At 37.3% G+C, this 144179-nt stretch overlaps 1 pseudogene; it reads right to left on the bottom strand.

Moving 5' to 3' along the window:
• Positions 1–125354: 125354 nt before the first annotated feature.
• Positions 125355–129078, bottom strand: LOC110216029 (G2/mitotic-specific cyclin-B2 pseudogene; annotated as a pseudogene).
• Between the last annotated feature and the right edge of the window lie 15101 nt (positions 129079–144179).

Here is a 144179-nt window from a genome sequence, read left to right as displayed (position 1 = left end):
GAAAACTCATAAAGCAATACAAGTGGTAAAGGAAAATCAATCTTCCCCTGCTTCAGATGAGGTTGATGAGAATCATTCTCCCCACTTCTCAGTAAATTGGAACAAGGCTTAGGATGCTAATCCTACTGTAATGCCACTTGAGGAGGAACACTGACATTTGTGGTATTTACGGAACAGTTCAGATCTGCTATTAAGCCAGGGCCTCCAATTGTTTAACCTTTGACCCTGTGTACCGTTACCCTGGGTCCAAACCAGGCAAATATAGTCATTAAAAGTGTCTCCACTTTCTGGCCTTTCCTGCTTATTTGGTTTTATGGAATTCAAGTTCTTAGTGAATGAATGTGAATTTATTTGGGGGAGGGAAAAAATCTCCCAAACCCCTCCTATGAGATGTTCATTATTCTGCTTTTATTCTGGGTTATTTATACTTCTTTTGGGGGGGGGTCCAGATTCATGATTTCATCAGTGTAGGGAGGTACAGACGAGGACATTGCCTCTCCCAATGGAAAGAGTCTGCATCTTATAGTCTAAGAGGGTTGGTAGTGGGTGGAAGGGCCCTGAGAGGTTAGGTGACTTTGGAAGAGTCACACAGCAGGTGTCCCAAGTGGGAGTCGACCTTCCTCACTCCCTATTAACCTAAGTTGCTTCTCTAATTCTATAGAGATAAGGATCAGGACTGGGCCTATGAGTACACTGGGATACAGAATTCTTTATTCTTATAGCCAAAGTTAAAAGGAGAATTAATAAAAAAAAAATTTTACTGCACAGAAGGAACAAAAAAGTCTTAAAGAGTGTTGAAATATTATTTTTGTGTTAAATAATACATACATACATACATGCATATATATATTTATGTATATATACACAGAGTGTCCCAAAAGTCTTAGTGCAAGTTTAAGCTACCAAAGCTACTATAATTTAAAACTGCATTAAGACTTTTGTGAAGGGCAGCTAAGTGGCACAATGGACAGAACCCTGGCCCTAGAGTCAGGAAGACCTGAGTTCAAATTTGATCTCAGACACTTACTAGCTGTGTTATTCTGGGCAAGTCACTCAACCCTGTTTGCCTCAGTTTCCTTACTTGTAAAACGAGCTGGAGAAGGAAATGGCAAATAATTCCAGTAGCTCTGCCGAGAAAACTGCAAATGTGGTCACAAAGAGTCAGATATAACTGAAACAACTGAATAAGAAAAACTTTTGTCTCTTTTTGTCTGCATATGTATATATGCATCTACATATGTAAATGTACATCTATATATAAATATGCATCTATAGGTATATTTTTAAATCTATGTATACGTATAATATATGTATATGTATAATATATAGGTAAATATATATCTATATAAAAATATACATCTATATATATCTACATTTAAATCTATGTATATGTATTTTATCTATATATAATTTATCTAAGTCTTTAAAAAAAACAAATTAAGTGTAGCTAAAGTTGACTGCTTCTTATGCAATCCTCTTACATATTCTTTGTTTAGCAAAATGTTTTTATTTGTTGGTGATTGTTAAGTTTATAATGGAAATGAAGCTTTTTAAAAAAAGTGAATAAAGTTGGGGAGTTTAGAGTAAGAGAAATTGTTAGCAGGCTATAGAGGGCAAGGGTGAACAGAGTGACTGCACGGTAAAGTGGGCTGCGGACTGGCCTTGCAGTGAGTAATCGAGCATTTTAAAACTTTCTATTTGGTGCAAAGGAGTAGTTGATTACTTTAGAGAGCCTCAAATACATAGGGCATAGCTAGAGATGAATATAAATTTACTTCTATATATTACTAGGATTCAATTGGTTATTTTCCCAAATGTCTTAAAAAATAGGTGAGCATACTCATTCTGATCCACTGTGCTTATTTTAATTGTTGAGAGCACTGAAAAAAAGAAATCCATTTAGAAGCAATTGTACATGCCTCTACCTTCCCTATGTGTCTTCAGTTTCCAACCCCCTCACTCACAAAATAATCTTCAAAAGCTATATTCAGAATCAGGCAACCATGATGAAGAAGCTTGTATTTCATCAGGGCTGTCTTACGAATTTGTTTGAATTTCTCATTTTCTTTTAAAATGCATTGATATCCTTAGATTTGATGTTAACTTTGTTTCCAGATATATCCCTTCCCACTCCCGAGCCCAGAGAGCTAATGCTTGTAACAAAGAAAACAAGAAAGAGGGAGAAAAAAGCATTTTAAGAAAATTAACCAACCATCAACTCAGTTGGAGATTATATGCAATGTTCTTCACCCCATCGTTTATTTCTACAAAAAAAGAGAGGGAAATACGTTTTCTCAAATCTTCTAAGACAAGCTTTATTATTGCAAATGCATAGCTTTTGGTTTCTTTTCTTTTTGTTTTTATTCTTTCTATGTACCTTGTTGTAGTTATTGAAATGTTGTTTTCCTGGTTCTGACTACTTTACTTCATATTTGTTTGTATAAATCTTCCCATGCTCCTCTGTATTCATTTGTTATTTAAAAAAATTATTTTACATGCATTTGTAATCTATTTTCATTGCCTCCTAAACAAAACAAAGCAAAACCAAAAAAATGAACAATAAAACCATCATTAGAAGCATGCATAGTCTAGTAAAATTCACATTGGTCATGCCTAAAAATGTATGTCTCTCTCTGCATTTTGAGCTCATCACCTTTCATTATTTCTCTTGATGCATTAATTTTGTTCTCTTACTTTATTTTTTACTTTAACATACAGAGAAATTAACGGGGCTTTCTGACACATTTAGGATCAGGTTGAAGGAAGAAATTCCTGACACAGAGTAGGTGCTTAATAAATGTTTATTGACTTGACTGAGTGATTCAAATTTTTCCTAAAAGGTAAATCTGTACAAAATCTACTCTTCTATAGGATAAAAGAAAGGGGCTAATTGCAGACTTGTGTCTACAGTAGAAGGAGAATGATTGATGTTTTCATCACCCAACAGAGCAGCAAATTACAAATATATTGTTTTTATTCCTTCCAGGTTATTTATTCAGCAAAGAGGTGGGTGGACAGAACCTCTTTTTTGAAGTTAAACATCTTGTCCAGATAAGCAGATATGTTGCATCAAATCAAAGTAATAAAAAGATAAAATGCTTTATTAAATCTTCTTTATCACTACATTGTACTCCAATAGCATGATCTAATTAAAGACACATATGAACTGCTTTTCATCTGAAGGCTAGTTCAGGGGCTTTCATTATTAAAGGGTTTACTCAGAAACAAACCCTTGCAGAAACTTCCAAGTTTTCCAGTGGTGCCTTCTTCCTGTTTTACTCTAATCATTATAGATATCTTGGCTGCCACTTTATTGCTTATTCATAATTACTTCTTCTCATCTTGAAAGTGCTTTTAAAGCATGAATGTAATTAATCCTTACATTGTCACCATGGGCTGGGTTCCGTCAGTGGTACAGCCTTTTTCCAGGTAGTGAAACTCCTGATAGCATTTAAGTCTGTCCGTATACCAAGGTGGGTAAAATAAAACAAACAGAATCTAGTTAGTCCACTCTTGGTTTTGTCTGCACGATAACTTTAAAAACAAGTTTTGACTGAGCCAAAGTGGTAGAACAGACTAGACATTTTGCCCTTGTGTGGACCCAATTTTAGTGACTTCCTCTAAGTTTCAGGAGGAAAGTCCTTTATTAAGGACAAGTTTTTGTGCATTATTGCCAAGAAACAAGTCTGTATGGTCAGACTTTGACACTGGTTGACCACTTTCTTCTCCACCACACTCTCTTTTCTCAGTTTTCAGGACACTACTCTCCAAGTCCTTTTCCTATCTGACTATTCTTTTTCATTTTCCTTTCCTGAATCTTCCTCCACATCAGCTTCCTCCCGCTCACCCCATCCCCAGCTAACCATGGGTGTCCAATAGGGCCCTTTTCTTCTTCAATATATTTTATCTCTTGATGATCTCATCACTTTCCATGGATTCAATTATCATCTCTATGCTGATGATTCTCAGATCTACTTATCCATCCCTAACCTCTCTGATTACTTCCAATCTTGAATCTCCAACTGCCAACTAAATATGTCAAAGGGTTGGAGGAGATCTCAGGAGGGAGTGGGCATATGTGTCCATTGCACATAATTTTGTGTGTGAAGTTCTTGTCTTCTATTTTCACTGCTTCTGGGTTTTGTCACATTTATATAAATAATAATAATGATAATATTACTACTAACAATTTCATTTATGTGGCACTTTCAGGTTTGGGAAGCACTTTGCCCTTGTTATCTGCTTTGATCCTCACAACAACTTGGTGAGGTAGGTGTTATTAACATCCCCACTTTACAGATGATGAACTTGATTTATGAGAGAGGTTAAGTAACTTGCCTTGGGTTACACAGCTAGCAGCTGAGGCAGGTTTCATACTCAGGTCTACTCCAAGTTCGGGCACTATGCACTAGGCATACAAAGAAGGGCAAAAGACCATCCCTGCCCCTGAGGAGTTCACAATCTAACAGGGGGAGACATATAAATGACAATGTATAAAGTTATATGCAGGATAAGTAGGAAATAATCAACAGAAGGAAGATACTAGAAGGGGTTGGGAAAGGCTTCCTGTGAGTTTTTAGCTGAGACTTGAAGGAAGCCAAGGAAACCAGGAGATGATGAGGGAGGGTATTCTATGCATGGGGGACAGCCAGTGAAAATGCAGAGTCCGGACATAGAAATCTCATTCAAGGAACAGCGTTACCAGTGTTACCAGATCAAAGAGTACATTGGGATGTAAGATATAAGAAGACTGGAATCATTGTGGTATGTGTGTGTGTGGGGGGCAGGTTATGAAGAGCTTTGATGCCAAACAGAGGATTTTGTTAGATACTAGAAGTGATTGGGAGACACAAATTGATTGAGTACGGGAGTGACGTGGTCAGGTACTTAGGAGGAAGATGACTTTGACTGCTAAGTGGAGGGTGGCCTGGAATAGGGAAAGGATTGTTGCAGAGATCCGAACTAGCAGGCTATTGCAATATTCCAGACACGGGGCAATGGAGTCCTTCACCAGGTTGGAATCAATATCAGATGGGAGAAGGAGGTATATTTCAGAGATGTCATGAAGACAAAATTGACAAACCTTGTCAACAGATTAGATATAAGGAGTGAGAAAGAGTGAAGAATCAAGGTTGACACCTAGATTTCAAGCCAAGGGGCTAGAAAGATGGTAGTGCCCTCTATAGTAATAGGGAAGTTTGAAAATGGGAAGAACTGGGGTGGGGGAAGATAATAAGTTTAGTCATGGACACATTGAGTTTAAGATGTCCTCAGGAAATCCTCTTTGACATATTTAGTTGGCAGTTGGAGATTCAAGATTGGAAGTAATCAGAGAGGTTAGGGATGGATAAGTAGATCTGAGAATCATCAGCATAGAGATGATAATTGAATCCATGGAAAATGATGAGATCATCAAGTGATAAAGTATATTGAAGAAGAAAAGGGCCCTATTGGACACCCATGGTTAGCTGGGGATGGAGTGAGTGGGAGGAAGCCAATGTGGAGGAAGATTCAGGAAAGGAAAATGAAAAAGAATAGTCAGATAGGAAAAGGACTTGGAGAGTAGTGTCCTGAAAACTGAGAAAAGAGAGTGTGGTGGAGAAGAAGGTGGTCAACCAGTGTCAAAGGCTGCAGAGAGGTCAAGAAGGATGAGGACTAAGAAAAGATTGGGCAATTAAGAGATCATTAGTAACCTTGGAGAGAGTAGTTTCAATTGAATGATGAAGTAGGAAGCTAGATTGTAAAGTTAAGAGAGTGAAATAAGTAGAAGCACCACCACCAAAGGCAAGGGAGATGGGGTGATAGTGGGGATGCAGGGATCAAATTTGTTGAGGATAGGGGAGATACAGGCATGCTTGTAAGCAATAGGGAAGCAGCCAATTTGCAGGGAGGGAATGGTGATACCTGAGAGAGTGGGAATGTTAAGAGGTGATAACGTATTAGAGAAGAGATGGAATGAGATCACTTGTCCATGTAGAAGAGTTAGGCTTGGCAAGGAGAAGGCTGCCTCATCATATGAGATAAAGGAGGAAGGAGAAGGCAGAAGGCAAATGATGAGGAGATGAGGAGGAGGGAAGAAGAAGGAGCTCTTGGTGAATAGCCTCAATAATTATAGTCAAGTACAAGCTAAAGTTCTCAGCTGAGATGATGAAGGGATAGGAAGAGGCACAGGAGCTTTGTGGAGGGATGAAAAAGTTTGGAAGAGCCTCTCTGTGTGTGTGTGTGTGTGTGTGTGTGTGTGCGTGCAACATTCATTAATTTGTTCATTTGTCTATCTGTCCATCTATCTATCTCTCTATCTATCTCTCTCTCTATCTGTCTGTCTGTCTGTCTGTCTGTCTATGTATCTATCTAATCTACCTCCTCCAAATTTAGTTCTGACCTGTCCAACCCTGGTAGTTTCAGGTTTGAATAGAATGAAGATTGCCAGTTAAATTGAACTAGATCGAATAGAGGTGAATATTAGGCAATAATAGCTATTAAATGGAATGAAAAAAAAATGCCAGTTGTGACCCATGCCAGAGCTTGAACTACTGGTTCAAAAGCTGAAGCCATGGGGCCCTAGCCTTACTATCCTACATACCTATGTTCTCTGACAGATAAACTTTCTACCAACAAGCTCATTTGGAGATAAACCCACAGAATCACAAACGAGAGGGCTCATTTTTATCTTGTTGAAGACAGTTTAACAGTGAGGTTCCTTTCTGGATTGCGCAGTCTGCCTTAATATGTTTTATTTTCTTCCATTTTTATAATTTTTATGGGCTTTCTGCTCTAGTTTTAGGAGAATTTGTGATTAATTTTAAATTAAAGTTTATTTTAATTTTAGTGACATTTTCACAACTAATTTGAACTTAGGTCTCCCTTTAGAGAAATATTTATACAAATATAAAATCAAGTTGCATGGTATAAATGCCATGCCATTCAACTATGTAAATAACAGCCAAGATGTTTAATTGAATATAAAACACTAGTAAGATGTAAACATCATTTTTTTGTTCCAGTTACTGTGAGCCTTGGCTTCAGTGACACAAATGAACAGAGTTAATTGATAGTGGAAGTCACCATTTGTAGCAGGGTCCAACAACTTGAGTGTGTCTGGAAACCTTTTTGGTAATTGCTGCACCCTTCAATACTATTCAGCCTGTTTCTTGAAGCACAGCCAACAGTCTTCATTCCCTGCTGAACTTTAACAACTGCACCTTCAGTGAGTAACATCTCTCAATGCCGGAGTTATTCTAAGATTCAAATTAGTCATCTTTGTAAAGTGGCATTTAATCTTTCAGGCGCTTGGAAGATATGATGAAGCAGTACTTATTAGAATCTTGAACAAGGAATCTTAAAATACAGTCTGGTTAACATTCCAGAATTGAGCAACTAAGTTGCTATCACATTCCTCCTGGACTACTCCTCTCACTCCTGGAGTTAAACAAAGTGACCTCCTCCCTTCCTTTGATATCATTGTTGTTTGTCCTTCTATTTTAGAAGAAGACCAATGATAACACAGATGATATCTTGACTTGTGTATGAACTGGATTTAAGTGAGGCAGAATTGCACAAAGTTGTCAGCCTCTCTCTTCCAGCATCATTGGGGTCCACTGGCAATGCAAATGGCCCAGGAGATGACAGTGGCATCTTCAATGTCTGACTAATCTTAGCACTCCACAGCACTTCCTTCAGCTGCCTTCATGGTCAATTGTTCTCATCAGCCATTCAGCTGGGGGGAAGACTTCACATATTTTAGGAAGACATCCCCCTAACTCACTGACGGATTCAAGGCCTACCTGTTACCCTCACCTGGTTTAGCTCGTCTGCTGAGACAGTTTACTGGGGTGTGGCCACTGCACATTCTATAGCTTCTTGGGGAGAAGGTGAAAGCTGGGTGACTCCTTGGACACCAAAGGTATATGAACTGGCCTGAAAAAGGTTCTGCAAATGCTCACACCAGAGGTGCTAGTCCTCCCTTAACACTTCCCTCCCCCTTTCCCCCCCACACTGTACCATAATCCTTTCTCAAAGAAGAGAGTGGGTATTAGTCCATTCCAACCACTTCAGGCGGGCCTTCTCCACCCCTGAAGTGATTGGGTTATTGACCTATCTAGAGGGTTATTGACCTTCCTTATCTGTCAGGCCCTCTCTGGTCTTTTGCCTACCAGGTAAATTGGCAATGTGTTAATAACCAAATCACTTCAGACGTAGGCAAGGCAATGTTGTAAAGGAGTTATACCATTGTAACTGGAGATTACTATAATTCTAGTTATAGTTATATAAGGGTTATTCTATGGCATCTACCACCCTTAATCTATGTCTCTAAGAAAGATCTTTTTGGGCTTTTGTTCCAACTTATCAACCTTTCCGAGAGCTTTCCCCCAGGAATCTGGAAAGGTCTTTAAAGGAAAATTTCGTTTCTTTATATTTCTAAAGAAAATGAAAAGGTTTTCAAGATACTTCCACAACAGCATTTGGTTTTTAGTAAACAAATAAGCTATAAAGGAACAGTCTGATTTTTTGAAAAAGTTGATCTTTGTTTCTGTTAAATGGAAAAAATAGCCCTCAAAGTCAAGTTCTGCACATAGTAGGGTATTTCACCATGAGATGGCCGGTGATTCCTGCCAAAAAAAAGCTACTGCATTTCATATTTCATGTTAAGACCATTCTACTGTCTAACTAATGAATGCAAATGAAAGAAAATGATTGGGCTAAAGTTCACCAAAGAATGGAATACTGCTTCAAGTCATATCACTGGGGACTGGTACCCGTTTCAGATGAATGTGGCTGAATTGTCTAGGTATAATGACTCCTGAGAATTTGAGTTTTTTAAAAATTCTCTGTTATACTCATATTTCTTTGTACGACTAGAGAAAAGTTAAGGCAATATATTGTAATGCTGTTTGCTACAGAGAGGAATTTGGTATGAGGTTAATTCATTTTTAAAAATTACTGATTTAAAAAAAAACTCTACACATTCCCTTCCCTTCTTCCAAGAAGAACAACAAATAGAATAGAAAAAGAGAAGAAAGGATGTTTCATTTCTCTGCCATGTCTAAAGTTTTTGGTTACTGAAACACCAAAGGAGTTTGTTAAATGATGTTCTCAGTTTTAAAGGTGGGCCTCAGGGGCAATAGAGTGTCGATTAAAAACATTGGCTTCTTGACTATTTGAGTTGTTGAAAACATGCCATTTTTTAATAGCTTCATTGACTTTCATAAAACTTTGTATTTGAAATGCAATTTATTGTTTTAGACATTGAAGCAATAAGGGGGCACAGTAGATAAGAGGGTTTGGCCTGGAGTCAGGAAGACCTGAGTTCAAATATAGCCTTGAACACTTATTAGTTATGTGACCGGGGAAAGTCACAATCTATGTTTGCTTCAGTTTCCTCAACTGTAAAATGAGAATAGTAAATAGCACCTTGTAGTGAGGTTCAAATGAGATAGTTGTGAAGGGCTTAGCATAGTGCCTTCTATACAACAGGAGCTTAATAAATGTTTCCTTCCTTATGTTCATTGGAGGAATAAAGGGAAATGAATATGACACATTTCTTTTGGTTTCAAGTTGAAGGTAAATTTGCTCAGCTGTCTTACAATAATTAGGCTCTTGAATTTCAATGAGGGGAAGCTGTGGTTCACACTTGAAAATTTTTTTTTTGTCATTGTCTGGAACTATAATTTCATTGTTACAAGGGAAGGAACCACTAGTAAGTAAACTTCCTTACCATAATAGGTCAGTACCTGCTCAGCAACGTAAGTATTTTAGAATGTTGCTGGGAGGGCACTGAAACTTGATGTGAAGTGACTAGGATTTGGGGTCAGTCAATAGCAGGATGTGTTTTAGAAGTGAGTGTCAGAGGTGGGGCTTGAACCTAGGTTTTTCTAATTCTGAAGTTGACTTTCTATCTACTATCCCACTCTGCCTCTCAAACATTTTACATTTTATATGAACTTTTGTGTATAACTTTTACATTTTGTATACATACATTTTATTTAAAGTGGGGCCCTAGATTGGAGATAGTCATATCACACAATGATGAACTTTCCCAGCTGTAGTTTGAGGGATTGACCTTCAATAGTGACTTCAAATACTAAGTTCCTACTATGGGCAGAGTACTGTGCTATGCTATGCCCAGGGTATGTGTGTGTGTGTGTGTGTGTTTGTGTATTAGGCAGTGTGGGTGAATGGGTGGGTGGGGAATCTCTGTTGAGATCACGTAGAATGCTTTTAGTAATTTCTTGGATCTCTATTCCCAAGGCATTATGTGACAACAAACAGTTAAAATTAAGAAAGTGCCTTCCAATGAAAGGTAATCCACCACATAATTTGATTAACCAAATTGGTTTTATTAATTTCATTCAATGTGGGCATTCTTAGTTACTACACTCACAATTGACTTTCTCAGTTAATTAATAGAAAGGGGGAAAGTGCTGATCTGATTCTGAAAATCTCATGATGGAAATTTTCTAAGTTCCCTGAGATGTACAATAAGAAATATTGAGCACACCACCACACTAAAACTAATTAAAGCAGTTTTATTATTCCTAGTAGTCTGCAGGTCTTGGTGGGGAGGGAAAGGATGGGGAGCTGGATATGAATAGACAGTGCTGGTGGCTGCTGTGGCTGGGGCTAGTTTTTCTAGGTCACCTGGTTTCATCTTGGGCAAGGCTTCAGTTGGTCCCCTCTGGAGGCTCAGTCTACTAATGCAGGCTTTCTGTGATTTATTTTACTTCAGCTTAGACTCAATTTCCCCTACATTCTTATAGAGGAATAGGAAGCCACTGATGATTTTTAAGTAGGATAGAAACACAGACTGCTTTCTTGGGAAGACTGACAGCTTGGAAGATGAATTGGAGAGAATAGAGAAGGGGAACAGTCATGAATGGTTATACCTCACTGCTTTTTTACTATATTGCCTTCCTGTTGCTAGACCTTTGCTCATGTTGTTTCTGACCCTTGAAAAGAAGATCCCCAACTCCTTCCCTGACCCATCTTTTCCTCTGTCTAGTTTTTACAAAGGGCTGTTTACATTGAATAGCAAGAATAGAAGTACAAACACTTCCCCCTCACATTCAGGTGTACACTGTCCCATCTACCACCATGGTTCCTGAGGAGAGTGGGCTCAGACTTAATGAAGTTTATATTTAGATTTGCTCCACCAAGTCCACTTCTAAATATGGCACAACCAATGAATGAGTCTACTCCTGGGTTGAGTGCTGAAGGTCATTCCTCTGGGCCTCAATGCTGGCCTGGCTGGCCACCAAACTTGACTCTGCTCCAGGACCTCCTGGTACCTCCTTTTCCTGACCTTTCACAATTTACAAAGTCACAGTCATCTTTAATCCTTTTTATCCAAAATAGGAAATAAACATAAAGAACAGAGGCCTGTATTCACAGGTAAACATGTTGTCCTCAGATGGGAAGGAATCAAAATTTGTCATCCCTAGAAATGCTGGAGGACCATCTAATTAGTATTTTTCCAGATGTGTAGAAATGAGAATTGTACTCAGCATATTTAAAATTGTCAAACTGTTTTTTAAACTATTGTGGCCCATCTTCACAACTTTCTACTGTGTGAAGAGCTGGATAGGGCTTTAGAGATCCAGTCCCTTTATTTTACAGATGAGGAAATCAAGGCCAGTAGAAGTAAAGGGCTCTGCACAAGATAATGCAGCCAGTTAGTTAACGTATCTTTCAAAAAATTTATCAATGCATTTTGTTTTGATACAATGGACACTTGCCGACAAACACCCGAATGACACCTACAAAGTACAGTACATTTCCCTAAAACGGTTTCATTTTTGTAGTTTCCTGATTGCTAATGGAAAGGAAGGATGTGTACTTTAACTTTGATAATATAGGATCAGCATTGTCCATCCTATCTGACCTGAGCTTTGTGGACTCTTTGTGCAGATTTTAGGTGCGATGTCGTAGTCATGGTGTGTGTGTGTGTGTGTGTGTGTGTGTGTGTGTATTCATATATACACATATGTGTGTATGTATGTGTGTGTACATATATGTATCTATACACACACACATATATTGCTCTGTTTTCTTCATTCTTCATCATTTCATACAGGACTTCCTATGTTTCTTGGAATTCTTTTCATTTTTCCTCACAGCTCAATAACATTCTATCATGTGCCCATATCATAATTTGGTGCATGCATTTCTCATTTGGTACACACCTTCTTTGTCTCTAGCTTTGTAAACACATATCATATTGTTAAGAATATTTTTTATATATGGAATTCTTTTCTTGTTGTAAGCAGTCTTCTATATGTCAAAAGTACAGTTTTAGTAATGGGTCTTCAGTTGGAAGGGTAAGAACAATGAAATACCTCTTTTTTCATAATTATAAATTGTCTTACATCCCAGTTGAACATAGCTCCATTAGCATTGAATTAACATTCATTAGAGACTGTGATTTCCTTAATATTGGGAACTCCTTTTACAAAGGAAGATTGACACCTGCTCTGCAACTGAGTTGCTCAGGGCACTGAAAGGTTATGTGATTTGCCTAGGGTCACACAACCAGAATGTATCAGAGGCAGACCTTGAACACAGGTTTTTCTGCATTTTGAGCCAATGCTCTAGTCACCATTACATTACATTAATTAATGTTTATTTGAAGCAAGTAATACAGCTACATTAAATATGTTCTTTTGTAAGCCTTACAAATAATCTCTCATTCCATTTTTTTAATCCAAAATATTCTGAATTTTGACTGAAGGTCTTATTGGAAGTTTTTTTTTTTGGTGGGGGGGATGGGGAGAAATCAACATATATGTTATTGATTTTAAAACTGCATTTGGAAAATGAAGTGCCTGCAATAACATTATTAGCTGAGATACTGTAGATAGTTTTACATGTCCGGAACAATTAACACGTATCCTGTGGGTCTGATTACCAGCTTCAAGGAAGTTCTGCTTACCAGAAACTCTCTTAGCAAAGCCTCCTGGAAAGTTAAAGGTCCCCAACCTACAGTTAAATAGGAAATGTAATGTGCCTTTTTTTTTGATTGACCATAAACTCGACTCATGGGACTTTGTCGTCAGAGGTAAAAGCAAACATGGGTATGAGTGAAGTTATTTTGCTAAAAATTTTTAAGGCTTTAGTCTCAATCATCTAGCTTAATATTTCCTAAAATTCCTAAGCTTGATACAGGAATAGCAAGTAAAACAATTAGATATGTAATTTTCTAGAATGTAGAGTATAAAAAGACAAAATAGATTATATATTTAATATGTTACTGTGAGTTGAGTCCATCTGCCATGTCAGAGTTATCTCAGGAACACCAATTAAGTAATTAAAAAGAAAAATGAGTTTGTTAAACGTCGTAACAAATTCAAGAAAGGTTGTGTGGAGTTATCAATAGAGGCCTGGCTTTGGTGTCAGGAAGACTTGGGTTCAAATCCTACCTTTGACACATACTGACTGTGTGACCTTGGGCAATTTGCTTAGCCTATTAGTACCCTATGAAACTATTAATAATGATGATAATAACAACTAACATTTATAAAGCACTTTATTTAATTCTCATAATAACCCAGTGAGGTAGGTGCTATTTTCATGACCATTCTAAAGAGAAGGAAACTGAGGCTAAGAGAGGTTAAGGGACTTGCTTAGTGTCACATAGCAAATATCTAAAGCAGGATTTGAATTTGGGCCTTTCTACCAAATCCAGTGCCACCTAGTTGTTCTATGATTTGTACAGCAGGCACTGATCAGTACTGGTAGTGAGAAGTTCTTTAAAGGGTAGTAACCTACACTAAAGAAATCAAAGGTATGGTCTGAGAAAACGATTTCAGTTATGTAGGTATTTAAAATCCAGTGAAATAATGAGCGAGCTACATTGCAGAAGAACAATGAAAAAGTGTGTTCCCTATTGAGATCCAAATAGAATTTGAGTTCTTTGTGACATTAGGAAAGAAGGTCCTATGTAAATCTAAGGTGTTGCTATTCATAGAATATATAAACATATAATATATAAATGTATGAGGCAGGCAGGTGGCAAAGTGGATGGAGCACTAGATTAGGAACCAGGAAGACTCAGCTTCCTAAGTTCAAATCTGGCCTCAGACACACACTAGCTGTGTGACCTGGGAAAGTTACTTAATCCTATTTGCCTCAGTTACTCATCTGTAAAATGAGCTGGAGAAGGAAATGGTAAGCCACTCTAGTATCTTTGCCAAATGGGGTCACAGAGAGTCAGACATAGCTGGAATGACTGAACAACACAAAAACATATAAACAAGTGGTCATAAAATAAATATGACTTTATTCATATGTAGTAGTAGTATTGCATTGGGAAGAATTGAATAATAATTTTACTATGCAAAAATTTTTAATTGTCATAAAAAGTTTATAAAGTATAACATTTGATTATAGTCACTTTCCTACACAAAGGCATAAATACTCTAATATAGAGTTCATAATCACAGTGAAGTTCTGGAGAAGGGGAGCATCAGGAGAATACAGGAATAACAAAGGCCTCTTTCCTGGAAGTTCTCTCTCCATGCCACAACCCACTCTCTGAGCTTCTATTTTCTCATCTGTAAAATGAGGGATCCTTATTACATAGGGTTGTTGTGAGGCTGAACTGACTTGAAGTGCCATATTGGCATAAGCTATCAAAAGCCATTGCAAATTCTACCCTACATGTCAATCATTTAATCCTTTAATAGTCTAGAAAGTTCTGGGAAATCTCATCATCCTGCTGGACATTATCTTTGTGAGTTCATTGTCTCTTGAGTTCCGTTTTCTGATGTAAGTTCCTTGAGGGACTATTTTGCTTTTTCTTTTCCATCTAGGTTACAATTCATCTGAATGAATCCCACAAAATGGTCACATTATTTGAATTTGCATAGCATATTTCTATTGGTTTGGAACCAATGATCATATTTTCCATAATTATAACTTCGAATAGTTCAAATGACAATATGTGCAACCACTTCATGGGATTCATTATTTGCACTATTTGGGACCACTATAATTTCCAATGCTTTGTAGGGTATGGCATCTGGTAGGTACTCAGTGAATGAGTGTAGATTAAGTATTTGGTTGTTATGATGTCAAATGAGCAGAGGAACTCTGAGAAGAATGTCAGACCATGCAGTAGGTCAAAGTAAAGAACAATTGCAAAAGAGAACTCAGTATGTGAAAAGAAGAGAAGAATAAAAGCAGTCATTGGCTTATATCCTTTTAATGCTTAAAAGAAAGAAATGTGCTGTCTCCAACATTACCTGAGAAGCAAGAGAAAGAACCTGACACAGGACATTCTTTATTACTTTTCTCCTGGCAGAAAAACAGAAGAACAAAACAAAACAAAATTTGTCTTTATTTCTCTCATCATTTTTTCATCTGACCCCTTTCCTGCTCCATACCTGAAAGGTACCAATAGGTACCAGCCTTTTAAGCAACTCTCACTTTAAATGGCTGAAGTGACCTGGGGCAAATTATATAACTGCTCTGGGTCTCAGCAGTCTTATCTGTAAAATTAAAGGCTATTTCTGGGTAACTCCTGAAGTCCCTTCAAGCACTAAAATTCTGTGAGCAATATTTGTCAGGGGTGAAATTGTTATCACATCTGTCTGAGAATTGTGGGCCATTATTTTCTTACTCTTGCCTTAATAATTAAGTGCCACAGGAGCTAGGTCTTTGGACCTGGAGTAGGAAAGACCTGAATTCAAATCCTGCCTCAGATGCTTATTAGCTGTGTGACCCTGGGCAAGTAATTTAATCTCTCTGAGTCCCACTTTTCCTGATCTATAAAACAGAGATAATAAAAACATCTGCCTCACAGAGCTGTTGTGAGCATATTGTAAAGCGCTTTGTAAACTTAAAAGCACAAAAAATGCTAGCTATTTATTTAAAGTTGATGTGTTTGGGACAGCTAGGTAGTACAGTGGATAGAGCATTGACCATGGAGTCAGGAAGAGCTGAGTTCAAATCCTGTCTCAGACACTTTATAGCTATGTGACTCTGGGCAAGTCATTTAACCCTGACTAGCTTAAAAAAAAAGTTGATATGTCTGCCACAGTAGATAGAAAGCTGGCCTTGGAACTAGAAAGACGAGTTCAAGTCTCACTTCTGACATATACTAGCTGTGTAATCCTGTGCAAATTACTTCATCTCTTAGTGCCCTAGAATCTGGACAACTGTCTACAACTCAGTTCTAGGTGCTAACTTGCTCTGGTAAAGGGAATTTCCTCATCTATTTCAATGAAATCACAAGTCCAGTCTGTGTGTATATTTGTTTAAACCTCAACATTGCAAAATCAAGAAACATGACACCTCAAATATTTGTGTTATGAGACCTTTGGCCATATTTCCCTAAACTGTTTTGGATTTCATCATCAATAATTGGAATTGAAAATCTAGAAACACTGGCAGGAAGCCAGGGAGAAGGTGGCAAATAGAAGTCACCTTTCTCTCAGCAGCAGGAAAGGGGTCAGATGGAAAAATGGTGAGAGAAATAAAGACAAATTTTGTTTTGTTTTTATTTTCTGTTTTTCTGCCACTAGAAAAGTAATGAAGAAAGAAATAAAAGAAGTCCATGACTTCTTTCTGAAACCCTTTGAAGTGCCTCTAAGATGATAGCAAAGAATTGTGGGCTATGAAGTCAAGGGAGAAAATAGAATGAAGCCCTTCTGTTCTGGGGTTAATAGTTATATGTCAGGAGTAGGGTTACCAAATCAAAACTAAAAAAGGCTGGCTATAATATAACACAGCAGTCAGGTTTCTGTGTTGATCAAATGCTCACCAGGCTGGTCCAACATGGGTTGGTTGGCAGCTCTAGTCGAGAGTATGCTGGCAGAATTAAGTGCCTTGTGCTTTTCCGGCTACTCCCTTGGAGGACTAAATCAAGCTAATTTTGTGTGGGTTTTCTTCTGGATTAAGTTCAAAAGATGAGTTTCATCACTTATACTGTATCCTACTGTAAAAAAGATACTATGTAAATATATGGTTTTTTTTAATTTTGAAAGCAACATTGAATGATTCATTAAATGCTTGGCAAGTCTTCACACTTGGAATAGGAAGTGTCTTTTCTATTTATCTGTCAGCAGATTTGTCATTGCTTCAGTCCTGATACTCCCGCCATTAATTCCAGCCCCTGCTTTCTCTCACACAGGCCTGGTTAGAAAGTTAAGCTGAGAACACCAGGGCCCCTTGTAACTAGTGCTATTATTACATCTTCTCTTTCTCTCCGTTTTCAGACATTACCTTTTCACTAGCTGCCCTCTCTGTTCCTGGAGGCTGTTACTCCAAACCTGTGCCTCCTGGCTTCCCTGGATTCTTTTCAATCTTAATACAATTCCACCTTTGGCAGGAAACCCCACTCTTCCCCTCCCCCAACCCCCAAATGCAAGTGTCTTTCATTTCCGGTATCTGCATTAACATCTGGCAACTAGGTGGTGACGTGAGGCCTGGAGTCTGGAAGACCTGAGTTCAAATGTGACCTCAGACACTTACTAGCTGTGTGACCCTGGGCAAGTCATTTTACCCTTCTTGCCTAAGTTTTCTCATCTGTAAAATGAGTTGGAGAAGAAAATGGTAAACTGCTCTAGAATCTTTGCCAAGAAAACTCCAAATGGGGTCACAAAGAGTTGATCATGACTTAAATGACTGAGCAACAAATGTCCAAACCTATATCTATCTTTATCTATCATTTTTCTATATCCATATATAATTGTAACATAGGATTATGTAATCTCTCTATATAGCTATAGATATAATTTTTTACAATATGTTAAAAATGGCAGAAGAGATTGATGTGTTTATCCATGCATTTAATTCAGCAAGTGACATACAAAAAATTGTACATGCAAGATATAGAATTTATTTCTATGTTGTACATACAAGATATATATCTATATTGATCTATATTGATATAGAAATAGCTGTATATCTTGTACATATACATACAAGATTGATATATCGATATCTAAATCATGTATGTACACTTTTTTTTCATGCTGCCTGATTGATTAGGTTAGCATGAGGGCTCCTTGAGTGAAGCGGACATATTTTTTGCTTCTCTTTGTGTCACCAGGGTTTAGTACTGGCACGTACTGAGTGCTTAGTAACTGCATGTTGACTGACTGATTACTTTCGAGAAAATAAGTGTCGAATGCCCATATCTTCACGTCTAGTAGGTGATATCATTGGTCCTCTTCAAAAACAAAGGACAAACACACAACAGAATAGCATGAAGTGAAGTGAAGCAGCAAAAAGAGTACTGTTTTTGGAGTTTAAATGTCACCTTTGACCTTTCTTACCTGTGTAATCTTGGGCAAGTCATTTCACTTCCCTGAGCCTTAGCTTTACCACCTGGAAGACCTGAGTTCAGTCTCAGACACTTACTAGTGGTGTAATCTTGGAAAAGTCATTTAAACTCTATTTACCTCAGTTTCCTCAGTTGTAAAAGAGGGCTAATAATAACACCTACCTGCCAGGGTTGTTTGAGCATCAAACGAGATATTTGTAAAATGCTTAGCACACTGCCTGGCACATAGTAGGTACATGCCAGTCATCACCATTATCATCATCATCATCATCATCATCATCATCCCCATCATTGCTACCTTTATTGTTATCTGTAAAATGAACAGGTTGGAGTAGATGCCCTCTCAAGGTCCTTCTGGCTCTAGAGCTATGATCCCATGATGGAAGCCCCATGACTTTAGTAGAAGACTTTTACTTAAAATAACAAAATAAGCCATTGCACATATCACTGGGTTGGGGAATGTCAGGAGGTAGGGAGGTAATTGGGGTTTGGAAGGGATTTTACTTGCACATTTTTACCTGCACAGCAACACATAATAGAGTAAATTCAAACATACTGAAAACAGTCTACGCTTCTCTGAGCAAATTCTTGGCTGAGGACAGAGCGTGTCATCTGTCACTCCAGCTCCTAAATGATTTCTGTGAAAGTTCATTGTTGAAGTCAGTTGAAGGAGTGCGTTTGGCTGTGCATTTTCTTATTGAGATAACTGAGCAGATGCTGTAAAATGAACAAACTTTCCTACAGTTACATTGGCAAGGGTGGCTTCCCACTGTAGTTGATGAAATATTACTTCAGAAAGTTATTTAAAGACCTTCAAATCAGTAAGGTCCAGTAGGAGATTTTATTTCTAAATTAAGAAAGGCCATTGTAAATTTCCCCTATGCAATGGGTGTATCTCTGTGGATAAGATTTTTGTTGTTGTTATCATAGCAGCACTTATTTCACTAGTTCTTCTCAAAGATGCTGTCATATAGCCCCTAAAATGATTAAGAGGACTGGGAAGACTCTTCCACCTTTGATTGTTTAACTTATTGTGACCTTTAAAAGCTAGGTTGATTCGCTTCATAAATTTATCACATCTCTAGAAGTTGATTCCACTCATCAAGTCTGTTTCCAAGATTCCTTGGTTTTGTTCTCTTGTAAAATGGAGTTCATTGACAACAAACCTAATGCACAGTGTTTAAGTCATAACTAACCCCTAAGTGTTTCCTTCAAGGTTAAGACCAGAGGATCTGAATAAAACATAGCTGGATCCCTGCTCTGATCTTTTTTGACATTTCCCAAATCCATAAGGCAAAGGGCATGGTACAGGGCTGAGGTATAAACTGTTCCATACTCTCTAAGCCTTGTGAGTGCTTGCCTTTTCGCTAGCAAGTCAGTTTTTGCAGACAGGGAGAGGAATAAATAGCCACACATCGTGCACCCATCTTTGAGTTGACTATTGCTTTATTTTTTTTTAATAAACCTTAGCAAAACTCCATATCTACAAAGAAGAGGAAAGAGATCCCATGCAATATATTGCTATAGAAGCTCTGAATTCTAGAATTCCATTTTTCTATTGTTCATTAACATTCCCTTTTTCATGCTCTCATTCTTCAGGGTCCTTCTTTTGAAAATAAATGGGAAGTTGCTGGTTTGCCACAGATACACAGAATTATCACAGGAAGCACATGGCATTTGTGCTTACTGGCAGATTGATTTTTCTCCTTTACTGAGTGCCAGGTTTTGAAATAGAAAGCAGCATGTTACATACATGATGACAAGCAAACTATAGGAGTCTTATAGAAATGGATTGTTGGTCCTCTCTATATGACTAAACATCATTCTCTGAAAGGGCAGGTCAAGTAATGACGACCTTGGTAATGACTGTGGCTGCCCAGAGCCCATCAAGAACCAATAATGACAGAGGTAAGCATGAGAGCAATTTATGAACCCACAGTCCTCTTGGGAACAGCATTTCAAACCAGAACTTCACCTAAACTGTTTATCGACTAAGCTTGCTTAAATGTATGAAGTGTCGAGAAGTTTCTTTGACATTATGCCTGTTATTGTCCTTTGATTTATGTACCTAAGCAAAATGCAGTAAATAAAATGATTGTTTGGTGGTTTTCTACTGAAAGGAAATGATTAGAAACATTTGCTAAAGCTGTTCATTTTATGCAGAAGTTTTTTCCCCTCTTTTCCAAATAAAAATGATGTTTCTGGTCCACTGAAATGACTTCATATTAAAGAGGTCTGAAGAGATCATTACTGTAAGTAGAGATGCCTATGAAATCCCCTAGAAATATTCCTGCTGTCCATTGTTGAATATGCAAAACACACAACGCATGTACACAGATATTCCCCCATTTTACACTTCCAATTTTATATTTGGCAACTCACAGAAATTCCCTATTTGGAGAGTCTGAGTTTATTCATGGTAGTATCTCTGACTTATTTGTCAGAGGGCTTGGAAAAGATATCTATCTGTCTATCTATCTGTCTGTCTTCTATCTATCTATCTATCTATCTATCTATCTATCTATCTATCTATCTATCTATCTATCTACCGGCAGCTGGATGGCACAGTGGATAGAGTACTGGGCCTGGAATCAGGAAGACTTGAGTTCAAATCTGGCATCAGACACTTACTAGCTGTGTGACCCTGGGCCAGTCACTTAACCTTGTTTGCCTCAACTCCTCATCTGTAAAATAAGCTGGAGAAGGAAATGGCAGACTATTCTGGTATCTTTGCCAAGAAAATCCCAAATGGGGTCACAAAGAGTTGGATGTTACTGAAAAACTATATCTATCCTTCCCCCCCCTTTTTGTCTGTCTGTCTCTTTCTTTCTTTTTTTTCTTTCTTTCTTTCTTTCTTTCTTTCTTTCTTTCTTTCTTTCTTTCTTTCTTTCTTTCTTTCTTTCTTTCCTTCCTTCTTTCCTTCTCCTCCCTATTTTGCCTAGGCTAGAACTACAGCACCTACTGATAAATTTGATCTCATTACGTTGATGTGGAAACCTCAGATCTGTTTCTGATCTGGACTAGTTCAAAATGCCTTATACTAAATAACTAAACATTGTTCTCTGAAAGGGCAGGTCAAGTAACATTGATCTTGGTAACAGGAACAGTGCCCTGTTCCTCCTAGGGTCTCACCATATCAGTGTCTAACTTAGTGCTAATTACCTCTTGGAATTAGCCCTAGTGCAGCACAGAACTCCCAAGTTCAAGGGGTCCATTAACCTTAGCCTCCCCCAACAGCTGGAATTTCAGATCTGAGCCACCTCCACTAGCAAAACTTAAGATACTACTACTACTACTACTACTACTACTACCACGACTACTATCTTATATAGCACATTTATATAGTATGTGCAAGACACTTTGCCAAGCACTTCACAATTATTATCTTATTTGATCCTCACAACAATTCTGGGAGGCAAGTCCTGTTATTATCCCCATTTTACAAATGAGGAAACTGAGGCAAACAGTGACTTGCCCAGGTTCACACAAGCTAGTAAGTATCTGAGTCTGGATTCAAACTCAAGTTTTCCCAACTCTAAGTCTAGTACTCTATCTACCGTGCCACTTAGACTGTTAAAAAGCTTCAAAAGTGATTAACTAAATAAGAAATTCTTGAATTCTGTGATTTTGCCTTTTACATTTCTCTTCCTGTTTTCTTACTGAACCAGGATTTCAAGTCTGACAATGATATAGGCAGAATCCTCGAAGAATAAATGTACTAGTATTTGAGTGTCTTGAATTCATTGTTATTTTAGAAATTAATGTAAAAATTAATAAATTAATTAAAAATGCATTTTCATATAGAAGGAAAGTTAATACAGAAGGGCATATTTAAACATCTGTGTTGTTCAAATGAGGACAATTTGAATGCCTAAGGACCCAGTTGGGAGGAATCATAAAAATACAGAGATGGAATAGGACAAATGAGAAGAGAGTTATCTATATAGGTCTTGTTAACTTGTTAGTGAATCTGTTTCCTTAAAAACAGGAAACTGAAGCCATGTCTATTTAATGGAAAGAGATTTGGATTTGCTTGTGAACAAGAAGAAAACAAAAAACAAATCTGGCCCTCCCTGATGGAGTTACACATTCTGATCTGCTATCCTTCAAAGAGAGGCTGTTTCCTAGGTTGGCAAATATTCCTATAGAGTAACCTAAGCATATTGATAAGTTATCGGATTCCTCCCAGGAATCAGCTGGTCAGGAAGGATGGGGAGGGAAGGGAGGGAATAAGAAAGGGAACTCTGATAACTGCTTTGTCTGATTGCCAAGGTAGGAGGAAGTGGGATAGGGAGGAGGGAAAAAGGAATGGAAGAATAAGAGGTAGAGAAATTAGAGGAAAAAAGAGAAATGGGAAGCACAAGAGAAGGGAAGATAAACATAGGGAAGAAGGAAGATAACTTATTTACTCAATGGAAAAAGTTAGTTCATAGAAAGGATAGAATTAATATTATCTTTTCAGATCTCTGGTCACTTTGGTAGGCTGTATATGCCTTTGAAGATAGTTACTTTCCTATAGAGACCCTGAGCTTCTGGGGAATGCAGTGAGAGTCAATGAGAGCCAGAGAAAGAATGAGCCTCTTTATGGGAGTAAAATGGATACTTTGGGAGGGGGACTCATTCTTCCAGGCTTTCAAAGGACTCACTCCTTGATGGGGGGCATTAGGGACCTGTGATTTCATTGGGGTGGGGGAACTTCCACTGTGCAAACTTCTTTCACCAATGCAGATAGGCAACTCATTTGTGACTCAGAATTTATAACCACAACTATTAAGTACTTTAAGTATACAAAGCTTTTTCCTTATGACAACCCTGCAAGGGAGATAGTGCAAATTCTATTATTCCCATTTAATAGATGAGGAAACTGAGGCTTGGAGATGTTAAAAAACTTTATCAAAGGTCACACAGCTGTCAAAAAATTAATAATAATGGAGCCATCATGCTAGAGTGGAAACAAGCTCATCATAATATATAGGTTTAAGTCCTCCCTTCCCCACATGGAGAGTCATCCCTTATAACAAAGAATAAAAAAAGAAAGAAAAAAGAAAGCAGTTCAGCAAAATGGTCACAAACCAAATCCAATGGTTTAAGCAGTGTTTCACACCCACAGGTCCCCTTTCTCCTCAAAGAAAGGGGAGAGGTGGATCTTCCTGTGTTTTCTTCAGGACCAACCTTGGTCATTAAAATTGTGTAATGTTTAATTTGATATTTTTTATTCTTTCCATTTTTGGTTGTTAAAATCTTTGTGTATATTATTTTCTTGGTCTTGCTTATTTCAATTTGTGTCAGTTCACAACTTTTCCCCCCAAGCTTCTCTAAATTTTTCATATTCATGTTTTTTTTTACAGGTTAGTAACATTATGTCACCTTCATATAGCATGACTTGCCTACCCATTCCCCTATTGATGGGCATCTACTTGTTTCCAGTTCTTTGCTGCTGTAAAATGTGTTGCTACAATTATTTTTCAATAAAAAAGATGTTTTCTTATGGTCCCAAGAGATCTGGCTCATAAGCATCTTGGGAAATTCCCATTCTGGAACTTATCATGAGTAACTTCTCTGAGTCTTCTGAAATGCTAGGGGTAGGTGCTCTGAAACTATCCTTCCAAAGTCTCCTCTCAAGGGGGTAGCTAGGTGGCACAGTGGATACAGCACCAGCCCTGGAGTCAGAAGGACCTGAGTTCAAATCTAGCCTCAGACATATAACATTTACTAGCTGTGTGACCCTGGGCAAGTCACTTAACCCCATAGCCTAGCCCCTCAAAAAAACAGGAAAAAAAAGAGTAAGGCAAAGTCACCTCTAAAATACCTCACTTTTGCCACAGAAGCAATTAGGCAGTGGGGATGGGGTGGGGGGAAGAGGAGGGCGGTGTACAGCTGGTTTTCACTGGGGCCTGGCAGAGCCTTAATTCCTTCCTGTCATCACATCACTGTGCCACTCTAATGAGATCTCCAAGTTTGGATAAGGATTGGATAAGCAATTGAACTTTGGAGGTATGTTTCCAAATTAAACCCAACCTCTGGACCTTTATGGAGTTTGCCACTTCTCCTTGCTATCCTTAACTGTATTTGGAGTGAATTTCCTCTCATGGTTTCTGTTGGTGCAGAGAAATGGTTAATGAGAAGGTTAATCAGAGTCATAACTATAACTTCATATAAGGGAACAAAGCCATTCAGGAATGTGAGGATGAATGTGGAGGAGAGAACAGAAGGTATGTCTGAAAAACTGGTGGGAGATTTTGATCAGCTGTTGAGCTGAGGAGTTCTATGTGATCTGATGGAGATGTTGAAACACAGAAGTAACCTCCTGACACCAGAACTGTATTGGAGGTGGTGATTTAAAATGGAATGTGTCTAACAAAGAGACAGAAGTCAGTACAAGCTTACCTCAGTAAGCATACATTCTTAGAGATCTGATGAAATAAATAGGAGATATCCAAGATCATTGGCGGGCACTTTGTACAAATCTAGTAATACTGTGGGATATGAATCTAGTTCCTACTTGTAAGTGCTTTAAGAATTTAAAGAAAGAATTAAAGCTGTTAACATTTCTAGAAAAGAGTCTATCATTTAGTGTATAAGCTCTTCCCATGAGACCGAATAGTTTATATTTCTGTTGGACATCAGTTGAAGTGTTTATATCCAATTTGTTTTCATAACTGGATTTGACCCAGTTGGTGCTCAGCTATGCTGTGGAAGTGATAGAGAGATCACGGTACTGGATTTAGAGTCAGAAAGACCGTGGTTTTAACCTCACTGCCAATAATTGCTAGCTGTGTGACCACTGGAAAATTATTCAACCTCTGAGTCTTAGTTTCTTTCCTTGTAAAATGGTGACAAGAATATCTATAGTGTCTACCTCATAGATTTGTTGTGATGCTTAAATGAGATAATGAATATAAAGTGTTCCTTCCCTCTACTGTTGGTTAACTCCAATTTATTCTGTATATATCTTGCCGGTATATAGATATTTCATGTTGTCTCTCCCATGAGGCAGCTAGATGGTACAGTAGTCAGAGCACTGGGCTTGGATTTAGAAAGATCTGAGTTCAAATCCAGCCTTAGGCACTTACTAGCTGCGTGATCATAAGAAAGTCACATAACTTCTGTCTGACTCAGTTTCCTCAACTATAAAATGTGGATATTAATAGCACTTACCAATTACAACCTCCTTGTTGTGAGGATCAAAATGAGTTAATATTTGTCAAAGTGCTTAGCACAGAACCTACCATATAGTTCTGTTTACTTCCTTCCATTAGACTGTGAGACTTAATCTTTAGATTAAGAACTGTCTTTTTTCTTTCTTTGTATCCCCAGTGTATATCACAGTGCCTGGCACACAGTAGGCATTTAATAAATATATATTTGCTGACTGATCCTTAGAGTTAGGTATGAACACTAATGATTATTATTACCTTTCAAGAATTCCTATTACCACAGAGAATACATTTTTAAGTGGTCTTGTAGAAGATAATCTATTGGTGTAAAAATTAATTTATTTTGATTTATCAACAATTACTTCCATATGATTTTGAGTTTAAAATTTTTCTCCCCCTTCTTCCCCAACACCCTCCCCAAGACAGCTTACAATCTGATATAGGCTATACACATACATTCCTATTAAACATATTTTCACATGTTGTAAGTAAGAATTAGAACCAATAAGAGGAACCACCAAAAAGAGGAAACAAAACTCAACAGAAGAAAAAAAAAAGCAAATAGTATGCTTCGATCTGCATTCAAGCTCCATAGTTCTTTCTTTGGAGGTGGATAGCATTTTCTATCACAAGGCCTTTGAAGAGGTCTTAGATCCTTGTATTGCTGGGAAGGGTTAAGTTTATCAATATTAGTCATCACACAACGTGGCTGTTGTTGTGTACAATGTTCTCTTGGTTCTGCTGATTTCACTCAGCATCAGACCATACAAGTCTTTCCAGGTTTTTCTGAAGTCAGCTGTTCATCATTTCTTATAGCACAATGGTATCCCATTACATTCATATACCACAACTTGTTTAGCCATTCCCCAATTGATGGGCATCCTCTCAATTTCTGATTCTTTGCCACCACAAAAAGAGCTGCTTTAAATATTTTTGTAAATGTGGCTCCTTTTACCATTTCTATGATCTCTTTGGAATATAGCTTCAGAAGTGCTATTGTTGGGTCAAAAGGTATGTACATTTTTATAGACCTTTGGGCATAGTTCCAAATTGCCCTCCAAAGTGGTTTGATCAATTCACAACTCCACCAATAAGGCATTAGTGTTCTAATTTTCCCATATCTTCTCCAACATCTATCATTTTCTTGTTTTGTCATGTTGGCCAATCTGCTAGGTGTGATGTGGTACCTCAGAGTTGTTTTGATTCGCATTTCTCTAATCAGTAATGATTTAGAGCATTTTTTTCATATGACTATAGATGGCTTTAATTTCGTAATCTGAGAACTGCCTGTTCATATCCTTTGACCATTTATCAGTTGGGGAATGATTTGTATTTTTATAAATTTGACAATTCTCTATATATTTTAGAAATGGGGTATGTCTTTACCTACACCATAGTGCCTCTCACTTCTCATCTTGGCATGTGGACACCTGCTTACTTTCTGGCTCTATCACAACTTGTTCCATCACTGGCAGAACCAGATTCCCAGAGAAAAATCACCACCATGACAATCAAATTCTCTCAGGATCTTAGAAACCCCGATGAAATGAAATATACTCCACTTAGTCGTTATAATATCTCATGAGCCTCCACTGATGCATTTCTACTTAAACAACTAATCACTAACAATACCAAAAACAATAACAAAACACCTAAACATAGCCATTTATTTGACAATAAAGCAAACTAAAACTAATTATTTAATAGGTATATGTATATTAAAGCAAATGCATGAATAATAAAATACATCATGACTAACACATAAACCTGGGTCATTGGCAGAGATGTCAGGGACGATCTGGTTCCTCATTTAAGATGAGGAAAATGAGCCCAGAGAAGCTAAGTGATTTGCCCAAGGTCACACAGGTAGCAGGATTTGAACACAGATGCTCTTGCTCCAGTGTTCTTTCTATGGAGATACAGGATAACATTGAGAAGACGGTAGGACAAAGTGAAGACTTTTTAAGAAAGAGAGAGATTTAAGATGAAAGAGAGACTTTTCAGTAGAGTGAACTCCCAAAGAAGGGAGGGGTGAGATCAAGGACACAAGCAAAAAAAGTAGCTTTAGTAAGAAGGGCCATGTTATCCTCTGAGGCTGGAGCCAAGGAGCACATGACAGGTGATGAAGCAGAATGGTTTGAAGTATGGAGTAGGGAAAGCAAGGCATTTTATGTTGGGTGGCCTCAATGTTTCCAGTAAAATAGGTGCAATCATCTGCTTAAAAAGGGAAGTGGATTTGGTATAGGGGACTTGAGGAGAGAAGAGGTTTGTAGTTACCATTTGGTAGAGTATAATCAATTCAATCAAGAAAGACTAAAATTATTACAGTGCAGCAGCAAAACCATTTGAGATCAGATAATTTGAATTTGTGGGGGATCCAGCTGAAGTAGTCATTTAGCTTCCTCTAGCTGCATTTAACAGATTGAGAATAGGAATTGGATTTAAATATTGGCAGTGTGTGAATGGATGGACAAGAGAGGCAAGAGATTCAAGAGTGGAGGGCTGAAGACTGTGAAGGGAGGAAAGTGCAGCCAGAGCATTGGTCATAGATTGCAAGAATACTGATAGATGGAAAGAATGGAATTCATAATGTGGAGAATAGTTTTAAGAGGAATGAGACAGAGGGAAAGATGAAGAACAGAAGATTATGATTAGAAAGAGCAATTTTGGTACACAATTCCTGTGAAAGGCCAGTGCCCAGGTTGAGTGATAAAGATGTCAGTTGGTCCCAGGCAGTGGATAGAAGGGGCAGCATTTTTATTTCTCTATTCCTCCCCACCACAGTCTTCTCAAGTCCAGAACTGGGTATGGAGCTGTTAGAAATAATGTGTTCTATAAATATTTTGGTATGTGGGATTTTCCCACCTATCACTGAATTTTTTGGGGTAAATGATGACTACTGGTATCATTAGGTCAAAAGGTATATATAGTTTCATAACTTTTTTATGTAGTAGAAGGTTTGGTCCAAGAAGTATGTGTGAAGATGGGCTTATTATACTCTGGCTTCTTCTAGTGGGTTATATGTGGTCTGATCTCTTATTAAACTACATTCATACTAGTGGTTCCCTATGTGACCTATAAGATCCTTCAAACTTTAGGCTTTTTTTTTTTTTGGCTAAGCAATGGGGTTAAGTTACTTGCCCAGAGTCACACAGCTAGTGAGTGTTCTGTGTCTGAGGACAGATTTGAACTCAGGTCCTCCTGACTTCAGGGCCAGCACTCTACCCACTGCGCCACCTAGCTGCCCCTTATTTATTTTTTTTAGACTTTTTTTTTTCCTTCAAACTTTAAATCCATGATTCTATGATCTGTTTCTAGGAAAGTTTAACATTTCCATCAAGCACATGAGACAGCTTTAATCTTTCCTTATCCCACTCCCTGGATTTCCTCCTATTGATTTTTCATATCCATTATTCTAGTCTTTTAAAGTAGAAAAAAAGGGAAGAAAATTTGAGAAAATTTTAATTTACTGAATCTATTCTGCAGAACATGCTCATATATTCAAATAATTGAACAGTTTTGAGATTTCATTGATTTACTTGTGCCATCCAGGGCTGCAGATTATACCTTATCCATACCTGTCCTATCACCCTTTAAATTATTTTTCTTGGGCCTGGGTTGCAAAATCTTTCTGCACAATTGGTGGAAACCCTCACTAATATTTGGTAGTAGAACCAACTCCTATTATTGGTGAAGTGGAAATCTAAAAAGAAACCCCACTCATAATTCTTGTCTGACCCCTTCTCCTGAGGTATATGTTCAAAGTCAAGTACAAGCTCTTTCCTTTGCCTGTGGAATCATTACTAATGCTGTCTCCTCTCTGAATGTATCCTGTGAAATTGTGTAACACAAGAGACCTACTTAAGCCGTCGCAGACCCATGGTCCTGATTTTAGTGCCATCTGCAATCGTTAGGTGTAAAGTCCATAAAACCCCAGCGTGAATGACATTTAACACTTATATGAACTAGGATGGAAGTTGAAATGATGGTGGGCTGTCTGGTATTCTGTAATAACATGGTGTACACCTGCTTTTTATTTTACTTAAGAGGTCACCAGCCTTCAGGGCACACAGGCTATCTTTAAGATTGGAGTTGTAGAAATATGGCTTCTTTTTTTTAATTAAATTTTTCCAATTAACAAAAATTGATTCTGTTTTCCTTCCCATCCAAAAGAAGAAGAAAAATGACCCCTCCCCCACAAGAAATATTTATAGTCAAGCAAAATGAATTCCTTCATTGGCCATGTCAAAAAAAGTTTCATTCTGCAATGAGTCCATCATCCCTTGGTGGGTAACATTCTTCCTTATCTATCCTCTGGAATCATGGCTGGTGAACGAGTTGATCAGTTCTTACATCTTTTAAAAATTATTTGTCTTCATAATGTTCTTATTGCATAAATTATTTTCCAGTTTCTGCTTATTTCACTCTGTGTCAGTTCATACCAGTCTTCACAGGTTTTTCTGATACCATCCCTTTCAACATTTGTTGTAACCCAATAATATTCCATTACATTAATATACTTTAATTTGTTTGGCTATTTCCCAACTGAAGGTCACTTGCTAATTTCCAATTCTTTTGCATTGACTTCTTTTGACTATCTCTAGTGTTATTCCTATGGAAGTAATTAGAAGTTGTCCAACACTTATTAAGCACTCAATGACTATTAGGAGCTGACAGGGTGGGTCACTGAAAATTCATCAGTGATGAATTTGTGGGATTCTGAGCTGCAGTGGGGCTAAAACCAATGGGGTAGGGGATTGTGTCTGTATCAAGTCTTGGCACCAATATGGTTAGCCCCCATAGGCACAGAGGGCCACCAGAGCTGCTTAAGGAGAGGTGAACGAGGCCAGGTCAGAAAAATGGAGCAGTAGCGGGATTGAGGCTGTGAGTGGATGCTGTACTTCCAGCCTGGGAAAGATAGGGAGGCCCAGTCTCATAAAGAAAAGAGAAAGGAAAAAAGATAGAAGAAAAAAAGAAAAGAAAAGAAGATAGAAAAAAGGAAGGAGAAGAAAGAAGGAAAGAAAAGAGACAAGGTGATTTCAGGGTAGGGAAAGTTCTGGTCCTGGGGACATCAGGAAAGAACTGTGGAGGAAGTGAGTGGAGCTGAGCTTTGAAGGAAGCTCAGGATTCTGTGAAGTGGAGGTGAGAAGGTGATGCTTCTCAAGCATGGGCCACAGCCTGCAAAGGCAAGGATCTGGGGGATTGTATATTGGGATATGAGGAATAGCCCATAGCCAGTTTGATTGGGCTGTAGAATTCATAGCAGTAAGGTAGATGGTGAAGTGGATAGAGGGCTGTGTCTGGAGTCAGGAAGACCTGAGTTCAAATCCAGCCTCCAGATACTTCCTAGCTATGTGACCTTGGACAAATTACAACAACCTCTGTTTGCCTCAGTTTCCCCAGCTATAAAATGGGGATGATAACAGCACCTACTTCCCAGGGTTATTGTGAGGATCAAATGAGATAATATTTATAAAGTACTTAGCATAGTGCTGGGCTCATAGACACTATATAAATGTTAGTAAAATATAAATGTTTTTAATTTGTGAAGTCTAGAAAAGAAGGTTGGAGGCAGAGCGTAAAGGAGTGTGAAAATGAGAATAAAGAACTAAGAAAGTTAATTTAAATATTATTTCCATTCTGTTCCAGAACCTTCTTTTCTCAAAAGTTTTTCTCATTCTGGTGATGTTGCCATATATTCTTATTCTCTGCATACTTGGAATCTTATCAAGCTGTTCCTGTAGCTCTGTGAGTTGATACGTTTAATGATTCCACGGTGCCACTGCACATCATTTTCATTTAGAGAGGAGAATTCACAGGGACAGTGATTCACTTTGGTTTCCTTATAGAAAGAAAGAATGGAAGAGGGAATTGGATGATAGGTATAGTGATTCAAAAATCTTTTAGGCTGGTGAAATGCAAATTGGGACAAGATAGATGGAAGATCCTTCTCAATAAAAAAATTTATTTTTGAACATATTTCAAGGTTTGCGATTGTGGTTTGATAAGGAAAAAAAAACCCTTTCTCTAAAGATTCCCAAGTTCCAGGGTTGCCACCTATCTTGGAATTTAAGTCAGATGATTTGGTGGAGCAGTTGTTAGTGTCATGTTTTCAATTTGAGTGGGAGAAAAATCACCAAGAAGTGGGAATAAGCTTTGAGCTGAAGGGGATTTTCCTATCAGGGTGGAGATAGTGTGAAAGCATTTATTATTTAAAACTAAAACATTTATAGCTATCTCTGAGTGTGAACTGCATGGTTCCCAGTTGGGGTTTGCTACACAGAGGCCCAGGTGGTTAAACTTCTTTACCAAAGCTTTGATTAACAAATAGTTTAGTGGGACTAGTTTATATGAGTCCATTTGAAAGAATGATTTATTAAAATAGTACTAAGAGGCAATTCAGCCTTGTAAGGGTTATCCTGATTGAGAAATAATTTGAGACCTTAGATGGAAATCATTCCAGTTATTTCAGACCAGGGATTACATAGAGCATGTCTGTGTCTGATACACATCCGGAATGCCAGAAGTGAGAAAACTACTCCTCCATTTTCAATATTTTATGAGGTCTGATGTAATATGGGTCTTTTTTTTTTTTCTGTGTTGAAACCTCTATGAATATCGCCTTTGGCAAACTTGCCATAGAGCAAAGGAGAACTTAGCTTGAAAACAAAAAATCTGGCATTGACTGACTGTGGACTGAAGGGACATTGTATGGCTATTTAGGTGCTAAAATTTATTTTTTACTAAGGAAGGTTAGTTTTTATCCAACATTCTATGAGAATTTATTTGGAAAATATGTGTGTATGTATATATATATATATGTATGTATGTGCATGTATAAGAGTCACCTAGGTGACTCAGTGGATAAAACACGGCCTGGAGTTAGGAAGACTTGAGTTCAAATTCAGCATCAGACACTTACCAGCTGTGTGATCCTGGGCAAGTCACTTAATCTCTGTTTGTCTTAATCCATTGGACAAGGAAATAGCAAATCACTCTGGTATCTTTACCAAAAAAAAAAAATCATCATATGCAGTCACAAAGAGTCAGACACAATGGAATGATTGGACAACAACGTATATGTATAGAATATTTATACACACACACACACACACACACACACACACATATATATACACACACACACACACACATACATACATATATATATTATGTATGTATATATATATATGTGTGTGTGTGTGTGTGTGTGTGTGTGTGTATACACACACAAAAATCTGATATGAGCTTTGGAGAGCTAAATAAAATGCATTTAAATTCCACAAAATGATTTGTGACTTTGGATATGTTATTTAATTTCTCTGAATCCATTTCCCTTCTGAAAAGGGGAGACTAATAAAATAGGCACTTGTAATATGTACCTTATAGAGTTGTTGTAACAATCAAATGAGATGATGTATTCAGAAGCACTTTGCAAACTCTGAGCAAAGTTGTAGCAGGGGGTGAATACATTTGTAGCAGGCAGCTTTGTGTATTTTGTTGTAACCTCTACCCAGGACTTATTTTACAATTAGGCAGTGTAGATAATTGGTCTTCTGGCTTGGGCCTGACTCCGATCAGTCTTCTGGTAGTTTAGGTTTGATAATGGAATAACATGGGACCCTCATAGGTGAGTGACTAGTTAATAAAAGGAGATTTACTTAGACAGGAGTACATTCAACTGGAACAGGTGCTGAAGATATTTCAGTTGATATAACTGAGCAAATCTCAGGGCAGAGGTGGGAACCCTCTCCATGAAAACTACAACGATCTTTTAAAGTTCTTCTAAAAAGAATGGGGAGGGGTGGGTTTAGGGGATTTCAATCTTAATATGAATCAACAATGTATGTAGCATCCAAAAAAGTTAGTGAGATTTTGGGCTACATTAAGAATTTCTCATCTTCTGCCCTTGGGACACCTCCTCCGAAGGATTGTGTTTAGTTCTCAGCACCACTGTTGATGAAGGATATTGATAACCTTAAGAGTATTCACAGCAAGGCAATCAGGGTCTAGACAGAGCTAATGGAGAGAGATCGAATAAGTTGTGGTATACGATTGTGATGGAATATGACTGTGCTGTAAGAAATGACCTCAATGATCTTAGAAAAACATGGGTAGACTTGCACGAAATAATGAAGAGAGAAATGAACAGAACCAAGAGAATGTTGCATGCAATAAGATATTGTTTTAAGAACAATTTTGGGTGAATAAGTCATTTTGAATATTAAAAACACCCAAATTAACTACAAAGGACATATGAAAGAAGACACTCTTTGCATTGAGAGAAATTGATAAATAGAAGTATATATAGGATGATTTTACATATACACACACACACACATAAGTGTATGTACACACACTCACACACACGTATTTGTGTCTAATGGCAGCCATCTCTAGGGGGGGTGAGGGAAAGAAATTTTTAAAAAATTACGTGATAACTTTATTATATATTTAAAAGGAATAGCAAGTTGCACATAGTAAATTTGCAGTTTCATGTACAATCTTTTTTTTAAATTATACTATGTTATGGAAATGCTCATTTTATTTCATAAATTAAAAATAAAATAAATAAATACATTTAAAAGAAGAATTAAAGATCAGTTCAAAGAACTGGGAATGTTTAGCACAAAGAAGACTCAGGAGAAACATGGTAGGTGTGTTCAAGTATTTGCAAGGTGGTCACATGGAAGAAAGATTAAGACTTCTGTTTGATCCAGAGGGCAGAATCAGGAAGAATAGGTAGAAGTTGTAAGAAGGTAATTTAGGTTGGATGCCAGGAATTAGAGCTGTCTAAAAGTAGACATGCATTATGAAGTCCGTTGGACCACTTTCTGGCCTTACAGGATTCTCAATAATCCAGGGAGAGAGTATATTTCTCTAGATCTCTCGCTGCCCAAGTAGAAGAACAACATAGCTTATAGATTCAACAAGGGTAGGCGTTGTGGACACCTTGAGTTGAGTAGGGATGGGGACCTTCTCCATGAAAACTTCAACGCTCTTTTTAAATTTGTCTAAAAAATTAGGAGTGGGTCAGTTTAGGGAATGTCAATCTCATTATGAATCAATGATGTGTGTAGCAGTTTTGGGCAGCCTGAATAGTTATTCCCTGGTCTGCAAGCTGACCATGGTGAGACAGCCCTTCAGAAGGGGGTCCCAGGGCCTTCTCTAGGGAAGGTGATGTGCTTTTCCGTGCCATGTTCCATTTGGGGAAAGGGCAGCAGTAGGCTTGGAAGTGGTCCGCTCATTCATCATCTGCCCCTTTCCTCCTCCCCCCAAATAAATTTGCTCTCAGATAACAAAATTCTAAGTTACGGCTCTTGATGTATGAAGTAGAATCCAGTTATGCTTTGTTCTACTAAATCATTTTATCGTGCCTACTGATAGTATTAGGACAACCAGGGAGAGAAGATCTTTGATCTTTGGGGATAAGAAGGTTGCAGTTATCACCAAAACTCTTCCAGGATCTATTTCACTCTGATTGCCTACAGGGAATATATAAAAACAGAAAGGATTTAGGCTTCTGGGATGGGGTTTTAATGATCCTATTATATTATAGTGGTAGAATTGTATGTTTTGTCCACAAAGTGGAGCTACATAATATCTGTTGGTTCTCAGGAGTGTGGTGTTTTTGAATATCTTTCTCTTTGTGTCTCTCTTTCTATCCCCTTCTGTTTTGTGTGTGTGTGTGTGTGTGTGTGTGTGTGTGTGTGTGTGTGTGTGTGTGTGTGTTCCTGGGGAATCTTTGTGTACAGAGATGCAAACTGCTTGAGGTCTTGGGTACAGAGAGTATTGAAAAGCTGGGTAATGATGGCTTTTTGTACAAGGTAGCAGGAGTTACATACTTGAGAGTATGTCTGTGCCTTTTTTGATTATGTCTGCATCATGTCTGTGTTGATCCTGGGAGGTAGCAATAAAATATATTTGATTGCTTGCTTTCCCTAGGAGTTAGAATGGATTGAAGGTTATTTTCAGAAAAGAATGAATCACATTACTCCTTGAACTTGGACCAGCCACTCATTCACAGTAACCAACAATCTCAAAGAAGAGCTGAAACATTTTTTGTCTTTGTAGCCCTAGCATCTAGCAGAGTGTCTAGAACATAGTAGGTGCTTTAAAAAGCTAGTTGAATGAATGTATGAATGAGTGTGTCTATATGCTTATATGCTGGGTAGGTGTTGATCTTATTTGAGCCTCATGACAATTCTGTGATGAATGTAACAAAGGAATTATTATTCCCATTTTATAGATGAGGAAACTATGGCTCAGACACATTCAATGACTTGTCTATGATAACATAGCTAGCAGATATCAAAGGCAGGAACTTTGAATCCAGGAAATCTTACCTTCAAATCAGGAAGACCAGGGTTCAAATTCTGTCTCAGACACATACTCACTGAATGAACTTGGGCAAATTGTAACTTTTCTTCTTTTAACAGTAGATTCCTCATCTGTAAAAACTACCTCATAGACTCATTATGGGGCTCAAATTAGATAACATATGTGAAGTGCTATACAAGTACTACAGAAATATTAGCTGTCATCATCATCATCATCACCAACGTCACCTACTAGATTACTTTGAGAGATGTTTTGGAATTCCCAAATTAATCTGTCTAAATGCTAATTAGTCTATCAAACATTTATTGAGCACTTCTATGTGCAAGGCACTGTACCCAGTATAATACACTATGACAACAGTAATGTCATTAATTTATATTGTAATATTTATATTAAAATCACTCTGAAATGTATTTTAACTTGTGCTTTTATTTGCCAAGTGGTCTAGTGGATGATGCTGATACGTATCATGATTTAGAGTTGATGCTTAAGGAGACACTGATAGAATATAAATGTTGCCAGCTCCTGCCAAAGCTTCATGTATAGAACTGGTGATAGGCTTATGATGCCTGTCTGATGTCTAGCTTACTGTAGTTGAGCTCAGAGAGTCACATCATCTGCTTGGTCTCAGGGTGAAGAATTTACTGGCTATTGCAACTTTTGAAGACCATCTACTAAATCATGGATGTAAAATGCATTGGTTAAGGAGTACCTACATCATTCGGTTTAACTCAGTAAGCGTTTATCAGTCTTCCAAATTCAGGGCTCTGTTCTAAGCATTTGGTGTTGTTCAGTTGTTTTCAGTCATTTCTGACTCTCTGTAACCTCATTTGGGGTTTTCTTGGCAAAGACACTGGAATGGTTTGTCATTTTCTTCTCCAGTTCATTTTACAGATGAAGAAACTGAGACAAGTAGGATTAAGTGACTTGACCAGGGTCACACAGCTAGTAAGTGTCTGAGGCTGGATTTGAACTCAGGAACATAAGTCTTCCTGATGCTAGTAATGGCACTCTATCCACTGTGCCACGTAGCTTCCTTAAGCAATGGGATACAAAGTTGTTTTTTTTTTTGAAGAAATAAACAGTCCCTGCCCTCAATGAGCTTACATTCTATTGGATTCAGAGCAATGCAGTCATGAATCCTTGAAGTCTGAACTATTGTTCAGGATATGTCTATAATTTTTTAACTTATTAACATGATTTCCAGGGCTTTAGAATTGCTTTTGTCAATCCAATCCTACCTAGGATATAGTTTTACTGTCATCTAACGTTTTCTCTTCTGCATCAGTAAAATATATACACAAGCACCACATTTTGCCAAGGACAACTAAAAGAGTATAGTTTTGGGGGGCAGTTATGTGGCGCAGTGGATAGAGCACCGGCCCTCGATTCAGGAGGACCTGAGTTCAAATCCAGCCTCAGACACATAACATTTACTAGCTGTGTGACCCTGGGCAAGTCACTTAATCCCATTGCCTAGCCAAAAAAAAAAAAGTATAGTTTTTAAAAAGTGTTATCTTTGGAGCCTTTCAACCAAAACTAAGGAAAAAGAAAAAATAATCACAAATCTCAAACTAGTTTAATATAGGTGCCCTTGTTTTTTGTTTTCTTTTGCTTGAAGAAATGAAAGACAGCCTAGCGGAAAGAGTGCTGAATTTAGAGTCATAGGTTCAAATCTTATATCAGACAATCACTGGTTGTGTGGATGATCAAATCACTTGATTTTTCTGAGCCTCAGTTTCCTCATCTGGAATATGAATATTAATCTACCTACTTCACTGGATTTTTAAATGATCAACCTAGATAAGGTATGCAGAAGCACTAGGTCAATGTTAGCTATTGTTCCTAGCTGTCTATCTCCCAGAGCTGAGGGGAAACGTCTATCCCTGGCCTCCACTCCATTCTCTAGTTCAGCAAAGTTTCAATTCAACAACCAATATTCACTAAAATAAAGAGAATCACAGATTGTAGAGTTGGAAAGAGTGCAGAGGCATGTTAGTCTGGCTAATACCTGGCCAAGAATCCTCTTCAAAAATCCAGCATCTGCTTGAAGGGCTCCTCTGATGACCTTCTCTCATTTTTCACATCCTCACCCCACTTGGTCCTCTGTGCAGGTTTTGATACTGTTTATTTAAAAAATATTCATTTTAATTTTCTTTCATATCTATATTCTCTCCCTCCCAGCTTTTGAAACTATTGTCTTCTTCCTGGATATTTCTTCCCTTCACTTCCACGTAGCCACTTTCTCCTGGTTTTCTACCTCTATGATTGTTCATTTTCAGCCTCTTTTTCAGGAGTATCATTTATCTCTTGCCCTATTAGTATATTTGGACATGTGATCTCTGGCTTGGGCTCTTTTTTCCTTCTTTCTCTCAGAGATTTCATCTTCTCTCAAGGGTTGAAGTATTGTCTCCACATGGATGATGGGGCCAGTTTTATTTGTGTCTTTGACTCCGTGGTGCCCAACATGGTACCTTTCATGTAGAAAGAACTTAATAAACATTTGCTAAATTAAATTGAGAGAATCTGCTTCCTTCTAAGAAAGCTCATTCATTAGGATAGTACTCATTAGCCTATTTGTTAGGAAGCTTTTCTTTACATCAAGTCTGAACCTTATTCTTTGCTATTTCCAACATAGCTCTTAGTTTTTCCACTTGGGGTTAATCAAAACAAGTCTTGTCCTTCTTCCACTACTTGAAGGTCTGTTAAACATTCCCATTTCCTTCAACTGATCTATCTATCTATCTATCTACCTATTGCACAGTTATTTATTTACCTCACTAGTCTGGTACCCTTTCTCTTAAAATGCTCCAATTTGTCTTGACATTTCAAAGTTTGGTGCTCAGAACTGAACATAGCATTCTAGATTTGGTCAGACTTGGGCAGTATATGGTGGGCCTATCATCTCATTCTATGTCCTCTCTGTCTGCACTACTGAGTCATATTGTACTTGTACTCTCCTAAATCTCTAAATTAAAAAAAAAATCAAAACAGCTAGTAATTGTCAAAAGCCTATTTTGAACCCAGGTCTTCTTGATTTCAAGTCAGGAAGCTCTATCCTCTGAGCCACCTAGTTCCCTCTAGAATCATGTACTGGTTGTGATAAGAAAGAAAAAATGAACCAAGAAAAATCTACTATTAAATGAACCGTTTGACAAATTAGGATAATAATGAAGACTGATTAAAAGTAATATGTAAAATGATATATTTTACATTATGCTATACATTATTTTGTAATATATTAAAGTATTTTGAAAACCTTAAAGCGCTATAAAATGTCAATTATCATTAGTATAAATATACTATATTCATATACACAAATATATATTTACATATATTTCTATAAGAAAATATTGTTATTGTTATATGAGGTATTTGTTTTATACACACTATAACATTTAATCCTTATACTATCCCTACTGCAGGTGTTATTACCTATATTTAATGACTAATGGAGACATAGGTTACCTGTATTTTAGCAAGGTATTTGAAAAAGCTTCTAATGACATCCTTGTGGACAATATGACAAAATAGAGGCTAAATGATAGAATTAGATAGTTTTACAGTTGGCTGGATGATTGTACTCAAAGAGTTCTTATTGTTATCTTCAATGGAAGTCTCCAGACAGGCCATCTGGATTCATCTTTGCTCTCATCTTGTCAAATATATTTGTCAGTGACTTTAAAGAAGGTGTGCCATGTTTAATGAAATTTCCGGATAACATGAAGCTCAGACAAAAAGGGTTAACCTGTTGGATGACAGAATCAACATCAGAAGGATCTCAGCAAATTGGAATTTGGAGCTAAATCTAAAATGAAATTTAATAAGGATAAATATAATGTCCTGAACTTAAGTTTTTAAAAAGTAGCCAAATGGGGCAGCTAGGTGGCACAGTGGATAGAGCACTGGCCCTGGAAGTCAGGAAGACCTGAGTTCAAATCTGCCCTCAGACATTTATTAGCTATGTGACCCTGGGCAAATCACTTAACCTCTGTTTGCCTTAATCCATTGGAGAAGGAAATGGCAAACCACTCTAGTATCTTTACTAAGAAAACCCAAATGGGGTCACAAAGAATTGGACAGGACTGAACAGCAACAAAAATCTTTTTTTAGAGGCAACTAGGTGGCCCAGTGGGTAGAGTTCAAATCTGGTTTCAGATCGTTACTAGTTGTGTGACCCTGGACAAGTCACTTAACCCTGTTTGCTTCAGTTTCTTCATGTGTAAAATAGGGATAATAATGGCACCTACCTTCCAGGATTATTGTGATAAAATGAGATACTATGGTAAAAAGCTTCACAGACCTTAAAGCTCTATGTAAATGTTAGTCATTGTCATCATCATCATCATCAACCTGGTTACTCCATATTATACTCATTCACCAGTAATGAAACTAATGCAATACTAGCAGTGCGGCAGCAACTTCTCTATCTTGGGAGGCTAGATTTGGAGTCACTAGATCCAAGTTAATTTAGACTAGATGGAGTGGGGTCTAAGGCACAGACTAGTTATGGAGCACAAGATAAGGCTGCTTTGAGGATATGGAGATTAGAGGGATAGTGCAGTATTGAAACCAGAGATGGGTAAATTGGCAAGAGTCTCAGATGGCTTCTTCCTCATTTCTCTCTGTCTCTCTCTCTGTCTCTCTCCCCCTTCCTCTCTCTCCCTCCCTGCCTCTCTCTCTCTCTGGCTCTCTCTCTCTGTCTTTCTGTCTGTCTCTGTCTTTCTGTCTCTCTCTGCCTCTGACTTTGTCTCTCCCCCTCCCCCTCCCTGCTTTCCTCTGTCTCTGTCTCTCTCCACCTCATGTCTCTTTGTCTTTCTCTCCCTTCTTCCTCTCTCTCCCCCTTAATACTGATAGTTACATTTCTAGAGATGCTTGGTGATTCTGCTTTGGGTACTCAGGGGTTCCCCTTCTCTTTCATTTGCATTCCTTGCCACACTGACACGTGGGGGGACCCACCAAAGTAAGAGTCTTAAGTGATGTGGGATGCTAATACCTAAGGGAGCTGACTAGTGTAATTATTGAATTGTGACAAGAGTATGTTTTCCAGTTACTCCTCCATTTCCCCCCTTGACTTCACTGGAACATGACCCAATTGGGGACTGAATGTTAGAGGAAGCCACATGTTGAGGCTTTCTTCTACCACATATGGCCACATGGTATAACATCCCATGTATGAGGAACAGGCTTAGAAGGTGAGTGCAGCATTTATTTTAAGCAAGGAGAGACACAATTATACATCTGCAAGGGATAGTTTATTATCTTGTATTGCAATAGTCAGTGTTTGGAACATTGCCTTTTCCAGCTGAAGAGAATGACTTTAAAGAACAACAGCTTGTGCTTCGTGTTAGTCACTGCTTGCCTTTCTTACATCTGAAAAAAGAGCCACCTGTGTTAGAGAAGGAGAAATCTTCAGTCCTTCCAGAAGGAAGCTTCTCTTTGAGTGAAATCTCTTGGACATAGTTTTCTGTTGTTATTGTTTATGGATAAACTTTTTTTTAAAGCCTTAGTCTTTGAATGGATTTTGTGCTCTTAGATTAGGATTACTAGGAATCTTTATAAAATGAGGATGGTTGTTACTTAAACATTTAAATCCTTGGGTCCCAATCCTTAGTCCCGATTTATTGACATTTCATGCCAACTTCTAGGTCAAATGGCTGACAGGCCCAGACTTTCTAGGGCCACATAGACCAAATGTAAGGGAACTGAAGTATTCAGGACCAATTATTGGATTTGAGGTCATGGGCTGTTAGGATCATACACTCTTAGATCTAGAGCTTGAAGGACCTTTAGAGGTCATATCACCTCATTTTACATTCAAAGAAACCAAAGACTTGGGTCCTATTCCTACCTCTACTAGGAATTTGCTCAGTAGAGGCCCTTTTGCTCCCTTGGTTGCTTTGGAAAAATCTCATTATCTTTGTGAGCCTCAGTTTCCTTATCTATAAAAAGGGTGTAATAATACCTTTTTTTGCCCAATTTAGATTGTTATAATGCTCAGATAAGCTCACTTATATAAAATGTTTTGTCTGCTTTATAGATATTAGCTATTATAAGAGAATGAGCCACTATCCCCTACTCCTACAGTACATAATCCTCCTTCCTTTCAGAGAAGTTGTTAGGATCATAACCTGCTCACTATTATTTTCTGTCTTAGGGGACAGCAAATAATAAGCAGAGTATCAAAGGAAAAAGGAGATAAAGCAAAGGAATTGGATCAGCCACAAAGTTAATGTATGATATAAATAAAATAATCTTAGAAATAAGATATTTATAGAGGACAGAAGCAAGGAAAAGTAACTGAGGATTAGTACTGAAGGGTAGCATGGTGTTGAAGAAAAGCGTCAAATATGCTAATGCCCAGAATGAACTATTGGATAATCAATCAATCAATCAAATAGCAGTTTTTGAGCCTCTTGTATGCTAGGCACTGGGAATACAGTCAACAACAACAAAATGAAATAATCTGGCTCCAGAGGGAAGAATTAGGAGTTAAAGGATGGAAGTTGAAAAGATACAGGAAAAATTTAGTAGTAGAACCTTACTGTAAGTTGGCTTTCTATTGCCTGCATTTGGATATAGTCATACCAAATCTGTGGTTTTGTTGATGTGGTAAACTCCACCAAGGCAGATTGCTACCTACTGTCCAACTTAATAGTCTTAGAGATGTGATCATCTGTCCCACTGAGACTTAGTAAAGTCAGGAGGCACTCAAGCAGATAGTAAAATGTAAAAAGGAAGCCCTTTCCAATGTAGAAGCCTCTTTCCAAACCGAGAAAAGATCTGAGACTTGAATAGCTGAAGTATATGTGAAGAGGCCAAGGAGAAAATGAACTTATCATTAAGACACAGACTGCCTCCTCACCTTTGTCCAGAGCCACTTATCTGCACAAGACCCAAACAAGAATTTGGGAAGCGTAACTGGCTGAATCAAGACTGATCATTATTAGCAAAAGTGAAGGTCTTTAATGAGAGAAGGCTAAGCCAGTGGCTTAAGGTAATGGTTACAGCTTGGTAGTTCAGTAGATAGGGCACTGGGCCTGGAGTCATGAAGCCTTGAGTTTATATCCAGTCAGATACTTACCGGGACTATGTGTCCTTGCAGGCAAGTCACTTAACCTCTGTCTCAGTTTCCTCAACTGTAAAATGGGGATAATAATAGCATCTGTCTCCCAGGGTGGTTCTGAGGATCAAATGAGATAATATTTATATAGTGCCTATGTAGTAGGCACTATATAAATGTTAGCTCTTACTGTTATTGAAATAATAGTAAATTGTATCAAAATCCTATTGAAATAATAGTAATAACTAGCATTTATAGAATCAACTTAAGGTTTGCAAAGTGCAAAATGGATCCACTGGAAAAGAAAATGGCAAACCATTCCAACATATTTGCTCCAAATGGAATTACAAAGAATCAGAACAACCACCATTATTTTGGATTTTCTTTCAAGAAGGGAGCACACTTGAAGGTTGATTCTCCTTATTTATCTCTATATCCTCTGGGGAGACTTTAGCTGAAAACCTGTTGATTATATATGAAAGAGTGAATGATTAAGGTACAGCAATTCATTGTGTGATATTTTTCAACATTCAAGATGCCTAGCTAATGTTGAGAACCTAGATGTAACTGACACATATACTCTAGGCTCAGTGGCCTTTACCATGTGTCTAATAGAGTCAAAAAGATATAACTAAAGTAGCATATCAGATTCCAAGAACAAATAGTTTTATTGAGGAGCATAGATATTAAGAGTACAAAATAGCCTTTTTAATAGGTTGTTTAAAGGTGGTGAATTTTCTAAATTGTAAGCTGAAAGTCTGAAAAAGGAATGCAGCTCTATAACGACCTAACTTACAATCAGAGAAATCACTTAGACAGTGAGAAAAACATAGTGCATTCCTATGAGTAACTTAGGCTTAAGATTATCCAGCACTTTGTTCACGAATGGCAAAAAATATATTGGCATTGCAGTGATTCCTTGAAATATTCTGATTTAAAATATAAAGCATATTTTATCCCCTCTTTATGGGGATTTTAGTGGAGACCCTGCATTGATATATCTTTCTTCTTTGGAAGATCCATATTGTCATCTGTCTTATCCCTCTCTCACTTCATCCCTTACCACTTAAATTTCGTTTGTCTGACTTGACTTGACTAGCCATTACATCTGATCTTCTAACTAGCAAGAACAAAAACCAATTTTTCAATGCATTGTCAACTTCTTCCTCCTCTTCTTTCTCCTTCTCCCATGATACCTAAATAGAAAGTTGTAAATCTTGCCCCTGGTCTGTGACTTGAAATGTGCTTTCTTATAACAAACAGAGAAATCCCACTCTTGTTCCAGACAGCTGTACTGTGTTGAAATGATTTAGGTTTGGAAGGTGTTCATCCTTCTGGAAACAAATATGTTCGCATGATTTATGGTGCTGAAAAAAATGATTGTTATTTTATAGAGTTGAATATTTCTATTGAAAGCATGGCATTTGGAAGACATCCTCCAATCGTCTGGTGGCCATTCACCAAACTGAATTATTTTCATTTAATTAAACTGTAGGATACTTTGTGTCAATGGATGTTGGATAGTCTTTCTAAAGGCCCTTCAAGGTGAAAAGTGCAGTTCTAAAAAGAACACATTTTACTGATTTGATGCCATTAGTGCAAGTGTTTTGAAGTGATTTATAAGTAAGTCCTGTATATCCTGGATGCTTTTATGTAGATCCAGTCACTATGGTCTCTAGACACAATCTGGAAGGCACTTTCGAGCTGTATGGTCCTGAGGTCATGAAATCCTATTGTGAATTATAGAGGGGAAGCAAGAAAACTGTTGCATTTTGGCTCAATTCTCTCATCCCACTCTGAATGAGCTTCGATCCTCAACTGCTGAATATGTAGACAATTGTGTCAGAGAGGACAGTCACATCTCTTGGTCCTTATAGATTTGTTTAGAGCTTCCTCATTTCTCATTGGTTAGCAGGAGTGGGGTGGGAGTAGAAGGGAAAGAGTGGGTAAATACTTAAGAGAATCTCTAAGTCCATTTTCATTCAACCTAAGGGAAACATTCTTGGGAAGTTTTATTTGATTAGTTTGTTATTTCAAAACTTTATTGGGAGTTCTTCAAGACTGTGACGGTGGAGTGAACCCAGGAAGGTGTCAGCAAGCTGGAAAGGCTTTTCTATCTGTTGTTCCAAGGTGAGGGAAGTTCATCAGCAGATTGGCTGAAGATTGATGAATTTTATGACTACAGAAACTATCCAAGGACTGTACACAAAGGTATTCCCAACTTAAAGAGGCTGCATTGGTAGAGGGAAGCCTACACTAAGGAAATCATAGATCCTTGAATTATTACAGTATGTTAGGGAGGAGAAAAACATGGTAGGTTAGATTCTAGTGTGGAAAATTTTCTTTAGGTATAAGTTAGGCATTTAGTGAGCTTCTCTATGTTTTCAGGTTACTGTTTGTCAGCATAATGGTTTGATGTTAGTTATTGTTTTTTCTCAGCCCCTAAACTTGTATGTTACAGGATTTAGGGTGAGGTTAAAACAGAATGAAAGGCACCTGGCATAGCAGATAAAAAGCTGGACTTTGAGTCTGTAAAACCTGAATTCAAGTTCCACCTTATGCTGACTTTGTGTTCCTGGGCAAGTCACTTAATCTCATAGTCTCCTTAATCAACACTCTAGGACTATAAGTCATAGAGCAGGTGCTGACCTGCATTAATAGATGGAATTTCCTTGTCCAGAAGTTCCCTTTACTATTGAAATCACTCTAGTTCCTATCCTTATCTTAGAGCACTGTAATTTTGTAGCAATAAAGGCTGTCATATTGAAAGCCTTTTCTTTGCCTTTTTTTTAATTCCAATTTAACACAATAGTTAGAAGAGTTAAATCACCTACTTACCTTCCATGTATGGCAACTTAAAAAGATTAATCTCTTTCTCCAAGTGCCTAGTTTACAACTATATGATAAGTTATTTGCCTGAATTACCATGCTGCTGGGAGACTTGTAAGTTGTTCTGATAATAATACAAAACAATTTGGAATTATGAAAAGTCATCAAAATATTTGAATCATTTGACCCAACATGGACACTACTAAGTATATACCTTAAGGATATCAATGACAGAAAGAGAGGTAATATATGTGACAAATTATCCATAGTAGCACCCATTGTGGTAGCAAAACTTGGAAACAAAGTAGATGCCAATCAATTGGGAAAATGGCCAAACAATTTGTGACATACTAATTTAATGGAAAATTGTACCATAAAATATGATGATTCATGTGGTCTATGTGAAACTAGGCAAGTATCTCAATGTCTCAGTCTCTAGGTAACTTCTTAAGACTGTAAATTGAAGAAAAGGTGCTGACCTCAGAAAAGAATTCCTTCACTCAGGGAATTCTATATACCAAGGAAATCATAATTACAGTGCCCATTCCCAACTCCAAGAAATGGAAAATATGAAGAATTCTAAGAAACTTCAGAAAAATTGTATGAACTGATGTGTAGCAAAATAAATAGGACCAAGAGACCAATATAGAATATGATTACAATAATATAAAGGAAAACAACAATAGTAAAAAATGTCAGAATCCAGATCATTACAATGACCATTCTTGACCCTAGAAGACTGAAAGTGAGACAAATTTCTAATGTCTCATTAGTATGTAAGTTCCTTGAGGATAGATATTTTTTATTCTTTGAATTTGTATCCTCAGCACCCACCTAGCTCAGTGCTTCACACATAGTTAGCACTGAATAAATGCTAGTTGATTGCTTGTTTTAATTTGCATTTCTCTAAGGATTAGTAATTTGGAGCTTTTCATATGACTATTAGTAGCTTGAAGTTCTTTCTTTGAGGACAGAAGTTCATAATCTTTGATCTATCTACTGCGGAATGGCTCTTGTTCTTATATATTTAAATCAGTTCCTTATACATCTTTGATATAAAACTTTTGATAGAAAACTTGCTGCAAATAATTTTCAGTTAATTGCTTCCCTTCTAATTTTAACTGCATTAATTTTGTTTGTGCAAAAATTTTTCAACTTCATGTAACCAAAATTGATCATCTTATTTTCTATATTTCTATCCCTTGTTTATTCATTAACTTTTTTTCCCCCAACCATCTTTGTTCTTATAATGTATTGATGATGTGACCCTTTATGTCTCAGTCATATATTCATTTGGAACTTATATATTGTGGGATGCTGGTCTAAGCCTAGTTTTTGAAAAATATCTTTCTGTTTTCCCCCAGCAGTTTTTATGAATCTATGGGTTAATAGAACACTCTACTGCTATGTTTAACTACTTCATTACGTTGTATGCCCAATCTGTTCTATTGTTTGACTTCTAAAATTTCTTTTAACTGGGATCGAATGGTATTGATGATTATTGCATCTTAGGAATATAGGTTGATATCTGATACTGCATTATTTCACTTGAAATTCTTGACCTTTGTTCCTTCAGATGAATTTTATTATTTGTTTCTATCTCCATAATGTAATTTTTGGTACTCTGATTGGTATGGCATTGAATAACCTGTTTAGGTAGTATTGTCATTTTAATCATATTGGCATATCCAAATCATAAAAAATTAATATTTTCCCAAATATTAAAGCCTGCCTTTATTTCTGTAAAAAGTGTTTTGTAAATTGTATTCATATAGTTCCTATATGTCTATCGTCTTGGTAGTTATATTTCCAAATATTTTATGTATTCTGGAATCATTTAGAATGGAATTTTTCTCTTTCTGTTTGCTGTATTTTGTTGGTAACATACATTGAATTTGATGATTTATGTGTATTTATTTTATTTTATTTTTTGCGAGGCAATTGGGGTTAAGTGACTTGCCCAGAGTCACACAACTAGTAAGTATCGTGTCTGAGGCTGGATTTGAACTCAGGTCCTCCTGACTCCAGGGCCAGTGCTTTATCCACTGTACCACCTAATTGCCCCATGTGTGTTTATTTTATATCCTGCAACTTTGCTGGTTATTATTTCAACTAGTGTTTTTTTTTTTTTGGCTAGGCTTCTAAATAGATCATTATATCACTTGCAAAATGGATTTGTTTTGTTTCTTCTTTTTCTATGCTCATTCCTCATTGCTTTCAATTTCTTTTTCTTTTCTTTTTTGTTACAGCTAAGAATTCTAGCACTACATTAACTATTAATGGATATCACTACTTTATCCCTGATCTTTTTGTAAAGGTCTCTAGCCTTTCTTCATTATGTAAAATATTGGCTTTTGATAGATTATATTTTCACTCTAAGGAAAAGTCAACTTATTCCTATTCTTTTTAATATTTAAATAGAAATAAGTATAGAAGTTTGTTCAGTGTTTATTCAATATCTGTTGACATAAAAATGTAGTTTTTTAAATATAATTTTTGTTGGGGGCATCTAGGTGGTGCAGTGGATAGAGCACAGCCCTGAAATCAGGAGGATCTAAGTTCAAATCCGGCCTCAGACCAAACACTTGACACTTACTAGCTGTGTGACCCTGAGCAAGTTACTTAACCCCAATTGCAGAAAAACTTAAAAAAATATAATTTTTGTTGTCAATGCAATATATGCTTTTTCTAATGCTGAACTGATCTTGAATTCTTGGTATAAATCCAACTTTGCCATCATATATGATCTTTTAAGTATGTTGTAACTTATTTGCTAACATTTTATCTAATATTTTTGCATTGATGTTCATTAAGGATATTGGCCTTATTCTTGCTCTGCTTTGTCTTTCCTGCTTTAGGTATCAAGGCCATATTTGCATCTTAGAAGAAATTTCACAGGGTACCTTCTTTTTCTGTTTTTGTAAATAGTTTACATAATAGTAGAATTAATTGTCCTTTGAATTGTTGATAGAATTTATAATCCATCTGGGTCGGCTTTCTTTTTCCCTTTGAGAGTTCATTTTGGGGCAGCTAGGTGGCGCAGTGGATAGAGCACTGGCCCTGAAGTTGGGAGGACCTGAGTTCAAATCCGATCTCAGACCAAGCACTTGACGCTTACTAGCTGTGTGACCCTGGGCAAGTCACTTAACCCCAATGGCCTAAAAACAAAAACAAAAATAAAAAACCAAAACAAAACAAAAAAAGAGTTCATTTACAGTTTGTTCAATTTCTATTGCTGAAATTGGGCAATTTAAATTATCTATTTCTTATTCTATTAACCTGAGTGTTTTACATTTTTGTGAGTATTCATTTGTGAGTTATTAGTTTTATTGGCATTGAATAGTCAAAGTAGATTCTAATAGTTTCCTTCGTCTTTAATTGTCAAAGAACTCTTCTTTTTCTCTTGTGATATTGACAGTGTGGTCTCCCTCTTTAAAAAAAACAGTTTAGCTAACTGTTGATGTTTTATAGATGAAAAAACAACTATTTTGTTTCAACTCAGTTTTTTCACTTTTAATTTTGTTAATCTTTTCTTTTATTTTTAGAATTTTTAATTTGGCATTTATTTGGGGTTTTTGATTTGTTGCTTTTCTGGTTTGTTTTTAGTTGCATACTCAATTAATTGATCTGCTCTTTCTTTAATTGATAAAAGTATTTAGAGATATAAATTTCTGCCCTCAAAGACTGCTTTAGCAGCAGCCCAGAAGTTTTGGTATATTGTTCCTTATAGTCATTTCTTTGATGAAATTTTCTATTATTTCTACGAAATATTGATCTACCAATGTTTGGGATTATGTTGTTTAATTTCCAATTAATTTCTAATTCTTTCCTCACAGGCTGTTTATGGTCAATATGGTCAATAAGAACATGTTTACAATGTCTGCTTTTCTGAATTTGTGAAATTTTTATGCTTTAGCACATGGTTAATTTTTGTAAAGTCAGTCAATAAATATTTAGTAAGCACCTACTATGTGTGGGTCACATAGTCACACACAGAGTACCTATTATGTGCTAGGCACTATGGTTATGTACTGGGGATACAATGAAAGGCAAAAGTCAGTCACTGCTCTGGTGGTCTAACATGGGAGACAATATGCAAATAAGCATATGTAAGCAAGTTATGTGACAAGATAAATTGGAAATAATCACCTGCAGGAAGGCATTAAAATCAAGGGGGACTGTGAAAGCCTTCTTATAGAAGGTGAGCTTTTAGCTGGTACTTGAAAGAAGCCAGGAAAGATAGGAGGTGGAGATGAGAGAGAGTATTCCAGGCATGGGAGACAGCCAGTGAAAATGTCCGGAGTTAAATGGTGTGTCTTGTTCAAGGAAAAGCAAAGAGGCCAATGTCAGTGGATCAAAGAGTATATGAGGGAGGAGAGAATAAGGTATAACAAGACTACAAAGGTGTGTGTTCTTGAGGATTCAGGTTATGAAAGGCTTTGAACGCCAAACAGAGGATTTTTTATATTTGGCTCTGGAGGTGATAGGAAGCCAAAATAGTTTTCTTAGTAAGGGTATTTTGGAAGATTTAGGCGCCATACACAGTTGTGAAATATGTATACTCCTTTTGGTTGCTCTTTGATTGATTTTTCTAATCTCATAGCAGTGTTAAACTACAGGTGTGTAATGAAGCATGTAATGTTAGTCATCATTAATCTGTTAGTTTGTTTTACTTAACTGTGTTTCTTTGTTACAAGGAAGGTTTTTGTGTTTTGGATGGGTAAGGCATGGTATTGGGAGATGATAGCAAAGGTTAAAAAAAACTTTCCTGACCGATAAAACACATTGATTCAAAGTTTAGTAATAAGAATGGTTTCAGGGCTGTTACTGAGAAATGAAAAACTTGATTAATAACCATAAGATAGCCAATCTTATCCCTTGCACATTGTTAGCTTATCTAAACTTCCATACCTTTGTTTCCATGTCTTGAAATTCCTTGAGCCCTGTGTTTTGCTCTCCCAAAAATTCAGCTCAATTTCAACTGCTTCCTCCCTGCCTTCCTTCACACACACTTTTTTGCATTCTGGGAACTTTCCTCCACATTCATTTCTCCCTCCTCTCACCTCTTATATCTCTCATAGCTCTGCAAACTCTAACTTAGAATATTATTGGCTCTCTGCTGTCTTGTTCTCACATTGTTTCCTGTGTGCATGTCTTGTTCCCAACAAGATTGTAAGGTCCTTGAGGGCAGGGATCATGTTTTATACTAATTTTGTATCCATTTCAGTGCTAAATACCTAGTAGCTATTCAATATATACTTGTTAATTGATTGAGCTGTCAGAATGTGAGAGAGAGCAAGGCAGCAGTGAAGGAATGTGATGTTAAGTACCACAACAATGATATAATTGGCAGCAGGTTTGCAACTTGTCAGGCCATCCACTGAAGGAGCAGAATTCTTGGGCAAAGAATGTGAATGAGGGTTTTTAAAAAATGATCTCATATCTCTGAACTGCCAGGATTCCTCAGATACTCCAGCTTCTTTGGATTAATGCTACTGTGGATTTATTCATCCTTTTCTTGGCTCAGTCATTTAAATTGCAATTAAAAAATAATTACTGTGCTTGACTTAATTGCATTGAGTTGTTTCGATTTAAGTAAGAGGGGCTTCAATTACATAAGACAGAAGGTTGTCCAGTCCTATAGAGCAGTCCACACTTAAATGGGATGTGGGATGGGTGTGCATTTGAGGGGAGGGGGGATAGGTAGGTGGTAGGGATGCTGAGGGCAAAATCCTGACATGCTGGGAGGTAAGGGACTATTTTTTGCCAGGTATAGATGTATTACTGATAGATAAAAAAAATATTAAGTGCTTACTTTGTGCTTACACTGTACTTCACCCTGGGAATACAAATGTTCTTAGTTTGTTGAATGAATGAATATATTGTGTTCACTTAGGTCCATGTTTTCCTATTCTATTTCCTTATTGTATAGAACTCTACATAAACAAACAAACACAAAAGACTTTGGTTCCCAAATAAAGTTGACCCGATGACATTTATGTTTAATTGAAACCAATTTGAGAAACATTTAGCAAAGACCTACTTTGTTCAACTTAGAAACCAAAGATAAAAAGACAAAAATGAAATAATTTCTATTTTCAAGGAGGCTACATGAGAAAATGAGGGAAAGGGATGTAGAATATCTGTACACAAATAAATACATAGTAATTTCAGGAATGTGAAAGTACCAACCAGCAACATCAAGAAAAGTTTCTTGTAGGAGGTGGTACTGAGCTGAGCCTTGCTAAAAGCTGGATTCTAAAAGGTGAGAATGAGGAAAGAGTACATTTCAGATATAGGGGACACAAGGTGATGGAGCCTGGAGATAGAATGTTGAGTGCAGGTCAGTTTGACCTGAATGTAGAGAATGTGAAGGGGAGTAATATGAAACACGTCTGGAAAAATAGCTGCAAACCAGAGAGTGTAGAGCTTTAAATACCAGGCTGAAAAGTTTGTATTTTATCTTAGAGAAAGTGGAGATACTGTGATAATCTTTGATCAGGGGAATAACACTGTCAGAACTACATTTTACCATTTAGGAGGTTATTATAACAGTCCAGGTGAGAGGTGATAGGAGTTTTAACTAGGGGAGTAGCCATATGAATAGAGAGCAGAGATAGGAGGATATGGAATTGACAAAACTTGGTAGCTGATTGTTCATGAGGAGAAAGGGAAAGAGAATAGTTAAGGGTGAGTCTGAGATTGTGAACTAGCATGCTCAACAGAGATAGTAAAGTTTGGAGAATGTACAAATGTGTCTCATATCTTTGGGGTTTTTTTTGCCATCTGTAAAAGTACCTTTATGTACTACCCTGATTAAAAAATGGAAGTCACATGACTTTATCTTTTATAGATATATTTTAAGATAATTTCCTTTTCTACAATCACTGTTTAAATAGAAAAGAGCATGTCTGGAATTTAAAAATAACTCATGTAATTTTAAAAGTCAGATAAAAGTCATACTCACTAAACTCAGATTTGGGTGTTATCTTTGAGGGAAATACTAAAAAAAAAATCAACCCAACAACATTATTAAGCACCTAATGTTCTGGGCACTATGCATATGATACATTTGTTTTTATTATTAACACATTTCTTATCTTTTCAAAAAAAGTTTTATTGATGCATTTTGCTTTTACATTATAAACATTTGCAGATTTCTCACACTCTGTGAGTGGTCTCTTGTAACAAGGCAAAACAAGTAAAACTAACAAGACAGTGACCTCACATTAAAGTACATGCAACATTCCACATTCGGTAGTACCGTCTCAATCTCTCCAGTTTTTAAAAATATTTTTAATGAGCAGAAATAAATTCTCTCTTCCTCCTATCCCCACCCCATTGGAAAAAAAAGAGAAAAGCAAATTCCTTGTGACAAAACAAATTCCCTTATTTGCGCTCTCTCTCTCTCTCTCTCTCTCTCTCTCTCTCTCTCTCTCTCTCCTCTCTCTCTCTCTCTCTCTCTCATATACACACACACAAATGTATATGTGTTTCATTCTGTTCTCAATCTATCACCTTTCTGTGAGGTGGTGGACAGCCTGTTTCGTCATCAATCCTTTAGAATCATGGATAGTCATTACATACTTATGATAGTTCTGTAAGGCATAAAGGCTGCCAAACTTTTTTTTCAGGGTTACTTTCTACCTTTGGTGTCCACATGATTCACCCAACTCTCAGCTATGGCTTCAAGAAACTGTAGCATATGCAGTGGCCACAAATCATTTTGTGTACAGACTAAACCAGGTTGAAGGTAACTGAGGGGTCTCATACCCATTGGTGAGTTGGGTGAGTGTCCACCCCAAGCATATGAAGACTTCTCTGGTGGAATGGGTACATGACAATTTATTCCAATGGCCATGAAAGGCAATTGAAGCAGGTGCTGTGTAACACTTAGAGCTTGGTTAGACATCGAAGATGAGAAGGTCATCCATTGCATCTTGAGCCATCACCAGTGGTCTTGACTTCTGTCTTGCCACTGGATTTTAATGACTCTGGAAGAGAGAGTGAGGCCAGCAACTTTGTACAACTTTGTTTCACTTAAATCCAATTTATGCGTGAATCAAAAGACATCACCCATACCATTTTGCCATTTTTACCTATCTCAAAGTCCTGTGGCAACAGGGAAGTGATGAAGCAGCAGGTGTGGATACACTGGAAGCTATAGTTACAACTCTGCACACAGGTGGCCCAGACCATAGAGGCATCTTCTTACTGGACTGAAGCAGCAGGGGGATTTGACAGCAACCTTTCTGAAGGACTGCTCTGATCACCTCCTAGAAAAGGTGTCCTAAAATTGTCTGCTTTGAATCAACAGCAATGGTCATTTATTACTAAAGACTTGTATACCTCATGACCTTTTCATCACCAACACTGTCTTCCATTTACCTAAATGGAATAAAACTTTGTGGATGCACCATCACAGCAAACACTGGCATTTAATAGACTATGTCATTATAAGGGGGAGAGACAGACAGCTTGTGAGACTGATGAAGGGGAAGTATGGTACAGAATGCTGGACTGATCATAGACTTATCTACTAAACATTTGCATACAACAAAAGCTACAGCTTCAAGGCAAGATGACTACCAGAATGTCAACAGATTAGAGTGCTTCTCCCAGCAGAAACAATTTGTTGCTGACTGAAACGAAAGTGAGCCAACACATTGTTGGCAACAATGGAGCAGAAGAGGAGTGTACGGCTTTCAGAGATCTGGTGTACAGCACTGAATTTACTCATCTGGGCCAGAACACTCAAAAATATCAAGATGGGTTTGATGAAAATTATAGGGAAATTCAGAAACTGCTGCATAAAAAAATGAGAATGAATAGGGTAGTTCATCATTCTCTAAGAAGGCAGCATTTAACACCATCCAAAGTAAAGTGCAAGTGGAGCTTAGTGAGATGCAGAATTCCTGGCTCAGTATGAAGGCAGATGAAATTCAGTTTTGTACTGATAGTAACAATCCAAAATGCTCTCAGCTACTCATTGCTGATGGGGCAACCTTGATTAGTGATAAGGACATGATCCTAGAGAGATGGGCTGAACGCTTCCATAGTGTTCTCAACAGATCATCCCTAATTATTACTGAAGCCATTGACCATATACCTCAGGTTGAAGTTAATCCCTCTCTAGCTGAACTTCTAACTGAAGAAGAGGCTTTGAATGCCATTCAGATCCTCTCCTGTAACAAAATGCCTGGTGCTGATTCTATTCCAGCTGAGATTTACAAGGCAGGGAATCTATTGCTCATATAAAAGCTGGCTGAAATTTTCAGAGTTACATGGCAAGAGGAGTTCAAGGATATCTCCACTGTCCATCTCTGTAAATGTAAAGGAAATAGATTGTCTCATGACAATCATGGAGGGGAGGGTATAGGTCCTCTATCTGTTATTTTTTTTCAAGGAGTATATACTTTTTAAAATTTAATTTTTGTTTTCAACATTCACTTTTATAAAATTTTGAGTTCTAAGTTCCTCCCTTCTTACCCTCCCCTCTCCCCAAGGGTTAGCAAAGCTATGTGATATAGAATATACATGTACAATCATATTAAACGTGTTTCCACATTAATCATGTTGTGAAAGAAGAATCAGAACAAAAGGGAAAAACCACAAGAAAGGAAAAAAAGAGAGAGAAAAGTATGCTTCAATCTGCATTCAAACTCCATAGTTCTTTCTCTGGATGTGGATAGCATTTTTTCATCGTGAGTCTTTTGGAATTGTCTAGATCATTGCATTTCTGCCTCTCTCTGTTATTGCTGGTAAGATTCTTGCCAGAGTCCTTCTTAATAGGTTGATCCTTCACCTGGAAGATAGTCATCTATCTGAGAGCCAGTGTGGCTTCAGAAAGGACCAAGCAACAGTTAATATGGTGTTTGCTGCTTGAGAGCTCCAGGAGAAATGCCAGGAACAGAACAAAGGACTCTACACAATGTTTGTCAATCTGACCAAGACCTTTAATACCGTCAATTGTAAGGGCTTGTGGAAAATTATTTCAAAATTTGGTTGCCTGGAGAAGTTCATTAGTACTATGCTTCATTTTCGTGATGGCATGCTTGCATGGATCCTGGATAATGGATGATTCTCTTGCATATTCTAAGTCACCAATGGAATGAATGAAGCAGGGCTGTGTGCTTGCTCCCATGCTTTTTAGCATGATGTTTTCAACAATGTGTCAGATATCTTCAATGAGGACAAAAATGACATCAAAGTCAGCTCCTGCACTGACAGTAAATTATTTAACTTGAAAAGGTTGCAAGCCAAAAGTAAGTGGAGGGAGAGTTGATGCATGATTTTTTGTTCACAGATGATTGTGCATTCAAGGAAGCCTCTGAGGCTAAGAAACAAAAATGTATGGATTGATTCTCTGCTGCTTGTGCTAATTTTTGCCTAATAATTAATACCAAGAAAACATGGGTTCTCCACCAGCCAGCCAGCACCACATTGTCCATATGTGGAACCATCAGTTACAACATGGAGAAATATTGAATGCTATAGATAGGTTCACTTACCTTTGTAGCATACTTTCCAGGGATGTATAGATGATGAGGTTGACACATACATTGCCAGAGCTAGCTCAGTGTTTGGGGAGCTCCAAAGGAAAGTATGGGAGAGAAGAGGTATTAGACTGCCTACCAAATTGAAAGTCTACAGAGCCATTGTGCTGACCTTATTGTTGTCAGTACAACAATACTGTGTTGACACAGACTTATGTGTCTGTGCCAGTATACCAATGCCATGTCAGGAAATTGAACTGTTTCCATTTGAATTGTCTTAGGAAGATTCTGAAGATCATCTGTCAAGATAAGGTACTGGACACTGAGATCCTTTCTTGAGCTAAAGTTGCTAAGCATTCAAACTTTACTGCAGAGAATGCAACTCTGATGGGCTGGCCATGTTGTTTGAATGACAAATGTACATTTGCCTAAAGGATGCTCAAGGTCTCTCTGAAGAACTTTGGAATTGATTGTGTGACATGGGAGGCACTGACAAAGGACCATCCAGGATGGCATGCCCTCATCAAAGAAGGTTCTGTGCTCTATGAGCAAAGCAGAATTGCAATAGCCCAAAAGAAATGTGAGATGTACAAATTTAGAGACATCACCACTCCAAACGTTCATGTGGACTATTTGTACCTGACCTGTGGTAGAGCCTTCTGAGCTCATATTGGTCTGATCAGCCACAGTCAGACACACCCTACCTTGAGTCCAATATAATGATGCCATTTTGGTCTTCTTTATCAACAAAGGACAACCAGCCAACCATAGTTTTCAAAGTAGTTTGCTCTTACAATGATGCTGTTGTATACGTATTTCTCTTGGTTGTGCTCACTTCATTTTTCATCAATTTTAAAAAAGTCTCCTAAATTGTTTGTTTTTATAATGTTGATGTTATAGTACACATTTTTTGGGTTCTGCTTACTTTGCTCAACATCAGTTCATATAAGTCTTTTCATGTCTCTTTTTTCACTTTTTTTTTCTCTTCCTCTTTTCTTTTTTTCTTCTGCAACAGTTTGGTTGAATTTAACATTAATCTTTATCCAAGCCATTTCTAGGTTGGAGAATGAGAGTTCAAACTGGCATAGTCCCCCAGGCCCTCCTCCATGTCTTTTTGAAATCACCTACTTCTTCATTCTTACAGCACAATAGTAATCTACCATATTTATATGCTATACATTATTCAGTTATTTCTCAGTTGATGGGCATCCCTGTAGTTTCTACTTTTTTGATAACTCAAAAATAACTGTTAGAATTTTTTTTTTGGTACATAGAAGGACTTTCCCTCCCTCTTTGTTCACTTTGGGGCATCCTAGCAGTGGTATATCAGGATCAGAAAACATGTGCTGTTTGGTAACTTTGTGTATAGTTCCAAATAGCTTTCCAGAATGTTTGTACTTATTCATAGGTCTACCATGTATCAGTATGCCTGTTTTCCCAGAGCCCCTCCATTCTTGTCAATCTGATGGATATGAAATAGAACCTCAGAATTGCTTTAATTTGCACATTTCTAAGTAGTAATGATTTGGAGCTTTTAAAACATGGCTATAGCTAGCCTGGGTTACTTTCCTTGAGAACTTCCTATTCATTTTGTTTAAATTGACTCTTTGCCAATTAAGGAATGGCTCTTATTCTAATAAATTTGAATCTACTTCTTGTATTTTTTGGACAAAGACCTTATCAGAAAACTTATTGCAAAGATTTTTCCTAGTTGATCATTCCCTTTCTAATCTTAACTTTATCAGATTTGTTTGTGCAAAAATATTTACATTTGATATAACAAAATCATTTCCTATAAGTGACAATTTTTATTTATTGAATATGTACTTATATTTACATATTGGTTTGAAAAAACAACCAAATTTGGTCAAATGTCAACCGATTATTTTGAAAGTGACTAGTAATTAGTCATTTTTTTTTTCTCCTGAAAAGTGGTGCCTACCATATTGCCCCATGCCTAGAACTTTGTTAGGCACAAAGTAGATTCTTTGAAAATGTTTATTGAATGAAATTGAATTGAAGATGAGTGTGATGAATCAATATAGCCACAAAGACAGGCAATAATCTGGACTGAATTTTTTCAAAATCTTTAGTTTCACTCAAGTGGAAATATCTATATCTATATATGTGAATTCTTATATCCATATCTTGATTAGTTCAGAGGCAAACAGCTAGCTCCCAAGTCTGGTTTCTGTCTGGAAAAAGTAAGCTGTAATTAAAAGAGAATTAAAAAGGCCCCCACAGTGCAACCTCTCAAAGGTACCAGAAGTTAGGGAAGATTCTTGGAGATCCAGGCAACCTTTACTATGAGCTGGGCCACTCATCACAGGAGTAGGAAACTTGACTACCCTGGCCTGGCTTGGGCTGAATAGTAAGGGACTAGAGAAAGCAGTCCAATTTCACATCAGTTCTCAAGCCCCCAGAGAAAAATAAACGATTCTCTAAACTTACTATTCTTTGTAAGCTTTCCAGAGAAAAGGTAGACAACTGCCATAATGCTCTATAAAATTTGAGTTTCCTGCTCTCATCATATTTTTGTTTACCTTTAAGATATCTTCATTATCAAGTATAAAAAATGAAATTATAAATTCAAGGAGTAACAGTTTCTTTGTCAAGCTACGGGAAGGTGATTGGTTGTTTTTCCAAGGAGGCCTGATGGGGGTGAGTTACATTTATGTGATCTAAATCCACTGGTGAGATGCAGGGGGATTAACATCTGTTAAAGGAATTGTATTTGGCATGCAGGTGTTTCAATATTTGCATTTAGTATGTGTTTCAGAAATGGTCTCTGAGAAAAACATTTATGTAACAATCTGGTGGTTTTATTGTTTAAATCTGTCAGGACAGTCATTTTGTTACTCAGACTTTGTGAACCCCTTGCAAGCTGTAAACTATTTAACGAAGTGAGTATATTGAGAAAGATGACAGACTTTCCAACTTTGGGGGGAGAGTATTATATGAGAGGCATCATGTTTTCCCCTGAGACAGGGCCTAATATGTGAACAGCAAAAATAATTGCACTAGTGACTTCAGGAAGTCCAATAAATTCCATTGTACAGCTTAATTTTTGAAATATTACCTCACTCAGCACAAGCTTAGGCTCAAATGTGGGTTGAAATGAACTAGTCAAGAATTAATTATTGATACAACCTTGGAGATGCCAGAGGTGGGGCTTTACTTTCAACTTTTCCCTGGAGTGCTATTCGATGCTACATCAAATTATAGTCCATTTCACTTAGCTTAATAACAATAATAATAACTAATAATCATGGCGCTTTTATGGTTTATAAAATGGTGAACATACATTGCCTCATTTGAGAGTCACAATAACCCTATGAACTATAAGACATATGTCTCATACAGGTTTCATTATCATATCCATTTATAGATACTAGAAAGAGACCCAGAAAGTAATGTGACTTTCATAGGGTGATAAAGATAGTGTCACATAAGTAGTCACTATCAAGGACGGAATTTTGAGCTTGAATTTTCCTGACTCCAAGTCCAGCACTCTGTTCTGCTGCACTGTCTTGCTAATCAACTATAGTTATCATGTCTGAGTCATAGAATCTTAGAGTCAGAAGGGATCTTAGATGAAGTCTAGTCCAGTGATAATTGAATCATCAATAGAGTCATGGAATCAGAGGCTTGTAATTACATCATAGGTTAAGTTGATTTTTAAAATTCCTCAAAGGAATGATTTGGGCTTTGGGCTATTCCATTCATTTTGTTTGGTCTCATTTTTTCCATTTGCAAAACTGGGAAAGCATGTGCAACATGCCTTCTTAAAATGTAGGTTAAAATTGGAAAGTAAACAAATCAATTTGTTTAACAACTTTTAGGGGAGGCAGAGGAAATGTCTTCTACAAATGCAGACCAGTAACTGTTTTGTACCCAAGCAATACCTTGTGCATAGTGGTGTCAGTAGTGAGACCTGGGACCAGTGGTATTAGTTTTTCTACTATTAATTTGATCATGGATTTTAAACTGTTTATACTCATCTTAGAAGCAAAGACCCAAAAGGGTTAGATGGGGAGCAGGCATAGAGACGTAGCTATTAGCTACCATTTGTTAAGATGCAAAAGGAGAAAAAGTGATTGGAACAACTTGGACTATCTTGCCAGAAAGGTTAAAATGTACATGAAAACATGTATATTCAATCATCTTTATTAAGAAGCTTTCATTTTGAACATTACCATCACTAATGAACTAGCTACTCTCTTTGATCTGTGCCCCTACCCTTTCTAGAGAGCCTTAGAGAGTTGCCCAAGGGCACTATTAATTTAAGTAACTTGGCCATGCTCACATAACAATAGCTAATCTTTATTTATATGGCTCCTACTATATGCCAAGCACTGTGCTATGTACTTTATGATTATTATCTCATTAGATCCTCATAACAATCTTGGTAGGTGCTATTATTATCCCCATTCAACAGATGAGGAAACTGAAACAAACAGAGGTTAAGTGACTTTTCCAGGGTCGCACAGCTAGTAAATAAATATCTGAGACTAGATTTGAACTTAGATCTTCCTGACTTCATGCCTGGCATTCTACCCACTGTATCACCTAGCTACTTACATTACTACATAGGAAGTATCAGAACCTGAATCAGGTCTTCCTGATTCTCAGGCCAGCCTTTTCTCTCCAGTATTGCCTCTCTCAACAACCGCACTTTAAGAAAATGAAAACTACATAAAGTATAAAACACATACATCTGCATCAATGTCATATATGGTTATGACACAATAGGGTGGCTGATTTCCCACAAATCACTTTTTTTTTTTGCAAGGCAATCAGAGTTAAGTGACTTGCCCAGGCTTACACAGTTAGTAAGTGTCAAGTGTCTGAGGCCAGATCTGAAATCAGGTCCTTTTTACTCTAGGCCGGTGCTCTATCCACTGAACCATCTAGCTGCACCCTTCCAATCAATTTTAAGTGCTTGTTCCACTTATATAGGATAATTCTATCATTTAATCAAATGCGAAGCTTGGATCATCTTTTGTATATATTTTGCTGTGACATTAAATTCTGATGTCGATATATAGTTATGTGCTTCTTCTAAACTTCAAAAGATCTGTGACTTCATTAATGTGAGAATTCCTTCTATAGATGTGGACTTCTACTATTAGTAGATGGTTTCATTGTGTTGTTGTGGCAACACAAATTCATTCATTGAGTGGCCAACCTTCTCATGAGGCTCTTTGCAGTCGTAAGGCTGGCCCTCTGATGACAGACACATCCAGGTTTAATTGGAGCCAACTTGTGCTAGTTTGCCTGAGCCAATTGCTACATTTTCAGTGTGTGCATTGATTTATTGTTTTGTTTATTGTCTAGAAAAGAAAGTGATGCAGAAAATTTTAATAATGCAAATTAAAGTAGAAGTGTGTGGAACATTAATTTTTTCCCCTTGTAGAGCTAGTTGTTAATCATTTACCAGCACACCCCTGGATACACTATCTCTCACTTGCATCATACTTGTAGCCTTTCCAATTTTGTAAAATTGAGATTACACTACCTTGAAGAATCTAATGTTAGGATAAATCATTGAAGTATGGTTTCACACAATTTGATAATTTAGGCTTCTTTGACTTCTAGATCACTTGTATTTTGAATAATTCTGGAAACCTACCCAGAAGATAGAGTATTTGCAGAATTCAGTAGACTTGTACTTAGCGGACATTAGCTACCTGAATTATAGCATATTCATGCTAGCATTGTCTCAGAGGCATCTCAGCTTTTCATATCATGACATAATCTTTGTAAAAAAAGCATTTAGTACAGTGCCTGGCATGTGGAAGGCACTATATACATGTTTATTACCTCACCTCCTTTCCTCATATTTTAATATTCAATAGATCTCTGATCTTATTGATGTGGGCTGATTGATGGTGCTGATTGCAACCCATCACTGTCTGCTATGAGACTCCTATCCAAATCCTGCCATAAATTGTCCCTTGGAGATCTATCCAATTTTCTGAAGGCTTTCCTCTCATTCTCTTGACATCTCATAGATGCCATTGGAACATGTATTGGTTATTACTCAATTTTGTTCTATGACTAGAGAATTTTTTCTCCAGTTAGATATTGCTTTGATGGTAAACTTGATACCACTTCACCTACGTAATTCTGGTTTGTGATACTGCAACCTGCTCATGCCTACTACTTTTCCCTCTGGTTAAGTGATCCCCAATTTTGTTTTTCAGAGACAGTCATGTCCATGACTTATAGCCATGATTTTATGTTTAATATAATATGTGCATATATAATATAATTACATATGAAATATAATATAATGTACTATACATATGATATGTAACATTGGCATCAAAAAGATAGTCTTTTGTTTCTGGGAAAAGCTTGGAATTATTTATAGAGCTGTATCATTTCCACATAGTAATCCAGGCTGCTTTCTTTCTCTTGTTCAATTCTTGAGCCAGCTCATTGTCTGTTGGTAGTGACTGTCTAATACCCATGAACTGGTGGATGAATTTATGCACTGTCTATCCTATAGAACATGGAAAATGGGCATTCTTTGTCTTCTTGATTTTTCTTGTGTGGAGATTTTCATAGAAATCATAGAATTTCAGAGCTGAGAGAGACCTTAGAGATTATTCCAATCTCCTAATTTTCCAGATGAGGACACAGGGACCCAGAGACTCTGGCTAACATTTCTCAATGACTTTTCTAAAGTCATTTGGGCAGTAAGTGGTCATCAATGGAATTCAGGACACCTGGCTCATGGTGAGTTACAATGCAATTTTTATCAGGAAGACCTATAAGGTAGCAGGAGCTATTTTAATGTTTTGGTTTTTTTTTCCTCCAGAGCTGGCAATAGCTGTCTTCTGAGATTTTCTTTATTCTGTTCTTTTCCCCCAGGATCAGTACAAAGGCTATCATTAATCTCCCATGAGCCCCAGTCCATGAAAATTCAATCCTTAGGGGTTCTTCCAGTTGGTAATTTGGGTAAACTGAAGGATGGAGAGAGTTGGAACTGCTTGTACCTCAAAGTCTGAGTTTTTTTTTTTTTAAATTCATCACTCCAGTGGAAGCTTGCCATTTTGAACTGGAGAAGCTTACATTTTTAGGTCCAAAATACCATATTATAGGCCCTGTCTCTCCCTATTGACAAACAAAGCTGCTACTGTCAGATAGTTTGTGCCCTATAATAAACAAAAACTCTTTCAAGAAGGTACCAAATTTAGACCCTAGTTCTCCAGCTTTCCATCCATGAACCATGCAGTGATCATCAATTAGATATTAAAGACATTTAAGCAATGACGGTAATGTATATGGAGGGAAGGGAATCATTCTCTGCTCTATATGCAAGTGGATGCCATATCCTATGCCTGACAAGGTGTTGATGGATGGAGAAGAAACCTCTTGGGGGAAAACTTACAAAGAAGTGAGGAAACTTTCCCTTAACATGTGGGCAGATGGAGTGAGGAAACTTTCAGTCGTTCCCTGTCTCCTCTCAGTGGCCAGAATGGAAAGTTACTACTTAGCCCATTGGCTCTGAGTTTGTCTGAGCTATGGTTCTTGGCTTTAGGCAAACCATGGCATGGAGTTTATCTGCAGGGTCTTTGTCTTCTGAGAATAGCTATAATGATTGTTTCTTTCACTCAGTATACCATATCCTGCAACATCTGTTTGCTACAGTTCACATCTCACTTAGTTCCAACACCCCAGGACACTTCCTTCTATGTACTTTACCCTTTCTTCCCTTCCTTTTCCAAGTTCATGCTGCAGAGAAAAAGCCCATGGGTTTCTGATCCTCTGGAGCTTGTCTTGCTATTGTGGACATTGAAACTAAGCAGGAGAGTTTCCTTGAAGGGAAATACTACTATTATAATTGCTTTTTAAATATTGTTAAATGCATACTTTAAATGCTAGAAAATTCTGCTGGTCATAGAATTTTTATTGTGTGATAAGTCAAGGTAATTAAAGGCTATGATATGTATGATAAGAAGAACATATGGGCTTGTCACATGACAAAGTTGAAAGACAACAGGCTGGGTTCCGCTGGAATACTCCAGGACAGAATGTGAAGGATGATCACAGAAAAGAGTCTCATAGGATGGGTAAGCATAGATGGGTTGGGATCTGTATTATTGGAAGGACCATCCAAATCAGTGAGATCACAGAACGATTTGAGTACTGTCAAGATAAAACATATGAGAAGGCTCTAAATCTGTGATGTACAGTAAGTAGCTCATATGGTTATAATTGGCAGAGTTTACCTAAGACACAAATGTTTTTTGAAGCTTGGATCTGTGTGTGGAATGAGTGCCCATGGTCATGCCCTTGGTTGCATTTGGCCACTCATTAGGTACTTATAAGAATCTGGTGATTGACAAGAAGCATGATTTTGGATCTTTTTGATTCTTTTTTGAGGGATACTTTGAAATGGCTCTTGGGACAATTCTCAGCCTGATCCTGATTGGATGCTGGCCCAATTCTGCAAATTTTGAGGTGAGGCTCATCCTTTCTTGGACAAGTCCAAGCAAAGTTGTCATAGTTGTTGTAGTTTTCTTCTTCTTCTTCTTCTTCTTCTTCTTCTTCTTCTTCTTCTTCTTCTTCTTCTTCTTCTTCTTCTTCTTCTTCTTCTTCTTCTTCTTCTTCTTCTTCTTCTTTTCTTCTTCTTCTTCTTTTCTTCTTTCTTCTTCTTCTTCTTCTTCTTCTTCTTCTTCTTCCTCCTCCTCTTCTCTTTCCTCCTCCTCCTCCTCCTCCTCCTCCTCTCCTCCTCCTCCTCCTCCTCTTCCTCCTCCTCCTCCTCTTCTTCTTCTTCTTCTTCTTCTTCTTCTTCTTCTTCTTCTTCCTCCTCCTCTTCTTCCTTTCCTCCTCCTCCTCCTCCTCCTCCTCTTCTTCTTCTTCTTCTTCTTCTTCTTCTTCTTCTTCTTCTTCTTCTTCTTCTCTTCCTCCTCCTCCTGCTTCTCCTCCTCCTCCTGCTGTTCCTCCTCCTCCTCCTGCTTTTCTTCCTCCCCCTCCTCCTTCTTCCTCCTCCTTTCTTACTCTTCCTTTTCCTTCTTCTCTCTAGCTCTTTCTTCTTGCAATTATTTGAAATTGCTTGACTAAATCAGAATGAAACCAGACATAATGCTGGACAGGTGAGATAGCACTTGACATATTGTAACACAAAACCAATATAGATCTGATAGCAGGTCTCTAAGCAAATGTTAACTTTCACGTGTAGTTCTTGTATCTGTCCCTTTTTCCTACTTACGAAGCTATTCTGTCTTCTACCCAGAATTCTTTTTTTCTTTTCTTCTTCAAAAAGAAGGGCAGGGTGGTGAATTTCAGTCCCTCCCCCAAATGTATCTCCCTCAAAGGCATGTTATACAGACAAATCGCTGGGGTTGTTGAACACACTGATTGACACATATACTTGACATAGCTGCACTTCTGAGAAAGGGCTGTAGACATTTTTTCTTTTTTGTTTCTTGACTCTTAACTTCAGTGTGTTTCAAAATATATAACAAGCATAATTGGAGTGCTGAAAAAGTACTTATCTAGTAACAAGTTGGACTGTCAACAAAGTATAACCCATTTTCTTAGAGCATTTCTAAAAATATCCAGCAGGCAGTTTGAGTCATAAATGTTCACCGCTGTTAGTCTAGAATCCTAAGTATATATTGGCTTTAGCCCTGACTGTCCGTAAGATACTATGCTTACGTTACCCTTTTATGCGTAAGATTTAACCAGAAATAATACTTTATTCACCTAGTGCCCAGTTCATTTCCTGTGTGTGTTGCTCTAGTGGTCTGAGCTAATACTCTCCCCCTCCCTCCCTCATGTGCTAATTTATATAATTAGGGAGTGACAGATGCCAGAATATAGGGAGTCAGGAAAGGGGAGGGAGAAAACTGCCTATGGCTATCCACTGAACTAGATACCATAGCTACAATGTAAGAAGAATCAAAGGAACAGAAAGGCCCAGAAATTCAGAGGAGGCAAAATCCAAAAAAGGAGTCAGTAATAAAGTCTATGGCTTCAGATTATTGGTATCATTTGTTTTTGGTTCAGACCTGTGATTTCAGTGGCACAAAGAACTCCAGGTGAGGAAATTACCCCTACTATCATACATCAGCAACTGTTTTGCTATAGAGAGTTGCCCAGAGCGCTGGGAGGTTAAATGAGCTGCCCTGAGTTGCATGGCTGGTGTGTGTTCAAGGTGAATGTTGAACCCAAGTCTTCCTGTCTCTAAGGTCAGCTCTCCGTCTGTTGTGCCATTGCCTCTCTGCCTCTCATAGCTCCATGCTACTTGCTATTCTAAGTAAATTATATTCAGTATTATTACTCAGATGAAGTCCAAGTGATTTATTAATGTAGCTGAATTTAAGAGGAAATGGAGAATTTCCAGTGAGATGGGGGAAACAAGCTAACAAGAGAGCTTGGGAGTCAAAGGGAAAGCAAATCTCTTCAATAGGAGCTACAAAAGACCTCCCATCATACTATAAATAAGTTCTGGCTGTCAAAGAAATCTAAGGACAGCAGAAAAAAAGGGTGTGTGTGTGTGTATTTTAAAATTACTGAAAGGGGGAAGGGAGAGAATCAAAGAAAGAATGGGAATGCTATTTGGAAGGGATAGGGTAATGATAATGAATTGTTGATAGAAGGCAGAGCTGCTCAACTCTCATTTCTGTTTTTGCTTAGCATTTTATTGATTCTCTTTTCTTTTCTTCATCATTATCACTTCCCAATATTCTTCCCCCACAAAAGAACCCACACTTTGTAGCAAATTAGTATAGTCAGTTAAGACATATTAATATATTGGCCATGTATTGTATGTATAACTTATTCTGCACTTGCTATATCTACTACCTGTTAACCAATAGATGGTATGTTGTTTTTCTTTACCTTATTGTAGTCTTTGTGTAAATTGTCCTGGTTCTGCTCACTTCCCTCTGGATCAATTCATAAGTTTTCCTAAATTTCTCTGAATTCTTCTTATTCACTTCTCTGCTATTACATTAATATATCACAATTTATTCAGCAATTGCCCAATTGATGGACACTCATTTTCCTTCCAAATATTTGTGATCACAAAAAGTATTGCTGTAAATATTTTTATACATGGACCTTTCCCTTCTATCTTTGGCCTCTTTGAAGTATATGCCTAGCTAAAATATTTCTGGATCAAAAGGTATGTACAATTTGGTGACTTTTGTTTTCCAGAATAGTTGGGTCACCCCACAATTCCAATACCAGTGGATTTGTTTGCTTCTCTTCCCCTAGCACCTCTAACATTTATCACTTTTGTCTTTTGTCATCTTTGCTAATCTAGTATGTATGAGGCAAAATGTCAGTGCTGTTTTAATTTGTATTTCTTTTGTTCTTAGTGATTTGGAGCATTTTTAAAAAATACATTTTTATTGGTATCCTTTTATGTCATTAAACTTTCTCCCAGTAACCTTCTTTCACTCCTAGAGAGCCCTCCCATATAAAAATACATTTTAGTCACTTAGTTTTCATGATTCCAAGTAGCAGAATTATACTGATTCATAGCTCCACCAACAAGACAATACTGTGCCCATCTTTTCTACAGCCCTTCCAACATTGACTGTTCCTAAATTGTCATCTTTACTATTTGCTGATTGAGAGGTGAGATTTGGAGCATTTAAAAAATGTATTTGTCAATAACCTTTATTTCCTCTTTAGAAAACTCCTGTCCAAATCCTGTGACCACTTATCCATTGGGGAATGGCTCTTATTTTAATGTATTTGTATCAATTTCTTATATCTCTTGGATATTAGAGCTTTATCAGAGATATTTAAGGTAAAGATTTTCCCTAATTAACACTTTTCTTCTAATTCTAGCTCCATTAATGCTATAATAATACAATATTAATATTGTTCATGTAAAAGCTTTCTAATATTATGTAATAGAAACTGACAATTTTATCTTCCATCGTCACTTCTACCTCCATTTTAGTTAAGAATTCTTCCCCTAATCATGGTTGTCAAGGCATTTCCTTCCATTTTCTTCAATTAAAAAATCTGATTTTTTTACATTTATGTCACGTATACATTTGGAATTTATTGTGGTGTAAACTAAACCTAATTTCTACCAAACTACTTCCAAGTGAGTTTTTGTCTAAAGGGAATCCTTACTCTAGTAGCTGGTTTCCTTGGGTTTTTAGGCTACTGTGTTCAAATGCTTCTGGTTCTCGCCTTCCTAACCCATTCTAAAGATCATCTATTTTCTATTTTAAAATTGATACCAAATAATTTTTAATGATTACTGCTTTTTAGGAAAATTTGAGGTCTGGTAAATCAACTCCCCTTTTATTCCTACCTTTTCCCCTACTATTTTCCTTGAGATTCTTTAACTTTATTCCTCCAGATGAATTTGATTACTGTTTTGTTTAGTTCTAGAAAGTAACCCTCTTGGTATTTTGATATGACATTAAACCAGTAAATTAATTAACTATCTGCCAAATTGATATTACTAAAGCACAGATCTGACTGTGTCAGTATCCTGCTCATAACCTTCAGTGGCTTCCCATTACCATTAAGAACTTACACAAATTCCTCTGTTTGGCATATAATGCATATCACAACTTTGCTTCAACCTGACTTCTCAGAATTATTGTACATTACTACTCAGTGTAAATGTCTTCCACGCATGACCTACATGTGTATACAGTCTCTGTGCTGATGCTGGGTATACTTGAGCTAGCTGTTATGTTTTTATTATGCCATTTCAATACGTCTCTTTGCTTTGAGTTAATTGCCTTTTGAAAGGTAAGTACAGCAATGGGGGCCCATGCTATAGGTTTACCAGTGAAAACTCACAAAGTACTATGAATCTAGGGCAGTTGTTTTCTAGCGGACCAAACTTGTGAGCACAAATTGGGAGTGGGAATGGGGTGGAAAGGAAAGTAGTGAGGAGTTACACTAGGATATAGTCAGTTTCTGTGGCAAAGTTCTACAAAGTCACAAAGGAGAAAAGGAACATTTTGTGGCTGGGACACACTGAAGAATTGGCTTTTGGGGTACAATTTAAAGGAAAGATAGGATACCAATAAGAGATATTTTTAGATAGGGAAGAGTGGTATATAAGTAGAGGAAAGTGGGATATCTTTGAGAAGTGATGAGTGGTGTATAGAATATGTGAAGGGTATAATATGAAGTAAGCTTGGAGAGGTAGCTTGGAGATGTATTTCACAGGGTCTTAGGAGCTAGTCTGAGGAGCCTGGACTTTATTTAGTATAGGCAATGGGAAACAGTTGGAGGCTTTTGAGAAGGGGTCTGAAGGCATAAGGCTAATGCCATTGGGAAGGTTAATCTGTCAGTTATGAGGTATTTCTGAGGAAAACAATATTTCACCAAGACAAATAGCACTTGATTAACTTGAAATAAGTTATGTAGTTTCCCCAATGCTTCTTTGATAAGCTTAGATAGTAGAAGATAAAGGAGGTCGTGATCCAGGGGGAAGGAGGGCTGACTCTGATCCCAGAGAACCTGGGTACTGCCTCTGATGTTTAATATGTGACTTTGGGCAAGTAGCTTAAACTCCTTGGGCCTCAGTTTCCTCATGTAAGATGAGAAAATTAAGATGGCCTCAGGGGTCACACCCACCTGTAGGTTTATGATCTTCTGTTCTTGGCTCTCTTTAAGAAAACTCAGTTTTCTTAAAGTTGATGTTCTGGATGTAGGCTGGATATTTTCATGATAGATATAAGCATGTTTATTTTTCTAGTTTTGAAAATAAGTTTTATGGATGCCTTTATTAAGGTTTACTAAAAAACTGTTTAGAATACCCACTCTGGCTTTTGTTTTTCCTCTTGTGGGAGCCAAAATGCTACTGATATGGGAGAGCATTTACCTTCCTGAGGTGTTATTCAGGTTAGGGTTCTCCTGCTGCCAGCCTCCATAACTAGAGCATCAAAGCTACCTCAATCAGGTCACCCATGTGTACTTTATTAAATTGTGTGAATTCTAGTTTCCTTAGATCCATTTTAGCTAAGCTGCCCAGGAGGAATAGCCCTTTTACACACATTCCTTGGAAAATGCCATTAGTGCAAACCCTGTAGGTTCCTAGTTGGCCCCACCTGCTCTCCAATAATTCATATATGGTGTTGACCTACCACATGCTGCTTTTGCAGATTTACACCTTCTGTGGATACTTGCATTCTGCAGCCCTTGTATTACTGCCTCAGCAATGGACTTGTCCTCTCTATGGCAGGTTTAATAGGATAGGTGCCTAACATATTGAAAGTTCAGTCAATGCCATTTAATTTTGAGCCTGACATAGAAAGGAGATCATCAGGAAGAGAAAGACAGCAGAGAAAAGAAACCATCAGTCACATGTATATCATGCCAGTGATGAGGTCTGTTATGGTAGTTCAGAATTTCATATGGGCTTTGACCATTCCACTCATGACAAGATACATAGAGCCAATGGAATATAAGCTCATAAAGAGAAATCTAGAAGGGGAGGGTGAAGTAAAGTATTTGTCACTTTTTTTTTTAATCTGGGGACCGGTGGTGGTGGTGGTGGTGTTGTTATTGATCTTATAATAGAAATAATGACTTCTGCCCAGATTTTCTGAGAGAATTAAATACTGCCTAAGGTTAATGTCCTTCAGCCAATGTCCCAGTCAGCCATTAATCCCCAGGAAATGCCCTGGGCTGTGATCATTATTGCTCAAATAGTACAAAAGTAGGCATAGTTCTCTTGTCAGATGGGAAACATATACTGCTCTTGTCCTTTCTTGGACCTTTTCCTGACAGTGAGAACAAACATAACATGGAAAAAAAAAACCACAACAGTTTTCTTAGCATTGCAAATGAATGGAATAATTTGAACTAAAAAAAGGATTGTAGAGCAACTTCAAGCTGTGGATGAGTTAGAAAGAAGTAACTAAAGATTCTGTCTCTAGTACTTACACACAGCTCTAGTTAAAACTTTGAGGGAAGTAGCACATCTGGCCAAATATCATATTGAGGACAATGGGCAATTACTGTCATATTAGATGTTTCAAATTAAAATCAGGGTTAAATAAATGGCATACTTGAGGGGTGCATGGATAACTGCAAACAAACAAAGACGATTCAGAGAGCCTGAAAAGTGAGGCATTTTTGTATTTTAGCAAAACAAAATTGTAAAAACTGTATAAAACTTTATTTTAAAAGGTTGGAAATAAAAATACACAAGAGGGTAAAATATAAAGAGAATAATGATATTCATATCAGCTTTTCTGTGGGCAGAGCCCCAAAATATCTTTAAAGATATTTACGCATGAGTTCATTTATCATTTAATCAATCAACCACAAACATTTATCAAGTATCTATTATGAGCTAGGCACTGCGGTGATACAAAGGAAAAAAAAGAAGCCCTCAAGGAGCTTACATTCTTTTAGAGAAGACAACATACACATACAGTAATGTATAAAAAATAAATGCAAGGTAATTTTTTTGGGGAAGAGGAAGCAATGACTATTCCGGGGGGGGATTGGGAAAGGTGGTCCTTAAACTAATTATTGAAGGCAACAAGAAGGCTGAGTTTTGAAGGCAACTATAAGGCTTCTAAGAGGAATGCATTCTAAGAGTGAAGCTATGAGGGATGTTTTGCTTGGTCCTGCTTCCTGTACATTTAGGAAACCTGCAGCCTTGATCTGCACACTGGCTCTCCATCATTTCATATTATTTGGTCTTTGAGAAGGCAAAAGGAGAGATGATGAACTCCTAGACATAGACCTATAGAGGATCTGAGAGGTCATCTGATCAAGCCCCTCTCTGAGAAAACTGAGACCCAGAGAAGTTAAATGATTTTTAGAGCCAAGAATAAGCTTGGTTTCTCTGATGACAGATCCAGCATTTTTTTCTACTGCACTACACCCCTATTAGCATTTACTAGAACCCAGCAGAATATTTACCCTTTGTTGTCAAAGAGTATGTTGTATAATCTTTTCCTGAATTTAACAAAATAGTGTGATTTGATTAGAATGCAAACTCCTAGAATGCAAGATAGCCAGATTTTGTACCTGTATCCCTAGTTCCTTGCACAGTGCCTAGAACAGAGAATGCTGATTGATTGATAGGAACCTCCATGCCAAATTATAAAGACTTACATAACAATATGACTAGCAGGCTACTCTACAAAAAAGTGGCACAGTGGAAAGAGCCTTGGAGTAGGAACCAGGAGACCCAAGTTCTAGTGCCCATTCTGTATGTACCATTGTGTGACTGGGAGCAAATCAGACAGACAGAGAGACAGAGACAGAGGGAGAATGCAAAGCACTCAATAACTAAAATGCACAGAAGACAGAAGCAAGGACTGGTGCTATCTCTGTCTGGCTCTCAACGACCCCTTGACAACTCCTCCCCTTCCTCCTTACTGTAATTATTCTTTTATGTTTTCAGAATCTTATTATTATTATTGCTATAATTGTTGTTATTTTGGCTAGGCAATGGGGTTAACTGACTTGCCTAGGGTCACACAGCTAGTAAGTGTTAGGTGTCTGAGGTCGGATTTGAACTCAGGTTCTCCTGAATCCAGGGCTGGTGCTCTATCCACTGCGCCACCTAGCTGCCCCTAGAATCTTATTTTTGATAGCTTCCTCTCTGTACAGAGCTCACTGATGTGGTATAATTTTAGTCTATGAGATCCAGGAGCATGCAGATAAATGTTTAACAACTGGCTTTCTGGGAGGGAAAATGTATCCAGGATACACTTTTAAGTTTAATCTGCATTATTAACATTTTTCTACATCAATTTCTTAAATCTGTAAAATGAATAAAATAATATATCAAGAACTAATTTGTGGAATTTGCTGATTTATGAAGTGTAAATGTTTGAAGGTTTAATAATCAGCTTTCTAGAACTACCTCTCACACATATTTGGTGGGATCCTTCCTATCCTCTTCCTGAATACTTTGAGCACATTCTTCAAAAATCTAGGGCACATATCAGAAAATGCCTTGTTTTTTTCTCTCCTACTCTATGAACAATTCCAGGACATAGTAATCATTTCTTCCAAGGTTCTAGTCATTTTATCTCAGTGACCAATTGAACACAGAACAAAATTTCTCCTAGTTCTTTACTGCACCTATAGAAATATAAACTTATTGTTAAGGCAAATGAAGAAATTATAAGCTGCTCTGCATTGGGAAGAGGGAAAACTCTAACAGATATTTGTGTAATTTAAGTTCCCCATCATCCCAGACTTATGATTTCTCAGCTAAACTCATTAATTTCCTTTTTATGTCCAGGTGGTCTACATTATACTCCATTATCAAGTCTGTTTCTGCCTCCATTGCTCTTCCCTCGAATGGTCTCTACCATGCTTACCCTCTCCATTTCCTGGATTTCTCCTCATAAGTTTATCTTCTCAATATACAATATTATCTCCCTTTCCATCCTCACCACCTTTTCCTATCCTGTTCCTTTTGAATAAACTTTTCTATCTAGAGACAAATGCAAATGTTATAAGGTCAAATGTCTTCAATTAGGATCTCAAGTTCACTTTCTAGTTGTCGAGCTTCAACCAAATTAAATTCTACTTCTGGCTCCCACTGGAGAAGATTATGGCAAAAGCAGGAGAAGAAAAAAGAATCTGAGTCAAATAAGGAAAAGAAAGTCAAGTAGGTGACTCTGAACAAGTGAAGTAGAACAAAGTTGAGGAGAAATTGGAGAAAATTTGAAAAAGTCTTTAGTCACAGATACTAATTTAGATCCGACTTCCTGTTTACAAGGAAAGCAGTATGGAGTACAATTAAGGCACATATAAAAGGATTAAGAAAGATCAAGGAGGATTAGTGAATAAAACCTGAGGAGGTAGATGTAAGGACAAAGGAGATGTGGGTGGCAAAAAAAATAAGGTAACTTAGGTAACTGTTAGTGGGTTAAGCAAATGTATAGAGTGGACCAATTGCAACAAATTAGGGAAACAGGACATTGGTGCAAGGCAGAAGAGGAGCCAACTGATGAAATAAACAAGCATCTAGTTCAAAATAGGGACTGGTAGAAGATGGAAGGGGATGCTGACAGAGCTGTTGCTGAGATAAAGGAAGGAAATATGGGGGTGGTCCTCAAGATATTAAGAAGTGATACCTGGCTATAGAATGGTTTTGGTTTTTTTTTTGTAAAATGTTTTAATCAGATGTGTAGGATTGAATATAAACCTCCGAAGTAGTGCCAAGAAACAAGGCTGAAAATGTCAACCATTACAGAGAATAATGCAGTGACTTGAATCCAATGATTAATGTTTGTATTTCTGCTGCAGTCAGGTGACTGCTATCTGTATTTCAAGGATAGGCTGATTTCCCTCCTAGAGGAGAAGGTAGCCAAGAACACCTCTCCATGCTCTAGGTTGTTAGAGAGAATTAGGGTCTCCTGAAGGAGATAAATGCAAGGCTTCAGTGGGAAAAAGGGAGATCTGCGATGGAGGAGAGGAGAAGGCTCATTGCTTGGAAGACAGAGCATGAAAGAATGTTACATACTGGACAGGGAAGGAATGGGACAGCTGTACCATGAAAGCTTAAAAAGATTCGAGGCTCCTCATGATGAGTTTGTCCTTCCAAGAAGCCATGACTGATCCTCCACAGAGAGGCAGAGAAAGAAGAGGTAATTAGTAACTGGTGATTCCCGTTGCAGGGTACTGAGGCTACTTTTTTTTAAACTTGTTAATAGAAATAAAGATGTCTATGATCTTCCTGAGTGCATATACCCAAGACATATGGAGAGCTTTCCAAGGCTTTTTAGATGGTTGACGACTGCTCACTTTTAGTGATTCACATGGGCACAAAGGACATAACCAGAAGGGGCATAAGGCCTTGGGCAAAGAAGTGAAGATAGGAGCACAGGCTGTATTTTCCCCACTATTGCTTATTGAAAGTAAGATATGCACAAATGAAAATTTAATTTGCTAAGTGAAATCTGGCTACGAAGGTGCTCTCTGAGAATTGGATTTGAATTTCTGGAATACAGTATTGACAGATTCCTGGTGAGAGATGTACAAAGTTTAGGCAAAAAAAAGAGGAAATAGAAATCCAAATGTAAATTTGACCTCATAGGTATCATTGAGATTTAGTGGTATGATAGCCAATGGTACTATTCTCTACTGGTTTCTCTCCTACATTTTTTTTCTGCCTTTTTTTCTCTGTATCTTTTCTGGATCATCATACATATCATGGCCTCTAATTTTGAGTGTTCCTCAAGTTTCCTAAGCTCTCTGCCTATTATTTTTCTGTAGATGACTCCCAGATACATAATCCAACCCTCTTCTCTGCCCTGAGCTTCAGTCTCATATTACCAATTGCCTATTTAACATTTCAACCTGGTTGTTCTAGAGAAATTTTAAACTAGATATGTCCAAACCCACTATTCTTTCAATCTCTCAGGATCATAATTTTAGCAATATTCTTGACTTCTTCCTCTCTACCCAACATATACATTCAGTTCCCAAATCTTGACATATCTGCTTCCACCACATCTTTTATATCTAGACTTATTCTCTCTACTCACACAGCTTCATCATCTCTCACCAAGGTGCAGCATCCTCCTAATTTGTCTCCTTAAATCAAGTTTCTCCCCATTCTAGTCCATTCTATGGCCTGCTAAAATAATTTTCCTTATACACAGGTCTGACTACATGACTTCACTACTCAGTTACTGTGACTTCCTATTGCCTCTAGGATAAATGCAAACTTCTCTGTTTAGAATTTAAAGCCTTGTACAATCAAGTTCTCACTTTCCAGTTTCACTGGACCTTGATCCCCCTCCTGTAAGCTGTTATCTAGCCAAACTGGCCTTCTCTCAGATCTTCATGCACAACACTCTCATCCTTTTGCACTGACCATCACTCATGCTTGGAATGTACTCCTCTTTACCTCGGCCTTACAGAGTTTTCTTCCTTCAGGAAGCTGCTTGAATACCATCTTTTACATGAGGTTTTCCCTGATCCCTTTAACTGCTAGTGTCTTCCCTTTCAAGCTATTTTGCATTTAATTACTTAGCATGGGTGTCTATGCTTGTATGTATGTATATATGTATGTGTGCTTATGTTGTAAATATTTTTATATATACTTTTCATCTTCCCCTATTTGAATGGAAGCATATTGAGAGTAAGGGTTGTTTCCTTCTTTTTATACTTGTACCCCTAGTGCCTAGAAGAGTATCTGGCATGCAGTAGGTGCTTAACAAATATTGTTGTTTGCCCCATGCCTTTGGATGAGTTTAACTTCTGCAACAAAAATGGCATAGGTAAAAAAGGGGTGGGGTAACATTGTGTATTAAGAAGACGTGCTAATGTAAAGAAATCTAAGAACCAGAGGGGGGAAAGCATGATGGAGAATATTGGGGTGAAAGCGAAAAGATGGAGAAATAGATCTGTTTTTGCCATTGGCTACCTTAAGAGAAAAAAGAAAATGACGAGGTGTTTCAGAAGCAGATCACAAATCTGGTACAGAGCATTATACAGCAGTGATAATTGACTGCCATTATCAAGGCATCTATTGGATCTCTCTCTCTCTCTCTCTCTCTCTCTCTCTCTCTCTCTCTCTCTCTTCTTTCTCTGTATCTCTGTCTCTCTGTGTATTTCTTTGACTCTCTCTGTCTCTCCCAAAAATAAAGTAACTTATAATTTCTTTATTTGCCTTAGTGATAATTCCATCCTTCAAAAGTTGAAGGAACAAACATGGGAAAATTCCTTTCCAAATCTTATTTTCATTAATAAGGAGGGACTGGTTCTGGGGCAGAAATGGTGGAAACTTTGGAAGAAGTGACCACTACATTCTACAGTTTGTTATAAAGGAGAGAAAATCTGGACAGTCTTACCAGCCACCTATATTTTGGGAAAGCAGATATCAGCAGGAGTGATGAAAACTCCACCTGTACCCCTAACATCTCTAGTTTCTTGTTCAGAATTTCATAACCTTTACAGATCCCTCTGATGATATCATTTATACCATTTGAATAGTCATAATTGGGTTGTAGCCAACCAGTTTGGTAGGTTCTCATGGATTCATGCCTTGATTAGACAACAGATCTCTATTATTACTATTAATACTATTATATTAACAAATAGTACCTTATTAGTCTTAAACATTTCTCAGCAAGGGATAGCAATCACTCCTTCTTTCTTCTTCTAATGAGTGTTATTAGATGTCAGCTTAGATGACACCTGAGTATCTATGTCACTATGTTTTGAGGGACAAACAGTTGACCTCATTTCCAAGAGGAAGCTCTTCATATAAGTTACTTAGCTCTGAGTGTTCAGTGGTCATTTATCTTCCTTTTCTACTCCATATGATATTCTAAATGCCTGACTCAGGTTTAGATTCCATTCTGCCTCTTCAGATTCCTTTTCTTATTTGTTTTTATATTGAAACCCTTTGTTGCTGTTTTTAAAGGAAAATTTTATCCCTCTGATAAAGGATAGAGGCAATCTTTGAACTCCTTTACATGTTACTATTTGAATGTTTAAAAATATCTTTGCCCTTTCCTTTTTATATTAATTGTCATGTAAGATATCTAGTTCTTTTTGTAAGAAAGTTAAGAAAAACATGAGTGACAACATAGCACAGAATGTGTACCACTAATGTAGTTAGTGGAGTTGGTAGGACTATATTGTGTAGAATAATGACATTTCATTTATTAATATGAAGCCTTTGCATTAGTGATATATCTAAAATAATTTTTAAGAGCTAGAAGTGACTTTGAAAATCACATTGTGTAACCCTTTCCCATCTCCACCCTGTCCCCCACAGCACATTTCTACCATCTTGCAGATGAGGAGCATAAAGCCTGATAAGGTAAGTGATTTAATAAAGGTAAAGTTACTAGTTAACGATAGAGCTAGGACCAGAAACTAGATCTGCATCCTAAGCCAGGGTCGTTATCATTACATCATTTAAGGATGCTATGTATTCTTAGTAATGAAACATTAAATATCTCATTTGATCCTCACTATTGGATATGGGTATGGAGATGGATATTACTCTCCCTATTTTCCTGATGAGGCAACTGAGGCATAGGAAGGTTAAATCATTTGCCCACAGTCACATAGCTGAATCAACCAACCAATCAATAAGAATTTATTAAGCATCTACTATGTGCTAGGCACTGTGTTTGACAATGGGGATGCAAAGATGTAAATAAAATAATCCCTGCTCCCAAGGAGCTAGCATTCTCTTAGGAGAGAGAGAGAGACAACATGAACATAAGCATGTTCAAAATCTATACAATATAAATAAAAGGGAATTTGGGGAAAGTGGGGACTAGGAGTTTGGAGGATCTGAAAAAGCTTCATGGTACCTTTAGTGCTTGAGAAAGAAGCAAGGGATTCTAAGAAGCAGGGGAGGAGAAGAGTACTTTGAACCCGATTATCTCCCAGCTTTAAGACCAGTGCTGCTCCATTTCATCATTATGTCTCTCAGAAAATAAATTATTAGAAAATATGAAATCGTAGATGAAATAAAAAGTGGAAGAATGGGAGGATGGAAGCAAAGATGAGAGTTCATTGTTAGTAACTTTTAAAAAATATTCCATGGAGGCAATAATGAAGATTTATTGTATAGACATTACAATAGCAGATAGAGTTAAAGTCTTTAATCACTAATAGTAACTTATACTTCTATAAAATAAAGTTCTTTCTTCACAATAAATCTTTGTGTAGGAGGTAGTCAAGTAGAATCATCCTTATTTTGTAGTTGAGGAAGCTAAGTTATGGAGAGGTCAATTAAACTTTGTAAAGTCAGAGAACTTCTAATTAATGTCAGAAAATGTGTGGTTTCCTCATCCAATGGGCTTTCTATTTATGTGAGCCTTGACAAGTAATGTGGCTAATGGTGTGCAATGGGGCATATACAAACTAGGGATATAAACATTCCCACAATATCATACTTGGCACCTCATACCTCTCATCTGATTTTGTCAGACACTGGATTTGGCTTTTTTATTCCAAACCTGATCTCAAATTAACAGATTTCCAGAAATGGACCACCACCACATAGTTTCATTCAAACTATTTCAAAGACTGAGGGGCAATACGTTTCCCCTATTCATCACTCTAGCTCTTGAGAACCCATCTAGCTACATTTTCTAGCTACATAACCAGCAGCCAGTGTGTGAGATTTACACAACCAGTCATGTAACATAATGGCGCTTTTAGATCTTAAACCTAAGCATTTACTTAGTAATGAGGTAAATGAAATAATATTGTAGATACTAATATATTGAAGCAAATACACAAATAATAAAAAAATCACAATAAAGATATAAACCCAGATTATTATACTCTCCCACCAATGCACTCAATGCAGAGGAGGTATACACGTATAGTAATTTAGCAGAGAAGTGCATATGCAAATTAACTGATGTCATCATGCTTTGTAGTTCTGGAGTCTCCATCACAAGAGTCTGTTTTTTTGGTGTCTTTGAAACTGTTTCTTTATACTTGCATTTTTCTAACTTTTATTAAATTGAGTCATCACTCCACAAAGTTTACAAAGAGATCTGAGTCCTCAAACCTATGCCACAGATCATTTTCCTTTAGAAGTTGTCAAAATTCAACTGGAAAACTATTTCTTCATATACATATTTTACAATTATATATTAAAATAATGTTTTTATATTCATATTAGGTATTGAAATATTCATTGATAATAGTGACAATATCCTTGATCAGTTGATGAGGTAAATCTCTTCCTTTGCACAAAAATACTTTTCTTCCCTTTTTATCATTAACTGTTCCTTAAGAAAAGGACCTTTAAGTACCTTAAATAGGATCAGTGAGCTAGTAAGAGTCAGAGCCAGGAAATGTACTTAAGTGTTCTAAGTCTGGTACTTTCGCTTAGAGCTATACCATGGAAAAACCTTTAGTTGTAATCTGAGTGAATATATTATTATTATATATTATATTAGCTGAGTGAATGAAGTTGCTAGAAAAACACTGCTTAGATTGTCTCTAATCCTATGACCATTGCTTGTATTAAGTTATATTTGCTTATTCTTTGGGGTACTACAAAAATAGTCTTTTAACTTTTAAAAAATAAAAAGACAGTAAGGCAGTGTTTATACAGTTAGTGTGTATTCCTTGTTGTTAGATGATAAAGCAGATACTTTTTTTCTTGGTGGATATATACTTCTACACTATTAGCTTATGAACATATTGGTAGAATTTCAATTTCAGACACTTCTTTATCTTGACAATAGTAACCATATGATGGTTTGTTCTCTCCTCAAATCCTATTCCTACCTTGGCCCCAACATTCATATTTAATCACCAGGTGCCATTTCTAGCCACTCATCTGATCCTGTTTCCAATAATAACTGGGTTCTAAGAAGTCACATAGCCTTCTTAGCAGTTGCTTACTACACTCAACATCAGAAGGTATTACATCATTCTTAGAGGGTAGGAGAACTCTTTTACCCAATTTTATCAATTTCTGGGTGACTGTGCTCACTCTGGTAGTGTAAAGACTGTGGTTAGTTTGTGTTTGCTCAGCCAGAAAAGCTCTGAGCCTCCATCTAAATGGGTAAACTTGCCTCCTCCCTGAATCTCCTATATGCTGAATCTCTTTAATCATGTAACCAGACCATAATAGCATCTACTATCCATGCAAATAGACAGACATATTTAAGTGTATATGTATTTTAATTCTTTGGAACATAGTCAATAAGAAGAATAAAACAAATGATATTAGATCATTTATGATGTATCCATAGCTTTCTACAGTCTTTAAGCCATTTATAGCCATGAGCCCAAGGAGTTTTAGAACCCATATATAGTCTCAAAATACTAATTCATTCATGGCCTCCTGGAGGAGGTGGGTGGTCAGTGTCCAGATTTGGGGTAGGTCTTGGCATATAATGCCACTGCTTTTCTTCTCAGCATCCTATTGCAGCCAGCAACCTCTAATCCATTCTGTAATTATTTTTTAGGGTATAGTTCATTAGCTAAGCTGTATAGGACTCTGCCAGCTCTTCTTGGCTAGTCTGTACCTTTGTTACCTTCAACTACCCTCTCTCCTAGTGTTCAAGTTTGACCTACACAAGAACAAAATCTCTTTTGTTGCTATCAATTTAGTTTGGTTATTGCCTGCTGAGGGGCAGGGGCTGAAGAATGATAGAGATACTTTACATGTGCATTTACTTATATAGTTTCTGTATGTTAACATCTTGACATAGACATTTATCCCAGTTTTTCTGGAGAATGGACTGGTAAGCAGAATTCACTTGGGAAAAAATCCTCCAACCAGCAGGCAGTATTTATTATACTTCTAGTTGTAGCATCACTGTTCTCATTAGTAGGTACTTGACAGAACCAATTCCCATTAAGACCCAGCCTGATGAAGTCCTACTAAGAGAGACTGACAAAACAGATCTGTCCCTTGGTTCGGTCATATCTCAATGTTCACAATTTTCCCTGAGCTTTCAACTTTTAGACCTCAATACCCACCGGGGTGTCTTACTTGCAAATATCTTGCTTTATTTCTTGTATGTGCTTATTCAGTTGACAACCTGGACCTTTTGGTTGTTTACCACCAGAAACTAATCAAGGAAATGGACATAGTTGGTGTGTTCTTTCTGATATTTGCCTTATGGCGCTGTCTATTAGGAATTGTTGACCAAACATTATTGGTGGCCTTCTGCCCTTTATGATGCATTAAATATGTGCAGCATCTCTCTCTCTCTCTCTCTCTCTCTCTCTCTCTCTCTCTCTCTCTCTTCTCTCTCTCTGTCTCCCCTATCTACCTATCTTCTATCCATGTATCTCTCTTTTCATAGTGCTTATTGCAGTAAGTAGAGGATTCATAGTAGAGAATACCAAAACTGCTACATTTTAAATAAAAAGCAATTTTCTTAGCCTGTATTTCCTACCAAAGTCTTACCTATAGTGTTCCTGCTTTGGCAGAGTCTTCGCTACTATTCTTGCAAACCGAATGTCTCCATATAGTCCTTTGGATGGGAAGGTAAAATCCAGAGCACACAAATACATCACTCAAGATACAGTTCCCATTGTGTCAGAAATATGGATGGTTTCATTGATAAAGCTCTCAGAGCTATACACAACCATATTATTCTTCTTTTGCGTGGTGGTTTCTATAAGTCCAGAGGTTAATTTATTACTGAGAAATGCATCTATAAAAGGGGGTTTGTTTTACATGGACTAAGTGGATCTGGAAACTAGTTATCAGAGATATTTCTGACAGAAAGCCATAAAGTGTAAGTGTAACACATTAATGCAGTAGGCTAAGTTTCCTAATGATCTATAAATAAAAAGAAAAACATGTCTTATGGGCATTGGTGAGTTATAGTTGCCATTACAGATGATAGCACAAAATGGGAGGAAAGGGAGTATTTCTCCTTTAAAAAGTTAAAAAAAAAAAGGAAAATTGACTCCCTTTCTTATGTGGACATTTTCCATATGAAGAATATGAAAAAAAATAAAGATGGAATATGAACACAATTGCTCCTCACAAATTTCAACATTTTCCAAGGTAATTCTGTTCTTTGCTCATGTGTCTCTTCACAGAAACATATTCAAGCTCTAATTTTCATATGTGAGTAGGCAAGTTATTAGAATATCACATACAAAGGGTTTTTAGTCTTTTAGTTTGCACTGCTTCATGCTTTATGACTATGTCTACACTAAGGTCCCATTAGCTAGTTGAGTAGCAAAAACTCTATGCACTTGCACTATTACAATTTTTTTTTGTGATCCACAAAATATCTATATTCAAAAGACCTTGTGCAGTGGAGAGTGCTGATTTAGAGTCAAAAGATGTGGGTTTCAGTCCTGGCTCTGCTACTACTACCAACATAGTCATGGACAAGTCATAACCTCTCTGGGTCCCAGTTCCCTCATTTGTAAAATGAAGGGGTTGGATTAGATGAAGTTCTTTTTTACTTTTTAGGAAAAATTATTTTAATCAGCAAAGTCTACCTTCTCATATCAATCTTTCTTCCCCCAAATGAAAACACAACAAGAACAAAATCCGTTACAAACATATATAGCCAATTAGAAAAAATTTCCCCATTGGCTATGTCTAAAATACATATTTGTCTAATTCTGTGTTGTTAGTCCTTTACCTTTCTACTGGGAGGTAGGTAGCATGCTTTATCTATCATTAGTCCTCTGGAATTTTGGTTGGTCATTGTGCTAATAATAGTTTAGAATAATATTAATTCATCATATTTATATACCATAATTTGATTATCCATTCCCCAATTTATGGGCATTCCCAGATTCCCATTTTCTGACACCTCAAAAAAAAAAAGCTACAAATATTTCTGTACATCCTTAGAGTTTATTTTGCTTTTGACTACTAATCCTTTCTTTAATCTACTCTCCAAATTCCACCTCCTCCCTTCTCTCCTTTCTTTCCTACTGAGTGAAGTGTATTTCTGTACCCACCTGCATGTGCATATTCTTCCTTCTCTTGATCATTTCAGATGAGAGTAGGTTCAGGTGTCAGCTCCTTCCCCCATCTCCTCCTTGTTTTGATAGATGTGCATTTGCACACCTTGATTATGTAAGATAATTTCCCTAAACTTCTTTTCCCTTCCCAATCTCCTCAGTATGTTTCTCTCCCCTTCTCTTTCCATTCTTCTGTTAAGATCATCAAGACATAACAGAACCAGTCTCAGGCTTTGTCTGAATGGACTATTTCTATGACCCCTGATGATGATAGGGTTCAGAGGTGACACATGTATCATCTCACCGCATTTGAAAGTAAGTAGTTTATCCTCGCTTAGTCCTTTATCGTTGTTCATTCATGTTTACCATTTGTGTTTCTCTTCTCTCCCGTGTTTGCACTTTAAAGTTTCTGCAAAGCTCTGATCTTTCCTCAGGAATGCTTGGAAGTCATCTCCATCAAAGGTTCATTCCCTCTCCTTCCACTCCCCCACCCCATAACATTATACTCTGTTTCACTGATTAAGTATTCTTGGCTGGCTGCTTGGAGTGTTTTTCTTTTACCTGGAAACTAGATTTTGGCTATGACATTCCAGAGAGTTTTCATTTTGGGGTTTCTTTCAGGAGGTGACTGATGGATTCTTTCTATTTCTACTTTGCCCTCTGATTTTGAGAGATTTGGGCAGTTTTGGGATTTCTTCAAACAGAATGTCTAAGCCTTTTGGGGTTTTTTTGGTGATGTCATTCAGATAGTCCACAAATTCTTACATTTTTCTTCTTAATCTGCTTCCCAGGTCACTTGTTTTTGCTGTGAGAAATCTTACATTTTCTGTTATATTTTAAGTCTTTTGACTTTGTTTTAATATTTCTTATTGGCTCGTGGAGTCATTGGCTTCTACTTGGTTCATTCTAATTATCAGGGAGTTTGTTGTTTGGGTAACATTTTGTACATTTTCTTTTTTTGGTGAGGCAATCAGGTTTAAGTGACTTGCCCAGAATCACACCGGATTTGAACTCAAGTCCTCTTGACTCCATGGCTGGTGCTCTATCCACTGTGCCACCTAGCTGCCCCAATATTTTGTACATCTTATGCCAAGTATTATTTCCCTTTCCAGTTCTTTCTTCCATAGCTCTCACTTCTTTTCCAGTTTCTTTTCTCATGTTCTTTCATTTCATTTACAAAAACATTTTTAACTAAAAAGAAGCAAACTCTCTTGTTCCTCTTTTCCAGGAATTTTGGTTGAATTTTTGCTCAAATTGTGTTATTCTCTAAGTCTTTGCCTGTAGTTGTTTTGGAGTAATTCTCTTTTTCCGAGTTTGTGTCTTGAGCTTCCCTGCCACCATAATAATTCTTTATGGTGGAATTCTTTTTTGGCTTCTTTGCCAATTTTTCCAGTCTACTTCCTGAATTAAGACTTGATGTTAGGACTGGACTCTGTGGCACTTCTGGATGGAAGGTCTAAGTTGGTCCTGTGGCTGCATTTCTTGGGAGTATTAAATATTGTGCCATTCCAGGATATCAAGGATATCTTGGGTATCAGAAAACTTTCGATACTCCCAAAGTAATCTGATCCAGGGCAAAGACTTATTGCTACCACCTGGTTTGAGCTCTGCAAGTTTGGGTTTGGGTCTGAGTTATAGTAGTCTGTTGCTATACTCAGCCCCTATAAGTCAGACAGGTCCTTTCTAGTTCTAAATCAATGATCCTATGATCATATTATGTGATTGTCCTATGACTATTCGCTGATAGCCTATTAAAAATAATTAACATATCCATCTCCCACCTCTTGATCCTTCATTCTCTCTGGTTCCTACCACCTTTTCCACAAGCCACTGAAAACATCAAAGACAAGGCTTTGGAGGGCAGAGTGATCCATTAAAAAGAATTTAGAGAGTTTACTGGTTCATGGTACTATTTAGATTTGTAGAAACTTGCCTACATCAGAGGTCTTCAAAACTCCAGAATGCAGCCTGAACCATATTAAAACTGAGATTGAGATAAGATTAAGAAATGTTTAACTAAATAGATAAAAAATACAATGCAACTTGGATGATGTTAATTTGTGGTTTTCTAAGTAAATTTTCTGTGCAGGGATCCATTTGTATTTGAGTTTAACACCATACATCCATATGATAACAAATGATGGCTTGAGTACCTTAAAAATGGTTTTGACTTGTCTATTTATTTGATATTCCTTTGACACATCATTTGTCCCACCTCCACAGGAAGTAGTCACTAATAATGACTAAGGCCCATGTTAAGTTGGCAAATCCCTTTATGTTGCCTTTTTGAAAACCTGGATCTTTCTCTGGTAATTAACATAGGAATGAATTAATTTAACATCTAATTTCATCTATAGAAGACAAATAGAATTTCCAATTATATTATTGAGGAGAATGTGGACCCCTAAAGTTCTAGATGGGGTCAGTCAAAGATTTAAGGAAGGAAGAAATGAACAGATCTTTTAATTTGAAGACATAGCTTTTTAAATGAAAGTATCAATTTGGAGAGGGCAAACATTGGTAGTAATAAGCAGCAAACTCCATTCTTCCTAGTGCTACAGTCTTAGGCACTTAGAAAATTGCATTAACTTTTTCAGGTCACCAGAATATCATTAGGTACCTTTCAAATGTGCTTATTACTGTGGTTGGTTCTTTCATACCTTGCTGCTTTGAGGAATCTATGTTCTTCTCACTTTCTCTCTCAATTTACCACTCATTCCTTTCATAGTATCTTGTCTTACTGTGTGATTCCTCTTCATCTTTAGCACTGTAAAGAGGACACTAGATTAGATTTGGAGAATCTTGGTTCCCTCTAGAGTTTGCTACTTCTACAAGAAGTCACTTCATTTTCTTCATCTGAAGTTAGAGACTAAATGATTTCCAAAGTTCTTCCTAGCTTTAAATCCTATGATCCTCTGTAGACAGCCCACCCATTGTAAGTCTTCCTCTGGTTCTCTTTATAACTTTATGGATACCAACATAGAATTTAGGCTGTCCATCTGGTATCCATCTTTTACGTGCTAAGGCATGAAGAAGTTGTGATCTTTGTACCTATAACGGTGAAAACATGTATCTTTTGATGTAAATGCAACCGATATTAAATATTATATTCTCAATCTATTTTTTCTTTTTTATATATCACATTTGTGAATTATATAATACTTAGATTGGTTCCATCGAAATCATCCTCAACTTCTGTACTGATATTTTTCATAGCAAAATATGCTGTCTCTGTCCCCTTCATTAACATGTTACATGTGAATTCTGTGCTTGGACACAAATTTTAAACAATTCTTCTAACTGAAAAAAATATAGAAGCGGAAATTTATACTTCTTAACTTTTTCAACTTAAAGATTTATTAGAGAGATAAATAAATGGAAGCATCCCCTCTGAAATTTCTAGCTCTTTTATAATGTATGGCTATGGCTGATAAACACAGCTGAAATATAAGTAAAATGAATGTCAAATGCAAGTACTGGTATTTAATTGTGGTGAACAAATTTTTATTTAGTGGCATTGCATTTCTCTTAAATCCTTAGTGGTCTATAGTTAGTCATATAAATGGTATGGGTGTTAAGTATATGATTTCTTAATTAAAATATACACAAAGTTGCAGTCAATTTTACTTTTGTGATTGGAAAAGAAATTATGAAATGAAATGTACTGTTCTTGTGGCACACACTTAAACAGGGCAAACAAGTTTAGCTCTCCATAAAGGAGCTGCATTTATAAATTTCAGCATTAAATTCACCACTGCTTTGCTGACTAATAAAATGGAGAATGTGTGCTTTTATAGCTTTGTAAAAAAGGCAAGCCATAGTTTCATGAAAAATATCTTTCACTGACTGAATACAGGTGGCTACTTGTTTAGACTTTGAAGATGGAAAGGCTTAGTATAGATGACTGAAAAAGGTAATATGGCACAATAAAAAAATCTTCCTTTCTTTGCTCATCAATCCTTTGGGTATTCCATGTCAAATAAATGCTACAACAATTTACAGGAAAAGTACACAGTGGGAGTGCCAACATTAACACTTCTTAGGCTTGGATGCCAGCCAGATGTTTCACACCAATATTTAACATGAACTAAAATGCCTTTTCCATTGGAAGTGTGAGCTGGAGCTCACTTTCCTATATTTGGCAACATGCTTATGTGAAGTATGAAGTCAAATGCCCATGATGCTCTCTTTATTTCAACCATGATAAATTGTGTTCATTTGTTTAAGTGCATGTGGCAGCTTTAGTGTTCCTACTATAAATTTTGGTTAACGTCTATTGACATGCTGTATTAAACTTAAGAAAAACAAATTACACTTCACCCGTTTTAATTGACTAAATGTGTCAAAAACACAGTAAGTCTAACATGAAGGGTCAGAGCCTCAGACTACACTGTAATGGGTGTCATGGCAGGGATCCAGCTTGTCTTCTACATTTCATTTTTCACCGAGTTTTAGAAGAAGGCATACGTTGAACATTCACTTCCCTTTCACATTTGTACTTCAAAGTTGACTGTCTGCTATGTTACGACTGTGTGTGAGTTTCTTCTGGGCTATTTAAAGTTTCTTTCAGATGAAGGTGGCTCTTCTGGTGAATACTGATGTTCTTCTGTAAACATGGCCTTGGAAATGGACTTTGGCATCCGGAGGAATGAATCACTGATTAATGGCACATGCATAGATCACTGTAGTACTCCCTGGCAAAGACCAGCTTCAGAAATCTTGTCTCCACTTCTATGAATAGATGAGCAATTATGTGGTTAGGTGCCAGATTAAACTTGGCACACTCCACACCCCCCGGGATTTGATTTGAACTTGCCAGTTTTAATTCATGAGCTCCAAGTTAAAGGCTTTAGATGACTTTTCCCCTTCCCTTAAAATAATGAGCTTGATTCCTGAACATTAAATAGTGACAATTAAACTGCACTGTCCTTCCTCCTGCCTTCCACAACCACTTACCTTCTTTAATTACTCTGTTTTTCAGAGTTGTCTCTTTTGATGCCTTTTCTCAAAATTAGCACCATTTAGGCTCCAAATTTATGTCTGTAAAAACTCAGCTCAGCAGGTGTTTGTGAAGGTTACCTTTAGTATTGGGGGGAAAAAAATCTCATAAATTCTAAATCTAAGAGTTTATTTGGTTTTTACTGGTACCCTGAACAGTCTCATTCCTTAGGATAGTGTTCAAATAAGAACCCATGAGTTTTACATGACAATAACCCATAACTGCCATATTTGTTCACTTTTGATGAGTTTAGGTGAGTAGTTGAGAAGTTTCTTTATCCACAAAGTATATGGGATGGCTGATGAATTCCTTACCTGAGCTTATGTCTTGTTATTCTAATACTTCAATTGTGTTCTCGTTGATATGGGCATCCTCTTCTATGATGCTGATCACTGAATATCCTCTGCATCATTTTGTCTATGACCTCTCATAAATCCATTGCATGGAGTTGACCAGATTAGGTTAAGACTATTACTTTTGCATTCTTTTAACATTAATCAAATATATGGAACCTGCTGGATATCCATCTGATTGCCCTCGTGCTTGCAACGTGACTAGTCTGCTTTTAAAAAAAGTTGTTATATATTTTTCTAGTGACATTCTTTATACTTATTCTCCTGCATTATTCCTCTTTTGTAATGTTCCATGGCCCAATGACATTTACTACTCATATATCAGTTGCTTTTTGCATGATCTTCAACTTATATTCTTTATTATTTTTTTTTTGCCCTTTAAATGTTTTTGTTTTTGTTTTTTTGCTTAGGTAATTGGGGTTAAGTGACTTGCCCAGGGTCGCACAGGTAGTAAGTGTGAAGTGTCTCTGGCCAGATTTGAACCCAGGTCCTCCTGATTCCAAGGCCAGAACTCTGTCCACTGTGCCACCTAGGTGCCCCCTAACTTTCATACTTTAGAGGCCATTCAACATCAGTAGAAGAATACTGTTTTAAAAAGATGACTTTTGTTTCAAGTAGAAGTTTAGTGTCATTAAAACAAAAGCCTGGCAATTTCCCAAAAGCATTAGCCTCATTTCCTCCTCCTCTTCAATTCTGGTCTCAGTTCCCTGTCTATTTATGGTGTTTATCCATTATGTACATACATACATACATACATACATACATACATACATACGTACATATATATACACACATACACGTACACACACACACACACACACACACACACACACACACCCACCCCTATGTGAGGCATACCTTACAGCTATTGTGCAGTTCCAGAGCAATGCAATAAGGCTAATATTGTAGTAAAGCAAGTTACATGAATTTTTTGGTTTCTCAGTGCATATAAAAGTTACCTTTATGTTATACGGCAATCTATTAAGTATGCAATAGTATTATGTCTAAAAAATGTACATGCCTTAATTAAAACTACTACATTGACCAGAAATACTAGCCATCATCTGAGCCTTCAGCAAATCATAACCTTTTTGCTGGTTGAGGGTATTACTTCAATGTTGATGGCTGCTGACCGATCAAAGGTGCTGGTTGCTGAAGATTGGGGTGGTTGTGGCAGTATCTTAAAATAAGATGACACTGAAGTTTGGTGGATCATCAAGTGAAAGGTCATTGTAGGGTCATTAATTGGCCCAATTTTAATATGTTGTTTCTCAGGGAACAAAGAAGCCTGAGGAGAGGGAGAGAGACAGGGAATGACTGGTTGGTGGAGCAATCAGAACACATGACATTTATCAATTCAGTTCATTCGCTTATATGGGAATGGTTTGTGGTGCCTCACAACAGTTGTAATAGCAGCATCGAAGATCATTGACCACAGATTAGTGATATAATAATCATATGTAATAGTAATAAAAGGTTTGAAATATTATGGGAATTACTAAAATGACATGGAGACATGATGTGAGCACATACTGTTGGGAAAAATGGTGCCAGTAGACTTGCTGCAACTTGTGGCAAGTTGCCATAAGCCTTCAATTTGCAGAAAATCACAATATCTGCAAAATACAATAAAGCAAAGTGTAATAAAGTGATGTGTGCCTGTGTATGTATGTATATATATGTAGGCACATGGTATATATGTACACGTATATACAGGCATATGTGTGTATATTGATATATACACATATACATACACATACACACACACACACACACACACCAATGGATGAATTTTCCACGGAGAGTTATTCATCCAATTGCATATCTAAGTCTGGACAGTATGCATTCTGCATTAATTTACTTTTCCTTGTGTGGATTGTTAGGCCAAACTCTTCTGAATGACTATTTATGAGGTTCTGAAATGTTCTGGAGCTTGATGCAATAATTATAATGTCATCTGCAAACAAGAACAACTAGAAGGTCATATGATCTACAGTATTGTTTCTTAACTGTTTTTTGTCTGCTGACCAGAAGGCAGGCTTACTCTTCACTTTTTGGTAGCTTTTGTGGCTGCCAATGGAAGAACATTCTTATTGTGTTATTGTGGAAATGTTGTAGTAACTGCTGCCAGGTCACACAGATGTGCTTTGTACTAGGATATAGCCTTTGAGCCCAGATAGAAAGAAATATTCTCTGGACTCTCTCAATTCACTCTTCCACCATTACCTGAAGCCCCATGAGATATAAACTTGTGGAAGGATGTCTCCATGGTAGCTCACTCTCCTCACAGAGAAAGGGAGAATTGAGTTGTCAGAATCACAGCCTTCTTGAAACAAACTCCTGAACTCATTTTCACTCTGAAACCATTCTTTAGATCTGCTTTCTGGTTTCCTGTCTCTTAGAGAATCACTGCATTTTTGAACTGGAGGAAACCTTAGAAATCATCTCGTCTAATCCTTTTATTTTACGCATGAGAAAACTGAGACCAAGAGCAGTGAAGTAACTTTTCAAGGCCAAACAGTAACAAAGCAAAGGATGGAACCCGGTCTCCTAATCTCAAAGTCTCCTAGAGTGTAAGTCTGACTATGTTGTTGTCCCTATTCCCTGCTCAATAAACTTTGAGTGCTTCATAAATGTTTCATTCATTCATTCATTCATTCATTCATTCATTCATTCATTCATTCATTCATGTTTTGAAAGCTCTTCCTCCTCCATTTTGTCTCTTAATATCTCTAGCCACTCTCAAGACTCAGTTTAAATGCCACCTTCTGCTGGCACTTCTAGCTTCTAGTGATTTTCCCTCTAAGGCTACCTTCCAAAAACGTGGTGTCACATGCTGTTACTTGCATTAGAATGCAAGTCCCAGAGGGCAAGGTCTATTTTTGCTTATTCTTTGCATTCCCAGAACTTAGCTTTGTACCTGGAACATGGTAATCACTGTATAAATGCTTTTTGATTGATTGATTGATTGATTTCTAATATATCATGCTGAACACTAATCTGCTCTGGCTATCTTTTTTTTTTTTCAAGGCCACTATTTTAAAATTTTCAAGGAGGGAGAAAATCGCTTACAAGAGAAGTTTTGGTATAAGTTATTCTAAACAAACAATATTCTTTATTTTTATAGATTCTTTTTAAAAATTTTAAAGTTCCTGCCATTATCTTGTTATTCTTTATCATCCTGTCTCCTGCCCCATAATACTCTGCATTTTTTTGGGTAGATAGAATCATCTTAATGCTTTTTATCCCTGTTTCATCTACTCCTCGTTTGCATTCTATTTGCTGGTTCACTGGGTTTGAATCTTTATATCCACCATTTCCATTTTCTTCACATGAAATGTGAGGAGAGAAAGATGGATGAAATGAAGCCTTTTGAAGTTGAAAGTTTTTTTGGGAAAGGAATACCAACTGATTAAATGCAAAGGAGAGATAAGTCATGTAAGGATCTGAGATTGGGAGACATAACTGATTAGGACTCTGTCCGCCAAATGCTACAGTTACCAGATGAAATGGTGAACATTCGGTCAAAGGGTTTTATCCGCATACTGCCTTAAGAATGACATGGCTGATATTTATCCGTGAATTGGAAGATATTTTTTATGTTTTGTAGCTAAGGCAGACACGCCCTTCACATTTATAGGTAAAAGAAGTTGGAGTGGAGAATGAAATAAATGCGGAAGGCCAGAGAATACAGTGCTCTTTTTGGATTGTGGAAGATATGCAGCTGTAGACCCCCTCAACCAATACTAATTTAGAGAGAGTCAGGAATCATCTACTCCAGTTCAAACCAACAGACTCGTATTAAGTTCCTACTCCATGCAAAACATTGTACTAAATACTATTCATAAAAAGATGAAAGAGACAGTTGCTGCCCTCAAGAACCAGCTGAGATACATTTGTGAAGGGCTTAGCACATAGGAGGCATTTAAACGTTTAAATGTTTTTTCCCTTCTCCTCCCCTCCCCTCCCTTCCTCTTCCCTTCTGTAGCAGATTCTAATATGCTGGAAAGGCCTTGAGAGCAGAGTCAGCGATACATTATTCTTCTAATCAGATCATCGCCAGCAGCCTGGCCTTTTCGCGATGTCTTTGGACCTGGCAACTAATGAAGCATAGAAAGTGCACAGTGGTCCTTAGCCCTGGGCCACCGCCTTTCACTTAGGCAGCTACTGTGGCAGAGGGGCGAGAAAGGGAGACGGAGAGCGCTAATGATAGTTTGTAGGCCACGTAGAAGCACTAGCTTATCTGTCACTTTAGGAGTGGGAACCTTGCCCAGTGACCAATGAGTGGGTAGGCTTCTGGAGAAAGTGAATCCTGACAATATCGATGTTAAAGTGTTGGAGTTGGAGTCAGGAAGAATTGAATTCAAATCTGGCCTCAGACACTTACTAGCTGTGTGACCTTGGGCAAGTCATTTAACCCTGTTTGCCTCAGTTTCCTCATCTCTAAAATGAGCTGGAGAAGGAAATGGCAAACCACTCTAGTATCTTGCTAAGAAAACCCCAAATGGGGTAATGAAGAGTCAGACACAACTGAACACCAACAACAATAAATCTCTTATTTCTGGACAAGTTATTATAGAGAAGTGCACAAAGCTTGAGAGAAACCCATAAAGTATTTAATATGTCATGGATTAATTAATTAATTCTCTGATGTATTATGAGTCTCTTTCACTGAAACATGGAAAAAGTATAATGGTAATAGTTGCCACTTATATAGTGTCTTAAACTTTGCAAAAAAAATTATATACATTATTAATTTGGGCTTCACAATAGCTAAAGATATTGTTTTAATTTGGTTCTGTGGTTTAATTGGTGTCAGGAACTCTCAATAAGAAAAGTCTAACTAGAAGTAGAGATCTACAACTAATTTATGGTCTTAGATAATTGCCTGAGACACTGAGAAGTTTGATGATTTTCTAGAGTCACACAGCCAGCATGTGTCAGAAGCAAAAATTCTGGCCTTCCTGACTCCTAAACTGGCTTGTTATCCTTACCACATTGTCTCTCTTCTTTATTTTACAGACAAGGAAACTGAGACTTAGCACAGTTAAGTGACTTGCCCTTGGTTATACAGAATGGCCCCAAAGTGTTAGTGCAGTGTTAAGCTTTAAGAGCTAAAGACTTTTGGGACAACCTGTATAGCTAGTTAACATCAGAAATGATATTCAAAGCCAGATCTTTCCAACTTAAATCCAGTGCTCTGTCTACAATACCCCACTGCCTTTCTGACATTAGGGGTATGTCTTCCACATTAAAATTCTGATCTATTTAATTTATTTCAAACCAATCCATCTAGTTGGAAAACTATGACAAATTACAAAAATTGGCAGTCCTTATAGAATTAACTGCAGTACTGAATAATGCTACTGTTAATATCTTAACAAAGTAAAATAGTCAATCTTCTATACGATGTTTAAGGACTCAATTCCCAATGGCCATTCATAATAAATGCCTTGCATAGTGCCTGTCTCTGTTATGTGGTAATAGAGCTTATGGTTTCCCCATGGGTTTTTTGAATTGTCTCTCACTTTAAGTCTTTCAAATTATGCACTGATGTCTATCATCATCCACTACTCCACAGCGCTATAACAACAACAACAACAACAACAACAGTTAGCATTTCTATAGCACTTTAAGGTTTGCACAGTGTATATGCATGTGTTATCTCATTTGATCCTGTTATCCTTCACTGCCCATCACACTTCATCATTCCTTGGGATTCTCAGCTGCACTTCATCATATATCATCACTTTTTAGCCTGCTCTGGTCACTCCATCTCACACTTCATCACTCCTTGCATTCTTTGGGGGCTTTCAACTCTGCTACAGAGTTCCCCTATCCACTACTCTATCATTCGCAAATGAAATGTAAATCTATCAAACTCCATTACATTCCTTGTTCTCCATAGATCTCTATCACAAACCATTTTTATGTCTGGCAGCCTTGGACCACATCTATCTAAATTTCTTAGAACCAAAAATGTATGTTTTTAGAGGGCAAAAATCTTTGAGCCACAATATCATACTTGGATTTCATGCCTTGACTTACTAGTATTAAGAATGTGACTATAACCCCTTAAATTTTGAGGAAGCTCGTATTTGTTCATTTAAATGAAAGCAGCAGCATTTGCTACATGTTCTGCTTGTATGATAGATTCTAAGCTAGCAGTTGGTGTTGGTAGCAGTGATGGTCCTTTGTTTACAAAGAGGAATAAAGATATCACAGGAGGATGGCTTGACTTGCTCATAATTGGATGTAAATAAGGCAGAGTTGCACAAAGCCGTCACCTTCAGTGTCTCTTCCATCAAAGTCCAATGGCAAGACAAAAGTCAAGTGACTGGCGATGGCCCGGGATGCAGCGGATGACCTGGGTGTCTTCCATGTCTGACCAAGCTCTAAGCACCCTACAGTGCCTTCTTCAGTTGCCTTCATGGCCATTGGAACAAATTATTCTCATCCTCCCATTCTGATGCGGGGAAGTCTTTACATGCTTGGGATAGGCAACCTCCTAATTCCCCAATAAGTCTGAAGCCTATTGGTTACCCATAACCTGTTTTAGCAGGTCTGTGAGATGGCATATCAGGGTGTGGCTGCTGCCCATGCTACAACTTCTTGGAGCCACAGGTGAGAATTGAGTGACAGGTGGACGCCAAAGGTAGATGAGCAGCCTGAAAGGGCTCAGCAAGCCAGTCCTCCTGCACATACATCCCAAGCTAGCAGTGAATACTGCTCTGATGCTGCTGGTGAATGGATTGCTTTCATTTTTGCAGGCAAATTAATTTGGAGGCAGGAATTATTAGAATGGCAGATAAAAACTAGATTCTAGCCCCAGTCTTTCTAATAACTAGTTGTGTGACCTTAAGTAAGTAAAACCTGATTCTGGTCTCAGTTTTCACATCTGTAGAATGAGGATAATAGTAGAAGCTAGTACTTTTAAAAAGGAGTTGTATCTTAAATATAGCTTTATGAAAAGTCACATCATATTTCAGATTTATTTAATTAATGTCAGAGAGATTTACACAACTCATCTCTGCTGATTTATGTATTTTTGTTATTTAATGTACACAAGCTAACACAATTTAAAAGAAAGACCAACTACTAATTATTTATTGTCTCCAGAATGCCCTTTTATAATACACATATGACTTAGAAACCTAAGGGAGGTCCCTGTGGCCATCTCTCATTAGCATATCAGTACAGTGAGTTTAAATTAGATTAGTTTATTGGCACTCGGGAATAAAGGAAGAGACTGTCTTCTAAGGAAGAAATATTGAACAAGAGGAAGCAGAGGCTGAAAAAGAAGACTATGATGGTAGGGAGCCTTGAGGGGTCAAGGAAGGATCAAGGAAGAAAGATCTAAGTAGGGCATCTCAAGGAGAGTTTTATGCTTTGGGCATTGCAGGGGGTGGGAGTGGGGTGGGGTGAGGCATAAAAGCTTTCTGGGCATCAGTTTGGCCTTATGTTAAAAGGAGGGGGAACTAGATGGTCTCTGAGGACTTTTCCAACTCTAAGTCTATGACCTGCCAGAGTGTGAGCCCCTTGAGAAAGTTTAGGTAGTCTTCAAGGGCTGTATTGGGATACTGAAGCCTGACTTCAGCAGAGGATTATTGGAATGCATAATGATAACTCTAAACTCTCTAATGTTGTATCTCCTCTAGCACCTAATACAGTGCTGTGCAAACATCAGGAACTTAATAATGAGCTCACATCAATTTGAATAGATTTGAAATCATTTTCAAATTTTTGAAATTTGAATCAGATTTCACACATGAACTCATTTGATCCTCACAGAAATTTTATGAGATGGATAGCATGAGTTTACAGGTGAGGAAATTGAGGTACAGAGAAGTGAGGCAATTTTCCCTGGTGTCACATAGCTGGCAAGTGCCAAAATTAAGACCTGATTTTTTTTTTTTGGCTAGGCAATGAGGTTAGGTGAGTTGCCCAGGGACACACAGCTAGTAAGTGTTATGTGTCTGAGGCCGGATTTGAACTCAGGTCCTTCTGAATCCAGGGCTGGTGCTTTATCCACTGCACCACCTACCTGCCCCCCAGACCTGATTTTCAATGATTGTAAAGCACAAGTATCATCTTTGTGCATGTCTCATGAACTGGAAAGCAAGTTGTCACAGACTTAGAACTCCTTGCATTCATTGAAGTCTTCCTGGGTACCTTTCACTACCCCCACCCCTTTGCCCCAAGTATTAAATCTTGCTATTAATCACATATGTTACAGTTAAATAGGCAGGTGTGTGTGGCCAATTTTTAATTTTGTTTTTATTTTACTCTTTGGTCTGAGGAATTTAAGACTTTGTTTATTCCAAGGATTATGAGAGAGCCCTGCCTTTGGAGTACACCATAAAAATTTACAGAGACAATGCTTCTTTCTTCAGTCAAAACAATGCATTTAATCTATTTTAATGGCAGCATAAAGTTGTAACAGGTTTGAAAGTTCAAGAACTTTGGCATGTGTTGGTGGTAGTTTTTATCTTTAGCCAGAGGCATGAGGATAAAAACATATATGGTTTGCTATACCATAACCCTTGGCTGGTTTGAGAAACTGAGCTCTTAAAAGGTAGATTTCAGAGACTCAGGGGAAATAAATGCTGACAAGTATAGAGCAAAGGTCCCAAGAGATTGTAGTCATTTGGTATCCAACCAGACTCATCCACCATTCTGTTAAACAATAAGATGGCATGAACTGGTATTACAGAAACAAAAACTTTCCTGAAAAAGCCAATGAAAATTCACAATATTGATGTCATCAGATCCTAATGTGAGGATGGAACCTCAGAGATGATTGAGTCCACTATCTCATCTTAAGAACGAGGAAACAGACCTGAGCAGTTAAGTGATTTGCAGTTACATAGTGGCAGAAGCTGAAATGAGGAGCTTTGATATTTTTGATCTGCACCTGGGATTTCACCATCGTATGGAACTCTTGATACAGAAACTGAACATTTTCCCCACTGAAGCAGAAACAACAATTTATCAATAATTTTTAGTTTTGGAAGGTTGCCTGTGGGCATCAAGAGGTTTAATGAATTTCCCAGTGTCAGACAGCTGTTGTGCACCAGAGTTGGGAGCTGAACCTAGGTCTTTTTTCCCTTATTCATTGTGGTAGGAAAATATACAAAGCTCTTTTGAGATCTAGTTATGTATGAAGTCATACTCTTACTTTTAGCTTTTCAAAAAATAAATCTAAGATTTGTGGTTTTATCATATAGGGTGTACCCAGTGAGGAAACTCCCTATATCATTGTAGATCAATAACTTTTCTACAACTTAGAAATTTCCTGAGATACTTAGAGGTTAAGTGACTTGCCCAAAGTCATACAGTCATGTGTGTAGTAGATGTAAAACTTGAACCCAGGTTGTTCTGACCCTAAGACCAGTTCTCTATCCACTGACCTATGCTGCCTTTCTTCCTTTCTGTTGGCAACTGGTAAACTGTAAAACTTAACAGTCCTCCTGATAACCTTACCAGAGGAAACAGTTGCCTTAGACACACAGGTATTCAACTCACTGGATAATTATATTCACTTGTATTCTGATTATTACATTCTGATTCACTTCAGTTGTAAGCTAGGAAGCCCTCTTCAATCAAAATAATTTTTGTGATTTGGAAAACAAAACCAGTATCAAGGCTGAAGGAACCATTTTGCTCTCCTCCTTCTTAGGAGAGGCAGGGTGTAACATTGCATAGAGAGCTATACTTTCAGGCAAGTTATTTAGCATCTCTGAGTCTTTAGGCAATTCTCTAAGATCACAAATTATGAGGAAGTTAGTGTCAATTTAAAATCAATTGTAATGGAGGGAGGAGTCAAGATGGTGGAGCAGAGAAGCACTCAGCTGGGCTCTCCCAAACTCCCCTTCAAACAACTCTAATATAATGCCTCAAATTGAATTCTGGCATGTCAGAACCAACAAAAGGTCAGGTGGAATAATTTTCTAGCCCAAGAACCTTAGAAGTTGGCAAGAAAGGTCTGTCTCACCAGGGGTTGAGCCTGGAGCCCAGTGCAGACTGGACAGTGCAGGCCTTTGTGGCACCAGCAGGGGTCATTGGAGGTGGCTGCATTGGTGGCAGGAACTTCTGTAGCTCTCAGCCCATGGCTGCTGATGGTGGTGAGGAGTCAGAAAACTGATCAAAAAGAGATTGCAGGGTACTCTTTGCTGCAGCTGGATTCAGGACCCTGTTGCATTGCCCATATGCAGTTCTAGATCACAGCCCCAGGGCCAAAAGGATTGATAGTGCTTGCAGCCTCCGGGGAGCAAGGATTCAGGTGGCAGTTCCAGGGAGAAAAAGAGTGTTTGTGGTTGCTCGCAGCGGAGTAGAGACCCTGGTCTCAATTCCAAGGCAGAGGGAGAACACTAGCAATTCAGGAGAGCTGGGCACCGGGTCACAGTCCCAGGGCTAAGTGGAATCCTAGCACTGATGGCTATAGGGTAACAAGGTCCCTTCCTGGATGCAGACCAGAGCATGGACAAGAGAGCAGTGTCCATAACTCTCCTTAGATCATACCACCTTGGAAGCACTGAAAATCTACAGACACCCAGAGCTAGCTCTGAAAACACCAGCAAGAATGGCCTGAAGCATGGTACAGTGCCCCTTCCATACTTTAAGATAAAGTTCAAAGTCAAGTAATAGGCTGGAGAAAAAATGAGCAAATAACAACAAAAAAGAACCTGACCGTAACAACTTATTGCAGTGACGGGGAAGATCCAGACATAAACCCAGAAGATAACAATGTCAAAGCATTTATAAACAAACCTCAAAAAATGTGAATTGATCACAGGCCCAAAAGAATTCCTGGAAAAACTCAAAAAGGATTTAAAAATCAAATAAGAGAGGTAAGTGAAAAATTGGGAAAAGAAATGAGAGTGATGCAAGAAAATTATGAAAATAGAGTTAACAGCTTGGTAAAAGCAGCACAAAAAAAGTTACTGAACAAGGTAACACCTTAAAAAACAGAATTGGCCAAATGGTAAAAGAGACACAAAAATCCACTGAAAATAAGAATGCTTTAAAAATCAGTTGTAATCCACATCTTAAAAAAATGTGGATGTTCAGATAAAGAACTAGACCAAGACTATAAATTCCTTTTATTTAGAGCTTAGACTATCAAATTATATAAACAATAACCATGCTTGTGTAGAGTTATTGGTGGAGAGTTGCTTGAAAAGATCTTTTTTCCCCCCATTTTTAATGGGAAAAACTCCATTCCCTTCCCACTGATGTCCAAAATAGAACTCCTTCATGCTCAGTGATAGACTATGCATTGCAGTATCCACATAGGAGGCATCTACTACCCTCTTTAGCCTTTTAAAGTTCTATATAAAAATGGTCTTGAGCAGTAAAAATAATAACAAAAATCAATATTTGGATCTGAATTCATGTATGAATTAAATGAAAATTCTTCCAGCATCAAGGTCACAACTATCTGGCCCCAGGGCCACTAATAATAAGAAATCCCGATCGGCTTAATTCTGCCTTGTTGAAAGATCCCCAAATACTCTTGTCAAGAAAGGGGACCACATATATAGCTATTTTACTTTACTTTCAGCATCTCTGGCTCAAGTTCAGTGACATAAAACTGTCCTTTGTCCTAAACTTTGATAGACTTGACAGACCAAGACAAATGGTTTTCTCCAAATCTAAGCCTGAGCTCTCTTGTTGGCTTTGAAAATTTAATGAAATACAATTTCATTTCAAATCAGTACAAAATTATAAGCTGTTATACATTGAAGAAATGTTCTCGTGGGAAATGAGCAAAACCTATAACACTGTCAATAACTCTTTTCACCACTGACTTCATGATCAGAATTTACTGTTGGCAGATTTGATGATAGTTTAATATAAAATTTCAGCAAAGTATTTAAAAGCACTACACAATTTGCCAAAGGCAATCTGTCCTGCTTTGCTTTTTAACCTTCAGTATTTGATTCTGGATTTAGTTCTCCATTCTCTGTGTCTGTTCAAAATATGTGGACCAAAAGAGAAGCTTTCTGGGTTATTCATAGAACTGCACATCATAGTAATAAACATTCTTCATCCACTTGGTATTTCCTGTGTGAAGAGTTAGGCCCAAAACACTTTGGAGTGATTGTAGACTGTATTTAGAGGCTCTGCAGTGTTCTGGGATTTGATGTACTTGCTCCCTTAAACTTCAAGTATTATCTGAATCTCTCTTCTCTATGGACTCTATGCTAGACAGCTCCCATGACAGCAGCAAAAATGCACCTTCCTGTTTAACAGTTGGTCCAATAGAGACAATCAGAGGGTCATTGACTATAAATTTACCTCTGTATCACTACCACACTTTCATTTATTTTCAATCTCTCTCTGTCTACTGACTCCTTCTCTGCTGCCTACAAACATGCCCATATCTCCCCCACCCTCAAAAAGCCCTCACTTGATCCTTCTATCCCTGCTAACCATTAATTTAGATCTCTCCTGACCTTTGTGGCTTAGCTTCTTGCAAAGGCAATCTACAATAAGTTCTTCCACTCTTTCTCTTCTCACTTTCTTCTGAACACCTTATAATGTATCATCCAACCTCATCATTCTGCTGAAACTGCTCTCTCCAAAGTTACCAAAGATCTATTAATTGCCAAATGCAATAACCCTTTTTCTATTCTCTTTCTCCTCAACTTCTCTTCAACCCTTGCCACTATTCATCACCCTCTTCTCCTTGATATGCTTTTCTCTCTAAGTTTTCAGGATGTACATGGTACAGTGCCCCTTCCACACCTGGTTCTCCTCCTACTTATCAGATGACTTTTTTCTCGGTCTCTTTTGATAGATCCTCATTCAGATTATGCTTCTATTCTATTTTACTTGGTGATCTCCATCAGCTCCCATAAATTTAATTACCTCCTCTGTGCTGATGATTCTCAAATCTACCTATCCTGCCCTAATTTCTCTGCTGACCCTCAATCTCAAATCTCCAACTGCCTTCCAAATATCTAGAACTGAATGACCAGTAGATGTCTTAAACTCAACATGTCTAAAACAAAACTCATTATCTTTCCCCCTAAATCCCCCTCCTCTCCTAACTTACCTATTACTATAATAAGGAGGATGTTCTGGTGGGGAAGATACAGGGAAAAACCTAGGCCACATAAAAACAAAGGATAGCAATACAAATCTATTTTTAAAAAGATCAACTCTGTAGCTTCTTCACCCAGCAGTCTCTCTTCCCTTCCTCTTGCTGTCCTTCATTTTAGAGTAGGCTGTTCCCTATCCCAACTGTCCCACTGCTAATTTAAAGCATCTCACAGCATGAAAACAGGTTGGGAAGCCCTTCTCTAGCTTACCCTTTAATGGATCTTTGTAATGTCTTAGAGGAAAAATGGGGCTATAAGCTACTAAGTCAATTGCTTAGAACATGCTGCTAATGAAGTCAAGGTCATAGTTTGTTTCCCCAATAGGTCAGTTTAACAGAGAAAATTCTCTGCTTCATGGCTAGAGAGTCCTCGTCCTACACCTTGACAACTATTTTTAAAATGTTTGCCAAGAGTCATGAGGTATAACTGTGCCACGGATTGATGGTTCAGGTCAACCTAGTAGCTACTGATGCCATGTTGGGAGCACAAAGCCATTTTCTTATGCAAAAGCTAGTACATCATTGAACTTAAATTGTCTTTGAATATCTTCTATTCAGATATAAGATAAAATATCATCTAGTATCTCCTGCTTCTCCCTTTTCCTTTAACCTATGGCCATAAAGTAGTTTAGACATTAGGGAAAATATAAGTGTTTCTAAAGAATTATTTTTTAAAACTCTGTGGCATTTTACTGATGGTAGAGCATTGTAAAAGCTGTTCATTGGGTAAGAGGTGGTAGACGTCTTTCTTTTTGTTCCTTTTAAACATAAATAACTCTGAGAATTCCTTTGGCCCCTTTGGCTGTCAAACTGAAAGCAGTAGTTATATGATATAATTGACAAATGATATGTTGAAAAGAAATTTTATAGTATTTTTCTGCCCCCACCCCTACCCCCAGGACCTCTTTTCACTGCCTCCCCCTATGCTAGGGTTATATCTAGGACCTGGAAAGGGAGAGTAGTAAGTTGTAGCTGGAGGTCATTGCTACCTTTCCCCACTCCGGGAAAACTGCTTAGAACTGGGGGTGGTAGTAAGTGCATTGACTATGGCGTTTCAAGACAGCATGTGCTCTTTCAATTTAAAGGAAGTCTTTATTTTCCATTATATCTTGCAAGATCATTTCATAGAATGTAAGCTCCTTGAATTCAGGCAATTTTTTACTTTTGTCTTTCTCAGAGCCTGTCACAGGTCTTGGTACATAGTATGGACTTAATAAATGCTTGTGGGTTTATTGATTGAATTCTTGCATGAAAAAAAATGATAAGGCATAGGAGCCTTCAATACAACATCTCTCTCTCTCTCTCTCTCTCCCTCCCTCTACCAAGCATATTATGTTATAAAGTGAAAAGTGGGTACAAGACAGTAGATTCTAACCAGTTAGATGGCACAGTGGCTAGAGTGCCAGAACTGGAATCAGGAAGACCCATCTTCCTGAGTTCGAATTTGGCCTCAGATATTTATTAGCTGTGTCACCCTAGGCAAGTCACTTAACCCTGTTTACCTCATTTTCCTCACCTGTAAAATGCTCTGGAAAAGAAAATGGCAAATCAATATAGTATCTTTGCCAAGAAAACCCCAAATAGAATTATGAAGAGTCAGGCGTGACTGGAAAAGACTGAAAAACAACAACTAATTCCAGGACAAAAGGCATGTGTGCACTGGGCACACATGAAGATTATGCCTTTCATGTGTGACTGTCCTCTGTAGGTTTGGAGGCTTTCAGAGACTTTTGAGACTTGCCTTGCTACAACATATGTATCTACAGGCTGTGGAAATTAGAGTTTCTTCACAATAAAATAGGTGCATTTATAAGAAAATAATATTAAGATAACTCCCTGCTTGAAACCAATGGTGCTATTATAAGCCTATGACCTCACTGTGTGTTGTACCCTAGTTAGTTGGATAACTTGTCTTTCCCCAACTTGGCTCATTCGTCCAACCTGTCTTTATTCACTAACAGCTGAAAGGGAGAAGAAGTTCTTTAGGGATAAGACAAGCAACTTCAGAGGCCTTGGTTTTGATATATCTGAAAAAGAAATGGGTCATAGTCAATGCTCCTTAGAAGTTTAGTTGTCCCACAAAGAAAGAAAACTAAGGTTTCATAAGGCCCCTCTTGCCATTCAAAAATACTTTGTATTTTTATCATAAAAGTCTAAAAATTGCCTTAGAGATAGTAGAAAACATAGAGAATTTTTTTTTCCTACAGCAGGAGTTACTCCAGAGTTAATCTTTTTGATAATGACCTTGTGTGTAACAGCCAGGGAACAAAAGGGGGATAAAGGTCTTAGGAGTTATATTGATAAACTATGTGTGGTTCCCAGGACTGGCACAGGATATCTTGTTTAAGCTGTAAAAATATATTAGCATGTCATGTTATCATCATAAATTGTTCTCACACATAAGGCGGGCCGGGTTCCCGAATCCCAAGGCACATTAGCATTTCTGTTGGCTCTCGCCATCCATCACGGGCTTTGTCACGTATTGCAGGCACACATTTGGGGCTGCTGAGGTATTAGGATTCTGGAGGTTTTGATACCTGGTGAGTTATTAGCTGTGGGAGACGGACTTGTTGCCAGGCTCTCCTGTGGAGGTCTTTGACAAAGGAAAGCCGTGATCTGGATGACTTTTGCTACCTCCGTCTGAACTAATAGAGATTCAGAATGCAGCTTGTGTTTTTAACCTCCTAAACTTTTGGTTCAGGATCATGATGACTAGTCGAGACTTTTGGAAGTTCACTACAACGTCGAGACTTCAGGCATTTTGTCCTGATGGGACAGCCCTCGGAGGGCTTTGGCAGGTGTGCTGACACTTAGGTACAGCCAGACTTTTTCAGTGGAAGGGACCCTAGAAGTCACACAGCCCAACTTGTTGATTTCACAGGTGAAGAAATAAAGCCTAGAGATATTAAATGATTTATTCAAGGCTACCTAGTCAGCAAGTGGTAGAGCCATTTTTGAACCTACTTCATCAAAATTCCTACCATATCATGTTTTGTAACATCACTCATACCATATCACATCATACAATATCACATCACATCATATTCTATTGTGTCATGTCATATTATATCATAGTATCATTTACTGGGTATTCCAAAAATCTTAGTTCAGTTTTAAGATATTAAAACTTAAGAGCATTAAAACTTTTGGGACAACTTGTTTTTTGATCTGGAAAGGTCTTTAGAAATCATCAAATCCAATCCCCTCATTTTACAGACAAGGAGACTAAGTGACTTGGTCAAGATAACCCAGCTGATAAGTGTCTGAGGTATGGTTTAAGCCTAGATCTTCCTGACTCCAATACTAGTATTCTATCCAACCATGTCACATGGTCTCAAGACTCAAAATCAAGAATTCTTTCAGTTCTACCAGACTAACTTTTTTCTTTTGAGCTAGGCAATGGGGTTAAGTGACTTGCCCAGGGTCACACAGTTAGTAAGTGTTATGTGTCTGAGGCTGGATCTGAACTCAGGTCCTCCTGAGTACTACCTCATATTTAAGCTACCTCATATTTAAGGCATTCTTTAGGTCACCATGCCATTAAAACCACAAATATGATATGGGTGAACTTAAATGTCATGTTATTTTAAAACAATAAATTTAAACAAACAGCATAGCAAATAAAGCAACAATAAGAGATTTCTTTACGTACACATAGGGGTACATTCTACCATATTTGGCCACATCTACAGTGGAGAAGAACACATAGAACACAGACACACATGTAACATTTGTCACAAGGAGCGTATATGAAAGCCTATAGGAACATGTCATGGAACTTGTGTGAAGGGAAACATGCCAAGAATCCATGAGGTGAAATACAGATGCCTGTGGTATATACATTGTAGTACTGTATCCATTGTGCCACCTAGCTGCACCCAGACTAACTTTTCTGCTGTACCTGTGAGAAATTTGTGTGCATTCAATTTTTTTGTATATTCATTGTTTTAACATAAATGTACAGTACTGCTCCATAGAATTATGATATGTGTGTGTGTGTGTGTGTGTGTGTGTGTGTGTGTGTGTGTGTGTGTGTGTGTATTTTTTTGGGGGGCTAGGCAATGGGGTTAAGTGACTTGCCCAAGGTAACACAGTTAGTAAGTGTTACGTGTCTGAAGCTGGATTTGAACTCAGGTCCTCCTGAACCCAGGGCCGGTGCTCTAGCCACTGTGCCACCTACCTGCCCCCCCCTTCTTTTGGATTATGATATTTTTAACTGTGGATCATCATCAAGGTCATCATACTAATAGCTAACAATTACATAGCACTTACTATGTACCAGACCCCATGCTAAGCACTTTGCAATTATTATCTCATTTGGTCCTTGCAACAATTCTAGGAAATAAGTACTATTGGTATCTCCAGTTTACAAATGAGGAAACTGAGGCAAGCAGAGTTTAGGTGACTTGCCCACAGTCTCAAAGTTAGTAAGTGTTTGAGGCTGCATTTGAACTCAGGTCTCCTGAACTCCAGGCCCAGCCTTCTAGCTACTGAATCATCTAGTTGCTCATAGATCCAGAACTGGGAGAGATTTTTGAAACCATCTAGGCTAGTCTCTTCATTTTACAGATGAACAAACTGAGATTGGGAAGTTAAGTGAAGTTAAGTTCAGTGTCAAAAAAGGTGGGATTTGAACCCAGGTCCTCTGGTTTCAGAGCCATTGCTCTTTCTACTGTTCTATCTCCCTTATTCCCATTTCATTAGAAAATAGCAGAATACATTCAAAATTGGGGCCTTTTCAAAAGATCACATCTTGAAACTTTTGATCCTAGATTCTCTAAGTAAAATTTAAAAAATAAGTGCAAAAATCAGAAACATAGCAAGTCAATTATTTTTAGGTAGTCAGCTTTACTCTGATTTTCAAGCAATGCCCCACCGTTTTATTAATAAAATTACAATGATAATGGATCACATTTGCATAGCACTTTAAGGTTAAATGAATCATAAAATGAATTAATCTCTATACCATATGCCTCTTTGAGGGTGTGGATGGTACATAATTAACTCAAGGGAACATTTAAATGGTGTCCAAAATTTGTTGAAACTCATAGGCAAATCCTGCTCTGACCTCCAACCCTGGAACCCAATTGAAATCTGGCCCAGCACAAGGGGCAGAAGACAATCTATGTGTATCCAAGAGTCTGGTCTAGGCCTGAGTCATTCTTAGTGCAGCACCTGGGTCAGCTCTTCCCACATGTGGGATCCCCATAAGCTACCTCATATTTAAGGCATTCTTTGGGTCACCATACTATTAAAACCACAAATATGATATGTGTGAACTTAAATGCCATATTATTTTAAAACAATAAATTTAAACAAGCAGCATAGCAAATAAAGCAACAATAAGAGATTTCTTTATGTACACATAGAGGTACATTCTGCCATATTTGGCCACACCAACAGTAGGGAAGAACACATAGAACACAGACGCACATGTAACATTTGTCACAAGGAGCGTACATGAAAGCCTATAGGAACATGTCATGGAACATGCCAAGAATCCATGAGGTGAAATATAGCTGTCTGTGATAATACATTGTAGTACAATTTATACCTCTGTTTCTACAGAGCTTCCAATATTCTCTAATATATCACTGCATAGCTTTCTGCTGGCCATCTCTGTACTCTTCCAGGCATAGCATCTCAGTGGTAAACTTTTTGCTCTCTCTATATTTCTAGTCACAGAGCTACTCTTTAGTGACATTTGGTAGGCTTCAGCTCTTCAGGGCTTTCTATCTACTGGCTCTCTACTCCTAGCTATTAAAGCGTTGTGACCAGAAAGCCTCTCCCTGCAAAGGACAAGCTAATCTCTTTTAACTCATAGCAGCTAGGAATATCTATCACCATAAATAATCCAGACAGCTATCTAGATAGAGTGCCCCAAGCTAATTGATTCTATTTACTTAAAGGCCTTGATCTATCTGGTAGTCTGTGGTTCTAGACAATTACTTGACTTGGAAAATTTCTTATAACTTTTGTTTGACCTCTTAAGGGGATCTTATACTCCCAAAAATCATTTGAGGAACTTTGTCCTTCCCTTCCAAAACCAATAGGAGCTGTGTGGAAGCTGGGGCTACAAAGCCCATATCCTCCCAACTTCCTTCTCTATGGGCATGCAAAATGGAGCTGAATAAGAACAAAATCAACAGGACAAGGCTATTATTGCCCTCCATCTTCTGGTCCAAATTCCTGTGTTGATTATGTGTATTTGGCAACAGCAAAAAAACAAACCAAAATAAAACCCTGACCTTTGCCCTATATTTTAGCCAGAACAAAACTTCATTGCCCCTTACATTAAGTCACAGGCTCTCTGAGCAGCCAGAGAAGATACAGGGCTAAGCAGGAGTCCTGGGGTCTACTCAGGGTTATATATGTGAAGGGCGTAGAGAAAAATGGGAATATAATTTACACGGACATTCTTCTCAATCTGCTTCCATATTTAAAGCTCACAAAAGTTTTCACTTTTCTTTAAGAACAACTTTTTTTTTGGGGGGGGGAGTGAGGCAATGGGGTTAAGTGACTTGCCCAGAGTCACACAGCTAATATAAGTGTCCAGTGTCTGAGGTCAGGTCTTCCTGATTTCAAGGCCAGAGCTCTATCCACTGTGCTACCTAGCTGCCCCAACAACTTTTTTTTTTTTAAATAAGCACTGAATTTTACCAAATTTTAAAAACAAAGCCCAAATTTAGTCAAACTATAAAAATATTTTATTTTTCCTGTGTACATTCTGGGTTACGAAAGATAAAATATAATTAAGCAAAAATGTGCTAAGCATAAAAAGTTAGTTTTTAGGTTTTTTTAAAAATCTATTCCAATAGTCCTGCCATCTGTGGTTGAACCCACCTAGCTAGCCTTCTCATTCTTTGTCACACATGCAATCCCATCTTTCACTTCAGTGTTTTTATAGTGTCTGTCTCCAATGCCTAGAATGTATTTCTTCCTCATCCTCCACCTCCAGCTCTTAGAATCTCTTGTTTCTTTTAAAACTGTGCTCAGATAACACCATGAAGCAGATAGGTAGTCTCTAGAGTGCTGGGCTGGAATCAGGAAGACCTAAGTTCAAATCAAGCCTCAGATACTTACTAATTGTGTGATTGTGGGCAAGTTACTCTGCCTCTGTCTGCCTCGGTTTCCTTAACTGTAAAATGGGGATAATCATAGCACCTGCCTCTCAGAGTTGTGGAAGGATAAAATGAGATAATATTTGTAAAGCCCTCAGCATAGTGCTTGGTCCATTGTCATTGATTGTTTCCTTCCTTCTATGGGAAGCTTTTCCTGGTTCCTCTAGCTACAGGTGTTCCCTCCCTCCAATAACCTTATATTTACTTTGTGTATATTCTGTATAGGCTTAACCTATGTACATGTTGTCTCCCCCAAGACAATAATAGATAAAACTTATATAATACTTTAAGATTTGCAAAACACTTTACATATGTCATCTCATTTGAGCTTCATGGCAACGTCGTGAGATCAGAGCTATTGTTATTCCCAGAAGCTCCTTGAAGGCAGGGGTTGTTTTTATTTTTGTCTTTGTATCTCTAGCACCTCACACAGTACTTGGGACACAAGAGATGCTTAATAAATGCTTGCTGATAGACCGGGCACTTGGCTCTATGGAGGTAATAAGATACGCTCTTTAAATTATGGTTCACAGACCCTTTTGTTCCTAGGAGACCAGTGCTGACAAAGTTGGTTTTTCAAGCTATGTTTCCAAGCTATTTCCCCTCCTCCTACTGTAGCTAGACCGATCAGAAATGGCCTCTACAATTTCCTGAGTGGAGGAGGGGAAGTGTCTGGACTTGGGGAGAAATTAAGAAAGGTTACCTGTGGCAGATGAACTCACAAATGGCAGTTTACAGCTATAGTAAATGTATTTAATTTAATTAGACTGCCAAAGTCCAATTAAAACATTATAAGAGAATTTTATTTTGCTGGCTTTGAACTGTGAGGAGGAGGAAAAGATAGAAGTTGCACAAGATGTTGTTGGAGGTACCTTCCATCTCTTACATTCTGTGGCTCATAGAATCACAGATTTAGAGGTGAAATGGACTTTAGATGTCCACCAGTCCCTTCCATCTCTTTTCATGGATGAGAAAAGTAAGTTTCTATAAAGTAAGTTTCCCAAAGTCTCACATCTATTAGAGCTGGGGTTTGAACCCAGGCCTTCAGATTTTAAATCTAGCATCCCTCCCCTGTACTCTATTACTTTTGTTGCCTGTCATCTTTAAGGTTTTTTAAAATGTTATGGGAAATGTGCAGTGATATGAAATAATAAGGGGGAAATTTTATGTTTCTCTAAAGGTCAGCAATTTTTTAAATTAATTTTTTTTAATCAGCAAAAATCTGCCTTTTCCCCCTCTCATGCTACCTCTACTCCCAATTTGGAAAGAAAGAAAAACATTTTTTACATCACTTTTGTTGTTGTTGTTCAGTCATGTCTGACTCTTCATGAGCCCATTTGGGGTTTTCTTGGCAAAGATACTAGAATAGTTTGCCATTTCCTACTCCAGCTCATTTTACAGATGAGAAGCTGAGGCAAATAGGGTTAAATGACTTGCTCAGGGTCACACAGTTAGGCAGTGTTTGAGGTCAGAATTGAATTCAGGAAGATGAGTCTTCCTGACTCCAGTGTGCTGCCTAATCCTACCTACCATTCCTCTAATTCCCTCTTCTCCTTTTTCCCTCTTCCCTTCTATTTTCCTGTTGAGTAAAATGTATTTTTGTACTCAAATATGTGTGTGCATGTGCACATGCACATGTTTTTATCCTTCCCACCATTGACCAATTTTGATTCAAGTGAGGTTCAAGTGCTAGCCACTCCACTTTGTTCTTCCTTGTTTATGTAGATTTCTACTTGCACACTCCAATTTCCCTTCTCCTCCCACAGTGTATTCCTCTTCTCTTTTTCTGTTCTTATTTTAAGATAACCAAGATATGAGAGGACTTTTCCCAGGTCTTCTGTTTAATTAGACTCCTATGATCCTTGATAATGCTTTAGGGTTCATTGTTCATGATTATTTATTAGTGTTTGCCTTTCAATATTTCTCTTGACTCGTGTTTGATCTTCAAAGTTTCTATGCAGCTCTAGTCTTTCTATTAGGAATCTTTGGAAATTCTCTATCTCATTAAGAATTCATTTTTTCTCTTGGATGATTAAGCTGTTTTGCTGGTACATGATGCCCCCGTGCTGGCTACCGGATGTCTCCCTGCTCCCAACAGCTTTCTAGCTTCCAAGAACTGGAAACCTAACTTCCTAGACTAAGCTGCATGGCCTCTCGGGGAGTGGACAGATGCTAGTCTAGACAATAATTAGAAGAACCAAAACTTTACCTAAAGGATATAGGGAGCTGTTATGTCTAGTTAGTGAATTTACTTCCTTCCAACCAAACAGAATAAGGAGGATGGTCCAAAGGTAGTAGAGAAAGAACCTACATGTGCTGGAGGTTTTTAGCTGTCTGGGGTGGGCTAGGAGAGGGGGGAGAAGGAACTGTCTGAGGTCAGTAAAGGAAGAATATTTTTCAAGTGTGAAGCCAGATGGCAAGGGCAAGATTTCCATGGAATCCTAGTCATTGTTTAAGCATAAGGAAGGTAACCAAAAGTTTTTTTTGCAGGGATAAAACTCTAAGGAACACCTGCTTTTGTTTTTGTTTATGAGCAGACTTAGAAGTTCCTGCTATAAACCTGGTACTCCAGTGCTCAGAGCTAAGCGTGAGGGGACACATTCTGTCCAGGATGAGTTTGCTAAACTAAATTCTTGGACTGGAAATTTTGAATTTAATATTAGATCCAGTTTAGATGGGAAAGTTGAAAACAAGCAAAACTTAGAAAACAGAGGTGGAAGGTTGGTCAATAAATCAAGCATTTACTAAGCACCTCATAAGTGATGAGCCATGCTTAGTACTAAGAGTACAAAGACATAGTAAAGTAGTTCTTAATCTCAGGAAAAGTACATTCTACAGATGAAATCAATCAATCAATAAACATTTAGTAAGTGTCTACTATGTGCCAGGTACTGTACTAAGCACTGGAAAAACAAGGAGCTCAGAATCTAATAAAGGCGACAACAAGCAAATAAAGATATACAAAACAAGCTATATACAAGAGAATTAGTAAAAATTAAAAGAGTGAAAGCACTGGAATTAAGAGGTGTTAGGAAAGGCTTCCTCTAGAAGGTAGGAGTTTAGTTGGGACTTAAAGGAAGCCAAGGAGGACAGCAGTCAGAGTGGAGGAGGGAGAATGTTTGTATGCGTTGGTGTGTGTGTGTGTGTGTGGGTGTGTGTGCATGCGCGCGCACGTGCATCACTTCCTCTGGGTTCCCACACCCTGTAAATCTGAGTTACTAAAACTATAGCTTAGGAGTGAACTTCTCCTTTGTAGTCAGCCAGGAGACTCATTTAGCCCTAAGCCAAGGCATTTACTAAAACGGAATAATAATAACAATAATGATAATGATATTAATATTAATAATACCAAAACATTTCCCACATAAATTTGGGGTCCACTTTTACAATAATAAGGCATATATATAGGGAACACATGTGGATAAGGCTATTCATGAGTCTAGTATTGTGGTGCTTCGGGGCTCTTTCTCTTGCTGAACTTGACAGCTTGCAGATGTCATCTAGAATAAAAGAAAATATGTTGTGATGAATATAAGTTGGGTGACTGCTTGGTTCATGGGCATAAGTTCATTGATTATATATGCATTTAGTGTGTGGAATTGTGCTTCACCAGAAGTATCGTTATGTTTCTGCTTTCTTATGCTGCTCACCCTTGTTAACTCAGGCTTCTCTACTCAATGCAGCATTTTTCTTTTCTAAATCGAGGCTACGCCTATCTGGATAGGTTACATGTGACAGCAATATCGTGTGGGGTGCAACGTGCCCGGAATATCTGACAACTGAGCAATGTACCACCAGATTTATCCAGGCCTCCAAATCACATTTTTTGAATGCCACCCTTCGTTGCAATGATTGCCCTGGTATTTCTGAGATGGCTTTATAGTTTCTTCTCAGCAAGGCTGGGGATGTTGAAATGAAAAGAGCCAGAAACTCTTGTAATGTGTTGGTAATATGACATGACATTTGAGTGCCAGAGATCATTGTCAGAAGGAAAGAATGACTGTACTTACCTAAGAGTTCAAATCCCCCTTTCTCCTCAGTTGCAAATCCTGCAGAAAAGAAGACAGCTCCGAGAATTTATGAACTCTGTGAATATAGCTATGAGCTCTAATGTGCTCTTCATGACTGAGCCACAGGTTAAATAGTGGGGACCCGAGGGTGAGGGGTCACCTGATGTCTGGAGGCCTAGACTTTTTGTCAATTTCATAAGAAAATTCATCTTCTGGAGAGGGAGTGAGCAAGTACTGAGTCTTCAGGGTCAGTCATTGAGAAACACATTGTAGTTCTCCAGTGAAAAATCCAGGGCTATGGATCAACTCAGCCACTTGGGTATCCCTCCCCTGCATGTCCCTCATGCCAAGGAAGGGATTTTTTATTTCCTGGGCATTTTCTTGAGCACAAACTTATCCTTCATAAGCTAATTCTGAATTTAAAAACTTACCCTGCGAAGCAAGAAAGAGCAACCTATTTTTAAAATAAAAATTTTTTTGAAGCCTGTCCCAGAGCTATATAATCTGTGGGAGCCAGGATGGAAGGGATATTCTTCTCTTCTAAATTTCCAGGGCACTAAATCTTACTTGGAAAGATTTATATGTATATATATATATATATGTGTGTGTGTGTGTGTGTGTGTGTATATGTATATGCATGTGTATGTGTGCAACACACACATATACATACATGCTTACACACATACACACAAGTACATAGATCGTTGTTGTTGTTGTTGTTGTTGTCCAATTGTTCAGTCATATCCAACTCTTCATGACCCCATGTGGGGTTTTCTTGGCAAAGGTACTGGAATGGTTTGCCATTTTCTATTCCAGTGGATTAAGGTAATCAGAGGTTTAGTGCCTTGCCCAGGATCATACAGCTAGCAATAAGTGTCTGAGGCTGGATTTGAACTCAAGTCTTCTTGACTCCTGGCCCAGACTTCTATCCACTGAGTGCCATGGCTGTCTCGCAGGCAAACGGAAGTCAAGTGACTTGTAAGGTCACACAGCTAGGAAATGTTTGAGGCCAGATTTGAACTCAGGTTTTATACATATGTATATAGTACATGTGTATTTGTGTGTATACACATGGTTTCTATCTATTTATCTGACTATCTATCTATCTGCCATCTTTTATAAGGGGGTAGAGTGGATCCCAACTTGTGATTTCATCTAGGTATGGAATCTCTCTTGTGGAAACTCTTCAGTGATATAGATAGAGAACTCCTCTGAATCTTACAGGCTTAGAGAGTTGCATAGAAGTAAGGTAAAGTGACTTGCCCTGGGTCACACAGTTAGCATATATCAGAGTCAGAACTTGAACCCAGGTCTTCCTGATTCCAAGGCCAGACCTTTAACCACTATGTCATATGAATAGACATATGTGCGCACACACACACACACACACACACACACACACACACACACTCCTTTCTCTGCATTTATGTCTCTTGAGAGCAAAAATACTGTTTTGGTCCTTGAAACCTAATAGCTATTTAATACGTTTTAGTTAATAATGAGGAAGATGTCATCAAATTGTTTTTTAAAAAGATTATGACTTTGAATTTAAGATTACTAGGAAAATGTAGCTTCTTTTTGGTGAGATGAGGAGGAAGTGGAGTAGACATCCCTTCATATTTTTAGTTTTAGACATTATAATTAGAATAATTGCTATTCTGATAGCCCTTAAAGAGTTGCTGTGGTCCAAAATTTCATCAGCTGGTGGCCTGTCTTCTGGCCATGAGCATCTCTAAATTTAGTTGAATAATCCTCAGGTAACATACTTCTCAGGCAACAGTTCTCCTTGCTGGAGCCATACTCAAAGCTATTCCAGTTTGATTAGACCTATCAGAATCTTCTCTCTGTGTCAATAACATAATTTCATTTTGTTTCAACTTGATAAGTCTTGAGTACTATGTGACAGGCACCATGTAAACACTACTGGTGACAAAGACAAAAACAAAATAGTCCCTGCCCTTAAGGAACTTACGTTCTACTGGGTAATCCAACCTAAAAGTAAACACAAAATATATACAAAGTAATACAAATAATTTCAAGGGGAAGAGAACACTAATAACCAAGGGGATTCCAGAAAGTCCTCTCTTAGGAGGTGAACCACTGAGCTCTGTTCAGAAAGGATGTGGAAGAGAAAATCAGAGTAGAACTTCAGAAGACATAAAGGAATAATTAATAAAGAATGAGAATGGAATTCTGGGGCACCAGAAATAACTAGGAACTCATTGTATTCTTTATTATCTAAGGTAGGTTATGTGCCTTGAGGCAGCTACATAACTCAATGGCTAGACCTGGAGGAAGTCTCTTGATTAACTTCAACTTATGGTGTGTGTGTAATATCCATATATATATATATATATATATATATATATATATATATATATATATATATATATATATATATATTTGTACATAGTTTGTGTGTTTGCATGTTGTCTTTCTTATTAGTTCACAAGCTTCTTGATTGTAGGGAATGTCTTTGCCTTTCTTTGTATCTACAACAATTAGCAGGATGCCTGGCACTGTAGGTGCTTAATGACTACTTATTTACTGACTGACTATAGAATTAGATTTAAGAAGTTTGTGACTGTGTTTCTATTCCTTATGATCTAGTATTTTAAGATCTTTTTACAAAAATCTCAGGAAGTCTTCAATTAATAACTTCTGTGATGTTGCTTGACTTGCCTTTACTACCTCTCATTTGCATTTACTTCTCCAAATTCATTCATTATTTTCTTCTTTAAAAATTTTATTGTTGTCTTTTGTCTTTATATTGCAGTCTTTCCCTTTCTTCCCCCACCCCTCCTAATTTATTATTCTCTTTTGGGCTGTGTCTACATGACAACCTTTCAGCGGTTCAAAAGTCAAAATAAGTACATTGGTGGAATTGGTGATTCACTGTTACTCTGGCTAGACTATTGGCTTGACCTGTTATGGCAATTTCTATGTTTTTAATTAGTGGTAGTGAATCATCATCCTGAAAACAGTTTAACAAGGAAAGAAACTGTTTCCATTATTAGTTTAACCGGAACAGTTAGAACTTAAAATGATGCTAGACATTCTAGGGCTGAATTTAGTTTTGGGCAAAAAGTTATGAGTTTTGCAAATTCATTTAGAATTATTCTAAAGCCCCAAATTATACTTAGTGAGTATGTTATTATTTGACTAAGGCCAAAAGTGTTTCCTTTTTTAGTAGAATAAAGCTAAAATGAGAGGCAGCTTGACATAGTGGCTAGAGAGCTGACCTTAAAGTTAGGAAGATGTAGATTCAAGCCCCACCTCTGACACATACAGGCAGTATTGACCTTGGACAAATGACTTAACTTGTCAATGCCCCTAGGCAACTCTAGAAGATTATGACCTGCAGAACAGTTGCCTGTCTGCATAAGCAGAGGTAGTTTCTTCTCCAGGAATTATGTATGCCAATGAAATCTCAATTTAGGTGAAAAAAAAAACCTCAGATAAACCTTGAATTGAGTAAAATTGAAAATAGCTCATATCGGAGCATAGACCGGTAGAAGAAAATGGCTTAGGAGCTTAGTGATTTGAATTTCTACGGAAGTGATTTAACTGATGAGCCCCTTGTACAGACCATATAACTCTATTTCTAGAGGGCTGTAATTCAACATAACTGGAAGATAAGTCACAGGAGTATTTTTCTCCCAATTTTACAAAAGAGTAAAATGATTATCTTACAAGTTAAATGATTTGCTCTTGGTCAGTAAGATAATAAGTTCAAGAGTGACAGTTTGAATCTAGGTTTTTTTCTGCCTTCACAGTCTAGCATCTTTCCCATTATATCATACTGCTTCTCTATATTAGATGCATCAGTTCATTGAAGTATGCATTGATATGAATACAAAATTAAACTGATATGCATATATAGGAGAAAGTGAGACCAGAGAGTAATTGCTGCATGTGAATTACTATTGGGGAAAAAAAGGACTAGTAATTCAGCATTAAAATAATCAAAATATTCAGTTTGAGGCCTGAATCAAATTTACTGACTTCACCTTCTCTTTCTTTAAAAATAGAAGATCGATTCAACATAAGCCAGTCTAAAAAACCAGCACCAAAAACCTCGGAGTCAGAGTGATTTGGGTTCAAGTCTTTGACACATTTTAATTTTGTGATTCTGAGCAAGTCACCCTCTCAGTGCCTTACACAGTCCCTAAGTCTATAAGTTTCGGTTGATTTACTATTGAGTGTCAGCAAGAAGTTTCAATCAGCATTGGTTGAGAGAGAGTTTCTTTCCCAGGGGTTCTCAAAAGTATAGGTCCAGACCAAAAAAAAAAAAAAAAGGATAAAACACATTCCCTCGCTGCCCCTCCTCCCCACCCTGAATGAGATTCCATCACTTTAATTAATTGGCTCAGGACTGAAGTTGATTAAAATGTATGGCCAGGGAGATGTCAATATCATTCAGATTCTAGAAGATTTCTGTGAATTAAATTGATGACTTTGCAAATATAGCTACTAAAAAGCATCTCTCTTAAGAAAACTGAACTCCTTTTACAGGTTTCTTTCAGGGAGGTGAGGCTGTTAGGTTAAATTTTTAGTGTGTGGGAGGGTCAGTCATATAATTTGTAACTCCCACTCCCCTTTAAGATGATTTTAACTAAAAAAGCTGGATTCGGTGCACCTTTAGAAAAAACTTTCTTAAATTCCTATTTAAATAGTTTATTTCACTTCCTTAGTTTCAAAACACCAGAACACGGAAAAAAAAAAAAAACCATAGAGTTGTGAAAATATTCTGTTCACATCTGGCTAGACATCTTGAAACTTACTGATGGCTTAATTTTTTTTTTCTATTTAAAAGTAGATTTTTATTGATGTTTTTTGTTTTAACATCACTTGGATTTGCCCTTGAATTCACACCCTCTTCCATCCAGAGAGCCATCCCCTACAATAAATACTTAAAAAAAAAGGGGATTAAGAGTTAAAAAAAACCAACAACAGAAAACTTATCAATGCATTGAAAAAACTCAAGATTATACATGTAACTGGGCTTCTAGTCAAGCCTGAGGATTTTGTGTGTGGCTGCAGAAAGATACGACCATCATTTCCTCAGTTAATCTGGAGTCACTTCTTCTGTACAAATAGCTATATATAAAAGTATCCCAAGACTGATTGGAAACTGCATTGCATATGCAATACCCCATATCTATGGCTCCTCCTCCCTGCAAAAGAGTGGGGGGAGGTTTCTTTTCATATCTCTACTTTGTTCTTTGCCCCTTTGTTCTTCATAATTCTGCAATATTCATTTTCTATTGTATCGTGATTGTAGCTCTTTCTATTTACATTGTTATAGTCTTTATGTACATTGTTTTTCCTGCCTCTGCTCATTTTTCCAGATGCTTACTTTGCATTATTTTATGTAAATCTTTCCATGCATCCCTGCATTCGTCATATTCTTTGTTTCTTATAATGGTAATATTACATCACGTTAATGTACCACAACTTGTTTAGTCCTCCAATTGTCAGATATCCATTTTGTTTTGAATTCTTTGCTACCACACAAAAAATATTTGTTTGATATAAAATATTTTTCCTCTTTTTTTGCTCTTAATAGTATTTATTTTTTTCCAATTACATGTAAAGATAGTTTTTAACATTCATTTTTGTAAGATTGAGTTCCAGATATTCTCCCTCCCTCTTTCCCTTTCCTCCCCCCTCCTCAAGACAGTAAGCAAGCTGAGATAGGTTATACATGTTCAATCACATTAAACATATTTCCATATTAGTCATGTTGTGAAAGAAAAATCAGAACAAAGGGGGAAAACAACAAGAAAGAAAAAACAAAAACCAGAAAAAGAAAAAAATAGTATGCTTCAATCTGCATTCAGGGTCCATAGTTCTTTCTCTGGATGTGGATAGCATTTTCTGTCATGAGTCTTTTGGAATTGTCTTGGATCATTGTATTGCTAAAAGCTAAATCTATCATAGATGATCATCACACAGAGTTGCTGTTACTATGTACAATGTTCTCCTGCTTCTGCTCACTTCACTCTGTATAAATTCACATAAGTCTTTCCAGATTTTTTTGAAATGCACCTATCATCAGTTCTTATAGAACAATAATATTCAATTACATTCATATACCACAACTTGTTCAGCCATTCCCCAACTGATGAGCATCCCCATAACTTTCAATTCCTGGCCACCACAAAAAGAGCTGCTATAAATTTTTTTGTACATATGGGTCTTTTTCCCATTTTTATGAACTCTTTGGGATACAGACCTAGAAGTGGTATTGCTGGGTATGCACAGTTTTATAACCCTTTGGGCATAGTTTCAAATTGCTCTCCAGAATGGTTGGATCAGTTCACAACTCCACCAACAATGCATTAGTGTTCTAATTTTCCCACATCTTCTCCAACATTTATCACTTTCCTTTTCTGTCATATTAGCCAATCTGATAGGTATGAAGTTGTTTTAATTTGCATTTCTCTAATCTAATCTAATCTCTAATCTAATGATTTAGAGCATTTTTTTATATGACCATAGATAGCTTTAATTTCTTCCTCTGAAAACTGCTTGTTCACATCTTTTGACTATTCATCAATTGGAGAATGACTTGTATACTTATAAATTTGGCTCAGTTTTCTATACATTTGAGAAATGAGTTCTTTATCAGAAATACTTGCTGTAAAATTGCTTCCCAGCTCTCTGCTTTCCTTCTAATTTTGATCGCATTGGTTCTGTTCGTGCAAAACCGTTTTAATTTAATGTAATCAAAATTATCCATTCTGCATTTCATAATGTTCTCAATCTCTTTTTGGCCATAAATTCTTCCCTTCTCCATAGATCTGATAGGTAAACTATTGCTTGCTCTCCTAATTTGCTTATGGTATCACCCTTTATGTTTAAATAATGTACCCGTTTTGACCTCATCTTGGTATATGATTTGATATGTTGGTCTATGCCTAGTTTTGCCATATTCTTTCTCAGTTTTCCTAGCAGTTTTTGTCAAATAGTGAATTCTTTTACCAGAAGCTGGAGTCTCTGGGTTTATCAAACAGTAGATTACTATAGTTATTTACTACTGTGTCTTGTGTACTTAACCTGTTCCACTGATCCACCACTCTATTTCTTAGCCAGTACCAAATAGTTTTGGTCATTGTTGCTTTATAGTGTAGGTTTAGATCCGGTATGGCAAGACTACCTTCCTTTGCATTTTTTTCCATTAATTCCCTTGACCTTTTGTTCTTCTAGATGAGTTTTGTTGTTATTTTTTCTAGCTTTTGAAAATAATTTTCGGTAGTTTGATTGGCATGGCACTGAATAAGTTTTATTATATTAGCTCAGCCTACCCATGAGCAGTTGATATTTTTCCAATTGTTTAGGTCTGACTTTATTTGGGTGAAAAGTAAAACAAAATATTTTTGATGTATGAGAAGCCTTTATTTTGACAATGACCTCAAGTCTCAGGGTCAAAAGGGATGAACATTTAAACTCCTTTTTAACAAAGCAGAATTTCAAATTGCTTTCCAGAATGGTTGTACCGGTTTATAAGCTCATCAGCAATGCATTACTGTGTCTATCTTTTCAGAACCTGACCATGACCACTGTTTATCATCTTTCCCAGTTTCCTGGGTATGTGATGGATTCATTTTGACCTCATCTTGCTTTATGTATTTGACTATTTAGTCACCTCTCCATGCTTAGAATTTAATTTCATTCTTTAAAAGGCAGCACTGTGTTATAGTGTATTGATTGGAAATAGTATTAGATTTGGATTCAGAAGATGTATTCAAATCCCAGCTTCACAACTTACTAGCTATGTGACCTTCTTTCAGTCATCTATAACATGATGAAGATAATTCTTACATAGGTTAAAATTATTGGGAAGATAAAATAAGATAATGTACACAAAATACTAAATAAACACAAGCTATTACTATGTTGCCATGACCAGTTGGCTATAAATACGCTAAACAATATAAAAATGTAAAAAAGATCAAAACTTTTTCTAAAATATGGGCCTGGCAATGTCCCTCTTCTGCTCAATAAACCCAATGGCTCCCTGTCACTGCTAGGATCAAATATAAGCTTCTTTGGCATTTAAGCTCTTTAGCAACTGGTCCTTTCCAAGGTTTTAATATGCTACTCCCCCCATGAATTCTATGGCCAGTCATACTGGTTTATTGCTCTTTCTCAGATACAATAATCCATCTCTTGTCTTTGTGCCTTCACATAGGCTATCCCATATCCTGGGAATGTACTTCCTCTTCATCTCTGATGCTTAGAATTCCTTACTTCCTACCACCACCACCCTCTTGGTTTTCCAGGCTTACAACCTAGATGCAATCTTCAACTCCTCGTTATTTCTTACTGCACACAATCTGTTGCCAAGGCCTGTCAATTTCACCTCTGCAACATCTCTTGAATATGCCTCCTTCTCTCCCCTGATACTGTCACCATCCTGGTACAATCCTCATCTCTTCATGTCTGGACTACTGCAATAGCCTGCTGGTGGATCAGCCTGCCACAGATCTTTCCCTACTACAATCCGTCCTCTATTCAGCTGCCAGAGATGTTAAATGTCCGTGCAAGAGTCACATAACTGGTATGAAACTGGGGCAGAATCTGAACCTAGAACTTCTAGGCTCCATGTTCTCTACTCTATTACATTATACTTGCTCTCTTCTAGCTAGGGACTTAGATCCCTTTCAGTTCTTGCTTTTAGCTTTCTTTGTATCCTCAGTACTTAACAGAGTGTCTGTCACTCCGCTAATTCTTATTGATTGACTAATGGATTGATTCTCCAATTCTATGATCTGCCTTTAGATTTATTTTGAAAATATTTGATAGACATGTAAAACCTTCCAAATACTTCAAAAGAGGCATTACATTGGATCATACATTGCTTAAAGGAAATTTTGGCAAAAAGTACTGGCTGGTAATTCTATCCAAAATCTATATTTTCAATGTGGAAAACTTAACAGCCTTAAAAAGGAACAGACAGATGGAATTTTGGTGAAGCCTCCAAGTAGGAAACATGATTTCATATGTATATTATATGCAAGTTTATGAATCTAGTCATAATGTCTGGAATGCAGGTAGGAAACTCTGATGAAAAGTAATGAAGTAAAACTTCAAAATAAAACCATGCATGACAAATCCTAGTGGGTACCAATCCTAGTGCTTTCAAGGAAGCCATTTAAAAATATTAGACATACTACCCAGGGGACTGAAGGATGTTGAGTTTTCCTAGTACTGATCCAGTGATATCACAGAGCAAATGTGATTGGCAACAAACTGAATCCATATATACCACTTATAAGATGCTGCCTGCTGTGATTTCCTGAACTTATAATTGTAGAGTACACAGTACATAGACTATGTGCTTGTTTGAAATAAGAAAGAAGAGAATTTATGTTCTTCTCAAATTTTCAAAGTACTTGTCTGGAACAAAGATTTAGTAGTGAATTCTTAGCTTAGAAATCTGTTTGATTTCAATGGATCAGGTCCACTGGTGAAGTGAGGTGGTAGTTGCATTATAAATTCATCTCTCATGAAACAGATTTCAGTTCAATAAGCAAGCATTTTAAACACCTGCTATGTGCAAGACATTATGTCAGGTGCTTGGAATCCAAAATTAAAGTGAAAGAGTTCCTGCTCTTGGTTTGATATCAGTATTGTATTTGTTTCATTAAAAATTGCTGTTAAGGAGCTAACTGAGGGGATTCAAGATGCAAATAGTTAAGCAAATACAAGATAATTTGAGGAGATAGAGAGCACTGACAACTAAGATTTCAGGTATTTTTCTAAGCAGGAAAGAACTTAATCCACATTTAAATGAATTTGTGACACTTGGAGTTTGCTCTTCTGAGGAAACTGAAAAAATTTAATTTCTTTGAATAAAGGAATTTCTAAAAAAAAACTGGAGTACAAAGAATGCTAGCTCTTCTTGTCCATTTGAAAGAGCAAATAACTTTACCCCTTTTTATAATGGACATAAGTTAAAGCTATTTGAGAAGCCTCAAAAACCTCTATTCCACAAATTTAAAACTTTAATGAGAAGAAAATATTTACAAAATAGATACTGGAAAATGGCTCATATCACCTTTGTGTCTTACTATTCAGAGGAAGTTCAAGTGATGTTTATACATATAGCTCTCACCAACAACCTTAAGTGCATCTATAGCAGATTTGTGCCTAGTACCTTCACCTATGATTCTTTGGAAGTATGTTTCAGAGATTTTCAATGAAGGATTTCCTTCCTTTTGGAGAAAAGGGGCTCAATGTTTCTTTTGGACATTCATATATACTTATTTTGATCAATATGTTCTTTTGAAAATGCTAAAATTACTCTCTTTTCAAATCAAGGCATTAATATGGTTATTATTCTAAATTCTATAATCTGAGTATAAAAATAATAGCTTCTAAATAACTTAATTTAATATACATATCCTATAAGTTACTTCTAATGACTTGTTTATTTAATTTATTGAAAAACATTTAAGGATGGAGGAAATGAATGAGTCAGAAGCACAGCTGGTATATTAAAAGGGAACCCACATGACAAATGCCAATTGCCCTGGAGCAAAGGCATTTAATAGAACAAATAGAAAAAGCACCAGGATGCTTTTTTTATTGCATTATTACAAACAGTCATAAAGCCACCAAAATTATAACATAAAGTGAACTAAAACACTGATCCTACATTATTGAATTACTAATAAATCACAGTGATGACTTGTTAAATATAAGTAAACAAGTAGCAAATATAAGAACCATATAAAATAGTTGATATGTGCCCAAAAGACACTAATGGTTTCCAGGAGTAATAACCTGGGGAAAAAACCAAAAATAAAACCCTCATATTTGATACTCACTTTGGGAACAATGAGTTGGAATGCTTGTGACATGCATCTTTGCTTCTACACTGGTTGTAGTTAGAGTGTAATTAGGCTTAAGAATTTTAAAGAATTTTATTTTTATTTTCAGTTTCAGATTTTCTTCTTCCTTCCAACTCTTCCCCAACTATTAAGAAGGTAAGAAATATGATACCCATTATACATATGAAGTCATGTGAAACATATTTCCATATTAGCCATGTTCTAGAAAAAAAACCAAGAAAAATGAAGAAGGAAAAATGTGCTTCAATCTGAGTCTTTTTGTTCTCTATGTGGAGGTTGATAGCATTTTTCATCATGTGATCTTTGGAGTTGGGATTACTGTATTGATCTGAGTTACCAGGTCTTTCACAGTTGATTATCTTTATAATATTGTTACTGGGTACATCATTCTGGCTCTGATCATTTTGCTTTGCATCAGTCCATATAAGTGTTCCCAGGTTTTGTTGGAACTATCCCCTTCATTTGTTCTTTTCTTTTCTTTTTTGAGGCCATTGGGGTTAAGTAACTTGCCCAGGGTCACACATTTAATAAGTGTCAAGTATCTGATGACAGATCTGAACTCAGTTCCTCCTGACTTCAGGGCTGGTGTTCTGTCCAGTATGCCACCTAGCTGTACCCCCTTTATCTATTCTTACAGCACAATAGTATTCCATCATAGTCATATGCCATAACTTGTTTAGTGCTTGCCCCATTGATGGGCATCCCCTTAATTTCTAATTCTTTGCCACTACTAAAAGAGCTACTAAAATATTTTTACATATATGGGTCCTTTTTGTTTTCATTGATATCCTTGCAGTATAGGCATAGTAGTGATACTGATTGGTCATAGGATGTGCACAGTTTTATAGATCTTTGCACATAGTTCCAAATTGTTCTCCAGAATGGATGAACTACTTTACAATTCCACCAAGAGTTCATAAATGTACCATTTTCCCATACCCCCTTTAGAATTTGTCCTTTTTTTGGCCATCTTAACCAATCTGAGGAACATGAAGTGATACCTCAGAAGTGTTTTAATTTTAATTTCTCTAGTTATGAGTGATTTAGAGCATTTTAATGTGAGTATTGTTAGCTTTGATTTCTTCCTCTGAAAACTCCCTGTTCATATCCTTTAACCATTTATCAGTTAGGAAATGGCTCTTATTTTTATAAACTTGGCTCAGTTCCCTATATATTTAAGAAATAAGACCTCTATCAGAAAAAAAAAACTTGCTATAAATTCCCCTTCCTAGTTTCTTTCTTTCCTTCTAATTTGAATGCATTGGTTTTGTTTGTTTAAAATCTTTTTAATTTCATGTAATAAAAATTATGCATTTTACTTTTTACAATTCTCTCTGTCTCTTGTTTGATTATAAACTCATCTAGGTGGCACAGTAGATAAAACACCTGTCTTGGAATCAGGAAGACTCATCTTCATGAATTCAAATGTGACTTCAGATACTTACTAGCTGTGTGATCCTGGGCAAGTCACTTAACTCTGTTTGCCTTAATTCTTCATCTATAAAATGAACTGAAGAAGAAATGGAAAACCACTCCGGTATCTTAGCCAAGAAAACTCCAAATGGGATCACAACGAGTTGGACGTCACTGAACACCACCACCACCACCACCACCACCATCACCACCAACAACATCAACAACATCAACAACAACAACAACATGCCTGGAATCTTCTTCCTCATCTCTATCTCCTGGCTTCCCTGGCTTCCTTTAGGTTAAATCCCACTTTCTGAAAAAACCATTTCCTGATTCTCCTTAATGTTAGAGTCTTCTCTCTAAGATAATCTTCAACATATCCTGTCTTTTTATAAAATTGGTTGCATATTTTCCCCCATTAGACTGTAACCTCTTTCAGAGCAAGGACTCTTTTCTTTTTGGCCTTTCTTTGTAACTCCAGTGCTTAGCACAATGTCCAGAATATAGTAGGTGCTTAATAAATACTTGTTAACTTGATTTGACTATTTTATCCCTTATTCTGACACCAACTTAGATAATTAGGTCCATCACCATCTCTATAAAGTGTGGTATGGTGGCAGCTAGAGGGGAGATGGAGAGGGCATCCGACATTCTTTCATTCATTCAACAAGTATTTATTATATGCTTACCATATACAAAGCATTGTGCTGGTATGGAGGAAAGAAAGTAAAAAAAAAATAAGACAGCCCTTGCTCTTAAAAGAGCTCACATTTTCCTGGGGGCATATAACATTCCTAGGTAAAAAATATAACATGTAAAGTTAATGCAAAATTAAATTTTTGGTGGGAGATGGAGTGAAAATGTGGAAAAGTGAAATAGTCCTGGATGTGAGTGATCTTGAGTTAGTCCTTTAACTTCCTAATCTGTACAAGGAAGGATTGGATTAGATGGACTCTAAGGCTGCTTCCAGCTCTAAATTTAAACCTGTGTGTCTAAGAACTGGAATGTTCAGTGAAGGTCTAGTGTTGGAGATATTCTCCAACTTTAAGACTTTAAGACAACAAGGAGTTTCAAGAGGCAAGACAAGGATTCTAGATAAAGGATTCTAGATAGAGAATTCTAGATAAAGGCAGGCAAATGCATGCAGGCAGGAGATGGAATGCTGGGTGTTGGGAAGAGCAACTAGACCAATTTATTAATTTAGTCATTCTTTTATCCCCTTCTATCTAGCTATCCATCCATCTATCTCTTATCTATATCTACCAGGCTATCCTCCTCTCTCTCTCCTCACAACTGTCCACTTACCAATCTACTTTTAATTAATGTTTGCCACTAGAATCTGCCATTCTAAACAGCTATACATATTTACATCTACTCATGTTAACTCTGCTTCCATGTTGGCACAATGCCTCACCTGCCATAAAAGTTCACTTGCTTCTAGTGGGTATTACTTCTTTCTAGCATGTTTTATTCCCCCCCCCCCGGAAGCTTTGCTTTTTAGCAAATGTTTCTGCTGATGTTATCATAAAACAATAAATAACGTATTAGTTGATTCATGGGCATTTTCTAATTCCCTTGAAAAATAAAGAATCGTTGAGACTGATGGAAGGATTGTTATCCAAATGTCCTTGAGGGCTGATTATCAGTTAGCGAGATGGAGAATATATCATTAAAAGAAAGAACAGACTGTTATTTCTAGATATGCTAAAGATTTTGTATAGGACCTAAAAAAAGTCTGTCTCTCATCTCTGCATCTTCATCTGTAATATCATTTTAGACCTGGAAGGAGACTTAGCTCAATTCTATTTTAAAGATATTGTAAGAATCCAAGCAAGGTTGAAGGAAAACATTACACTATACTGGTTTTCTAAAATAATGATGCTAACTCCTTCTGTCCCATATCTGCCAAAAGTGTTTCAATAATGAATAAAGTCTGTTGGGTTTTGGTTCTAAAAATTCAAGCTCCTGAACAAATACAATTCCAAAATTTACTTTCAAAGTACTTTTTCAGTGTTATCTTTAATTCATCATCATAAATTATCAAAAAGAATAGACAGAATCCTTCCTTTAGACAGAATTCAGTTTAGAAATTTGTCACAAATGATTGAAACAAAGTTCTTGCCATAATCCAGAGCTTTAAAAACAATTGGTTTGAAAATCAAGCTAGAAAAGAGAATATAGCATCATATGTTTAAATTTATCTAGATTTATTATTCATAAGATTGAGAAAAGTTTTATATAACTTTTGATATAACCTTTGTTTTCATTCAACAGGTTTATTTCCCTATACTCTCTATCCCCATGGAATCTAACATTGTAACTAAAAAAACAACAAACCTCCAAAAGCATTTAAGCAAAGCCAACCAACACAGTAACCATATTTGAGTGTGTATACTGAATTTTGCATTTGTAGTCCTCACTGCTGTACTGTGAGAAAGGAAGTGTCTCCTTCCCTTGCTCTCTCTTTTTCTCTCCTTCCTTCCTTCTTCTCTTCTTTCATTACTTTTTTTTTCATTGGCTTAGAAGTTTAATGCTCTTTGGAAGAGTAAGTTAAGTGAGAGAAATCATATTATTTAATTGGTGTATACAACAATTCATCAATACCAAGTCAAAGCAAGTTTATAATGATTGAGCATTAAATTCTGAGGGAAAATATATACAAATTTCCTTAAGGAAAATTAATGGTTTCATTTTACCTGAGTATACATTGAGAAAATAAGATGAAAATTTCCAAGAAGTAGAGCAAAAAATCCATATATGTACACACACACCCTTGCACACACGTGCGCGCACACACACACACACACACACACTCTCCACAGTTCTAAATTAATAATGACATATAAAAATGCTTCGACAAAAATTCTTCTTACTTGAATCTAATAATCTTGCAATCTTTTCAACAGAGGTGAAGCAAGGTCTCTAAAAATCTGAGGAATTGTGATGATCTTCATGAGATTCTTGTTTGCATAATTATTCCTGATTGATGAAAGATATTTTGTCCTTTTCATTTACTTTCATTATATTCTCAGCCATGTGTTGCATGACTTTAATAAGTCATTCACTCTGTACCCAGTGCAATACTGTTGGTTTAGGCTCCATTTGCCTTGACCTAAAACCTTTGGGTACAAACAAGAGGCAGCAGCAGCAGGTTTCTCAAGAGTATGATAGTGTCCCATGACACAGTTAATGACAAGCAGCTCCATCAGATATTTGGCTAAAGGTTTCTGTTCAGCATCTGCCTCACTGCCTTTTGGTGCATATCTTAAGAAGTAGAGGTGGCTGATCCAATTCAAACTTGTATTCTTTCAGAAACAAAATGTCCATTTCTTAAATTTGTGAGCTAGTTTGTGGTATAAACAAAGTCCTCAATATTTAGACAGAATATTTCTTTATTACTGGGAAGTCAGAAGCAGAGTTATAATTCCAACAAACTGAAGCTTCTTCTGAGACACTGATTATAACTTGTGAGAAATGATCCATGATGGCAGTGTACATATAAAGAGACTCATACAGAAGACAAAATTTGCAATGGATATGCTCCAACCAGTGAACCAGGATTATGCACGTATACCCTTGATGTTTTTTCCATCTAAGAAATGTGGGTTTGTAGATTGACGAACCTCAAGTTACTTCCGTACTAAATTAATTAAGCTGAAGATACTCTCAATCTTCATTATCATTGCCTTCTTGAGCATTAGAGGAAGCTTAGTACGGGTCTTTTTTGGAGACAGACCCTTTTGGAGCTAAAGGTCCAGTGGTTCAGTACTGGTTTCACAGTAGCTGTGGGTTTTATTTCTCTTACAGCATTTCTCTGTCTCAACCCTCCCTCCAACCCCTGCCACCCCTGCCTCTTATGGGCACATTGGTTTTCTCAACTATTTTAGCTACTTCTGTTTCCCTTATTCTAACTGTATTTGCAATTTCTTCCACAGTAGCTCTTCTAACAGTTACCTGAGTCAAGGTTTTAGAATTAATTCCTTTATTAACGTTCTAAATCACTGGACACCATAGAGTGTGGAGATAGTGACATGGGTCACTGGGAAGGTCTGAGCAGAAATCAGGAGCAGGGAAATCTCATAGTAAAAGGTGACCTTTCAGTCAAAATTCATATACTATACCACTTGTGCCCTCATTTGTCAGAAGATAGATATCTTTGTCAGCTGGTTCACCAGGACCACAGTGTTCATTACAATTCATCAGAATTCATCTGTGTGTGTGTGTGTGTGTGTGTGTGTGTGTGCGTTTGTGTGTTGTTATCATTTGCTTCATTGTTGTCACTGGGTATGTTTTTTCCTTATTCTGCTTTCTTAACTCTGCATCACTTCATATATCTTTCTCTGAGTTCCTTGTATTTTAATTTTTTTACAAGTATGGGTTTTTCAAATTAAGATGCAATGAATAAGGTACTGTTATCACACAAGAGTAGCCTGTATATTTTCTCACTCTGTCCCACCAGGCCAAGGCTGTTGTGTGTATGTACAACTTTATCCATAACAATGTAGATATTGAACAACCAATATTTTTTAGAAGTGAAATTACCATCTACATTTAAATTCAAAATGTACTTCCACATTTATTAAGCACCTATTGCTTATTTTTAAAAATAAGTTTGATAACCATTTGTTTTTACATCACAGTCATTTCTTAAGATACCCTTTTACTCCTCTCCATCACCAAGATGTGAAATTGAAGCACTAAATCCTCTCTTATAACAAAGAATAGTAGGGATAGGGACTGGCCCTGTGATTTCATTAGTATTAGGGAGCTCCAGATGAGGGAACTCTGAATATCATTGTAGACTGGAATCTTCTCTGCATCTTATATGATTAGTACTTTTCCTAGAGCACTGATAGATTAGGGGTTAGCTCAGAGTCACAGAGCCACCATGTTTCAGAGGGGAGACATAAACCCAGTGCAGTAGATAATGTGCTGGACCTGAATTCAAAGACCTGGGTTCAAATCTGGCCTCAGACATTTACTAGCTGGACAAGTCACTTAACTTCCACCAGTCTCAGTTTCCTCAACTGTAAAATGGGGGAGGGTAAAATGAAATAATACTTACAAAATGTTTCATAAAACTTAAACCATAAACAAATGCTTTAATAATAATAATAATAATAATAATAATAATAATAATAATAATAATATTCCTAGGTCCAAGACCAGTTCTCTACTCTATCCAATTTGCCATTTTGCCTTCAGGTAACAAAGGAAAATAATTAATCAAAAACATTGATGCAATAACCAAAGTTTGCTGTTTAAAGGGCTTGTATCTCCTTCGCAACCAAAAGGAGGGAATTCACTTTAATTTGACCAAAAATTCTAAAATCTTAAAGTACAAACCATGGTACAGAGAATATGATCAGAGCCATAGTTTGCTCATTTGCAACACAAAGTACCAACAGGGTTAGCTAACCCGTTCTCCTTTTGCTAATGACTGAATCATTCTTAGATCAAATGTCAGTACAGTGTATTATAGGACACTGTGAATTCCTTCTTCTTTTGCCTCTCTGTGTCTCTTTCTTTCCTCTCTGTCTCTGTCTCTATCTGTCTGTCTCTTGTAAATTATCATACCTCGAGTCTTCTGGCTCAGGTTATCATGGTTATGACTCAGCGATCAAAGGACCAAGTCATCAATTGTTACCCATAGTGGTATCTAGCTGTCACTTTCATGACTTTCCACAGTGATTGTCAATAGCTGATATACAATTTACATTACTTTAGCACCCATTTTTTCATCTGGCCCCCAAGAAAAAGTTCCTGTGAAGTAGTCAGGGCATGGCTCAGAGCTGTAACTGGACAGGGCTACCAAGACATTGTCTCACCACAGTGAAAGTTAAAGGTCACTGACAGCATTTGCAGTCCTTCAGTAGCTTGGGAACAACTGAGCTTAGCCCCTAGTTAGCAAGAATAATTGGTTAAAATAGTGAACTATCAGATAGTCCATTTCCCCTTCTTCACTGTCTATGCTTCATCCCACCCCTGTACTCCAAGTAAATTTGTCTTTAAATGTTGATTTGAGGGTACATTTCATCTTGCTTGCCTGGGTGAATTTTGATGCTAATTGTTCCAAGGGCAGAAATGGTCTGGCATTGATTATTATCCTGGTTTTGAAGATGAGCAACTTTATATTCATAGAGGGGGGAATAACCTTCCCAAGGTCATGCAGCTAATAAGTAGCAGAACTGGAACTAGAATTCAAACCTTGGTTTTCCAAATTCAATGCTCTTCTTAGGCACTGCCAAGATTATTTCCCCTTTTCTCCAGTTACATTTTTTTTTTTTAACAGCAAGCTACATCTTCCTGGGGGTAAAGTCATCTCACTCTTTTGGCTATAGGTAACTAGTCAAATCAACAAACATTTATTAAGTTTACTATGTTCCAGACACTGTGCTAAGTGCTGAGAATTATATAAATACAAATTTAAAAAAGGTGTTATCTGCCCTTGAGGAACTTACCTTTTAAGGTAACACGTAAAAGGAAGCTGAAATAGGTAGAAAATTCCTGTTTATACATGGATTTTTCTACTTAGTTCAACAATGTCTAACAAAACTTGTTAACCATGAACAGTTAATACCTCCCCTTTATTCCAGAGAGTTGCATAAATGCTCACTCAGTTTGCATACTGATTGAAATGAAGACCTATTCTTATATTAATCTTTAATATTTCCAGGAATAATAGGTTGATCTGCACTACCGATACATCAAGGATCCTTAAGTGGAAGGCCTGAAATATGTAGTCTCAGTACCAGGCAATAGATACTTCTGAGTCCGAACCCTGTCTTTGAATGAAAAAACGCCTGTGAATTTAACTATGTTTAACCTCTTCTTTCCCTTCCCAGACACAGTGACATGATTGATAGCAAAGTGATCACCTTGTCACAGAAGTCAATCATTTCCCACTTTCACTCAAAAGTTTCATGATTTCATAGTCTCTGGAGCTAGAACCTCTGAAAGAAGGAGTCTTAGAAATCACCTAGTCAAAATCTTTCATTTGATGAGAGGATGAAGAAATTAATTTATTCATATGATCAACAGAGATGAATGGAGAGGGTATTGGATGTGACAGAAAACTTGGGTTCTAGTCCTAGCTCTGTCATTCTTAACTGTGTGGTCTTAGGCAAGTCATTATCTGTCTCTAGGTCTCAGGTTCCTCTTCTGTAATGTGAGTATAAAAATAGCAGTCTTATTGATCTCATACTGGTGTGCGGATCAAATACAATGGGATAGCATATGAAAATAGGGATAAGAACTGGGTCTGTGATTTCACTGGTATAAGGAACTCCCTGGTAAGGAATCTTGTACTTTACCAATTCTGGCTGGTGCCTTCTCTTTAACTTACAGTCTTAAAGATGAGTCTAGAGTGCTAAGAGGTTCAATGAATTGCCCAGGATCCCAGAGAGTATGTGTCTAAGGTGAGATTTGAATCCAGATCTTCTTGGTTTCAAGGCAACCTTTCTATCCATTATGCTAATACAAGAAATGAAATGTATTGAAGCTAACAACAGTCTGCTGCCATCAACTATTAGCAAAATAGCTAATAACTAGTAAGCTATTGCCACTTGAACAATATCTCTAGTTATTGTTGCTGGTGAGTGAAAGAAATATTCTATTGATCTCACTGATTTTCAGATTTTCCCTGAGTTGATGCTACACCATAGAGCCAAATCCATGTCTCCATTTTGGTTGAACCTGCCTCGCTTAGCTAGGCTTTCCTTGATGAAAAGCCAACCAAATTTACCACTATATTTCCTGCTACTTGCTTCCAGTGGAAGAAGGGGGAAGAATTAATGCAATAGCATATTGGATAATCAGGAGGGTATCATAATCCAGACATATTAAACTTAACAACTTATTGTAATGAAGGCTATGCCTTTACATTTAAACAGTTAGTGTATTTCTTTTATGCCAAAGCTATTAAAAAATAACAAAGGCCTATTATTTTAAATGTGGGAAACCAAATCATTTTAAAAAAAGATGTGATTAATTGTGTAAGCCTGGACCTTTTAAGTCCATGTGGTGAGACTGATAGCATGGGAATGGCACTTACTGCCCTCCCAGCATGTGTCCAACGATGTAAACAAAAAGTTAAAATACAGCTTACAGTCTCCCTGGCATTCATTAACATAGCATAGAAAGCAGGAACTAACCACACGCTACATAAAAAGACTTTAGAAATCTGCATCTGCTTACATTAACATTAGTTGATCCACGGGTGCCAACTATACCCGTAGAACACTTTATTTATAGGTCTATGGAAGTCAAAAACTTTCGATCACTGAAATGTGTTATTCATTAATTCATATTTTTCTCAGCCTTGCATTACTTTTTGAACCCATCCAGGTGTTTTTAAAATGCTGGGGGTAATTTAATACAGAACAGAATTCACATGCACCCTATTTTTCAGCGCTTAATGGTAATTGAACTGTTAAGGAAAACTCCTTACCACTCATTTGATAGTTTGTCGATTTGTTTACCTTTGGTTGAAGATAGAGTATCATAGATGGATACTTGGTGGGGCTTTTGGAGCTAAAATCCACATGGGAAAAAGAAAAATCCTGAAGAAAGGATATAAAATGCTTTTCCTCTCCAAATCTATGCTGAAAGTCAAAAGGTAACTTTGGATTATTTTACCAATACAGTACAGGGGAAATTTATTCTGTGTAACATTTCCAGAAATATCACATTCATTAAAATAAGAAAAGGTCTCAGCCAAAGGCCCATAAAGTGACGTTTCTGCTATATAATATTTTCCTGTGTAAAATGTTCAAAAAAACCCAGCCCTTTGGAAAACATTACAAAGGAGTTTCCTTGTAGATTTGTGTTTGTTGTAAAATTTATTTTGGGTAGATTTTTTGGTCAGCGTTCCATAGCTCTTCACAACTTTAGTCCACTTAAAGGAAGAAAACTGTTGACTGGTTTTTAATAGTTATCAACACAAAGCAGAAACTTATTTTTAAAGTTGACTGATATGGGTGCTAGTGATTGTAGGGCTATTTGGTCTGTTCCTTATGTCTTTCCTAAATTCAATAAAACCCATCCCCATTTTCGTAACAGAAGGAATCTTTTACATGATCTTTTACATGACACCCTCTTCTTCAAGGTGGGCAGTGTGGTATGATAGGAAGAGTCTTGGATGCAGTGTCAGGAGTCTGAGTTTGAGTTGTACAACCATGGTCAAGTTACTGACCTCCTCTGAGGCTTAGTTTTCTCTTCTCTAAATTGGAGATAAGAATTATTGTATAATATGCAAGTGAGGGTTGATAGGAGAGCATTTCATAAATCTTAACACCCTGGAGAAGTATGCTTTATGTAATACTCTCGCATCTGTCAAGTACCTGGTTTCCTAGTATGGAAGCTCTGATTTTTTTTTCTACATCATTTGCCAATGACCACTTCTCACTGCTTATACTGATAACAAGGAAATCAAATTTGAGATATCCTAATAATTGACCACTTTCCCATAATATCAACTCTGGGATTTAAAAAAAAATTGCTAGTAAAGAATTTCAAACACTAGTGTGCATATATGCACTCACAGATGCGCATGTGGGGATGGGCATAGAAAAGCCATTATCTATCATTTGCATTTTGAGGCTTCAAAAACCATTTTTTAAAACATCATTGTTTTCCTAGTGGTACCAAATGGCTACAAATCATGGAACACCATGATCATAGAAGAATCAAAACTGCAGGAAACCCAAAAGGCAATATATAGTGATGCAAGATGTGTCTTGGATATAGGTAGGAGGCATCTAATGGTCACTGAAGATTTATGTGTAAGAAGTAATTATGAAGGAACTATATGACTAGAAGAGGAGATGGTGAAGTGACAGTGAGAGATAACAGCGAATAGGTGGAGTCTATCACTAGTACCCATAAAATATTGAAAAGCACAGAGGAAGGCTTCCAACAAGTTAGGTAGATCCCTTATGGAGAATATATGGAAGGACATATACAGGAATTGCATGAAACAAGAAAATATGGGTGGTTCATTTTCCATTAGTGGAGACATTATCCATCTTAGTGAAATTATAGATCCCTCAGAGCAGTAAAGCAAGATTGTTTCAAATAAATTTTGAATACCCAAATGGCTTTCCTATGACCTCTATGCTTCTGGGAAATTTCCAGTATGGCTCAAGGGATGTTATACTTTCATATTACAGTATTATATATTACAACCAAGGTGCGGCATGGTTGGTGAATGGAAGAGTGGGAGAGGTGTGTTGAAAGAGTTGGTTAATTGCCTATGTTACAACACATTAAGAAGGCAAGTCTGTTGAAAAAGCGTTATAGAATGAATTTGAAAGTCTATAATAAGAAGTAAATTTGCGATTACCTTCACCATTTCTCACTTGGTGTACTTCAGGATTGAGCAATTAGACACAGAAAATCTGGGTTAGAATTTTGAGTCCATTACTTACTAGCTATGTGAACTTGGGCAAGTTATTTAACCTTTCTGAGACTCAGTTTTCTCATTTGCAAAATGAGAGGATTCAACTAGATAACCTCTAAGGTCCCTTCCAGCTATAAATCAGTGATTTTATGATTTGAATTACAAAGTGATGTAAAGATGAATTCTATTTTCTCTAAAACATTGTTCAAACAAAGCCCAAACATTCTCCCCTAAACACCACTTTCCTGATATGTGTCACTTCTTCTTATTAGAATATAAGAGCCTTAAGGGCAGAAATTGTTTCACTTTTGTATTTGTACCTCCAAGGGGTAGTACAGTGTTGGAACATAGTAAAAATTTAATTAATGTTTTAAGAAACTATTCATCCATTTAAGGGAAATTCATAATTAGCATGATTTTAAAGTATATGTGAGTATATTTTTCCTTTGAAAGGTATTTCGTTTTAGGAGTATAGCCTACATTTGGACCCATACTTGGATGAATGTGGAATATACAGGGATGATTTTGTGTGAAGTTCCATTATTAGAGATCCACTTTTTATGGCATTGAATAGTTTACCTTTTTTGAGGATAAAATGAGATGATATTTGCAAGCCCTTTGCAAACCTTAAAGCACTAATAAATGCTTGGCATCATCATCATCATCATCATTATCATCATCACCATTTTTATTGTAGAATTTCTAGAGCATCAGTAGACACTTAATTCTGTCTTCTGTTAAATCAGTGGCAAACATAGAGAAGGAAAGAGGATGCATGTACTCCAGTGTTCTCTTGCTTCCCTTCACTGGCTTACTGAATATCAGTCAGTACCTGGCCAACAATATAGGTACAATCACTGAATGCCTGTTATTGATGAACAATTCAGAAACCACTGGTATTGCTGTATGTAATCATTATTTCTGAGACTTCATTAGGGAATATAGTGATACAGACAGACAGACAGAAACACACATAGGAAGAGAGAAAAGCAAGAGGGAGAGAAAGAGAGAGAGAGAGAGAGAGAGAAAGAGAGAGAGAGAGAGAGAGAGAGAGAGAGAGAGAGAGAGAGAGAGAGAGAGTGAGAGAGAGAGAGATAGACAACAGACAGAGACAGAGACAGATAGACAGAGAGGCAGAGCCATACAGAGAGACAGGGAGAGAGAAAGGAGATTTGATGAAAGAGTTAGGGGAAAGGGACCAAAGACAAACTTTTCCTCAATCTTGATTTGGCCTGGGGCTAGAAGATCAAATCTATTCCTGACTATATGTCACCAACTAATCAAACATTTTTCAGTTTTGGTACATTTAGCAGGAGCCCAAGTTACTCAAAATTTTCTATTATCTTTACGCTTTTGCTCATTACAGTAAATGATCATCCAGGAACATTGCTTGTTTTATAAGTTTCATACAATCTCATGATTAAAAACACTGGCTATTATATTCTAAATATTCCAAATATTCTAAATATATTTTCATTTTCCTTTCAAACTCTTCTTTGTCTCCCATTACTAGTAAAAAAGAAAACTCATTTTGAAGTTTAGAAAAATAGTAACATTTGATTATCCATGTGGAAATTGCATAGCTATAAAATAACTTAGTCAATGGAATAAGCATACTTCTTAGTCTTTCTCTTATTTTTTTTGCCTTTGGTTTTTATACCAGAATCACTTTCCCCCTAGCCTCAAAAATTAATCCATCTTTAAAAAAGAAAAAGCATTAAGCAAAACTAACAGACACAGAAACTACCTCTGACTGTACATACCACATTCTACGCCCATGGTATCCCATATCTCTGTTGAGGGGAGAGAGGTATGTCTCATCATGAGTTATCTTGGACCAAGATTGGTCATTACAATTCATCAGAGTTCAAATACCTCTCAGTGTTTTTTATTTATGGTATTATTTTCTCTCTTCTTGTTGCCTTGTTCTCTGATTTTCGAAACAAAAATTAGCCTGTGTAGACAATAATTACTGCTAGGTTTTTGTCTTTGTATCCAAAGTCTATACTCCTTCCACTGCCCACCTGATTTCTCTCTGACTTTGTCTCTCTTGGCCTCTGTCTACCTGTCTGTCTCTTTGTCTCTGGTTCCTTGTCTCTGCCTCTCTCTGTATGTCTCTGTCTGTCTGTCTGTCTTAGTGAGGCCAACTTGTGGTTTTATCAGTTTAGGGAAGTCCTAGTTTTGAAATTCCTTCCACGAATACAAATGGACAACAGTCTTAAAAGATTTGTCTGAGGGAAAGAAGTTAAATGACTTGTCCACAGTTATGTAGCCACCATATGTCTAAGGCAGTACTTGAATGTAGATCTCCCTGATTCCTAGGCTAGCCCTTTTTGCCATCTCTTTCTCCAGCTCATTTTATAGATGAGGAAATGGAGGCACACAGGGTCAAGTGATATGCCTTTAAGGATCATACAGCTAGTGAATGTCTGGGGCCAGATCTGAACTCACGAAGATGAGTCTTCCTGACCCCAGGCCTGGCCCTCTGTGCCTATCTGCCCTGTCAGAGGAAAAGAAATGGTCAGAAGGAAGGTGGCTACAGTGTGGAGACTCCTGAATTTAAAGCTCTGAAGATGCTGTGAGATGTGCTCTGATTTTAGAAACAAAATTGGCCTGTGTCAAAAAGAATGACTGTTCTGTTAAGTCAAGTCAAGAAGCATTTATTCTACATACATTATGATAGGGATACAAAGAAAGACAAAAACAATCCTTGCCCTCAAGGAGTTCACAGTCTCAATGAAGCATGAAATAATGTTGCATGGGGAATAGGACATTGGTCAACAGACCCTTTGAACTGACTGTCTACTTTTCTCCACAGGCATTAAGCACATTTCAATTATCATTAAATACCATTAGGCCTACCATGGAGCCTCTAGTAACCAACCAGATGCAGTCTCTGCTCTTTAAAAATCTGAACAGCGGGGGTGGAGCCAAGATGGCGGAGTAAGAGCAGTGACTTGCTTGAGCTCTCCCCCAAACCCCTCCAAATACCTGTAAAAAAATGGCTCTAAACAAATTCTAGAGCAGCAGAACCCACAAAAAGACAGAGTGAAACAAATTTCCAGCCCAAGACAACCTGGATGGGTGATTAGAAAGGTCTATCACAGCCATCTAGGATAGGAACACAGTTCGGCGTGGGCATGCAGGCAAAGCCTGGGCCTCAGCGAACCTGGAGCAGGTCTCAGGAGACTGAATCAATGGAAGCTGTGGCGGTTTCCAGACCTCTCAACACACAAACACCAAAGACAACTTAGAAGATCAGTAGGAAGAGTCTGTGACTGTGATGAGAGAGAAGCTCAGTCCCAGCCCCAGTCCCCAAGCTCAGCCCTGGGGTGGCAGCTCCTTCCTGAGCTTCCAGCCCACAAATCGAGTGGCTGATCAGAGGTGGATTGCAGGGATCTTTTGCTGGTGCTGAGGCAAGATTCTCTTGCTTTGCCTATGCTTGGATCTGGGTCAGAGTTCTGGGTGGTGGTCCTGGGGTGAGGAGGAGTGCCTGTGTGCTAGAGGTTGTAATGGCGGAACAGAGAGAATCCTCCTCATAGTAGCACGGTAGAAAAGAGTGCTTGTGGTCATTCATAGACCAGAACACAGGCCAGGAAAGGAGTAAACACCTTGCCCTTGATCATACCACCTCGGGATAACTGAAAACTTACGGGTCTCTAGAAGTATCTCTGAAAACAGCTGCACAATGAGGCAGCTATGTGGTGCAGTGAATAGAGCACATGCCCTGAAGTCAGGAGGACCTGAGTTCAAATTCAGCCTCCAACCAAACACTTGACACTTACTAGCTATATGACTCTGGGCAAGTCACTTAACCCCAATTGCCTTAAAAAAAAGAAAACAACTGCAACCCCCCCCCCCAAAGCTTGGGACAGTACATTCTCCACATTGAAAGCAGAGCCTTACCTTAACAAAGAGTTTATAACTCAAGTAATTGGCAGGAATCATGAGCAAACAAAGGCATGAAAAAAGTCAGACCATAGAATCTTTCTTTGGTAATAAAGAAGATCAAAACATACCACCAGAAGAAAACCACAAAGTCAAAGCTCCTACATCCAAAGCCTCCAAGAAAAATATGAATCAGTCCCAGGCCATGGAAGAGCTCAAAAAGGATTTTGAGAAGCAAGTAAGAGAAGTAAAGGAAAAACTGGGAAGAGAAATGAGAGTGATGCAAGAAAATCATGAAAAACTAGTCAACAGCTTGCTAAAGGAGACCCCAAAAATACTGAAGAAAATAACACCTTAAAAAATAGCCTAACCCAAATGGCAAAAGAGATCCAAAAAGTCAATAAGGAGAAGAATGCTCTAAAAGGCAAAATTGTCCAAATGGAAAAGGAAGTCCAAAAGCTCACTGAAGAAAATACTTCCTTAAAAATTAGAATAGAGCAATTGGAAACTAGTGACTTTATGAGAAATCAAGACACTGTAAAACAAACCAAAAGAATGAAAAAATAGAAACAATGTGAAATATCTCATTGGAAAAACAACTGACCTGGAAAATAGATCCAGGAGAATAATTAAAAATTATTGGACTATCTGAAAGCCATGATCAAAAAAAGAGCCTAGACATCATCTTTCAAATCAAGGAAAACTGCCCTGATATTTAGAACCAGAGGGCAAAATAGAAATTGAAAGAATCCCTCCTGAAAGAGATCCCAAAGGAAAACTCCTAGGAATATTGTAGCCAAATTCCAGAGTTCCCAGGTCAAGGAGAAAATATTGCAAGCTCAGAAAGAAACAATTCAAGTATGTGGAAACACAATCAGGATAACACAAGATTTAGCAGCTTCTACATTAAGGGACCACAGTGCTTGGAATATGATATTCCACTGGGCAAAAAGATGGGATTACAGCCAAGAATCAAGTATAATCCTTCAGGGGAAAAAATAGGCATTCAGTGAAATAGAGGACTTTCAAGCATTCTTGATGAAAAGAACAGAGCTGAACAGAAAATTTGACTTTCAAATACAAGATTCAAGAGAAACAGGAAGAGGTAAACAGGAAAGAGAAATCATAAGACATAAGACTTATAGGTTGGACTGTTTACACTCCTGCATGGGAAGATGATATTTGTAACTCATGAGACCTTTGTCAGTATTAGGATAGTTGGAGGGAAAAATTTTATGTATGCATGGACAGATAGATAGATAGATAGATAGATAGATAGATAGATAGATAGATTGATAGATGGCACAGGGTAAGATGAAGGGGTGATATCTGTATAATAAAATTAAGGGTTGAGAGAGGATTATAATGGGAGAAGGAGAAAGGGAGAGGTAGAATGGGGTAAATTATCTCACATAATACAGACAAGAAAAGGCTTTTACAGTGGAGGGGAAGGGGGGAAGGTGAGAGGGAATGAGTGAATCTTATTCTCATTGGATTTAGCTTAAGGAGGGAGTAACATACACACTCAATTGGGTATGGAAATCTATCTTACCCTACAGGAAAATAGGAGGAAGGGGACAAGAGAGCAGGGGGATGATAAAGGGGAAGGCAGTTGGGGAAGGGGTAATCAGAGGTAAACACTTCTAAGAAGGGACAGGGTCAAAAGAGAGAATAGAATAAAAGGGGTGGGATAGAATGAAGGGAAATATAGTTAGTTTTCCACAGCATGACTACTATGGAAGCATTTTGCATGACTACACATGTATCGAGTTGCTTGCCTTCTCAATGAGGGTGGGTGGGAGGGAGAAAGGGAGAAAATTTGGAACCCAGAGTTTTAAAAACAAATGTTAAAAAAAATTGTTTTCACATGCAACAGGGAAATAAGATATACAGGCAATGGAATATAGAAATCTGTCCTGCCCTACAGGAAAATTGAAGGGGAAGGGGATGAGGTGGGGGGCCAGAGATAGAAGGGAGAGCAGATTAAGGGAAGGGATATTCAGAATGCATGCCATTTTGGGGTGGGGGGGGAGGGATAAGATGGGGAGAAAATTTGGAACTCAAAATATTGTGGAAGTGAATGTTGAAAACTAAAAATAAATGAATTTAAAAAAATAAAAATCTGAACAGTGACAGCCTTTATACTGCTCCTAGAATCATCTGATCTTTAATACATCAGCCTTTCCATAACCTGTTTGCTGTGTGGAGACTTGGATATTTCATAAATTCTTGCAGCTGGAGAAGTACAAATTACCTAGGGGGCTAAAACTACAGTTGGTACCCTGAGGCTTTGCCACTAAACCCTGCTTATCAGAATTCCATACCTGCAATGTACTGATGATTTGGGGCATGAATTAAAATCTCTAATGATGCTTAGATTTGTGCAGCACCACCACAGACCATAGGGTTTCCATTAGAGCTTTATGATTGCCACCATTTTACCTTCTGTTAAGCACCACTAAGGTTGGTTTGCCAAAGCCCCCTATTCCTCTTCCTTGGAGCAGTAGTTAGATATAACACTTACAGAGGACTCATTTCTAGTGGAATATCCTTTAACTAAAATGTTATTTTAACTTAATAACATAAGAGTACTACAGAATTTTCCATTCTGGGGCCAGGAGACCCAGTAAGTAGGTAAAAAATGTTCTCTATCAGGTTGCTAAAACAAACTAAAGAGGGAAAAAAAGTCAAATTTATTCAGTGGCTGTAATGCTGTGCCAAACTGAGATCACATTTTCTGTGCTGCACCTTTATCATAGTCACATTTTCTTACTAGCTTGAAATTAACTTGAGGAAACAAGCTTCAATTTACAGAAAATGGATGTGATTTTTGTAAGAAAATGTTATGTGCTAGCAACATGCTTTCCTTTAACAGCTAACGCTGTCCACATCTCAATTAATGTGTTCCTAGTCTACTCTCAATTGTCCAGTGCTATGTTATTGAGTTTGCATATTAACCATGCCCTCAACTTCTTCACTTTTTTTTTTCCTGGTCTCCCTTCTGACTCTTAATGCTCATATGTCCTGGCCTCCCATCAAGGTCATAGAAAGGATTTGGATAGAACTCTTTACCTCTCATTAGCAAATCTTGTAAAGATCAGGTAGAGCAAAGCTTGAAGCCAAAACTTCAAACTGAAATTGGAGCCATTTATGGTTTATAAAATTATTTTTTTTCAATTAACAAGCATTTAGTTTTACTCTCTCCCACTTCCTATATATCCATAGATAAAAAAAGGTAAAAGAAAAATAAAACATTTTTTCATTTTCTTTTTTCATTTTTTCTTTTTAATTAATTTATTTTAAACTTAACTGTACAATAAGAAAAGAAAAAAGAAATATATTATAAACTTAAATATTAAAACTTAAAAACAAAATAAGAAAAGGAAAAAAAAAGCATTGCCATGTGCATAGCAGAACTTAAGAGAGGATTCAAAATATACAGGAACAAATTTCCATTTCAAGAAAGCCAATATAATACTCATTGTGTTCAGAGCTGTCCATCTTTTCTTTGCTTCCTTGTAAGTTTTCGTTTGTTAAAATAAAACATTTGTAACAAATGTGCACAACCAAGCAAAAACAAATTCCCTCATTGGCCATGTCCAAAAATGTTTGTCTCATTCTGCATCTTGAGTCTGTTACTTCTTACTCATCTGTGTTTTCCATTCTTCCATTCTCTGCCACTCCTTCCCTGACTTGAAAAATTAAGATTTGCTGGAAGTTTTTTTTTTAAATATTTTTGTTGTTGTTGCTTTGGCTTGGGGAACGGAAAACAGACACATTCTTGGCTAAGGTTAAATACTGCAGGGTCTTCACTAAATCTATCTTCTGATGCTTCACTGCAGTAAAAGCTATGAAGGCATCTCTAATCAACTTTGCAAGGCCTTGAATATGAGCACATGGGTGGACTGCATGTCAGGACCACGAGTCAGCTTAGCTAAAATTCAGAGAGCTCATTGTTAGAAGATTGGTCACCCAGTTCACAACATTTCATAAAGCCTTTTTACTAGGAAATGGAGAAGTTGTGACCTATATTAACAGAGAGAGCAACCACACCAATGCAATCAGAGGTCATGCAGTTTAAACTCAAGAAACAGAGTCCCAGGAGATTAAGTGATTTGCCTATATATACACAGGCAGCAAATGTCAGAGGCAAGATTTGAACTCAGTTCTTCTGTGATTAAATGCAAAATAAGTAATATAGACAGTAAGTTTGAAATGATCATAGGAGGAAGAATTCTCTGTGGATTAGAGTTAGAAGGAAAAGTTTCATGAAAGAAGAGGGATTGAAGTGGGCTCAGGTAGGATGGCTAGGACCTAGATAAGCAATGCGGAAAGGAATTTTCAGTGGTAAGAATGTTATGAAAAAAAAACAAGCAGAGCCAAGGAATAGATCTGATTGGCATGAAAGGTTTGTTTAGGAAATAAGGGAATATAATGTAATTAAGTTGGGGTCAGCCTTATTAAGATATTTGAACTCTACTTTGTAGGACT

Source organism: Phascolarctos cinereus, unplaced genomic scaffold, assembly GCF_003287225.1.
Source record: "Phascolarctos cinereus isolate Bilbo 61053 unplaced genomic scaffold, phaCin_HiC Scaffold_9;HRSCAF=440, whole genome shotgun sequence".
In the NCBI taxonomy this organism is placed as follows: domain Eukaryota; kingdom Metazoa; phylum Chordata; class Mammalia; order Diprotodontia; family Phascolarctidae; genus Phascolarctos; species Phascolarctos cinereus.
Note: the sequence above shows the minus strand (reverse complement) of the source record. Positions and strands in the feature narration are given on the sequence as shown.